General features: G+C 42.0%; 2 protein-coding genes across 2 annotated transcripts; one reads left to right on the top strand and one right to left on the bottom strand.

The window, feature by feature from the left end:
- Positions 1-31,422: 31,422 nt before the first annotated feature.
- CA8 (carbonic anhydrase 8) lies at positions 31,423-121,262 on the bottom strand. The gene is made up of 9 exons (XM_043601130.1): positions 120,911-121,262; positions 119,641-119,832; positions 108,159-108,283; positions 76,666-76,761; positions 70,783-70,845; positions 67,658-67,706; positions 65,894-66,006; positions 53,277-53,446; positions 31,423-32,588 (listed from the first exon to the last, which is right to left on the bottom strand). Exons 1-8 carry the CDS (start codon positions 121,008-121,010, stop codon positions 53,312-53,314), a joined length of 873 nt encoding a protein of 290 aa, XP_043457065.1. The 5' UTR covers positions 121,011-121,262; the 3' UTR covers positions 31,423-32,588; positions 53,277-53,311.
- LOC122496116 (ubiquitin-conjugating enzyme E2 variant 2-like) lies at positions 78,682-104,311 on the top strand. Its single transcript, XM_043602258.1, is given in 3 exon segments — positions 78,682-78,939; positions 103,797-103,938; positions 103,941-104,311. Coding segments are annotated over 3 exon segments (588 nt in total). The 3' UTR covers positions 104,129-104,311.
- Positions 121,263-144,179: the final 22,917 nt, after the last annotated feature.

A 144,179-nucleotide genomic window follows, 5' to 3' on the forward strand; every position in this document is an offset into this window, starting at 1 on the left:
TTATTAGTATTAATAAACAAAACATAAGAAACCATCCCTTTTTACCAATAGCCTCAGAGAAAGTTTAACCAGTGTAATCCCATGGGCAAAATCCATCTTTCACAAATAAACTAAAAAAAAAGAAAAACAACAGACTTTATAAATATTAAACACACAATTACTTAGGAATATTCAATAATCTTAAATACCTATATCCTAATTTCTCTTTTTCTGCCAATTAGCTCTTGCTCAAGTGATACTCGATTTCTAAAGAAGGAAAGGAAAAAAGCAGACATATGGTTGCAAGTCTAGGACTCACCTCATACCTCCTAGTTCAAACACTCCCTTCCCCGGGAGATTAAGGGTGAATCATAATGGGAGCATGCACCCTTAATATGACGCTCTGAGAGGACACTTCACCTCCATGATCTTCCTCCCCAAATCACAACCCGGCCAAACTGTGACAAAACATCTGACAAGCTCAAATTGAAGGACAGTCTACAAAATACCTGACTAGCGCTCCTCAAAACTGTCAAGGTCATTAAAAAAAACGGGAAGTCTGACAAGAGTCACAAATCAGAGCAGGCTAAGGAGACTTGACTACTAAATGTGACCTGGCCTGCTGAATGGAAGCTGAGACAGAAAAGAGGTTTGGGGGGGGGGGGATTAATAAAATGTGAGTTGAGCATGGGCTTTGGTTAATAATGACATATCAATACTGGTTCATTAGTTGTGACAAATGTACCATAGCGATGTGAAATGTTAACGAGAGGGGGAACAGAATCAAGGAGGTGGGCAGGGAAAGGTTCTATACTACGCTGGCAACTTCTCTGTAAATTGGACACTATTCTAAAATCAAAGGACTATTTACAGTGAAAAAAAACAATAATATTAAAGGACTGTCTGAGGGAAAATATCTATAACATAATACTAAACAAATAATTAGCACCCAGAATATAGCCTCCACATTGGTCAGAAAAAAAGACAAAGAGAAAAGTGAGGAAAACACCAGAAGAGGTAATTCTCTGAAAACATGTACAATGTCTAATAAACATAAGAAGATGTCAAGTGAAACACAAATTAAAATGGCCATTTAGGGGCGCCTGGGTGGCTCAGTTGGTTAAACGTCTGACTCTTGATTTCAGCTCAGATCATGATCTCATGGTTCATGGGATCAATCCCCAAATGGGGCTCTTTGCTGAGTATGGAGTCTGCTTCAGACTCTCCCTCTCTTTTTCTCTGCCTATCCCGCCCACTCAGACATGCTCTCTCTCAAAATAAATAAAGAAACATAAAAAATAAAATGACCATTTTTTTACCCATTTTGTTGGCAATTGTAAATTAACTACACCAGGTCAACATTAGAGAAAGTGTGTTGCCATCCACTGCTGGGTAGATCTGTGTATTATTACCATTTTTTTGGGAAGCATTTTGAAAATATATATTTAAATTATAAATGCCCCCATCCTTAAACCCAGATATTCCAAATGTCATTGGTTATCCTAGACTTGCAATGGCCAGAAAGCAAGTACAGGGCCATCCACTGGGGCAGTGTTTGTAGTGGTAAAAAATTGAAAACGAAGCACATATTCATAAATAGAGCAGTTGTTACGTAAATTAAACAACACGATAGGATATGCACTCTACCCGTATGATACGTGATCCATCGTAACGTAAAAGATGGGGCAGGCCTACATGAGCTAACGTGGACGGATGCCCAAGATTTTGCCGAGGGGACAAAAAAAGCAAGCTCCAGGACAGTAAGTTTCTCGTGACACTTGAAAAATTAAAGAGAGAAAAAAATGCTAACACAATCAGATGTTTTATCTGGAAACCCCAAAATATGTAAGTACGTGGAAAGGCATCTGGAAGATTCATGCTATCTTCACAATGGTGGTAAAACTTGAGAGTGAGGAGGTACAAGGTGTGTTGAAGACACTTGCCCGAGAGAACTCGAGTCGGTGTGGTGCTGAGACAGGTTTGGCATCTGCTCCTTCCATAGCAGGGTCTGCTGATTTCTAAGGAGTAAATACACGCCTCCCAAAATTCCTAAAATGTTAACAATTCTTTCTTTCAAACCAGTGCAAGCCTATTCTGGCACATCACTGACTTCTTTTTATTTTAACTTCTGTAGTTAGAAGTTATTTCTCAATGTAAAGGAGTATTCTATGTGAGTTATTCGGGAACATTCCAGAGGCAGAATTTTCCCGAATTACATTAAAACTTCTAAGTGCCGCAAAGTGTTCCTGGTGTCACTTGAAATATCTGTGTCCACAAACCATGGTTCTGGGATGTTTGGATGCTAGATACTGTCTTCTCTCACAGTATCATAAGTGAACGTAAAACAATTTTAAACACATGATTTATCTGCTTTTCATCATTAAGCTTCATGATCCAGCAGAATGAACGATGAGATAATTAAGGATGTTGTTTTAGTTTCCTACTCCTGCTGTAACAAATCACCACATACTTAGTGGCTTCAAATAACATACATTTACCTTACAGTTCTGCAATTCCCAAGTCTGAAACGGGCTTCAGCGGGCTAAAATCAAGATGTCAGCCGGGCCGCATTCCTTTCGGAAGTAATCCACCACCTTCCCACCTTTAGTTTCTAGAAGCCGCCTGCATCCCTTAGCTGGTGGCCCCTGTCCTCCATCTTCAAAGCCAGCAATAGCAGGTTGAGCCTTCTTATGTTGCATTCCTCTGACCTCCTCTCCAGTCTCCCCTTTTCACATGTTAAGGAGTCTGAGACTGCACTAGGAGATTGCACTGGGCCCACCTGGAGAATCCAGGATAATCCCTCCATCTCAAGGTCAGCTTGATTAGTAAGCGTAATTTCATCTGACCTTAATTCCATTCGCCATGTGACCTAACGCATTCATGAGTTCTTTGGGGGACTGTTCATCTGCCTACCACAGAGTCAGGAAGAGAACTGTTGGAAGAGAATGCTACCAATGACCAGTATGACCTGCCTGCCTCCCATCCCAGCAAACATGGGGGTCCACAGATCTGCCGCCTCCTTTTCATTCTCGGATGAAGGGTTACAAAGATGATCGTGTGGGATTGCTGATCATTTGAGTAAAGTGCGTCTCAGTTTCTCCAGGAATGATGACGTTGGTCCCAACTGTGTGATACAAGGTTTAGACCAGATATGGACAGCAATGGTGACCCCAACTACCAAGAACTTTCTTTCTGATGAAAGCAGTAATACCAATAAAACAATACTATCAGAACCATCTCTGGTGCCACCGGGTACTGGCATTTTTTGGTTACTTCACCTCATAATACTTAAGAGTCAAAGAGAAGCAATGGTTTCACTCTGGCTCCCACAGATGCTGGGTTGAATTAGCTGGGACTTGGGTTCCCACCTTCTGCATCTGTCCTATGGGGATTTAGACTACAATTGCTCAGTGCAGTTCTTAAGCCAGCGACGTGTTGGAGCCTCTGCCTGTTAATTATTCTTTCACGCAATAGAGAGAAGGAATGTTTTGTCCAGATTTTAAGTACCAAAGGCATTATGATGCTATTAACAATGGACTCTACAAAGGCAAAAATTAAACAATGAAAGCTTTGGCCGCACTAAATGGGAAATCAATGTTGTATTTATGAAAGCACCAAGGGGAACAGGATATAATTGAAGGTCTCAAGACACATTCAGTGCCAATATGATGAATACACACTGACTTAGACGGTAGATAGGATACAGGGAGGTCAGTCTCGTAAGAATCAAAAAACACTAATATTATCCCTTCCACAGAGAGAAAAAATTGGGTTCCTTAAATTTTTTTAATGTTTGTTTATTTGTTTATTTATGTTTAGTTATTTTTGACAGAGAAAGAGACAGAACATGAGTGGGGGAGGGGCAGAGAGAGGGGGAGACACAGAATCTGAAGCAGGCTCCAGGCTCCGAGCTGTCAGCACAGAGCCCGACGGAGGGCTCGAACCCACAAACCGCGAGATCATGACCTGAGCCGAAGTCGGACACTCAGCCGACTGAGCCACCCAGGCACCCCATGTTTATTTATTTTTGAGAGGGGGGGAGGCAGAGAGAGGAAGACAGAATCTGAAGCATGCAACAGGCTCTGAGCTGTCAGTACAGAGCCCTACACAGGCCCGAACACATGGACTGTGAGATCATGACCTGAGCTAAAGTTGGATGCTCAACTGAATGAGCCATGCAGGTGCCCCTGAATTTGGTTCTTTAAAAGACTATTTTATATTTTCAGCTAATTGATACATATACCATAATATAATCCAGGCTCCACACCTAGCACGGGTCCCAACAACGGATTTGATCTCATGAGATCTATGAGATCATGACCTGTGCTGAAGTCGAGTAGGACGCTTAACCGATTGAGCCACCCAACTGCCCCATAATCCAGGCCTTTCAATGATTTTTCATCTGTTTGTTTATTGTTTTTGTTTTACCTGATTTAGTGCTATAATAGTTTGGTTAAAGTACTCAAAGTGTGTCCAGTTTAGTTGTTAGGTAGTAAGGATCAGATCATGCACCAAGGAGTTGGGTCTGACATGGTGTTGAGGCTCAAATGCCTGACTTGGCATCTGGTCTCTTGACCCTGGGCTACAGGTGTGGCTCCATCTCAAACATTCAGTGAACCTTACATAGTTAAAGAACCTAAGAGGACCTATAAAATATAATCCTAGGCTAATGTCATTTAGATAGCTACCTTGTTCTTTCATTGCCCCTCCCTTTTATACCCCTCTGAGCTTTTCTGGGGATCCTTGTTTTGGGAAAAATTAAAATATTAAAATTACCTTAAGTCCAAATTTCACAAAAGACAAAAAAGTATTTAAATTTTTGAGAAAGCTAGTGAGAAGATGATATGACTATCTCTACTTAAAAAAAAATGTTAAAAGCTAAAAAACATTGAAGTGAGAAATCACTAGTCTATTCTTCAAATAAGAAAATACAATCAAATTAAAGCTACATTAATTTCTCCCCCAAGAAGAACAAAATACGGGGCGGGGGGGTGGGGTGGGGGTGGGGGTGGGTTGTGTATGAAAGAAGGAAAAATGTATTTCTGCATCTGCCATCTCATTTTTTTCTTTTCTTTAAACATAGAGTTTCTAAGAAGAGAGGAAAATGTAATGAAGAAAAGAAGAATGGGACAGAAAGGAAGATAATAGATTCAAAATAACTTTAATTCCCTCATGTATACATATTCTTATGTCTAAGCCTGAGTATGATTTTTGTCCCCTATGAAAAAAGAGAAATATATCTGGTGATCCAGTTATAAATAGACCAATATTTGCCCTTGTATTTAAAAAGAAATAAATTTAAAGTAAACTGATATGCATATTACTGATTTGAGTAACATTATATGTCTAATCCTAGAAGCATTTGGAAAAATAGTATAATTCAAAGCTTCATTTTTCCCAAAGGAACAATGCTATAATAGCTGTAAGATATTTATGGTTAGATGTAATAAAGCTGAAGAAAGTTAAATAAGATGACAGTCTGGCAAGAAATGAGGGCAAGGAAAGAGGAATTCTTATGACTTGCTTCAATTTGGTTTTATCTTCTTGTTGGAATGAATGTTGAATTCAAAAAAGCACAATGATTAGCAGCTCTTCAAAAAGGGTAAGATCCATGCTTAATGATTAATGTACTTAAGTTATTTCAAAGTAACTTTTAATATTTCTTGTATCTACAGCAGTCTGTAATATCAGTAGCAAGTAGCTACTGGATAGAGCCTTTCGGGGACCATATCACCATGATCAAACCTCTCAGATTCTGTAAGGCACATCACTACAATAGGGACAAATTACAGTGTAATATTTGTGTGGCTGTTCTTGTGAAAAAGCACCGTTACTAGTCTGTTCCTTTTACTCCCAACTATCTTCCACAGTAGTAGAAATAAACAGAGATCACATACAGAACTTTCTTTAAAAAAAAAAAAAAGATTTTTTTTCACTCAGGCAATATAAATATATTTATTAATCATTCACGACTCTAAAAGTCATGTGATTCACAGTACTATATCTAGAATAATCTTATTTAATGTTTGAAATATACAAGAAGGAGGAGCGCCTGGGTGGCTCAGTCAGTTAAGCTTCTGACTTCAGCTCAGGTTATGATCTCATAGTTCATGAATCTGAGCCCCGCATCGGGCTCTGTGCTGACAGCTCAGAGCCTGGAGCCTGCTTCAGATTCTGTGTCTCTCTCTCTCTGCTCTCTCCCAACTCATACTCTGTCTCTCTGTCTCTCTCTCAAAAATAAATAAATGTTAAAAAAATTTTTTTTTAAAGAAATATACAAGAAGGGTTTAAAAAACTAGAAACTAGATCATTAATCAAATAAGTCTTAATCAAATATGCAAAACAAACAAACAAACAAAAAAAAAACAAAAAAAAAACAGGAATATAAATGCCTGGTCCAAAGTTAGCTATTAGATCAAGTTAGCTTCCCCAAATTAATGGATTTAATAATATGAAGAGATAAAGGCAGATGTATACATATATTTCTCAACAACACAATGGGATCTGAATCTGTAGTACACTAATTAATTCAGATAGATACCACAGAATTTTATAATTTATAAAGACCTTAAAAATATTCAAGAGAAGATTTTATCATCTGAGGCCTCAAGTTATTCCCATAATTATTGTGTCCAACAGACTCAAAGATAACCAAGCCTAGAAAAAAACAAGACCCCATGAACAAGAGTCAGCAAAAAGAAAACTGAGCAAGGTCCACAAGAATTCTAGATAGTGGAATTATCAGACTACAGACTGTGAAATTACTAATATTATTATAAAGCCAAGGTTAAAGTTATCAGTACCAAAATGAAAACTATTAAACAGTGCAATAGATGATTTGGAGAAAAACCAAGTAGGAAAACTGAAAAACTAACAACTCGATGGAGGGGTCTCTCAGAATACAACCAACTGAAGTAAGAGTGAGTGAACCAGAAGACAGAAGAACTTAACTGAATGAAAAATGAAGAAACAAAAAGAAAATACTTTTAAGTGTAGGATACACAAAAGCATACAGCATATATAGTAAGAAGAAGGTCTATTACGTGCTTAGTTGGAGACTCAGGAGAGAACACTAAAAATGAAGCAGAAGCAATATTCAAAAAAACAATGGCTAACCATTTTCCGGAACCTATGACAGATATCATCTCACATATTTATGAAGCCTAATGAATACTAAGCAAAAAAATATGAAAGAAATACACATGTATACTTATAGTGAAACTGAAAAAAAAAACAAAACAAATATACAATTTTAAAAGAATCTAGTTGAATAAAGGATAGATTTATTTAAATGACACGTACAAAAAAACAAATAAACAAAGAAGGACTCTCAGTTTTGTTGGTCTGAAAAAGTCTTTATTTTGCCTTTATTTTTGAAGACTATTTTGCTGGGTATAGAATTCTGGCAATGGTTCTCAAGGGCAAAATGCTTCCCTCAGGAATAAATACAACAGTGATGTCACTAAAACTTCTACCTGGCCATCTGGGGCTACTTATACCACTGAGCCAATAGATAAAACAGACAGATGTTGGTCTACTCGTTGAAGTGATTGGTCCCAATTACCAAAGGAAAACTGAATTGCTGCCATACGGTGGAGGCAAGGAAAATTATGTCAATAACCTAGGGGATCCTCAAGGATGCCTCTTGGTACTTCTATGCCCAATAGTAAAAGTTATTTAAAAACTACAACAACAAGCAGAATGGTTGAGGAGTGGAGCCATTCAGGAAAGAATGTTTGGGTCACTCCACCAGATAAAGAACCCAGGGCAGCTGAGATACTGGTTGAGAGCAAGGGAGATACAGGATAGTAGTTGAAGAAGGAAGACACAGCTAACAACCACCACCTTGGGACCAATTACACACGTGATGACTAAAGGAGCTTTACATATTTTTCTCTTCATTATGTGCATATAATTTGTATTCTCTGGCCACCTACTTCTTTCTTACTATTCTTATTTTCTATATAAATTATTAGAAATTGCATTTACATTTCAGTTTTTAAGTAATAGAACAGTCTGCCAGCTAAATTTGAGGAGGAATTAATACAGCAATGGATACAATGATTATTGGGACTGGGAGGTTTTTCCTTTTGGGGAAAGGATAGAAACTTTTACTTGTCAGATGGATGGATGTATCTTATTAGGTGCAAAGATAGAGTTGTTTTGATGATGTACGGAGGCTCAAATGTGTGTAGAAGAGCACATATGGAAGCTCAGTAGTCAGTAGGTAGACTGTGCCAGTTATCAATTTATTGTCTCTCAGCTCCAATTTTATATTTCACTGTCTACTCTGTGAAAAATGGATCTGGACCCTTTATCTAGCTTTTCCTCTGCCAATGGTTGTAAGTTTTGTCAATAAAGGATGCTGGGAAAGACACTGCAGAAGGAAGGCTTTCCATCAGGTTGTGCTGTGCTCGTTTGGCAGGACCGTGCAGTGCACCCAGCCAGCAGCAGACTGTTGCCAGCAACTTCCCCTGGCACCCTACTCAGGTGGTTTTGTAGCAGAGTGCCTTCAGTGAAACACCTCCCCATGAACAGCTTTCCCCAGTGCCCTAGAGTATGGAATTTTAGCAAGTTCCAGAGGGCACATTTCCAGCAAGTTCCACAGCATGGCACCACGGTGATTTCTCTGCCGTCAGTGAACCACAGCTGTGCCTCTGCAATGAGGTCTGGATCTCAGCCCTTGGAGAGTATCTTCCTTAAGTGCTCTACCTCAGCTTTAGGTGTAGCGACTGCTGCTTATACTGTTGCTCCTGTATTCCTTAGTATCTTAATTTATTACTAGTGAATCACTCATTATGCCAATCCCCTATTACAATTAATAATTCTTTGTATTAAACCTTCCCTTTCAAATTCCTTTTGTTCCAAATTACCATGTGGTTTCCCTCTTCTAATGGGACACTGATTGACACATCTTTGTTTTCTCTATTTTTTGTTTTCCTGAGGTTGGCTGATTGTCCTGGACCCTAAAAAATTATTCTGTATCACTCTCTCTTTTTACTCTTACTCTGAGACTCTAACCAAATGTATGTTAGACTGCATGGTATTGTATCACATGAGGTCACAGAGAATTCGTTCATTTTCTTCAGTCCTGTTCTCTCTCTCACTTTACTCTGGATCCTTTCTGTTGTTTTGTCTTCAAGTTCATTGATCTTCTGCAGTGTCTAATCTAATGTTAGCCTCATTCAGTCTGTTTTTCTCTGTGGATATTGTATTTTTCACCTCTCGATTTCATTTCGTTCTTTATCATATCTACCATTTCTTTATTCATCTTTTTCATGTTTTCTCTTACATCCTTGAGCATATTTAAGATTTAGCAATGCTGTCTTAAGATCCTTATCCCCTAATTCCTTTAACTCTGTTGGGTTTTTTTTTTTATACTGATGGATCTTTTTCCTGGGTATCAGGCATATTTTTCTTACATATTTGCAAGAAGAGTGATCTTTTTAAATCATTTCCTGGTCAGGGGAACCTGGGTGGCTCAGTAGTTTGAGCGTCTGACTTCAGCCCAGGTCATGATCTTGTGGTTCATGAGTTCAAACCCCAGGTCAGGCTCTGTGTTGGCAACTCAGAGCCTGGAGCCTGCTTCGTTTTCTGTGTCTCCCTCTCTCTGTGTGCCTTCCATGTTCATTCTCTCTCTCTCTCTCTCTCTCTCTCTCTCTCTCTCAAAAATAAACATTTAAATCAATCAATCAATCATTTTTTGGCCATTGTGAATTTTGTCATTGGTGTTGGATTTTGTCGTTTTCCTTTAGTATTTGGCTTTGTTATGGAATTTTACTTGCAAATCATTTTGACCCTTTCAAGGCTTGCTTAAGCTTTGCTAGGGTGGGCTCAGAGCCCCTACTTTAGAGCTAACTTGCCTGGAAATAATGTTACAGCCTGTCTGAGGATTCTGCCCCAAACCCCATGTCATACCAGATTTCTTCACTCAGGCTGGTAAGAATGCAAATTCCTCCCAAACCATGTGAGCTCTGGGAATCATTTTGCCCACTGGCCTATGGCAGCTCTTCTGGCTCACGACAATTCATTCCTGCCCCCCTGTATGTGGGGACTCAAAGAGAACCCTCTGCTGATCTCCAGAGCTCTCTGTCTGTATAGCCCTCTCTCTGGTACTTTGACTACTTGCTGCCTCTTTAAAATACAGTCTCTGTCTCCTCCAGTTAGCAAACCATTGGGCCCACTTGTGTTCTCTGTCCTGTGCTTATGGCCTGGAAACTGACCCACAGCAGGAACCTGGGGTGATTTTAGGGCTCACTCCATTGTTTTCCTTCTCTTGGGGTCACAGTCCAGTCTAGGTTTCATGGAAGGAGAGCAATTTCCAAAGCATTTGACTCTTCATGGGCCAAAGTTTTGCATTAGCTATTATTTTATGCTTTCTTGGGAATTAATAGTGCAAATGCAACCCACACTTAAATCTTTTTAAACAGATATTTATTTCCAGGATTATAATGATAATCACAAATCATATTTTCGTTCTAGTAAAGCATCTCTAAAAGAGATATTGGAAGTACTCTGTTATTTGTGTAAATGTATTGTGTGCAATTAACACATCTGAACTTTTAAAAATTATCCTGTAAAGCTTTCTTTCACTCACTCAACCACAATTTTTCTAAATCATACTAATTTTTATGTCTAAAACTTCAATGAATACATTTGCTACTTATTGCAGTTCTAAAGGGACAAAAGCCAGAAGAAAGGAAACTGATGTTTGACAATGGTGAAATCTGAGAATTTCCTGTGTGTGTAAGACTTGCTCACTTTATTGATAAGGACAGAGGGGTACTTGCCCAGGGCCACACGACTGATGAGAGGCCATTATGATTGTGACTGCAAGTTCAAACACTTTCCAAACCATTACATTGTCCACGCCAAGTGCTCCTGTTCATTGCAATGACATTTAGCACTTACAACAGATGCTACAACCCGCCTAGTCCTGCAATGGCAAGAGCACCTGAACTCAGAGAAGTTCACGTGCCTCTTGCCACCTTGCCTCTGGTGCCACCTTGCCTCTGGTAAGATCTGTGTGGCCTCCACTCAGGCCTCAGTTTCCTCCTCATGAGCCATGCATAAACAGAGAAATGAAATATAAAAGCTCAACTGTAAAAATACAATTCTTTGTCTATTTATGACTAAGAGTTTTAAACCAATTAAGTTCTAGAACATGAACTATCAGCATCTAAGACTTTCTCCCTCCTCCTCACCCTGTCACTTGACCCCTTTGCTCCCTCAAATATTTCTTTAATTACCTGGCTGCCGTCATAAAATATTCACTGATGAGGTCTCATATATGGAGGAATGAATATGCATTGTACGGAGTAGGCTTCCTGCTGCCCTCATCTACGGACTAACAAGGAATCTTATCTGTGATGATCTGGCTGGTCAAGGGTTAAAGATTGGTAATTTCTGTTTCAAAAATGACAATACATTCCTTGTCACTTCCTGAATCTGAGTCATTCATATCAGCCTGATAGCTGACATTTTAAAGAATAGATCTTTCTATGTGATTTTTTCCCATCAGATTTATTTTTGCTATTTCTAAGAAAAGTGTCACAGGAAAGCAATATGTATGTACATCTCTGAGCAACCACACCGGTAAACCATTAATGGGATGGGATGTTGGCATATGAGTAAATCTATGAGGAGGGGCAGGAGACAGGTGGAAGGACACAGATAATCGAAGGGGAAGATGGAGAATGAAATTTTGAAAACACAGCAAAACAAGGCAATGCTATCGATGCTGAAAAAGTAAGAATTTTGGCATCAGTATAACTCTACCACAAGAGAAATTCTGAGGTTTTAACACTGTGCCACAATCTCTCCCATAGTACAAAATTTACAAATGGTATATGTTAGAAAATGTCTCATACAGATACAAAGACGGATGTTGCTGACATCTTGAGAGAGACGCAATCTAAATGGCCACCAAGTCGGGAACAAATGTACATACATACAGAGTACGGACATAAAATACAACACTGTAGAACATGCAGAGACAGCAAAAACATAATCGCAGGTAAAAAAAAAAAAAGGCAAGATAAAAGGATACTAACATAATAAATACACTAATAAAAACATACCAAAGTAATATTATGTAGTCACATAGTTATGCATTTAGATGAACTAGGAAGCTACGTACTAATTGTAGTGATTGCCTCGGAAAAATGGGTCACGTGATGGGATGGGTAATGGCGGTCAAAGGAGATGTTAGCTTCATGATATGTTTCACATCTTTAACCAACAGGAAAAGCAGAGATGACAGATTTTTTTTTTTTTTATACTTAACTCTTGGTGATAAGAAAATCGTTTTTTGGGTTTTTTGTTTGTTTTTTTAGAGAGAGATTGAGAGAGAGAGAGAGAACGCATGTGCCAGCAGGGGAGGGCAGAGGGAGAGAGGGAGAATCCCAAGCAGGCTCCACACTCGGTGTGGAGCTCCAAGCACGGTTTGATCTCACAACCCTCAGATCACGACCTGAGCCAAAAGCAAGAGTTGGTGGGTTGCTCAACCAGCTGAGCCACTCAGGTGCCCCCCAAAATCAGTATACTGAATTTTCTCATTGTTTTTAACTTTTCTGTAAATTTTAAATTGACAAATTTGTTGTCCAAAATAAAAGGAAAATAATAAGAGACTCAAAGTCTGAGAATTTAGCAGCGATTTCCAGTGGTTTGTGTGGAGTGGTGGAATCATGAGTGGATCAGAGCTGAGTAAATACGACTTTATACAGTCCCCTTCTTAAGCTGTAGCAGGAAGGATTTCAGTATACCCTGAAATCTCTGAAGGTGAATATATGCACACATTTATTATTTATTATATTTCTATTTACTATATATATTATATATTATATTTTAAATATATATGTTATATATAACATATATAACAAAACTGGTATGCTGAGATGTGCACTGTGAACCCCCACAGTGCTGAGGGGGACAAAAAGCCACTTAAAAACAAACATTTCAGGGGCACCTGGGTGGCTCAGTGGGTTGAGCTTCTGACTTCGGCTCAAGTCATGATCTCACAGTTCGTGAGTTCGAGCCCCAAGCTGGGCTCTGTGCTGACAGCTTAGAGCCTGAAGCCTGCCTCAGATTCTATGTCTCCCTGTCTCTCTGCCCCTCCCCTGCTCGTGTTCTGTCTCTCTTGCTCTCAGAAATAAATAAAATATATATATATAATAAAGTATATATAAATATATATAAAATATACATAAAATAAAATATATAAATATATAATATATAAATATGTATATATTAAATAAAATAAATAATATATATAAAAATAAAAAAATTAAATAGAATATATTAAATAAAATAAAATGAAATTAAAAATTAAATTAAAAATATATACTAAATAAAGTAAAAATATATAATAATATATATAATATATTAAATATGTTTTATATATTATATTAAATTAAATATATATATATACACACACATTATATATATATATTAAAAACAAACAGGGCTGCCTGAGCGGCTAAGTCAGTTGAGCATCTGACTCCTGATTTCAGCTCAGGTCATGATCTTACGATCATGAGATCAAGCCCCGAGTTGAGCCCCATTTCGGGCTCTGTACTGAGTGTGGAGCCTGCTTAAGGTTCTCTCTCTCCTCTCTTTCTGCCCCTCCCCTGCTCACGCACACGTGCGCTCTCTCTCACTCTCTCAAAATAAATAAACGTTAAAAAATTTTTCAGTACCATGGGATGGATAATTTATATAATGTATGATTTATATAATTTATGTAATTGTATAATTTATATACTTCCGCAGGGCTCTTTGAAAGAAACTCCAAGGGAAGAGGCAGTGGCCACCATTTGTCTGCAGGGGGGCTATTTTTATAGTGTGAGCCAGTAGTGGTCTAGGACAAATTAGAGAACCTCAGTTGGAGAGAAAAAAGGTAAAAGGAGGCAAGGGGGACAAGCTGCAGGACGGGAAGGAAGCCAAAACAACCAGAACAAGATAAACAGGGAGAAAAATCTTTTAGAATATTCCTAGCTTTTTAGAGATCTCCTTTTGAAGTTTCAAAACTCTGATGAGTCATCCATGATATTATTTATGCACTTAAAATCCACTGACTGGAAAAAAAAATTGCAGAAACTGTTTTGAATTAGGCAGTATTTCTAAAGAAGATTGATTTAATTACTAATTCAAGATGACCTTTTAGACACTTGAATATTGATAGGCAATATCTGAACTATCTCCGATTCTACAGACCCCTTCCAACAATTTTGTAGACCCTGACTTCTTTCCATCGGATCGTGGCAACATCAATCTCGCCTTAACCTCTGGCTCTAGGTGCAAGATGATGAGAATAAATAGAAAAACAACTCGACAGAAATTTGTAGCATGAGTTCAGTGGAGGCTTCAGTAGACTTCGAAATGGATTAAGAATTTGCCACATGCTCAGTGACAGATCCAGGTCTCAGATGAATCTGATTGATTTCAAAGCTTGTGCTCTTCTACCCAACACATAGCACCACATTTTGAACGTTGCATTTCGTGCCCAACACTAGACTGAGTAAAGCACGTTGAAGCCAACCTCGACACAAACCCTAAAGGGAAGATTTAAGCTTTAGATAAATCAGTTGACGTAATATACTAGTAGAGGGTTACTTTTCATTATTGCAACTAAGATCCTTCCTGGTAGTGTGAGGCTTGGCAAACAGACCTGATACAGTAACGAGGCAATCTGGCAGTGTGGGCGGGATTTAGCACTGCTGAATGGGCCATATTCGTGGTCTTCCCGCCTCTGTATCTGTGGATGCTTCATTCATGGATCCTGAGACCCTCCGTAAAATTATCTTCCCATTTTCCCAATTTTAGCGCAAAGAGAATCAGGCCAGACCTGGATCAAGTGTACAAATATTTAACCGAAGAAAGGAATCAGATAGCCTGGTGGTAACCTCCTGGTTGGTGTTCCTGACCAGGAACATAAGCAATGAAACTGAAATCTGTAGTCATCTTTCCAGGACCCAAATGCTGACTCCCATTTGGAGTATGTTTCTGGGTTCGGTCCTGCATCTATACTGAAATGCATCTATTGAAATTCACACATCCCTGCTGCTCTATCACCAGCATCAGCAAGTAGAACAGTGCCTGATACACAAGGCACTCAAATATCTGTTAAATAAATGGATGCTGGTGGCTCTGGGATTTTTATTCCTTTACCGTTAGTATAAATTATAAAAATAATACACTTGGAATGATGGTGATACCTCAGAGCAGAAGGCCAAGATTCATCTTAAGAACCGATCATCTTGGGGCACCTGAGTGGTTCAGTAGGTTAAGCGTCCCACTTTGGTTCAGTTCATGATCTCGCAGTTTGGGAGTTTGAGCCCCGCCTCCGGCTCAGTACTGACAGCTCAGAGCCTGGAGCCTGCTTCGCCTCCTGCATTTTATTCACTCTCTACATTTTATTTTGTTATTTTTTTAGCCTCCTGTGTTTTAGCAAAATGCAGAACTACCCCCAAATTCTCAAAGTGAATAGGGTTCACCACGTGGATGGACACAGAAAACTGAACCATAAAAACGGTAATTCTTGGAAGAACGATGCTACATAACACCGCCCTATTGTGGAACGCTTTCTGTTACCTCTTGGTTGTAAGGATTTGCTAATTGATCTGATACTTTGAAAAGGCCTCGTTTTCTGTGCACTTAGCCAGCCAACATCACAGGTGGTTCAGCTCAATAGGAACGGTCCCTTAAGAGATGAGGAACAGACCCATCGCGTTGCCACTATTTCCATCTGTCTTTCATCTATTGTGTCTCGTCTCCTTTCCTTTGCTGATGCTACTGATAAAACGCGTGGTTTGAATTAGCGAGAAAATGAGTGGCTGGTGTCTGTAAAATGTTCTCGAAACTCCCTTGTATCTTGCAAAAATCAACACGGTTTTCCTTTTCACTTCAAGGTGGAAAAGAGGCAAATCTATAACGTATCGAGCACAGGTGGAGACAACAGCATTTCTGTGCTGACACCGTGTTTGTCTAGTGTCAACAAATGGAGAGCTTTATTTGAAACGTTGCCAGATTCTGCCTCAGCTCCATTACGCCATTCCGCCCCACGACAAAAAGGGACAGAGACTCTTTCTTTATCATCTAGGATTCCCGGGGAAAGATTGAGGCATCTCTTCCGGCTTTGAGGTAAAATGTGTGACTTCTCATTAACATTAGCAGGAGTGCTTTGGCACTGAAAGAACGGACTCCGTGTTTTTAAATGCTTGAGTGGTGATTCACGCGAAGCTGGGAAAAAGCCTTTTTGTCTTACGCGGCTCTGCCCACTGTCGCAGCACCGGGATTACGAGTCACAGCAGGCTGTCCTTTTAAGCCAGTGCATCCATCCAGTCATTTCAGAATGCTCGGGCAGAGAAAGATGTCATGGCAAAGCAACGCGGCGTGCCAGGCACGGCCCCTCACCGCCACATTTAAGGGACGAGGCTTTCAGGCAACACTCTTGTCAGACCGCTGCAAAAAGAAAGCCTCCGCCAGGTGAAAAACTGCTTCGTGCTCCAGCTCTTCTCTGGTCGGTTTAAAGGAAAAGAAAAATAATAGTATTGCTCCTGAATTTGCAAAGGCTGAAGAAAATCCTCTGAAACAGGTGCACCCAACGAGCTAATCCGGGTCAGTTGTCTCATCCCGTATTTACCACCTAAACAGAACGCCGCTGCTTTTTTCTATGTTCGCTTCTCAATAAGAAGAAAGCATAATTTTGCCACCTTTTAAGTGAAATAATTATGGAATAGGAAGAGATATTAATGGTTTTTTAAAGATCCAATAAATCATATAAACCAGTCTTTCCAAGTAATGTTTGCAAGTTGCTAAAGATATGAAGAGAAGAAGAAATGACTGAAATTAATTCTGAAGACAAATCCCCATCAAAATGAGAAATAGTGCACTAGCCTACATTAAATGAAAAATCACTCGTGTGGCATAAGGCAGCATAGAATGAATCCGTTTTTAAAGGAATACAGATCCGCAAAGGAGCGCTGCTTTAAAACAAGCAAAAAAGACACCTTCCTGGACACCGACCAGGTAAGGGATGGCCCCACGGGAGCACCACGGTGGGTTTGCTTGCCCTCTGGGCTGGCTCTCAGGCTCCCTCTCCATTACCCCTCAGCCTGGGGACCGTTCTGTTCAAGGAACTCTCCGCGGGGCCAGCAGGGGAACACCCAGCTCCCACCTCCTCTACTTTGCCTTGTAGATGCCCACCTCCAAAGTCCTTTTAGGTTCGTCTTCTATGGCACGGAGAAGTCTCCTGGGTCTGGAGAAAACGGAGACCTACATACAGGGTTACAGGACGCTGAGGGGGAGCTGAGGGGGCCGGGCTTCTGCATCCTCTTAGAAAACGCTTTTAGAAAACAGAAACAAGGTCAGAAGCGGACAGAACCACCACATGTCCGTTAGTTTTTATCAAGAAGACACGCCCATCCTGAGTCCATGACCCTGAACAACTGTGTCGTCAGCAAATAGAAAAGAAAAAGGGCGACGTGATAAGGCTTTAGGATAACGTGTTTTCCAGGTTGCACATATTTTTACTATGAAATCATGGATTCAGCAAGGATTGCTGAGAAAGGATGGGCCACAGGGGGTGGAATAGATACATGTGGGTGCACGCCGGCCACACACACACACACACACACACACACACGTTATAACGTACATTTCCAAAACGGTAAGTCAATTTGCCATTTAGTTGTTAGTGATGTTTGTTTGTGCGCCACAGTGAGTTCAGGATGTTTTACCTCGTTGGGAAATCTGTCAGGCATCAAAGGCATATGGGGGGAACTTACGGAACTGTGGGAACTTATCAAAGGGATGGAAAAGAGTCCTTCCTTTTTTTGAGGCGCTTAAATGCTACCTGAGAAGGGCAGACGTGGGCACAATACGAGTTTTTGAGAGCCACGTACAAGCAAGGCATTTAAAGCCTGTGAGGGAGTTATTTTACATTTCTTGGAGCCTGAGGAGTAAGGTAACGTTTCTGCAAATGACTCACCCCACAAAGTAGGCCGAGGGGCAGCACGTCACTTACGTCAAGACACCTCTGTTTGTCTGACGGGGGGCTCGTGAGGAGAGGGGCCTGGGCAGCCTCAGACCCCGGCTCTCAAGCCAGGAGGGGCACAGGCACCTGTCCCACCTCAGCCGCTTCTCCATCCTGCTTCTTGGCCCTGACCTGTCTGCCTGCCCACACCTCTGGGCCACAGGCCTGCCAGCCCCCGCTGTCCCCCATTCCAGACCACCGTGAACGACGCGGAGCGCTAATCTCCGGAAAACACCAAGCCCACGTTCAAAACTCCTCTGGGCCTTGTTGCTGCCTCTGTTTGGGGCAGTGGCTGTGGATCTTTTATCCTCCGGTCTCTCCAGCGTCTAATAACGTGCGCGCTACTTATGTGCTCATAATTAACCTGCATAATGAATTCATGACCTCCCGTAGATAGATAAGGGTCAAATTTCACAATTTAGCTCTCAAAGTACTCAGTGTGACTCCCTCACCTGCCTTTTATCGGAACATCTCTTCACTTTATATTTAGGTTCAGCTAACGTGGCCCATCACCCACTCTGTGCCAGGCCACCTTGTCCCGCACCCCCACACCTCTTCTCTCACTGGTCTCCATCCCTGGACGCCTTCTCCTCACCTGCCTCTCTAACCTCCTTCTGCAACTTTCAGGTCCTGGGCCCCCTTCCCAACGCAACGGTGCCTGCTCACCTCAGAATGTTCTTTTTTTCCTTTTTTGAGCAGATCCTTTGCACCATCCACACGGCTCCAGAAGACGCTCTGAATCATATGTAGGTGTGTTTCGGGCAAGAGTTGAACTTCCCTTAGCACAGCACACTAATGGACACAGGATAAGAACTCAGCAGATATTCACTGAATAAGTAAACGATACATTCGTCCTCCCTGCCAAGGGGGAAACGTCGGATGTTACCAGTCGCGTTTCATTTACGACAGAAGAGGAGAAACCAACAGAAGGAGGAAGGAGCCTAATGACTGCCCTTGACTTTGCCACGTTTCCATGCCACGCACAGCCATCTTCCATACAGCCTTCCCACTGTGCAACTGCCCTCGCATTTGTAGATAGGGATGCCTGCTCGCCAAAACGTAAAATCCGCGGCGGGCCACGCATTACACTAAAGACAACTAGAGACTATTTGACCAGCATTAGGCAAAATCATCACGATGGACTTAGCTGACCCCAACTACGTGTAAACCTTATTTTAGTCCATTTTCGGCTTCAAAGTGAGTCTAGCCATCATCGCAAGAGGCATCTCGGTGAGCAGTGGCACTTACCCCAAACATTTAGGCACCCCTGTCAGTGGGACTGCACTCTAGAAATCTCTAAAATAATAACAATAAGCAAGCATCAACTAAATGCATCCACAAAAATAATTTCCTTTAGGAATAGTTTCACAGTATTACATAGGGTATTTGCTAAATATTTCTGATGGGCGGAAGCCGAGAAGCATATAATAATATATTGTTACATAAATTTCACTGGTCCGGACTAGAGAGTGGCATGAAACATAAATGGAATGTGTGCACTGAGAAAACTTATCGATGCTGACACCATCAAACTGGGGGCTTGTGATATAAATTTATAAAGGAACACGAGAAGATAGTGTTTCCATAGGGCGGGGTTAATTAGAAATATGGAAGAATGGAATTAAAACGGCTACTGTTACCTCACACTTAGATTCTGGCTCACCTCCCACAGACCAACATCCTGTCCAAGAAGGGACTTGTCCATTGTGTACGTGAAGGAGACTTTTAGTCCCAGGGTGACCCTCAAGTCTCCTTGTCGCTTAATTCTGTACTCAGTGTGCTACCGCAGAGTGCTGTCCACTTCCTACCCCTGCAAGTCAATAATTCGGGGATTGCTGATTTGTTTAGAACCTTGCCTAAAACCCAGTTAAAGCAAAGCTATTAAAATTTGAATATACTAGAACTAGGTCAAATTCAGTCGTTTACGGTTCACATGAACCACATGGCCATCTATTTGATCTGCTTCAGATTCTCTTGCTAGAGTGTTTTCAGGCAGAAATTCAGGAAAGTTCTGTTAGTGTTGTATATCTGCTTGGTGGCTGAAGGGTAACTGAAAATCGACCTCTGTGCCAAGTTACTCATTTTTCTGCACACACCAAGATGAAGCAAATGGTCCACGCACTCCAATGGTTTGCCTTTGGCATGCTCTATCATTATGAAGAAGTCTGACTTATCAATGTAGGTGGGCAATTGAGGAAGTTACTTTCATTCGCCCATATGGCCCGAAGAGAGAGGCCTCGCTGATGTGGGCCATGAAACAGGCCACAGACGAAACAAAGGCTCTCTCTCCACTGGAAGCAAAAGAAATGAGTGTTGATATTCAGGGAATATAGGAAGTTCTCCAGATAACAACTGCACTTACCTTCCACCGAGTTTTCAACTCTTTCTCATCTAAGTGACCCTTGGAAATTAAATGTTCTATTTCCATTTGAGAAAAGAAAGGCTAGAAATTCTTAACCTAATCATTATCTCACATTCACAGACCTGGGAATTCACTGATTAAAAAATACTGCCCCATGCTATCCAGATTTCACGTTACTGCATAGGAAGTCTGGGGTGTTGTGAGGGAATGTGGGAGATGATTCCAGTAAGACTCTAACCAAGAAAGTGACTTTTTCCAACCAGACTGATGCTAAGTATAACATCTATCGTGACATAGTGGAGAATGATACCACCAGAGAGAAAGAAGCAGCCATCCAGGACACCAAGCACCTGCATACAGGACAGGAGGGGCAGAGACCAGTGGCCTTGTGTGGCCATTTTCTTTAACAAGTCCACATGGCAGCCATCATCTCACACAACGTAATGGTGGAAAGAGAGCCTTCAAAAGAATCTGCTGAAAAAACACTCCGGACTTAAAGGCTGCACTTTGAACAAGGACACAAGCAAAACTCTTAAGAATTTTTGGCACTGAGGAAAAACTTATAATGAGAAAAAAAGGGAGTTGGCTTGGAAGAGAACAATCTGCAACAGAAGGAAAGGATCCAGAGAGGTCCACATTTGTGCCCTTTGCCACATGAGGAGGGACTGTAGACTTGTAACTCAATCCCCTGTGTCTTCTTCCTAGTTTGTTGTGTGTCAACAAGGAGTAAGACTTCCTTCACCAGCTTGGGCATCAAAACTGATCACATACCTTCTTTTTTTAATGTGGCACGTGTAGCTCCACATATCCTCATGCCTAGAAAGTCTAAGCACCCCCTTGGGAAAGGCTGTCCAAGCAGTCAGCGTTTTCATTCCAGCCTGGGCACTTCAGCCTGTTCCTCCCATAACCCACATGGTCACTTGTATTCTGCGTTGTTATCCAAGGCTGTGATGGGTGGGGAGATCCTGAGAAGATTCTGGCCTCAGCCCCCAAAATACTGCAACCCAGCCCTAGCCCACAATCCTAAGGTTTTAGCATCCATTAGGTGACACCGAATAGCCTGCCCTTCTCCATGTGGTGCACTGCTTTGCTGGGTCTTGGGGTGCCCTTCCCAAGCAGTGAACTCCCACAGGTTTCCCTTTCTTTTGAGAGAGAGAGAGCGAGAGAGAGAGAGAGCGCACAAGCTGGGGAAAGGGGCAGATGGAGAGAGAGGGAGAATCCCAAGCAGGATCCACACTCAGCACAGAGCCCGACACAAGGGATCATGACCTGAGTGGAGCTTCAGAGTCAGACGCTCAACCGACTGAGCCACCCACCCACGCGCCCCATGGTTTCCCTACTTTTCAAACTCATTTGAAACTTTGGCTTCTTTTCTCCCAGAAGACCCTAGCTCTTTATGGAAATAGTTTCAACTCTACCCCCAGAGCTCTCCTTGCCAAGCAGAGATCTTTCTCACACTCCTCTGTGCCCTGCTCCAAATGGCGTGTGCCTAGTTGCCTACATTTGCATCTCTAAGGGTCCCTCCGCCACTCTGAAACACAAGAAGTTGTACCCTTGGGAGACTGTCTACTATACAAGAGGCAGGCATAGTCAACTTTTTAAATCATTTGTCTACATCAACAAACAATAACGTACAAAATTACACTTGGTAAACATATTTACTCCTCACTTCAGAGTATGGCTTCACTCACCCTTCACAAATTATTTCTCATCATCTCCCCTCAAGTATTTTGATATTCAAACATCTATTTGAGATGGATCCTTCCTAAGGAATACAGCTACTTTTAGTGTCCCATATGTGGGAAGAAGAGAAATGATGAGAAACATCTCAGGAGATTTTTGCCTTGGGGAGTGATACTCCTCTCTCAGTATGGGAGTTACTAATTCAGGCATGTGCTACACAGGCAAGTTCGTCACTCCCGAAGGCCCTGGGAGAGCCAGTGGGCACAAAAAGGATGCGCAACCTTTTGCAAGAAGGCAAAAGAGGAGAGAGAAGGGGACTGTGCTGGGCAGGCCTGCTCCAACAGGCCAGGGCTCTTGGCCACTAGTGGTATGAGGTGCCCCCTTCATCCATGGGCATGTGAATCTGCCAACCATCACTAGGAAAGCACAGAACTCTGAGGATGGTCCATTCCAACCTCACGACAGTGTTGATGCGTGCCATAACAAGGGGTGGAAATGAAACCACCAGACAATCCTTCAGTCTTTATACTGTACTCAATGTCACAAAAGTTTTTGTTTGCTCTTTTGTCATATGGCTATTACTCAGTGTTCCGATTGAGGAATGAAAAACTAGAACTGGATGTCATCACTATCAATCATCTTGGCTAGGTAGCCTTGGTATGCTTAGAGGCGGAACACAGAGGTGTGTGCATGGCAAAGCCTCCAGAAAGAGTGCAGAATGGGTTGGCAAGCTGAGGTCACCAGGCAGCCTACCTACGTAATGCCTGTAACTCCACAAAAGCAGGGACTGCTCTGACCCAATCATCACTCTATCACTATCACTTAGCACAATGCCTGGAACTTGTAAAACTGCACCATAAACAGTTGTTGAACAAGCGAACACATCTTTTATATACTATTAAAACACCTAAATTGCAAAAGCGCTTCTCTATGGTCTTAGGCATTCCTATAAGTGATGGAATAGTAATAGCAAACACTTATTCAGATATTCCCATGAGTGCTAAAATATTAAAAATGAACTTCAGATTTAAATCTTGAGACCCAAAGATGAAGAACTGATACCCAATGAGATTAAGTACATTGCCCAAGGTCACATATCATTGGCAGGACTCAGATTCAGAATTCAAATCAAGGCCCCTGGCTTTGGTCTATGCCTTGAACCTCGTTAAGACCTTCCCATCTGACCGCATGACATGATGGGAGCACGTAACTTGGAGTTAGCCACAAACTTTGCCCAGAGAATGGTGTGATGAATACTACTTTGAATCATCCAAGGTATTGACCTGCCATTACTTTACTGTGCGTCTAGCTTCACTGATCTTCTTTGTTCCTTTTGTGAAGTCCTCATGGGTTCTTTCACTTATATTCCTACCCCAGGTACATTCTTTTATTGTATATCACTTTCTATCTGAAGGTCCTGCTTTTCCTCCATTTGGCTGTGTTGGGTCTTTCTTTGCACCTGTCAGCTGGTAGAGATGTGCCATAGCTTCCTATTCCTGAGTTTTCCACCTCCCAGGGTGATGGTGGGAACTAATGCTGGTGAGGCAGGTCTGTTTTGTTAAGGGTGTTGTGCAACACATTGGAAATGTTCTAAAGGAATCTGAAAGTACAAATAATTCTTCATCAAATGCATAGGTTTGACCATATGTACTTGACACATTTTTTTCCTTCTGGTCAAAAAAAAGAAAGTTTCCCTTGGCGAAATCAGAGGACAGACTTAAGAAATTCCAGAAATCAGTAATATCATCCTATCTGGACAATTTTTAAAAGGTGATTTGGAAACAAAGAAAGTTTCTTCTGGCTTAAACATGGTCTGCCTCCTTTGAACTAATTCCTATAGTATAGTGAGTACAACGATAAAAAATATTTAGTACAAATTCATGAGAATGTACAAATACAGACCAACTGCCAGCAATCCAGAAGAGAGGAAAGGCCTCCCGGGATACCACCGAAAATATGTATCATCTTGCCAACGATGTGTGAGTTAGCAGCAATGTATCCGACAGTCTCAGGAAGATATTGAGAGCAGAGATGCAAGGCTGGATCCCAAGGGTCCGAACTGCAGTGGGAAGTAACGGGTAATCAAAGTCTATCCAATGTTTTCCAACATGTGGTTCCGTGAAAGGACTAGCAGTAATAATGGCCCTAACCTGTGTGTGATGCACCATTCCTTAGAGCTAAGTGCTCACCTGCTAATCGTCTGGCACGACAGAGTACCACTTAGGACGTTTTCTCACACTTCTATGAACAGAAAATCCCCTCCTTGGGGCTCAAAAGTATTAATTTCTCTTCTTGGGAAGACCAGTCTACCCACAAGAACGATATTCACATCTCCTTTGTGTGGACTTAGGAAATACAAACCTGTGGACTTATAGGCTTCTCTTCTCTGGTCTCTGTTTTTCCCAGGCTGCTTCACATTTCTGGTTATGGGTGAAGGCTGAACTGGGCCACCTTGACTATTGACCCTAAGAGCAGAGGCAGTTCCTTTCTGCAAAGCCACCATGAGACACTTCACGGGACTTGCATGTGAACTTTTTTACATGCCTCAAATGTGTTTACTGAATATTTGGAACTACTTCATATGAAAATAATTTCTGAGTAGGAGTAGAAAAAAGGGTAAAGAAATCACATACACTACAGGAGATTTTTCGTATTAAGATCATTTCATTCAAATGAGATCTGTTCCAAAAAGTATTCATACGGAAATTTATTTAACGTGACTGAAATTTCAAGGGATCAATTTTCATCTCAGTCTTGTGCTACAAGAATACTGCAGATCTCCTTTATGCCATAAAGAAGCATCTTTATGTTACAAAAGATAAAGTGTTTTTTCATGCAACGTATGGGCTTTAATCTGCATTTTTTTAAAATCCCTTTGGGCCAGATTCTAATACAATTTCACAGGAAAATTCCTATTGAGGCTGACTGAATTCCAATATAATTTGAAAGCAATTAAAGTTTATCAAAGGAACTAGGCAGCAGAGTTATTCCACAACTGGATCAAGCCCAAAGGCGGTAAAACAAGCCTATTAGGTCTTTGGAGTGGCTCTAAGACATTTCTTAAGTTCTGCGGACTCTCGAAAGCTGTACCGTTTCCGTGGAGGCAGGGAAGATAAAAGCCTTAGGAGGCAGTTTGTACAGATTCACTGGAGTTTCAGAAACTGAAAAGTTTCTTCAAACTCAACAATGTCACTTCCCAGTGGGCATTCCTGTACCACCTGAAGTATGAAACTTCTAGGACGCTTTCATGAAACAGAAGCGAAGCCCGAGACAACACAGATGTTCCAATTTAAAATATCTTCTTTCTGTTTTGTCTTTATCTTTCTTGAAAACGTCTGAAGGGTCGTATTTCACCACCTCACTCGCTCAGTGAGTCCCCCTTAAGAGTTTCACACAGAAGTGGGGCAGGAAACAACTCTAAACAAAGGAAGGGAACTTAGCAAAGAAGGAAAGAATGTTTCCGGGTGCATATCCTCACTGCTTGCATTACATCATCGCTGTACAATGCCTGCCTCATCTTTTTCACAACGTTCTGTTCTATGACCCAAGATAATATTCTGTACTAAATTGACATAGGTTGTTTTTTCTCATAGGGATTTTTGCTATAGTAATATGTTCTAACAGAAGTGAATAGAGCCTAAGGAAAATGAGGCTTTGGGGAAGCCCATTTCTGCACATGCCACCCCGGGATTAAGTTTGTAGAACTAAGACTTGAAAATCATCAGCACGGGCTGGTTAACTGACTTTAGTTACAGGAATAAGATCTCAGAGTAATTAATGCGACAAGTTAATGATATTGTTATGTCAAGTTCATTTTCATTTTGAGAAACTTTACCAAAAGCCACGAGTCTACCCTCAATCACAATTAGGATATTTGACACAAAAACTTGAAATATATGCTCAGCCAAGTGAAAATTCCAAAAAGGAACTGATAGCCAGGGATTTTGATGAATACACTATCTCAAATGAGGGAAAATTACATCCAGAATGGCAACGTGAGAAGCTCCACAGACCTGTTCCCCGGCAAAACAACCAAAAGTGATAGAATTGAAAAAAAAAAAAAGAAAGAAAAGAAAAAGGAGCAGGAGCAGGAGGAGGAGGAGGAGGAGGAGGAGAAGGGGGAGGGGGAGGGGGAGGAGAAGAAACTTAACAGTCTGGAAATTTTTCTAAGGACATACAGCAAAAGCAGCAGCATTTATTCAAGAAAATCTCCTAAATCTAAGTAAAAGCAGAAAGAGTATTTGGAAATTGAGCCATGAACCCACTCCCTTGTTTCTCTTACTCCAGCTTAGCATGATTAAATCTCCATTCTCGGGGTGCCTGGGTGCCTCACTCCATTGAGCGTCTGACTTTCCCTCAGGTCATGATCTCCTGGTTCGTGAGTTCCAGCCCCGCATCGGGCTTGCTGCTGTCAGCGTAGAGCCCACTTCAGATCCTCTGTTGCTCCCTCCCCGCCCCTAACCCCACTCACACTCTGTGCCTCTCAAAAATAAACAAACATTAAAAAAATAATAATAATTCTCCACTTTTGGGTGGGGATGGCCAGGAAGGTGGGGCTCCCCTTCCCTCAATTCCCAATAAAGGGATGATAAAAAGGTTGCAGAGGCTAAGCCCCTGAGGGCTTACAGCCAAGAGTTCACAGGCCCCCTTCTTCCATCAGCCCCCACTCACAGAGCAGAGGTTCTATACGAGGTGTAGCAAGCTCACTCACAAGCACCAAGTGCCCCAGCTCACTTGTACAGTGGTAGAGTTGCATCCTGGGAGAGGCAAGCCACAAAGATCAGAAGCTACTGCCCCTACCGAGAGCCCTGTTTCAAATCAGGAGTGACACTCCATAAGAAATAATCTACTGACCCCATCCACAGCTCAAGAGCTACGACTTAAAGATTTTGCCTAGGGCAAGGGACAGTTGATGAGAGCAAAAAGCACCAAAGCTTTCTCTAAAAAAAAAACTAACTTCATTAGTAACAAAGTGTGGGGAAGTTCAAGCCTAAGGGTACTCTGGAAACGAATGGAGATTTTGGTGGCAAGTAATTAAGAGGAGACTGTTAGCTGTATGAGGGTAGCAAGTTAAGTCACTAGCTAGTTTACCAGATAGAACCATGGAAAGAGACAGCTAAGAACCCTCCTATGATCAGAACAAATCTCACAGTTGGCCTCAAAACCACTCCTGCAAAGGGGTCTAAATTTAATTGAACCAGATATGGAGCAATTTATGCCCCAGGACATTGTCAAAAACAAGGAAGCAATCACCTAGGAGTGGACCTAACAGCTGGGTGTGTTTGCCAGGCAAACTGCTTAGCAGAGAGATCAGGAAAGAGACAGCCAAAGAGAGCCCTGTTACCATCACCGTAGTCCCATGATGACTGTGCACACGCCCAGAGTTACAGTTTTCTGAGGAACCACACATCCCGGGGCTCCACAGTGCATGAAGTAATAGATGTGATAAAAAATAGTCCTGCCAAATCACTAAATAAATAAAGCAAGCAACAACAAAAACAAATAAGAGATGGAGGGGGTGGAAAGGGGAGAAAATGAGTACAGGCTCAGAGAAATATGGGACACTATCAAGTGCACTAACATATGCATAATGGGCGTACCAGAAGGAGAGAAGAGAGAGAAACAGAAAAAAATACTTAAAGAAACAATGACCAAAAACAACCCAAACTGATGAAACATTAATCTACACATCTACAAAGCACAACCAACTCTAAGTAGGATAAACACAAAAGATCTATACCTAGACACATCATAGTAAGAATAATGGGTGGGAAAGGGCAGGTAACAGGAGGGGCAGGGGAAAAAAAGACAATAATTTGATAGCAGCAACATAAGAATGACTTGTCAGAAGGAAACTCCATTAAGCTTAATAGCTGACATCTCATGAGAAACAATGGAAACAATGGAGGCCAAAGAGCCTGTCAATCAAGAATCTTATATACATCAAACTATCTTTCAAAAATAAAGGTAAAATAAAGACATTCCCACATAAACAAAAGAATTTGTTGCTAGCAGACTTGCCTTACCTGAAATTCTTCAGCCTGAAACCAAGTGACCCTAGACAGTAATTTGAATTCACACCAGAAACCAAATAGCACTGATAAAAGTAATTATGTAATCGTAAAAGGCAGTATATGTGTATATTTCTTCCTTCTCTTATTTAAAAAGCAATTGTATAAAACAGTATTATATAATTATACTATTAGGCTTAGAACGTATAGAAATGTAACATATTTGACAATAACAACATAAAGGAGGTAGGTGAGAACACAATACGAAAATGGACTAAGAAAATGATACAGATGGTAATGTGAATCCACAGGGCCAAATTCAAAGAACCAAAGAACCAGAAATGGTAAATAAGAAGGCTAATAAAAGAAATTGCATAAATAAGAAAATCTACTTGTCCTTTGTTTGCTTAGCTTCTAGTAGGCAATTATATAAAATAATGAGTATAACAATATATTGTTGGGTTTGTCATTATATATGTGTGTGTGTATACACATAATAGCACATAATAGCACATAATAATAATATTAACAATAATAGCACAAAAAGAAGAAGAGAAAATAGAGAAATATAAAGGTTGTGTTTCTGGTCTCACTGTAATCAAGTTAATATAAATCTAAAGCACATTCTAATGAATTAACACGAATATGGTAAGCTCTAGAGCAGCCATTAAGAAAATAAAGTGCAAAGAAAGTGAAAGGAAATAATTAAAGCAATTGAAATAGTACAGTGGAAAACATTCACCTAATGCAAAAGAAAGCAATAAAGGAGGGATAGAGAACAACAACCAAAAAGACATGAGACATGTAGAAAACAAAAAGTAAAATGGCAGGCATAAATCCAACTATATCAACAATAACACTAAATGTGAATGGGTTAAACAACACAATCAAAAGTTAGAGACATTGTCAGGCTGGATGAAAAAATAAGATCCAACTTTAAGCTGTCTACAGGAGACACACTTTAGATTCAAAACTACAAACAGACTGAGAGTGAATGGAAAATACACATCATGAAAACAGCAACTATAAGAAAGCTGCAATAGCTATACTAATATCTTAAAAGGTACTTTTTTAAAGCAAAAGTGTTCCTAGAGATAAAGAAGGGCATTTTATGATAATAAAAGGAGGGGCACCTGGGTGGCTCAGTCAGTTGAGCATCCAACTCTTGATTTTGGCTCAGGTCATGATCTCATGATTCATGAGATCAAGCCCCACATCTGTGCTGTCAGGACAGAGCCTGCTTGGGATTCTCTCACTCTCTCTCTCTGCCCCCCCCTCCACTCATGCTCTATCTCTCTCTAAAATAAACTTTAAAAGTAATAATAATCAAAGGATAACTCCTCAAGAAAGACATGAAGATTGTAAGCATATATATGCACCTAACAATAGAGCCCAAAATACCTAAAGAAAAAGCTGACAGAAATGAAAAGAGAAATAGATAAGTCAATAATAAAAGAGCCATCAATATCCTATTTTCAATAATAGAAATAGAAAGATCAACAAAACAGAATACTTAAACAACACTATAAGCCAACTAGACCTAACAGACATCTATAGAACACAGCAACAAGAGCAGAATACACATTCTTCTCAAGTGCACATAGAACACGCCAGGATAAACCATGTGCTAGGCTATAAAACAAGCCTCAACAGATTTAAAAGGATTGAAAACATGCAGAGTAAGTTCTCTGACCACAATAGAGGGAAATTAAAAATCAGTGACAGAAGTCTGGAAATTCATCAATATGTGGGAATTAACCAACACACACCTAAATCATCATTAAGTCAAAGAAGAAATCACAAGGCAAATTAGAACATACTTAGAAATAGAAGAAAGCAAAAATACAGCAAAAAACAACTTGTAAGATTCAGCAAAAAGCAATGCTTAGAAAAATTTTGTAAATGTAAATGGCTTTATTTTAAAAATAACCTCTCAAACCAATAACTAATCTTCCACCATAAGATACTAGAAAAATCACAAACCAAACCCAAAGCAGGCAGAAGGAAGGAAATAATATGGAGAACTTCACAAAATATGTTATAGAAACATAGAGAAAACCAACAAAATCAAATGTTCTCTGAGAAGAGCAACAATATTGGCAAGCCTCTAGCTTGAATGACCAACAAACACAGACTCAAATTATCTTAATTGACAAACCTTCTGAGAATAATATTACTTTACACACCATCAGGTACATTAATTACCATGAATCAGAGGCGCTTTTGAATGTGTGAGATAGGTGAAAAAAAGCACCTGTTTGTTGCCTTTTTTTCCTGTTAGATAAACAAACCCACCCTAAATTACATTTCAAGATCCATGAAATGTGTCATTTATCCTGTTAACCACTCCTCCACACACACACTTTTGCCTTGGGAAGTTCCTTCCTCAATTTCAGGGTCCACTATGTATCTTTTACTTTTCTTTCCCAGGACACCATCAAACAGGATCGACTGCAGGTCAGTTGTTTGCACTCTGGTTGATGTACAAATGGCCCTTTGAAATTCAGTCCTACGTAAGCATCCCTATCACCAGCATTCATATTCTGAGTCTGAGGTACCTAAATGTGGAAAGAAGAAGGGGTTTTCCAGATCAAAGATTAGAAAGCCCCCACACAACCACATCAATGGACCCCACAAGCTGAATCAAGTAGTTCATTTCAGTCTTTTGACTCAAAAAATGTATGGTAAGTAAATTTGGTTGCTTCCATTAAAAAAAAAAAATTGGAGGGGGAAATATAATCAACTAGATATGACCCTAAAGGACATGTGAACTATTTTTTGTTATGTCTATTTTGTTTTTTTCAGGGAGAGATGGTTGGAGATTGCAAGGAGCACTGGACGTTAAGTCCAAGAACATACCCTGGATGCTCACTCACCAACTGTGTCGGGAGCAAAGAGGCTGGGTGCCTGCACCCAGTTTTGTTCCAGGGCCTGAACACAGGCTCTACCCAAAGAACACCAAGGTGCCTTCTGAATCCACAAGAAAATGAAATCTTCAGATGTCATCTCTGGATGTCAAGTACAATGAGGCTACACCTACAACCAATGTTCGGTGTGTGTGGCATGTTTGCGTCTAGGAGATATTAAGTCTTTAAATACGGGACAGTTTTGCAACCGTTTCTTCATTATTTTTGCATACAAGAAACAACAGAAAGGAAGACTCCCAGGGCTTGTCTCCACTTCTCAGAGGCTCTGCCTGCAGCTGCCCTGCTGCGGTTCTGGTCTAAGGACAGACCCTGACCCTTTGCAAGCCCAAGGCTTTTCCTCACTCTGCTGCCATGCCAGTCCTTCCTCTCCCTGCCCACGGGTCCACCACAGTCCTTCTTTGCTGCCATTTTCAGGGATACTCCGCGTGATTTTTATTTGTATTTAATGTTTTCAGTACTACAGCCTCTATCCAACACACCTAAAATCTCACGACACACACTTATTGCACCTGTAGGATTTCCAACTTTTGGCATCACAAAATCCCTCCAAATTGGGATTATGAAGTCTTCGGTTTTACAACAGTAATTATAACAACAGATAACATTTATTAAGTACTTGCTTTGTGCCAGGCACTCTACTGCTTTACAAAATTATCTCATTCTGTCACATCTAACTGCATCTAAGCATATGCTTACATTTACCAGTAGCGCTTCAAATTAATTAAAATAAAGGTATTATTGATCATCTTGGAAAGCAATGGCTCAATATACTAAAGTCCATAGAATAAAATACCTTAAGGTCTTACGAAACGTACAACACTAAATTACTATAGAATACTATTAAACTTACACTTCTATCGTGGAAAATAAAGCTATTCCTGGTATGTTGTACCCACTTACGTTTTACCCTATTTTTATGCCTTTCTCAAACTCCTAGAAACGAGAGCTTCTAATATGTCAAATAAATACAATTAGATTCATACATTCAATTCGATCCTTTGAGAAATATATAAAGCAATTTTGTTCTTGCATTAACTCCCAAATTGTTTTGCATAATAACCAGCCTGACATTAATTGCGCTATGAGGGCTGAAAACAACATGAGATAGGACTTTCACTAATCCTTCACATTCCATTTTCAAGCCGTGTGCTGTTCCTGATCAAAACTCTTATTTATTATCAAGAATTGCATTATTCTCCGAATGACGGAATTTTCTCTCGGAGACAGGAAATGAAGGATTGCTAACACCGGGAATGTATTTTTCCTGTCTCGGTATTAATACATGATATATATTCATATTAATAACAACTCTGAAAACTAGTTTCATTTCTTCTACACATAAGCAATCAACAGTATGTGCAAAAATATGAATACTAGCAGCAGTGACGTGGGGATACAGCACTGGGTTTCTTCGGAATGTACAGCCATTTCTAATATTTCATTAGAGCACGTGTATAGGCAACTGTCACAGATGTCCATCAAAGCTGGATTAGATGAAGACAAACAACGCAGGCTTTGAGGATAAACTGAAGGTGCGGCTCAAAAGTTTCCGTTTCTCATCCAAGGGCACTATAGGATCATTGTCTTCCTCCCTGAGGCAAAAAGAACGAATCAATTATGTTACTGACATCCCTCCACGGCAGACTGAGACGTCTGTTTCACAGTCCAACAAGAGACAGTGCACGCTAAGATTTCACAAGAAAACGTGGAAATTTCAATGATCTCTTCCTGCTCAAGTCTGTCGTGTCTGCAGTTTTCCCATAAAGTCTACCATCCTTTTATTTCTGTGAAAGGACCAATGAATGCAAAATTGCACAGAAATAAAGTTGTTTTTTTTTTTTAATGTTTGTTACTGAGAGACAGAGAGAGGCAGAGCATGAGCAGCGGAGGGGCAGAGAGAGAGGGAGACACAGAATCAGAGGCAGGTTCCAGGCTCTGAGCTGCGCACAGAGCCCGACGCGGGGCTCGAACTCACAAACCCCGAAATCACGACCTGAGCCGAAGTCGGTCACTTAACCGACTGAGACACTCAGGCGCCCCAGAGATAAATCTTTTGAATCGAAATAAATGCTTGACCTGCTAAACAACAAATTTATGTATCATGCTTAATAAGAAAATTAAGCTTTAAGGTATTGTCATTAATTTCTTATATAACAATCACAGACGGTAACTGCTTGAGCATGAAGACTACTTCTTCCCAGTCTCCAAGTAACTTTGTGACTCGATTCTATTAAATGGATAAATAATAAACATAAAATAATACATGAAACAATAGTCCTTTTTGGGATAATGAATTTCCCATTTAGGAAAACATTCAGCTAAGATTTTCTTTTCAGTGACGTCTACGCACATTCCCAGTGATGGGAGTGGCCAACTGTCATACAGTTCCTGTGGGTTAACAGGTCCAGCATTTTGGACAATAAATGCCTATTAAAATTCAGATGCATATACTTTTTTTTAAGTTTATTTATTATTTTTTAAAATATAATTTATTGTCAAGTTGGCTAACATACAGTATACACAGTGTGCTCACGGGTAGATTCCCATGACTCATTGCTTCCATACAACACCCAGTGCTCATCCCAGCAAGTGCCCTCCCTCAATGCCCATCACCCATTTTCCCCTCTCCCCTGCCCTGCCCCCATCCACCTTCAGTTTGTTCTCCATATTGAAGAGTCTTTTATGGTTTGCTTCCCTCCGTTTGTAACTACTTTTTTCCTCTTCCCTTCCCCCATGGTCTTCTGTTAAGTTTCTCAAGTTCCACACATGAGTGAAAACATGACATCTGTCTTTCTCTGCCTGACTTATTTCACTTAGCATAATACTCTCCAGCTCCATCCACGTTGCTACAAATGGCCAGATTTCATTCTTCCTCATTGCCAAGGAGGATTCCATTGTACACATAAACCACATCTTCTTCATCCATTCATCAGTTGATGGACATTTAGGCTCTTTCCATGATTTGGCTATTGTTGAAAGCGCTGCTATAAACATTGGGGTACAAGTGCCCCTATGAATCAGCATAAGTTTATTTCTTTTTGAGAGAGAGGGCAGGGGGCGGGGCAGAGAGAGAAGGAGACAGAGAATCCTAGGAAGGCTCCATGCTATCAGTGCAGAGCCAGACCTGGGGCTCAAATTCATGAACCATGAGATCATGACCTGAGCCGAAACCGAGAGTCAGATGCTTAACCAACTGAGCCACCCACGTGCCCCCAGATGCATATACTTTTTGAGCTGAAATTATATTCCTAGGAGCTTATTGTACAGATATAACCACTCAATCAAAGATTTTATGTGTAAGGATATTCACTGCAGCAAAATAATGGAAACAAGTGACTTCCTTCCTTAATAAAGAATGACACAATAGAGCACTTTAAACATGTCCACATATGAGATGTGTGCATGGATGTGTTGTACATACATACATACATGTGTCTGTCCATGTATGCACATAGACATATAAATACTATTTCTGGAACAATTTATTAGGAAATATTTGTAATGCTGGGGTATATTTTTCCAAACTACATTTCAAAGAAGGTAGTCTAATCAAATCTTTAAGATCCCAGATAGAACTTCAAAGGTAAAATAGGACTTTGTGTATATATGTGATAATTATAACTCAGTAAATTGTAAGTCAAAGTAACACACGAAACTGATGACTGCAATTCTGAAGCCACAGCATTTCGGAGCAAAAAGGAGCCTAAAGGTCATGATATATACATTTTCTGCCAAAGTAAAATAACCTAGAGTCCCCCGTTTCCTAAAATGTGTTCCACATAACTAAAAATTACTTGGAAAAATGAATCCATGTTCCAAAAAACTGTAGAAACTCTGGTTAAATACAGTAATATATGGTTCTTCTATACAAAACCACCTCAAAGTCTCTAACACACTGATGTGCACTGTAAATCTCCAAAAGGAGGTAATTGTGTCCAGGAGTCTCTAAATTTGTAGACAATCAGCTTGTGACTTAAACACCTTAGTGGGTATCTTAATGGCTGCATAGAACACGTTTGGAAAAGGCTAGTCCACAAGACAAACATATTCCAAGTTTATGAAAATAATGAAATTTCATTTTAAGAATATATGAAACAATTCTTAAAATTAAACTACCATGGTCCAAAACATCAATTAAAAAAGATAGTTAAAGTAAATATGCAGTCTCCCCAATCATACAAATTTACATCTTAACCCAAGCATTTGAACACTTGAACATATATCCAAAGGGCAATGGAAGCACATGCTCATTGGTGTCTTATTCATTTTGAAGCTCTAACGGTCTGACGTAAATGGTTCTCAATAGATGCCAAGTGAATTCTAGTCTACCAGAGTGTGGACCCTCCTGGTGAATTTAGGCACTCGCTCTCCTAAAATCTCCCTCAAGGAGCAACTAAAGATACCCCATGTTTACGGAGCTTTCTCTCCTCTACAAGGCACATTGAGAATGATCTTTGTATTAGCTCCCCTCCGCCCCTGCCCCCCCAACCTCCAAAGATAGATGCTTGATCTTGTTCACTGCAGATACCAGGTTATCTGGGAAAATATTTCAATTGATCACAATCTGGGGTATGGATTTGGAATCAGGGAGACTGATTCAGATCCCAGCTCTGCCATCAACTTGCTGTGAGATTTCAGGCAACCCACTTGCCCTTTCTGGGCTTCAGATAACAATAGCTACCTTCATAGCATTGTGTGAGAATCCAGCAGGACAACAGATAAAATGTGACAACAGGGAGCCCTGGGTACATAACTGAGCTACCAGTGAGGATTTCAGTTGATTTAACAGACGTCTGTCTCACTAACTGAAAATTGAACCACACTATGGCCTACTATTTTCCATCGCATGTGTTCAAAGTTTACTTTTCAAAATGTCAGAGAAGTTTTCATGGGATGAAATTATACTTGATCTCATCGGCGCTGTGTTCCCAAGGTCCAGAGCAGTATCTGGCCCACAGCAAATTCTCCAAGAAAATGCAAGTGTGTGTGTGTGTGTGTACACATACACAAAAAGTGTAACAAAATGACAGCGGCAACTTTAATTTTTGAAAATTTGTATCAAAATGACACATTCACATAAAGAGTTAAATAGTTCTAAAAGGTTTCTTATGAAAACTATCAGTCCTGTCTCTTATGCCACCAACTTCCTCAACTCTTTTAGCCGATTATTATACTAACACCACACGGCTATAGTGGGATGGCATTACTCCTTTTCGATTTTTAGTATCGTCTGTTTGACTCTCCCCACCAAGAAAGAAAATGCGACCCTCCTTCCTCCTGTGAGACGTCCAACCCCCACGCCCCCCCCCCCACATCACCCACGTGCATACACACCTTTCCCTCACTCCGTCCTTCCAATACGGTTATACATTTTGGCTGGATCAGTTTCTATTCTATTATTTCTATTACTGTGAGAATGTAAATCTTATTCAGAGCTGAATTATGTGCATTAGCGTATCAATTTTTTTCCTGCACAATTTTTTTTCCTGTGGAGTGAATAATTACATTGGTTTTTTCCCACCTTAGTTTTCTATGTACTCAATCCAAAACTACCTCCCAATTGTCTGACTCCCCAGAAGTTAAAAGACATATCCTGCAGTCTATCCATTTCATCTTTCTGGGAAAAGCTCTAGAACGTTCTCATCTGCTCACATCTGGACTCTTAACCTCTACCCTTACACCCTCACTTCACAATCATTCTGGGCATCTCCTTTGCCATAATCTGTTTGCTTGGCTTAGTCCATTTTGGTGAAGCACATCTTCTAGTAGCTTCCTAGGAAATAATTTTCAATAACTGTGATATTTAAAAATGACTACTTGTAGTTTGGGGAAAAAATTCTAGCTATAATTTTCTCTCAGAATTCATGCTTGACTTTTAGCTTCCTGTGTTGCTATTTAGAAGTCTGACATTCAAGAGGCTCCTGGGTGGCTCAGTCAGTTAAGTATCTGACTCTTGGTTTCAGCTCAGGTCATGATCTTGCAGTTCGTAGCTTCAAGCCCCACATCAGGCTCTGCGCTGACAGCAATGAACCCACTTGGGATTCTCTCTCCCTGTCTCTCTCTTTCTCTCTCTCTCTTCCCCTTCCCTGGTTTAGCTCTCTAAATAAATAAATTCTAAAAAATTAAAAAAAAAAAGAAATCTGATGTTCAAATTCCAGGTTTTTGGATTTTGAATTTTTTTCTCTCCCTCTCTCTCTCAAAATAAATAAATAAACTTAAAATAAATTAAAAAAAAGAAGTCTGATGTTCAAATTCCAGGTTCTTGGATTTCGAATTTTTTTCTTCCTGTAATTCCTCCCTCAGTGTCCAGAAATGATAGTGCCTTGCTAGTGGGTGTCTTTTGATCAAGCGTGCTGGAAATTCAATGGGTCCTTTCAAACTGCAAATTTATACCCAGGAGTCCTGAGAAAATGCTTAAATGGTTTTGTTACTGCTTCCTCTCTTCCATTTTCTCTGTTCTCTAAACTTGCCGATTATTTGAATACTGGACCTCCTAGACTGGTTCTCCAATTTTCTTATTTTTAGATCTCCCTTTTTTTTTTTTTGCTCTACTTTCTAAGACATTTCAGTTCTGCCTTCTGACTCTACTATAAAAGTTTTCATTCCTGCTATTATGTGTTCAATTTCCAAAAGCTTTGTAGAATATTCCTTTTCTTCCTAGCATCCAATTCCAGTTCATGGTGGCAATTTCCTCCCTTACCTCTCTGAAGACGTGAATGATCACTTTTTTGAACTTTTTCTTTTCCTAAGTATTTATTTCTTATACCTTACCTTCTTCGGTTTCTTCTGGGCCCTTCTATATTACAGACTTTCTTCAAATGTCCTTAGCAGCCCTATCTAAGAATGGGAACAACCATTGTAAGAAAACCTGGGTGAAGGCTCCGTGCGCACAGCAGGCACTTACTTCTCTGTCCTGCCTTCACCACAGAATGAACCGGCTGGGCCATTTAATTTAAAAAGTCCCTGGGGTTGCTCAGACTCTCCAGAAAGACCCTGCCAGCCAGCCCCCTGCCTAGAGAGTAGAGGCCTTTCTGCCAGTGTTCTGGAGGCCAAGAGGGGGAGGAGGGAAGATAAATAGGATGGTGTGATTTAATAATCCTATTTTTCAGTGACGTGTCCTGACACCCAGTGCACCCATGTCCCCTAACAGACTCTCTCGTCAGCTGCTAACCGCTGCAGATGACTTTAGCTCCCTCTCACTCCACCTTCTAGAGATTATCTGTTGCCTCCAATTCCTGAGACTTTGAGAGATTCTGTCACGTAAACAGGCTTGTTCCTCACATCTGCTAAATCTGTTACCTCACAACCATCTGCTTCCAGCTTCTAAAATATTTTTGCTGCTGTCTCTTTTGTTTTCTCTATCCTTGCAGGTTTGGGCACTTCAAATAAAATCTTTCCTGTTACGCTAATGCAATTTGTGGTGGAACCAAAATTAATTGCCTGTGTTCCATGGATTATCATTATTTGACACAAAGGTTCTGTTTCACACATTTGTGTATTTTCTAAAGTTTCTACCGTAACTATACTACTTGGTAATCAGAATATAAATTTACTCAGTAAAACCATCTACAGAAATGGTACTGTCAATATATAAAGGTGGTCAGCTGGGCTTGCCCCCCTTTGGGCCCTCCTCCAAATACCCATTTATGGATATATAAATAATGAGAAAGCTTAACTCTAAAAAAACAATGTTCTATTATACGATGATCACTATTCACAGTGAGACCCTCAAGTATGGCCACAGCCTAACAAGTCTTTTAAATCATCTGCTATTTCAGTATAATTGTAACAGATGCTATCTTTCCTGTGACTATTTCTGAACTTCAAATGACCTATGAAGAGACCCTAGGGAATGAGTGCATATCGAATCACTCGTGGGAGAATTTCCTGAAAAGACCTCAAAAGTAAACCAGCATGCAAAATTAAAAAATAATAACAAATAATAAAATAATAAAAGGCACACGTGCACACGTGTCCTGCTTTTGAGGCCACTGCAGGCCCCAGGGCTGACCTGAGTTCTAGTGAGTCTGGCTCAGCTCATCGGTAACCCATTAACGTTTCCCTCTAGAAGAGAATTCGGTGTAAAATCTCCAAAGTAAGAGTCTTTTAAGAAATAGGGATAGGGGCGCCTGGGTGGCGCAGTCGGTTAAGCGTCCGACTTCAGCCAGGTCACGATCTCGCGGTCCGTGAGTTCGAGCCCCGCGTCAGGCTCTGGGCTGATGGCTCGGAGCCTGGAGCCTGTTTCCGATTCTGTGTCTCCCTCTCTCTCTGCCCCTCCCCCGTTCATGCTCTGTCTCTCTCTGTCCCAAAAATAAATAAACGTTGAAAAAAAAAAATTTTTTAAAAAAAGAAATAGGGATATGATAGACATGAGTATTCTCTCTTTCCGAGTGATCGTTTTGTCCTGTTCACTAGAAACACACTTTCTCAGGGCATTTTTCACATACTGCTTTAATTTGGAGTTAGCCGTGCTCCTGATTTACTCCCAACACTAGGCTGTAAGCCCTCTTGGGCAAAGTCTATGTCTGATTATGTTTATATTTTCACACAGCCCCTAGAATACCACCACACACAAAACAGGAAGGCTAACATTAAATGTTCTCCCATTACAAGCAAGGGCACATGACCAGCTTCCCCGCCCCCCCAACATACCCACTGACCACAGCATCAGGTCAAGGAAGGAAAATAAAGAAAGGAGGAAGAGAAAGGAAGAGGTCAGGCATGCCCAGTGCATTCGAAGATTCAAAGAAAAAACAGTGAGGAAAATGCCACTGTATGTGGAAAAAGAAATCAAAACATATGAGAAGTCAGAAAGGGGTACCAGATTATTTCATATTATTCTGAAAGTACTACACGGTGCCATAAGTATTGAAATTAGAAAGGAGAAGATTATTAAATCGTCATTATTTACACATGTGATCATGGTCTATTTAGAAAATTCAAAATAATCAGCTAAAATGTTACTGGAAACTATGCAAAAGGTTAGTTAAGAAAGCCAAGGACAATTATTCATTCAATGAAGAAATATTAACCAATAGAAAAATATAATGGAAAATGACACTGATCAAAATCGATAATGACAGCAATAACAATAACAACAGTAATAGCTCACATGTGTGGAATGTTAATCCTCTGCAAAGCACCATGCTGTGCATTTTACTTTATTTCACTTCACCCTCACATCTCTATGAGGTATTACTCTTAGTACCTTTACTTCATAGAGGAGGAAACCGAGGCTGAAAGAATTTCAATAATCCGCCCAAGCTGTAGAACCAACTGGAGGTGCTATGCTCCCCATCGAGCTACACCCAAGGCTGAGTTCAGAGCCCAAACGCACATCCTGTAGTAAATCTATGAAGAACGTAAAAACTTTAAGAAGCACCAACCCATGCATTATTCCTTGATCCAGATTTGATACTGGAAAGATACCAATTCTCCTTAATGTACTCTATACATTCCATGCAACCCAAATGTAATACTCTAGCAAGATTCTTTTTCCTTTTCTCAAACTCTCTTTTTCCTACTTTCTTTTCTTTTACTCTCTATTTCAATCCTCCCGATAAGATGATCCTATAGTTTATCTGGAAAAATTAAGCATGCGAAAATCGCCAGGAGAATTCTGCAGAAGGGACTAGTGAGGGACCTTGTCCTACCAAACACTGAAACATACACAAGCATGTGGGAGACGCTCAGGAATAGGCAGATTGGTGCAATAGGTGAGGGCCTTCAGGAATAGAACCAAGTAGCCACGGACTGAAAATGTTGTATCGTAGTGTTGCCCTGTTCAGTCAGATGGGCAAGGATGAAAAACCTGAAAACAGTTAATGTTGGTCAAGGTGAGGAGAAACTGTAGTCACTGGTTAATGGAAGCATAAATGGAAGAGTAATTTGTATATACGTGTACTTAATTCCAACTCTCTGACCCTGTCATCTCATCGCTAAGAATGTTTTAAGGAAATAGATGCATAAGTCAACCATTTTGATTACAGCAAAATACTACAAGTAACCTAAATGTATAATAATAGAGGATGTATAATAACGCACAATGCATAATAATAATGTCCTCAAAATCCGGGGACATACATACAGGTAACTTATTTAGATGTAATCATGTAAGGGGTGCCTGGGTGGCTCAGTTGGTGAAGCGTCCGACTTAGGCTCAGGTCATGATCTCGAGGTGAGTTCAAGCCCCACATCAGGCTCTGTGCGGACAGACTGGAGCCTGAAGCCTGCTTCAGATTCTGTGTCTCCCTCTCTGCCCCTCCCCCCACTCGTGCTCTGTCTGTCTCTCTCTCAAAAATAAATTAAAAAAAGTTTTAAAAAATTTAAAAATAATCATTTAGGGGGCACCTGGGTGGTTAAGTCATTGAAGCGTCTGACTCTTGGTTTTGGCTCAGGTCACGATCTCACAGTTTTTGAGTTCGAGCCACGCATCAGGCTCCACGCTGACAGTGTGGAGCCTGCTTAGGATTCTCTCTCTCCCTTTCTCTCTAGCCCTCCCCTGCTCGCTCACTCTCTCTCTCAAGATAAGTAAATTTAAAAATATTAAAATAAAAAATCATTTTAAAGTATGGAATGTATCTATTTAAGGACATAAAAAGATATATATTATCAAAAAGATAGAAAAATAGCCTGGGGCACCTGGCTGGCTCAAATGGTACAGCATGAGACTCTTGATCTCAGGGTTGTGAGTTCAAGCCCCACACTGTATATAAAGCTCCATTGTATGTAAAAACAAAACAAAACAAAAAACAACAATAGTAAAAAAAAAAAAAGAAAGAAAGAAAGAAACACAGATCCTATGGGGTGTCTGGTTGGCTCAGTCAGTAGAGCATGTGACTCTGGATCACAGGGTTGTAAGTTCCCACCCGATGTTGGGTGCAGACATGACTTAAAAATAAGAAAAAATGTAGAAAATCTTCAGAGAAATAAGAAAAATAAAAATAGGCTGAATATAACCCCATAAAGAACATTATATATCTACATATCCCACTGAAGATAAATGCATAGTGAGAGATCAAATGGACACAAATAAAAATAAAGCTAAGTATTCACTGGATACTTACATCATGGACCAAAAACACGTTAAGCGCTTTGTATTCAATCTCCTTGTACTTTCACCATTACACTTAAGGACATCTTTTAAGTGACGAAGGAAATAACTTAGAGAAATTAGCAACTTTTTTCCAGATCACACAAATGATTAGTGGTGAAGTCAAAATGGAACCCAAGACATCCCCACTGTGCTATGGGGCCTCCGCGTTCAGCCCAGTGCTGCTGATGGCTGTCACAGGAGGGTTTGAGACCTCATCGCTTCTTCATTTCCCTCTATGTTGTTTCAATTTTCTGTCATGAACATGTATCATACTCAGAGACATGGGAACAAAGAACAAACAAACAAAAAAAAGAAATCAAAGGTGACTCCATAGGCAGATGGAGATGAACACATTTCAAGGAATTAAGGAGGAAAAAGATGAGGGAGAGATGGAAAGTATACTGAGTGATTTAAAAAAATGGCAGAAACACCTATAAAATAGTCAATCAATGATGCAAGCACACGTTGGTGAGACGGGGAAACTGAAGGGACCCCATGAAAAACTGCTTTTTTTGGCTCTTTTTCCTGTTTTTACTCTTGCTGGGACCTACACCCTTGCCTTCCACATGCCTCACAGAACAGATAATGTATGTCCTTGTTGCAGAGAAGTCAATAATCTCTTTGGATTCTTCCAGCACGGTGGGTAACATCTAAGGAGTGACCAGGCAGGGTCGTCATGAATGTTTTCCAAGACCACTGAGTCACCGAGACCCCTGGCCCCAGGGCATACCTGACTTACAGAGGACACCTAAATACTTGTCTTTGTTCCCAGATGCCTGCCAAGACAGGTGCTCTGGACCACCATCCTCGATAAAAAGCCCAGGTCCCAAGCAAGGATGAGGCTCACTCTCCTCTCTTTTCCTTTTCGAGTCTCCCAGACACTCTATCTGCACTCTACGTCCTCAGTAAACTCGGCTCTCACTTCCTCTTGGCTTGAGTTTGATTTCCACTCTGCACGAAGCCAAGGACTATGTTGGCTGGTCCTGCAGGATCCACTCTAGATCCGAGACCCCAGTGAGCCTGCATCATTAGCACATCCCTTAGGGAGGGTGTTTTAGCAATATGCTACCAAAAACGAAAACACGTGTGTCCCTTCCTCCCAGAAATCTCAGCCCCAGGAAATCGTCCGAAAGACATAAGGAGGCAAATATATACAAGGACTTCATAACTTTCTGCCCTTTGCTATTTGAAATGTGGCACAGTGACAAGAGCTCGGAGTTTGCCGCTAAGCCTACCTGGGTCTGAACTCTTGTTCTGCACTTTCCTGGCTGTGACCCTGAGCAAGTGAGTCAACCCCTCTTAGCCTCGGTTTATCTCTAAAATGAAAATCAGAACACATGCCTCCCAGGATTGCTGTGGGGATTAAATGAGATACAATAGGGCACCGTGTCTGAACTGTTAGCAAAGCACTCCTTCTGCTTCTTCTCACCATTCACTAATATGTAGAACTTAGAATGAATACATAAACTTTAATAAGAACCCTAAAATAAATCATACAGCTTGGTAATTTCTACATTATTCTGCATCAGAGAATCATGAAACATTAAACTTAGCTTTTAAGACCGTTCAGTAGTAAACCTATGTTATGATACTTTGACACTTTCTCAATCTCAATTAGCAGTAAACCAATTAACAAAACTTTCCTACACTACAGTGAGTCACATTTTTCTTCCTTCTTCCCTAATCCCTGGTGTGTTGTAAGGGTGATTGAGTATCTAATTACTTCTTAATTGAATGCACATATTATACATTTTTCACTAGTTCAAGCTTAATGCCTTCAGTCCAGAAATCAGAGTCAATGAAATTAAGTTGAATTGGGATTTGGGCAACTATTATAATGAGAGAAGGTTTGTATTACGTCTAATTATAAGTAAATGTGGATTTTAGCATTATTTCCTATGGAAATATTTCAGGTACAGGAATGTGCCATAAATGACTAATTTAGATGATTAATAACATTGTTATTCTTATTTACAATCTTTTATTCCTCATTACAGTGATTTTATTGCTGGGACCCACTAAATATAATCATTCGTTAAAGAAAAGATAACCATTAGAGAATCATTAGTTGTACCAAAATCAGAACGAACATTCACATCTGTGAAAAACTAGATGAGTTTCTCTGCAGCATAAAAGCTACAGGAATTCTCACATGCTGCAAACAGAAGAAAAACATAAATCTTGGAATCTAATCAGTTACATTAATAAAAAACATTTATTTATGGTAAACCGTAAAAATATTACTATCAAAATGGCATTCCAAATTCAGTTAATACTTTACAGACAGACTATTTCATGAGGTTTTTTTTTTCATTTTTGCATTACAGAAGAGTAAAACAAAGTCTGAAATGGATATTCTCCAACAACAAAGGTTGGTTTGCTTGTTTCTAGATACAGGGAGCAACCATCTGAAATAACTGAGTTGAAGACCTCTTCAGGTAGACGACTAGATTAAGTAACTTTTTAAGGTCCAATTCAACACCATGCTTCCAAGATGTCCTAAAAAGATTTACTGTAGACAAGCCCTAAAGACCTTTATGAGTTTCTAACCACTGAAAGTACAATGAGAATTTAAAAATTTTGAAGGGAACTAAAAAAGCACTGTAATGGAAAAGAGAAGCCATCCAAAACCAATGTGGTTTTCTTGCTTTAACAATAAATTTGAGAATGTGTTAGCTACCCAGTGGCAAATTTCTTGATTGGAGAAACCCCCACATTATCTAATAAACATATATGTATTTCTTCCCAAGATATTGGGTATTGTCTAGATCATTTTAGCTTTGTATATTATCAAAACAAGTGTTATTTGGAATGTTTACTTAATTAAAACCGAAGTATCTCCCCCAATAACGCAAACCTATATTCATAAACACATACCCCTAAGGTCTATGCAGTTAAAAAAAACAACTTTTATGGCACATTTTTATTAAAAGTATTTTAAAATATATTGTCTCTCACCCTTTTGAGCATCACGTCAATATCTATCTTTCTCTTACGTGGTTTCTTCTCTAACTTATCCTTTTCCCTTTTTTGGGAGATGGCTTCTGTCCCTAATATAGAGGTCTGGGGTAGGTTTCTCCACGCTTTCATGCCATAATTCTTTCCTCATCCTCCTGCCATTTCATTTCCATGCTGAGATTTCAGATTCCCTAGGTTTTGCTATATGTAAGCAATTTGCTATATACAATCATCAGGACCGTGACTATTACGTAACGAAATGAAACTATTAAAAAGAGGACTTCAGTCATTCTGTCCTGTTTCCATATCCCCTTGATAACTGTCAACACCTAGCAATGTAGCGCTAGATCTAATTCAGATAAGTTTCCCAAGGCACATTTTCAAAAGACTCCGCACCTTAATAATAGATGCCAATAATAGAACCTTTCATTATGGATGGCGAGAGCAAACTACAATACCACCCAACTCCAATGGCAGATGACACCAATTTGTCACAGCATTCCCTCCCACTAGGCTCACAAGTGGATTCAGTCTCCTTTTCAACCAATCACAGCTGACACAGAAGTTTGAGGGCTCCACATTATCCAGGTCTTTGATCTTTACAAATCTTCCTTTAATAATCCTAAGCAGAAGAGAGCTGAATGCTCTTGTGATGGTCTAGGTAAGGGATGAGGCTAACTTCATGGGGTGTGAGGTTGCGAAAGGGGACACAGAGATAGATTCAGGAGCTATCAGAAGGCAAATCTGCAGAACTGGATGATAAATTGGAAATGTGAGATGAGGTGAGGAAGAGAGGTGTCAGGTATAACAGGTTTCTAAGAAAACTGGAAGAGAGCCAGGTCTTTGGAGAAAGATCATAAATTCACTCTTGTGTATAGTGAGGTTAGGATGTCTTTGACATATCCGAAAGAAAAGTCATACAGACAGCTGGGCAGTCAATTCTGGATTCAATTCAACTCTAGAACTTAATAGAGAGACCTGGTCTTGGACTATAAATGCATGGGTCATCTGCATTGGGTGGCCACAGAAACTGTAGGTCTAGGTAAGAGCACGCGTCACAGGCTGGACTGTGAGGACTCCCAACAGTCAGCGGCCTCCCTGAAGGTCCATTCGAGGGCTGAGCTTTTATGCTTCCCTCGTTCTGGGATGATTGCTTTCCTAAGTCTCTGTAAACTTCATCATGAAAAAGAAAAACTCAAGAGAATGGACAGCAGATAAATGAGGAGAAAATTGAAATGAGAGCCTCTTTAAAAATACAGTTTTCTTAAGAAGTCTCAAAGTGGGAAAATGGAGTCAAAAAATTGATTTTGGGAGATTACCAAAAACGAGCACCCATGATGTAAAAGGCATAATAGAACATGTTTAGATAAGGTAACCTGGTCTCAGTAATTTTTCACTGGAAAATATATTCTCTAGATTTAAAATTATGAACCCCACCATCCTTAAGGTATCAGAATATAAGAATTTTCAACATACAAGTTGGCCCACGATTGCCAAATATTCTCTTCTCTTTCCCCCAAACCCAATCTTGTTTTAATTCATGGGGGGGGGGGGGGACAAAAATTAAATCATTCCCCAATTGTTATCCACAATAAATAAATAAATAAATAAATAAATAAATAAATAAACAAACAAACAAAACATTTCTAAAACATAAAAAGAAGAAAAGGATAAATACAGAAGCAGGGATTATTTTCCTTGTTGAGTAATCTCGAAGAAATGCTGATATAGCTTTGATGTTTTTCATTCTTGGGTTAATAACAATTTTTATATCACATAATCAAAACATAATAGATAGGTTGAGCACCCTTGATATTTTGGCCTTTTCCTGAAATTATTTTGAAATCCTTTAGGAAATCCATTCCATTTTCAAGAAATTCTATATGATATAGTAAATAGAAAACAGCTATATCCAGCGAGTTTTTCATTTCTCACCCTAATGCTGTGCATCAAGTTAAATTATTAGAGTGAGGAAAAGTCCAAGTTCTATTGACTGAAAATATGGCTTTGAGCTTTCCATTTGTCCTAGAAGGATAATAGCTTTTACCTACTTGGTCATTCAGAGTTGACACTCTCCCTTCCCCACACAGCCCCTCCTTTCCTATAATGCCTTATCCTTTTCCAACCTGTAACTCCTCTTAGGTTATAAAAGAGAACTGATATGAAACTGATGCTTGTGATAGCATTATTAAAGCTAAAAAGACAACATTATTAGTTGAAAAAGTATATGTGGGGAAGAGCTCAACACAGTTCAGGATAGCTTCAAAGACCCAGAAAGAAAAATCAGGGCAAGTCTGACAAAGGGATCATTCAAAGTCATTTAGTCAATAACCCCTCTTGTTTCTTCTTTTTTGTTTTACTTTTTTCCCTAATTGGAAGCATACTTATATTTTTCCCCATTTCAAGGGTGGGGGGTAGGAAACAATTTAAAGAGCCTTGTGGCACTGGTTTTACGGAAAATAAATAATATAATTAAGTACAGCTACTGTAAACGTGTGCAGCTTAACAATATTTGAGTCACTGGGAAATAAGCAAGTCTTTGAATAGCCAGAAAAGCTTTAAATAATGGGCTAATGCTTTGTGAAACAAACAGGCAAATAATCATCTCATCAGAACATAAGTACCAGTATTGAGATACCAAGAACAAAAGTAAACTGTCTTTTTCCTGTCTTTGCACAGCTTTTACGAACTGTATACTATTTTGTACACATGTGTTGTATGGATATTTTATACCAATGTTATTGTGAATGACTATAAAGCATTGACGATTTTCTTCTCTTTTTTTTGCAATGGCTTTTAAACTTTGTAGCTATCTAACTGCATAACTTATAAAGAAATACTTATTTTGTATTTTTACCTTGTATAGATTTTTATATATGTATCAAATGAACAAATGCCAAATAAAAGGAGAATGGAAAAAAAAAAGTAAACTGGACCCAAACTTTGGTCTTGTTTTTGGTTTGTTATTACACAGATATGGTTATCATACAGAAAATTCAATGGGTAAAGGATCATTTCACGTCCACTGGCTCCCAGAAACCTGAACTAGCACTGCAAAACTAAAGAATTTCCAGCACCTGGATGAGTTATAACCTAGTTCTTTAAACAAGTATAAAACCATAGTTCATACTTCTTAAATGGTAATATAAAAAGTCACAGATTATTCATGGAATAATAAGTCTTGGTTATCAAAGCCCTCCAGATGTCTAGCCATGTCATACAAAAAAAAAAAAAAAAGTCATTTTAAGTCCAAAAACTAAAGTTATTTTAGTAAGACATAGCTAAAATAAATCTGAATTATTTTAAACATTTTTTAGAGAACTACCAGAATTTTTTTTTTCCTTTTCAGTTCCAAGAGCTTAAATGAAACATTCATGCATTAAATTCAAAGTCTGACTGTCAAATCATTCCACTTTAATAAAAATTTGAATTACCGCCCTTAGGGCATTATTAAATATCAAATAAAAAGCACACATCCATAAGTTTGATTTCCCAATATAATTTTATGTAGAACTATGACTAGATTTGTATTACACATTTCAAGATAAAAGGGTCAAAAATATATTCACAGAAGGATGAAGTCAGAACTGGAGTTGCCTTTGAAAGAACTCCTATACCATTCTAAGGAATTTGCGGGAAAGTGACACCCTTTAAGTAATCTTGGCCACAAAGATGAGGACACAAATCCACCCTCCTTTTAAAATGCCTAGGTCATAATGGATTTAAAGCCTTGAAAATTTATTCTTTACCTTCCTACCATGTAAGGAATACGAAGTATCTGAAATACACATAATCTCATCAACAACGTTTTGGTCTGCGTGCCATGTGTGGGGGAGACAGAAAAGAGCGACGGTTATTTAGATCTTTACAGAAAGGCAACTCTGGCCTAGGACTAGATATGGATCAACAATTCAAGGTAATAATCTGATTTCATAAAAAGTGTCATTTATAGTTACTGATATTCACAGAGTACACTAAAACCTAGACTGGAGAAATCAATAAATTCATTTTCACCCAACCTCACTGCACCTCCTGCCCACCCCTCCTACTGTGTTGCTCCTGCGAACCCACCGTCCCTCCCTTCTCTCTGCTCCAATCTCCCACCTTCCCTCCTGCTCTCACGCCTCCTGGCTGCAGCCCCATTCTTCCTTAAATAACAAAGGCAAGTCAGGGAAACTCAAAAGCTACAACCCACCACCTCCTTCTCCCTTCCTATAATAGCCCAGAAAGTGTCCACTCTCGTAACAAAGCAGTATCGACATTTGCTTAGGATTTCATCCCTTTTAGTTTTCAGTAGTCTCTGCACCCAACGTGGCGCCTGCACTCAAGGCCCCCAGAGTCGCATGCTCTTCCAACCGAGCCAGCCAGGCACCCCAGGTTTCTTCCCCTTTCAACTCCTCAGGGACCTCACAGCTAGGATCAGCCTCTCTGAGACATGCCATTTTCATCGCCTCCCATCTCCTGGCTCATTACCCCAACATACAGACAGCTGCTAGTATTGTGTGTGTGTGTGTGTGTGTGTGTGTGTGTGTGTGTGTGTGTGTTTAAGAAGGAAGTGTCCCTCAATCCCTTCCCCTACTGCTGCGGGGGGGTTCCGCTCTACACCCAGCCCAGCTCAACAAGAGCTGCCATCACAAGACAACTCCCCCTCCTCCCTTCCCACTCAACTTGGGCCTGCCTGTGCAACACACATCCCTCCCTCAGCACGCCACCCCCCCCCCCCACCGCCAGTGTGGGGATGCTCTCTGACCTCTGCCGTGCAGTGGGTAAGAAGAAGGGCTCTGCCGGTCAGGCTGCCCAGGTCCAATTTCCAGCTCTGCCACTCAGGAACTGCATTATTTTGGCCAGTGATCTAATTTCTCTGTGCTTCAGGAACTTATTTATAAGGCCACCTGTTAAATTTTAGGAGCACTTATGGGGCGCCTGGGTGGCGCAGTCGGTTAAGCGTCCGACTTCAGCCAGGTCAGGATCTCGCGGTCCGTGAGTTCGAGCCCCGCGTCGGGCTCTGGGCTGATGGCTCAGAGCCTGGAGCCTGTGTTCGATTCTGTGTCTCCCTCTCTCTCTGCCCCTGGCCCATTCATGCTCTGTCTCTCTCTGTCCCAAAAATAAATAAACGTTGAAAAAAAAATTAAAAAAAAATAAATTTTAGGAGCACTTAATAAGATGATCCCATGTAGCATCAGAACATTATACACATACACATACATATACATGTACATAATCTCCATGCCAGTGACGACCATACTCAGTTCAGACCTCCTTTCTGATCTCCACTCTCGAAACTCTAGCACCTGCATGAGGGGTCCACTACTGTGACTGACAGACCATCTCTCATTCAACGAGCTCCAACTCCACTGTCTTTCCGACCCAGAGTCTGCTCTGGCTTTCCTGTCATCATTCAATGGCACTTCACCCACACAAGTTTCTAAAGCCCCCAATTCCCAGAAGCTATCTTTGGCTATTTCCATCTCCTTCCACCATCATCCAATTTATCAACTAAGTATCACTTTCAATGTTTATTTAACACACTTTAACTTTTCCGCATCTCCACTGCTCCTATTCTAGTAGCCAAGACTCTGTGTCTTTCACCTCGGCTACCCGGCAGACTTCTAAAATATCTCCCTCCCCCTCCCCCTCAGCCCACTATGACCCCATCTGTTCATTCCCCAGCTACTGTGATCTATTGAAAACACACATGAGGTCCAACCACTCCCCTGAGTAAAAGTCTTCATGGGTTCTCAGCACATCAACAGCAAAATAAAGATGCCTTCATGTGGCAGCCAGAGGCTTCGGGGCCTCCGAGATAAGAGCTCTGCCCCTTTGATTCCTACAGGCCAGATGTACAGGGTCTCCCTTTGTACCTCAACGCATCAAATTCTCACCTCCTCCGCAGGGAGCAGCCCCTCAGGGCCTTTGCAAGATATTCCCTCTATCTGAAATCTCCTTCACTGCATTTTCTTCTTCTTCTCATTCATGGATTCATTATAAGCTTTAACTGTATGTTTTTGAAGTATTTGTTTTTCCTCTGTCAGGCTCCCCACATGAGATTCTAAGTTTCATGAGAACAGAGACGTGTTCTTCTGACCTTTGGATACCTAGAACCCTTACATAGTAGGTGCTCAATAATGATTTTTGAGCAAATGTATTTTAATTCTTAAGTTCCTCCATTGTAAGGCTTAGCTTAAAGCACTCTTGGGTTTTTTCCCTTGTTACCATATATGGATTACTCTAAGTCCCCACTCGTTCCTACGAAAGCAACTTTGCCTGGTTGGCCCTCACCATCTCCAAAGTCAGAAGGGGAAGAACTGTACTGGCTAAGCAATGGAGAGTCAGTGAATGACTGGAATGTGGCTGGCTGATACACGCTATGCGTAGTTCTAAAGAATTTCCAGGGGCACCTGGGTGACCCTGTTGATTAAACATCCTATTCTTTTTTTTTTTTTTTTTTTTTTTTTTTTTTTTTTTTTTTAAATTTTTTTTTTCAACGTTTATTTATTTTTGGGACAGAGAGAGACAGAGCATGAACGGGGGAGGGGCAGAGAGAGAGGGAGACACAGAATCGGAAACAGGCTCCAGGCTCCGAGCCATCAGCCCAGAGCCTGATGCGGGGCTCGAACTCACAGACCGCGAGATCGTGACCTGGCTGAAGTCGGACGCTTAACCGACTGCGCCACCCAGGCGCCCCTAAACATCCTATTCTTGATTTTGGCCCAGGTCATGATCTCACAGTTCAGGTCGTGAGTTCAAGCCCCGTATCGGGCTCTGTGCTAACAGCACGGGGCCTGCTTGAGATTCTCTCTCTCCCTCTTTCTCTGCCCCTACCCTACTCACGAGCACTCTCTCTCTCTCTCTCTCGCTCTCAAAATAAACATTTTTAGAAAAGAAAGAATTCCTAACTTGCCAATAGATATTCAAGACACAAAGTATTATATGTCATGATGGATTCCAGGTACAATGGAGATGCTTCAACTCTTAAAAACCTTGAATCTAACAGAGAAAAAATAAGAAATACATAGCTAACTAGAAGAAAGAATGTGAACTGAGAGGCACAATTTAAAGGAGAAGCAGAGAATTTGTGCTGAGAACAGTATTTGAGTTGGGCCTGCAGGGGTGGGAAAGAATGTATGAGCAAAGCACATTCACATAAGAAAAGAGACAGTCTGGACAGAACACTAGGTGTATGTGGTATATAGAGAGAGGCAAGAAAAACGGATGGGGAAACACGTGGACAAAATGATCACCTTTTAAAATTCCAACGTCCACTGTCTAGCGTGTGAGACCGTGAGCTTCTCGAGGCTAGAGATTTCTACTGACCTGGGACTCCCACACACTGTTCCACCCGCACAGTATGTGAGCTCACACTCTCCACGGTCCGTTGAACAAAGTCCAAGCTCTGACCCGTTTGCCTACGTTAACTCCAACAGATGCTTTCCTCTTGTGGGAAGCAGTGGTTGGCCAGCTCAGGGAACTGACCTCTGTATGCACTCTTAGGCAATGCACAAGGTAAAGAAATAATCCAGCATATACACAGCCATTGATGTATATTTGAGCTTTCCCGTGTCTGTGACGTTTTATCCTGTTAGCTCTACGGGGATAAGGTATACACATATTGAATTCGGCATGTTAAAATGCATAGATTATGTTTTAGACAATAAAGGAACGTACCCTATTCACGTAACTGACAAGTGTTTCTTGATCTATCAAATAAAAGCACTTGCACAGGTCAAGGGTTTTAATGCATGCCAGATCTGCCCTCGCCTACCCCGATAAATAAGATCGAATCTGCGTTAGACAAGGGTCAACTCTGAGGCTCACACACTCCTCCAGTGGCCTCCTTTGTGTTCCTCAGTCATCAGGAGGTGACTGCTGCCGTTTCAAGGCTACAGCATAGCGAGCGCTTAAAAAGGACTTAACCTCTTTACCTGGAGTAAAGAGGGGCTGCCTCTCTGCCTCGAGGCTCCTTATCTCATCAAGGTCAATATTAAAGCAAAATGAGAATTAAAGGCTGCTCTGGTGGGAAAATAGAAAGATGGCAGATTCTTTCTCAACACTGCGTGAAATTTTTAAAGCCACCTGATTTGTAATTAACAGCGCTTGCGAACGTGTCATCCGTTTTATCAAAATGAAGTGCACTCACGCTGCTAAATTATCAGCATCACCATGAGAATTACTCTGGCATGGCAGCTTCACGTAACTGTGTGCCCTCTTTTCCTTAATCTGCACATACCCAGATGAAGGCAGTCTCGTTCCTGTTCTCGTTGGCTACTGAAATGCAGCTCTAATGACTCTGTCACTAAGTGGCTGAGTGGGTCTAAAATTGTCTCCCAAAATCCCGTCACAGCCTTCCACAAGTTCAGCCCCCTTGACGTGTGTCCTCAGCCTTCGAAATTCTTCGATCTGAAAATAAAAACAGAGCAACACAAGCTGATTACTTGCTAGACATTTCATAAATGACTTCAAATATGCATACATTGTAAGAGTTTTAAAAAATAAAATTAAAGTTGATCTTCAGGAAGAGCAAAACCGTCTTAAGTCTTCCAGACCTGAGGAAGGCATCAGACACAAGTGGCACCCAAGCAACGAAGGCCGGAGAAGAGGAGACCCCGAAGTCTCCAGACAACCCCAACAGCCACAGAAACCTGCTGGACTCATTCATGCGAGAATGATACACATCTCCCCAAGAGCTTGCACGATAAGACAAGGCGAACAAATGAATGAGTGCTCTTAAATGCTTCCCAAGTACAGCTTTCATTAATGGATTCTGGTCCTGCTGTAGCCTGATTAGATAGATCCTGATTAGATGCTGCATTTATCAGATGGAGGTTTCCTTTATCACAAGACTCCCTCTGCCGCTCTTCCAGCCTTCTGGAGCACACAGGCCCAGCGAATACCTCCGACTGTCCAAAACCGTAAGCCCAACTTCCCCCCCTTAGCAATATCGATTTTCAAGTGAATCTCCCTTTCTCAGGTGGCTTCCCCAGATCCCAAGGATTCTCATTCCACAGGAAGGAAGAGATCCCCATTGTCTCAAGGATCAGTATATCCAACTTGCCAGGTCTCCATCTCCCAAGAACCACTCGCTGCCGGGACCCGCCAAACACTAGTGAAGCAAGAAGCGAACGTGATGAACATTCACCAGGCTCATTCGCATTTGTCGGTTTAGCTACAGGACTCATCACCTGATGTTCTTCTGCTTAAATGTCGCACAGTCACAGGACACGTTCTTTGCCCCTTCCGCAAAAGGAGAAAGTGAACAATTAAGAAAGTTTCCACGTTAGCCAGGTCTGACAAGTGCCAATCGGCCTGCTCTTCTCCTGGCTTCACTGCCACCTCTTCAGGATTCTCATCACTCAGGGGCGCCTGGGTGGCTCTGCTGGGTAAGCATCTGACTCCTGATTTCAGCTCAGTTCATGATCTCACAGTTTGTGAGCTTGAGCCCTGCAGCAGGCTCTGCACTGACAGTGTGGAAGCTGCTTAGGATTCTCTCTCCCTCTCTCTGCCTCTTCCCTACTCATTCTCATTGTCTCATTCTCTCTCTCTCTCTCTCTCTCTCTCTCTCTCTCAAAATAAATACATAAAAATTAAAAAAAGTTTTTAAAAAGAAATTCTGATCAACTCAGTATAACCTGTATATATTCCCGGATGTGGAACAAATGTCCTTTAAAGAGCATCGATTCACCGCAAGTTCACCAGGAAAACAGGGGTTTGTCTACAAATGTTCTTCATACAGCAGAGCCACAGAATTCTGCCATTTGTGAGCTACAATGAAATGCAGGAGATCAACTGATTCAGGGGTTCTAATAAAAGTCTAGAAACCCCAACAGATTTTGGAGGGCCCATGAAACCCCTGGATGACATGCAAATGTTTACATGTGCCTTTCCTAAGAAGAGGTTCCCAGACTCCAAAAGAGTTAAGTCTCACAGGATTCTAATATTCCCACCACTCCTATACTCGTCGGGAAACGGAGCACAGGGAAGAGTAAGTAGCTTGTTAGATTCGAACCCAAGTTAGAAATCTAAGGTCTTATTTTCTCAGCATTCCAAACGATTTCCCTAAATGGGAGAAGGCTGAGCCACCTGCTACTGTCCTGTCGTCTGCTTTTTTAGAACACCTGTGTGCTGTACTTGCACAGCAGTGCCCGTGAGATGAGCAAGTGGCTGTTTAGTCTACACAGTGGTTTTCCACTAGACTTCCTTGGGATCTCAGGCTGAGAATACGGGCGGCACCTATTGCTTACTGCATCTGGAAAACTTCTAGAAGCAAGGCTGCGTGCGAATCCCGTCATCATCCGTGGAGTGTGCTTTGACTTCGAGTTTGTCACGGAGCAGAAAGGAACCCAGTCGAGCTTCTTCAAGAAGGCGACTATGGAGGTGAAGGCGTTCTGCATCCAAAGCCCCGTTCACCCCCCGGCTCTGACCCCTAAGACCCCAACGACCCGATCAGGTCACCTCTTTAGGCTTCAGTTTCCACGTGTTTGTATAAGCGTGATGATGGCAGTACTTGCGAGGACGGTCCAAGGAGTGAGATAATTCACGACAATCACTCAGCACACGTCTAGCACGCAGACGTGCTCGGCAGCTACTAGCACAACTTCTTGTGAAGTCAAACCTTTAGCATCCTGAGATAAATATTTAGCTACAACTTGATAGGTAAAAAGCAGACTGGAGGTCAGAAGCCAACTGACTGAGAAAACAGAAAGGGCTCCCTCCTTGCATTCACTTTGATGTGTCGGCCCCACGTAAGGGCTGCGTCTAGAATCTTCATACCATGCACCGGGTCACGGAGGAGCGACAGAGACTAGAAACCGTACTGCGTACATATATTTTAGGAAATGCTTCTCTTTGGATTGACCTTGAGGCTTATGTTAAAACTAGGTTAATTTTATATTTACATATTCGGAGCTGACAATAAATCTTTCAAGCCCCAGACCTCAGCCTGAAGCAAATTCAGTGAAAACAGCTTCTTCTTGAACAGATGAGCTGAATCCACAGCGAGCCAGCCTCAAATCACTGCATTCTTGGAGAGAACTATTTCACAAGAAACGTGTTTCTCTGATCATAGGCAACACTTTGAAGACTTCAAACGTCAACAGAGATGGAGGGAAAAACATGTCCTTCTGAAATGCCAATTTTTCTGAAGTAACCCCCGCCAAAACCTTTAGTCACTTCAAATGGTTTCAAGACCATACTGGGTTATCTCCCACTGAAAAGACAGACATTGAGAAATGAGCAGAATAATATTTTCAGGATAAAAGTCTGCAATGAAATTCAAATGTCAGGGCAGTACAGAGACTTTCACTGTCACACGTATCAGTAGGGATGATTTCGCTGATTTTTAATACTACTCTACTTAAACATGGTTGTTTTTAACCAATTTAAGAGAGACAGAGACACACACAGAGAGAGAGAGAGAGAGAGAGAGAGAGAGAGAGAGACAACAGAGACCCAAGTTTCAGGGAGAAAGCCTCATCTCCTAAAGGTAGCAGAGTTGAACAGTGACTGGTCTCTGAACCAGGAGTGCACTCTACTTAGTTTAAAGCATTTACTCCAACCTTCAGTGACTCATGAACCAGATTATTCACTCAAAGTTCAGCTTTAAAACTGCGTTCTTTAGGAGTGCATTTAAAGTGCTAATTTACATGGCTTCAGGTTTGGCACTAATTGTTTTTAAAAGTTCCCAAGTTTCTATAAATATCCTCTACCAGACTTCTTTTGACTTACATCTCTGTTATCATGTTAAAAGAGAAAAATAACACATAAAAGTCAATGTTCTCATATTATTTTATCATCAGGTAATGGCAATAAGCGAATTAGAGTAATATAACTCCTTATGGCAGCCATGAAAAGCAAGTCAAAAGCAGGCTGTACTTAAATAGTCCATATACACTTCTATATCCTGGGATTATACATTATATGTCATTTATAGGATTCTCCAGCTTTCATGTACTCAGACTTGTTTTCATTTATTTCATTTTCTTCAATCCACTATCTCACTTTTTTCTAAAACCATTGCTCCCTCTTTTTTACTAACTTCTCATCCATAAACCAACTCATCTGTCTTTGACTCCTTAATCTGATCTAATTTTCCTAAGAGCGTAGAGAAGAGAATATCCTCTCCCCAATAACAATGATGTCAACATTCCCTTATTCCAATCCTCAGTCCTGGTCTCTGTCACTGTCTTCCCATCTTTGCTTGAAGATGGTTACTGATGAGCTACGCATACACAAACATCATCAAAATTACAGGCCAGACATGTACAGACATTGCTCTGAAGAAGATATACCAATGGCTAACAGACACATGAAAAAATGCCCAACATCACTCATTATCAGGGAAATACAAATCAAAACCACAGTGAGATACCACCTGTCAGATGGCTAAAAATAACAACTCCGGGAACAACAGATGTTGGCGACAACGCAGAGAAAGGGGAACCCTACAGAAAACAGTATGGAGGTTCCTCAAAAAGTTAAAAACAGACCTACCCAATGACCCAGCAACTGCACTACTAGGTATTTATCCAAAGGATACAAAAATGCTGATTCGAAGGGGCACATGCACCCCGATGTTTATAGTAGCACTAGCGACAATAGCCAAAGCATGGAAAGAGCCGAAATGTCCATCAACTAATAAATACATGAATGGATAAAGATGTGGTATACACACACACACACACACACACACACACACACACACAATGGAATATTACTCAGCCATCAAAAGGAATGAAATTTTGCCATCTGCAACAACATGGATGGAACTAGAGTGTATTATGCTAAGCAAAATAAGTAAGTCAGAGGAAGACGAATACCATATGATTTCACTCATATGTGGAATTTTAAGAAATAAAAGAGATGAACATAGGGAAAGGAAAGAAAATAAAATAAGATAAAAACAGAGAGGGAGGCAAACCATAAGAGACTGTTATGTATAAAGAAGAAACTGAGGGCTGCTGGAGGGCGACGGATGGGCTAAATGGGTGTTGGGCATTGAGGGCACTTGTTGGGATGAGCACTGGGTGTTATATGGAAGCAACGAATCACTAAATTCTACTCCTGAAACCAATACTACCCTATATGCTATATGGTAACTAACTTGAATTTAAATAAACTCTTGGAAGATAATTAATTAATTAATTAAATGCCAAGCTGATCATGTTATGCAAGGAGTTATAACTGTTTACCTGCTTGACTCTGTTATAGGTAAGGAACCTCTGAAAGGAAGTACTGTGTTGTTCATTATTCTGTTCTCACTCTTTCTTTTGTAATGAATCTTCAAAAAATATTAGTTGGCTGGTGACTTAAAAAAAAAAAAGAATTATAGTCTAGAGTTCATGACCACCACTATACTATCTGAATTAATTTCATCTATTTGGATTCTTTTTTTATTGTGACTACCAGAAGTTTTAATCTTACATAGGCGGCTCATACGGTGTTTCCACTGGATACTGAATACTTACCTTCGAAACTCCGCATTCCGGTGTTAGAGTGCTGTTCTAAATTATACATGGAGGTAAATATAAGTAGACAAGAAATAGGGGTTCTCAAAGTGTGCTTCCTGGAAGAAGTTCCTACCCCAGTCATACTGAATCAGAAACTCTGTGGGGCCCAGCAATCTGTGTTCTTTTGTTTGTTTGTTTGTTTACTCATTTCAGAGGGGGAGGGAGGGACTGAGAGAGGGGGGCAAAGGATTTGAAGTGGGCTCTGTGCTGACAGCAACAAGCCCGGTGTGGGGCTCGAATTCATGAATCGCAAGATCATGACCTAATCAACGCTCAACTGACTGAGCCACCCAGGAGCCCCCCAGCAATCTGTGTTCTAACAAGCCCACAAGTTTGAGAATCATGGATACAGAAGAAAATTTACAACAAATATTCCAAATGATTTGGAAAAAAAAAATTTTTTGAGAGAGAGAGAGAGAGAGAGAGAGAGAGAGGTAGAGAGCACACACATGCAAGCACATGAGCAGGGGAGGGGCAGAAGGAGGGAGAAAGAGGATCTTAAGTAGCCTCCGCGACTACATGGGGCTCTATCTCAGAACCGTGAAATCATAACCTGAGCCAAAGTCAAGAGTCAGATGTTTAACTGGCTGAGCCACTCCGGTGCCCCTGAAATGATTTTCAAACATGACCAGGCCATGGTCCCACAGCAACTTGGTTTTTAGGGTTCACAGCACCTCAAAACCCATGTGGAGCACACGGAAAGAGGGGCCCTGCTCCTGCCACCGAGTCCTGGATGTAGTATCACCCCCTTGGCCACCCAGGACCAGGTGAGCTCCCAGGTCCCACTGGCTAAGCACACATCATGACCTGACCCGGGCTGCTGGGGCTAGGAAGAGTCCCGCTTTCCAACCTCTAAGAAACATGGAATGGGGAAGGATGAAGAGGAAGGAAAATGGAGAAGAAAAAATTAAAAGTGGTTTTCCAAGTTCTAACAAGACAAATATCCACATAGTAAAGAACAACAAGCACATTTATATTCCTTTGCTTCACTGGGATCACGTAACGTTGAAAGAGATAAAAACAAAGACAGGCACATCTAACTTGAGAAAGCAGATAAATTAACAAATAGGAACAGATGAGTAAGAGGAAACAGAAGAGAGAAAAAAGCCAAAGGAGAGTAAAACTTTATCAGTCATCTGCGTGTGTGTGCGTGCACATACTTGTACACATGCCATTATACCAAAATAACCACATTTTATCAACCCTGAGTGTTGTTCACATTTTAATGTCTCTGGAAATCAGGATGTGTCTGAAAATTCTGTTGACAGACTTGAAGAAATCTGGTTATTTTTTATTCCATTCTTGGAATCGCATCTCCAAACATAATAATTCAGCTGGAAAAAAATTTTCCTCTAGCATCCTAATGCTTAGACCACTGTTTATTGAAAAGTAATCTAACAGTTATGGATCATAGCAAAATAAAAGAAAATTACACTCATTCAAATCCATCCAATAGCATGCTTTTTCCCCCCTAGCATATGCTATGCTAACCAAGAATAATATGAACAAATTCAACTAAGCAGAGGCTCCCAGATCCATACTCCAGAATTCTGAGTGCTTTAGAAGGGCGAAAGTGCTCCAGGATAGGCTTAACTGTCAACTCTCCATCAGCAAACAGAAGATGACTCCTCCTTAAATCCAGCTGCTGTGCATTTCATTAAAAGGTATGATGATTTAGAGCTTTTTCTTTAATGTGGCTAGTGCAGACATTATTGTCCTATGGCAGATGGTTTATTTCAAGATACGCATTATTTCCGTAATAATACCCAGCAGCTTAATTTACATGTTAACCTTGGCATCTAAAAGTAAACATTTCTTCCTCAATACAGTTTCATGTTTCTCAACATAGTCAGCTATGCAAAGACTCTAGCTACTATTTGCTGTTCCCTTTGTTATTTTATATACAATCCTTCCCCTTTTCTCTGTTCCTCTTTAAGGGCAATAATGATACGAGAGGTCTCAATTTTTCTTGGTCTAAATTTTAGAACCACATCTCTCCCTCTAGTCCCTCTCATTTTTATTGCCCTCTCTAGACCTTTTCCATTTTTGCTCTGCTTTCTCTGAAATTCTAAGAGCAGCAACAGTGAAACATTCAAGTCAACCAACAGACTAATTTATATCTTCCCAAAATTATGATTTTTTCCAAAATCACTCTAAAATGCATTCTAATATGTGCATGTGTGCATTTTAAATATAATTTTTGTCAAATTGGTTTCCATTGAACACCCAGTACTCATCCCAACAGGTGCCCTCCACCCTGCCCATCACCCACTTTCCCCTCGCCCCCCCCCCCCCCGTCAACCCTCTGTCTGTTCTCAGTATCCAAGAGTCCCTTATAGTTTGCCTCCCTCCCTCTCTGTAACTTTGTTTTTCCCCTTCCCCTCCCCCACGGTCTCCTGTTAAGTTTCTCAAGATCCACATATGAGTGAAAACATATGGTATCTGTCTTTCTCTACCTGACTCATTTCTCTTAGCATAATACCCTCCAGTTTCATCCATGTTGCTGCAAATGGCCAGATTTCATTCTTTCTCATTGCCAAGTAGTATTCCGTTGTATATATAAACCACATTAAAATGCATTCTAATATGTGTATGTGTGCATTTTAACACTGCTGCCCTCTGAACAGATGCTAGCATGGAGCTTTGTGCAAATGGTACCTAAATCTTTTCTTAAAAAGCTACAGCTAACTGGGAAGTCATCTGTTTTCAAGAGGAGTTGGGATCATTTGGTTTTGGCTCCCAGAGAGGAAGATACGGCTTTTCCCAACAATCGAGGAACAGGTGGGTTAGGGTTAGAGTATGTCACTGACCCTACTCAGAGGGACAACAGAAAGCAAGGTCCCCTTTGAAGCCAGCCAGACACAAAGGCCCAGTGCTCTGTCTCTGAATCTTAGCATCGCACGCTAGTCAACAGGGGAGTAAAACACTATTGCTCAGATTTACAGAACATCGGTTGACATTCACAATGTAGTTCAACATTCACATCCCCGTGCGTTAACATGCCAGCAAGGGAATCCTTGATGGAGTTCTGAGAGGGATGGCGAATGTTCTCTTTTCTGGCTCACCAAGGTTAATCCTAACTTCCAATAAATAGAAATGTGGTGTTAAAGTTTTATTTTTCGCTGTAAGGTTTGATCTATCGTTAGAAAAGTACCCTAAACAAAGCGATGCTGAACAAATAGGACCGCAGACTCAGATTCTTCCACGTCATATTCACGTCTGAGACCTCTCCTCGTGGCTAAATACAACTAATGCTTTTCAGCCGTTCATTTAATGTGCGTGCAGCATCGGATACTTCTCATCTCGCCACTCCTTCCTCCTCAAAACTCACGCCCACGCCCCACCGTGGCTTCCAGACATTACGCCACATCGACCTCTTGACTGTCCCCCCTTCTTGAGTCACTGCACGGGGACAACTCTTGCAACGCATGCCCTCATCAGCTGCCACTCCCAGCATCATTCCCTTTCTCTCCCTGAAGGATCTCCTCTTCTACACGTAGGGCTTCAACCATCACCTATGTAATACGCCCCTTTCTTGGATGTCACAAAGGCATCTCGAACTCTCCGCATTTACAGCCACGAGCTCCTAATACTCTCCATAAAGCCAGCTCTTCCACTTTTGTTCCCTATCATGGTGGAGAGCAACATCACACTCACCGGTCACTCAAGCCAAAATCCAGGGAGTGGTGTGTGGGTTCGAACTCCCTGAAAACCCTCCAGCGTCACCAGTCACCAATTCTACTACTTTATTATTTCTAAAGCCATTCCTCTCCTTTCATCTCACTGTCACGGTCTTACCTGAGGCTTCCATCTCCATCCTGTACCTACAGAGAGAATTCAAACCTGGCCTCGTCTCTTTCTTCCTCACAACATCCCGGAGATTCGTTGCCTTCAGGAAGCCTCCACGGCACAATATCAAGGCTCTCTGATGAAGGTCAGGCCCTTCATCTCCTGTCCAACTTCACCTCATGCCGCTGGCCCTTTATACTAACAGCGTGCATCTCCAAAGTCCTCCGTGTCTGTGCCGACACTTCTTCCCCGGTTGGCAATGCCCACTAACAATCGTGCCACAGCCCATCACCTGGCCGGGGAAGGAGTACTAGATGGCTAAATCTTATCTGATGTCTGTCCTCTGTGCTACCGCAAAACCATATTCACGTCATACCAAGGCACTGTTCACACGAAATTACGGTTCTTTAAGTGTGAACATATTCGCCTTCCCCCTAGAGGGTGAACTCCTTGAGGTCAGAACCGTGTCTTACTGGTCCTCCACTTCAGTGCCTACTATGGTACCTGGAATATACAAAATGCCAGATCACCCAATCGATCCATGAATGCATGAGTTAATGAATAAATTACCCATATTATTCTCAAAGGAGATCCTCCCCATGCTAACATCCGCCTTTGACAAGGGTAAAGGAAGACAAGACTATGGCAAAATACTATCAGTTAACTTCTTGCATTAATAGGGTCAGGGACATGTGAAAGCCAATGAACGCATCCCCAGCATCACAAAACATACTGTATATCAAGCCTCAATGCTTTGAAACTTGGTCATCTAAGATTTTATGCTACTGGCAGCAACAACAAGGAAACGTGTATCACTGTCCTAGAAGCAAGTTACAGGAAAAGTAAATGCAGAGGGATGTCTGATCTCTGATATACGTCATTCCCAGAACAATCATAATATCAGGACCGCTGAGGTTGCAATCTCTCACAGTCTGACCTGGACGGGCTGACCCACCACAAGCACAGCCTTCACATGCCCACCTCCTAATCCCAGACCTTCTTCCCTGCTTTGGAAATGTGATGTCGGAGAGAGGACCAGACTTGGGGGTAACCAGACAGCAAAAGGAGAGTAGTAAGTCCCATGGGACGCTGCCAGCTTAGAAGAGTTCTCTTCTAAAAGACAGGATGCCCTCAGGAAAAAGTCCCAAGAGAATGTTTCTACCATCTTCTCGACTCTTCTTCGCCCATACTCTTTTCTTGGGTATCTCATTTGTTTGTGTCCACTGGCTCCTTCTCTTATGCCAATGATCCCTCCCTCAATCAGCCTCTGAAGATGTTGCTCTCTGTTTCCAACTGTCAAAAGAAACCAAACTCTTCCTACTTGAGGACACAAAACATAGGCCAAACAGGCAGAAACCTTCTCTGATACCAGTGAGATTTCCTGTCAAGGTCTCACATGGAAAAAAGAGGGTCTCAAAGGAACTGTAATGTCATAAAGGGCAAGACTTGAAAGGCGACAGTGCTTAGGCACCCAGTACTGATAATCACACGGAATCGGGGTGGATCCCCACAACTACCTACTGGCATCTGGGCTCATTTCTGTAAGGTAGAGTTAACTGCCACTCCGGTGGGCAGCACTCATCCTACGGAGATTCTCTGAGGCCTCTGTCACTATTAACTTCTCTCCTCTACACGCTGGCAATGTTCTCTCCCATCCTGGATCCCAGGACGTCATTTCCTCCTGACTGTCCTCAAGTCCTTCCTAGTGCCCTGCATGGTACCATCGCCTCCACCTGCCCTGAGGTTCTCTAATCAGCTGGTGTCTCGTCTCCTCCTCAACTTGAGCACAACTCTGCATCAAATCCACTTCTTCCTCTTCCTGGACATGAAGCCTGAATGCACTTCCCAGCCTCCCCCGCAGTCAGATGTGGCCATGTGGCTGAGTTCCAGCCAGGAGAAGGCAAGCATGAGTGTTCACCGTTTCTAGGACTGGCCCTTAAAAAATCCTCCTGGAGATTCTTCACACTCTTCCCCTTTCTGTTGGCTACGTGTCCACACCTAGGGCAACTCTGCGAGTGAGGCAGTGTCTTTCAATCTGGTCCCTTAAACAACTGCACAGAGAGGAGCCTTCACCAGGAAGAAGAAACCCACTTGCTGGATTCTGAGTAAGAAATAAATTTCTTCTGTGACAAGTCATTGAAATGTTGACATTGACCGGTTACCGCAGCTACCATCTTGGTGTTAAAATCCAAACCCATAATCAGTAGTCCAAACTTCTATTCCTAACATTAGACTCCAATTTCTAATTCCTTTTCTCTCCTTCACTAGACTTACTCCTAATATCTTTCAGGAATTATTCACTTACTTCTTTTTCTAAGAATTAATTTTAAAAGTTCCCAGTCAGGGATGGGTTTCTCTCCTACGCGTTTCCAGCACACCTCGCTGCTCACAATGAACGTAATTATCTGTGTGACTGTTTGCTTCTTCAACTCTACGGCAAACTTTGTGAGGGTAAAGACTACGTTTTAGTCTCTATGTTCTTTGTGTGTCTGGTTGGCACTGGGCATAGTTCCTTGTGAGACCAGAGGGATGAATGAATCAACAAGGGATCTGTTATATTAAAAATATGAAGGCCTAAAGGTGATGTGATCAAGGTCTGTGAAAGGATGGCGAAGCTAAATTGGTAACTCTGAAAATTAATCTTTGGAAAAAGAAAAATAAGAAGCAACTATTAAAGGCTGAAAGGATTTTGAAGATTTAAGGACAAGCAAAAAAGAAGGGTTTACTGAGTAGTTAGTAAACTTAAAGTTCTTATAAAATGATAGGGGATATAATAAAAATCTATAAAACGTTATTAAAGGAAACTTGGTTTGTTTGGAGTATAGCTTAAGACTTCTGAGATGGATCATGAAGAAAAAAAACATAGCCTTTTAGAACACATCCCTTAGACCCCTGGAGGACAGGAGACATTTGAAGTACCTCTCTTGTAATAATATCAAAATCATTATTTAAACACGTTATAATGATGTTGCCTCATGTTCCACCAGCCAACAGCCCAGGACATGCAACTTGGGGCCTCCACCCCTGTGCATCAGCATTAGAGCACCTATGCAAAGCCTAAGGTGGGAAGTTAAGGGACCAAACGTGGGGCTAGAGAACAATCCGGATCTTTCCAGAGCATTCCTTTTACCTCCCCTTCACCCTTCTGCTTACAAAACTTTCTTGTGCAAGACAAGGAAGAAGTATTATAAAGCCCACATGTCTCACAGAAATAACCAACATTCTCATTTCCAAGACCTTTCTCCTTTCCACTCCTGGGGAATCCTACACAAAGAAATAACTAGACTAATCAAAAGTCTGACTATTTCCGTGACTTCTATTTACTCTATAAAAACTAACTTTTAAAATACAGTTCATAAATGATAGCTTGGTTTTGTTCATCCCTGACCTTTCAATTGCTTTCACTGGTTCAAGACATTTATTTAACTTTCATCTGCAAAGATGTGACAGATCTAAAGGAAGCCAAAACATAAAAGACATTTCTCTCTTACAGAAACAATATTTAACCTTTAACTCAGAACTTCTTCTGAAAGATTTAAAACGCTGTACTCACCTGTAGCTGGGATATAGTTAAAGGGTATCGGAATAATATCCAGGTGACACCTTCACTGCAAGGTGGGATGGTAAGAGAGCCTTCATATACCCAATAATCTCGCAGCAAAGGATCTGTGCAGCCACATGGACATGTCACGAAAATTTAAGTTAATGACAATCTTGAAGATTCCAATAATCATTTTTAAAATTACAAACTGTCTAAACAACAGTTTTCAGACTGAAGTCATTTTAAACTAGAGCCTCGCACATGTATTCTTAAACTAATCCTCATGAAGAAAATAACTAATGGGAAAATATGACAAACATTCTTTCTATTGTTTCTAGCGATTTCTATCATTGTATCACTATATACTCCAAATATGGCTATATAAACCTGATATATACATACACACGTGTACGTATATACCAAGTTTGGTCACTTCGGAAGAAGTGTATCTGTGGTGTTTTGTACCTTAGTGAAGGACTGACCTGACTTACTCATACGTAATTCAGTATTAATTCAAGACTTACTCCACGTGAGGCACTGTTTGTTCTAAGCACTTTACATGAACGCATCTAACCCTTACAACAAACAAGATACAAAAACAAGTAAACATTAAAAAAAAAATTAAAAAAAAAAAAGGGGGGCGCCTGGGTGGCTCAGTCGCTTAAGCATCCGACTTCAGCCAGGTCACAATCTCGCCGTCCGTGAGTTCGAGCCCCGCGTCGGGCTCTGGGCTGATGGCTCAGAGCCTGGAGCCTGTTTCCGATTCTGTGTCTCCCTCTCTCTCTGCCCCTCCCCCGTTCATGCTCTGTCTCTCTCTGTCCCAAAAATAAATAAACATTGAAAAAAAAATTTAAAAGAAAAAAAAAATTTAAAAAAAAAAATTAAAAAAAAAAAACCAAGATACATAGTGTCATTAACCCCATTTTTCAGACGGAAAAACTGAATCACAGAGGGTTACATAATTTGCCCAAGGTCGCTCAGCTAATAACTGGCAGAGAGCCAGGATTCAAACCCAAGCAGTCTGACTTCAAAGTCTGTGTCTTCAACCATTCTGTTGTAGCTGCGTCTTATACTGCTCCCTCAACAGTAAAATATTAAAGTCCTATTATGACAGGACAAAAGAAATCATTCCTAAGAAATCTTTTAGCTCCGCATTAGAGGAATTCACAATCGAATATGATGGATAAGTGTTCAACACACGGCAAAAACCACTTTGCCGTGAGGCAGTTAAATGTAGGAAGCCGAAGATAACCATGCGTCAGCCTATTTGGTTTTGTTTAAAACACTAAGAAATAGCATAAAATTTAGGCAGAGAAATGTAAAGACAAAACTTTTATACCAAACAACCTTTAACTACAAACTATGTTTTGAGCATCTTATACACGATTCTTACACGCTTAGGTATACTTAAACGATTAGAGTAACACCTAAACAATAGCACCACTGCAATTAGATACAAAGTTTATTTCACTCAGAGGTTAAAAAGAACCTCACTGACCAATCCTAGAAGTGTATCAAGGTCATGTTATGCTCGTGCTTTTCACAGAGGTAGCCATTTTTACAGCTAAAAATCCAAAGGAAACTCTTCAGAGAATAATAGAACAAGTGACAAAATGTTTATTATTTCAAAAGGTTTACTCCCATGTTCAGAGCAACTTGAAACTAGTACCTACTACGGAGAATACAAGTTGTAAAGAAACTGTATTAACTAACAATACAGTTCGGTTGTATCCACACGGTTAAAATTCCTCTTATGCCATCAAGATGGGCACCTACCTGGTAATAAAGTGTTAGGATTAAAGCAGGGTATTGTTTTAGACTTCCCCTGAAAAAGAAAAAAAAAAAAATTTACCCCATGTTAAGATAAAACTTCTAAATCGTATAATAAAAATCCATTAGCACTAAAAATCCAGGTTGAAGTCTTTTCTGAACGGCAGCCTCGACACCACAGATTTGTGGGTTCCTGATTCCGTCTCCTCACTGGAGAAACAGCGGCTCGTTCGGACAAGATACTCCTGCTTTGAGCTTATGGTTCTTTCTCTGCTACAACGGTTCAATTTTCCCTTTAATCCCCGGAGTGAAATTTAACTCTGTCTGTCCAGCGTCTGTAGGCCCCACGCCAGGTACTTTTCCGGCCCTGCCACATCCACACCAGAGACGGGCTTTGGTGTAAAATGCCTGAACCCTGGTTCAGGGAATCCTTCTGAAATGACCTTCCTCCCGCTGCTCTGCCCTCAGCTCCTAGCCTTCCTGGCATTATAACCCGCCTCCGAAACTCTCATTTTGCTCCATTTGCATGTGGTAACCCAGCTCTACGATGTTTTCTAGGTGCTCTCTTCCTCCAGGGAGGGAAAACTAACACCTGAGTGAAAATATTCAATTCTTACCAACTTTTATCAAAGCTGTATTTAAATATCAATAAAATATTTGTGGCATTATTCAACAGTTCACATTTACAATCGGTATTTTACAAAGCGCCTCTTAAAATGCTCAGGCCCTAGAGGCAAACAGACCTGTCACAGCAGTTGGATGTCTCTTATAAGATTACTTTATCAATACAGACATAACAGGGCAAGTTAATGCATAACCTCTTGGTCTCTTCCTTATTTCTAGGAACTATCTGACACACTAAAGAATCCAGCTTACTTGGGGCACCTAGGTGGGCTCCATCAATCAAGCATCCAAGACCGAAAAACAAATACTCCAGTGAAGAAATGGGCAGAAAACATGAACAGACACTTCTCTAAAGAAGACATCCGGATGGCCAACAGGCACATGAAAAGATGCTCAATGTCGCTCCTTGTCAGGGAAATACAAATCAAAACCACACTCAGATATCACCTCACACCAGTCAGAGTGGCTAAAATGAACAAATCAGGAGACTACAGATGCTGGCGAGGATGTGGAGAAACGGGAACCCTCTTGCACTGTTGGTGGGAATGCAAACTGGTTAAGCCACTCTGGAAAACAGTGTGAAGATTCCTCAGAAAATTAAAAATAGACCTACCCTATGACCAGCAATAGCACTGCTAGGAATTTACCCAAGGGATCCAGGAGTGCTGATGCACAGGGGCCCTTGCACCCCCATGTTTATAGCAGCACTTTCAACAATAGCCAAATCATGGAAAGAGCCTAAATGTCCATTAACTGCCAAACGGATAAAGAAATCGTGGTTTATATACACAATGGAATACTACGTGGCAACAAGGAAGAATGAAATCCTGCCTTTGGTATCAACGTGGATGGAACTGGAGGGTATTATGCTAACTGAAGTAAGTCAGGCAGAGAAAGACAGATACCATATGTTTTCACTCTTACGTGGATCCTAAGAAACTTAACAGAAGACCAGGGGGGAGGGGAAAGGGGAAAAAAAAAGAGAGAGGGAAGGAGGCAAACCACGAGAGACTCTTAAATACTGAGAACAAACTGAGGGCTGATGGGGGGTGGGGGAGAGGGGAAAGTGGGTGATGGGCAATGAGGAGGGTACTTGTTGGGATGACCACTGGGTGTTGTATGGAAACCAATTTGACAGTAAATTATATTTAAAAAAAAAATTAAGCATCCAAGTGTTCATTTCAGATCAGGCCATGATCTCACAGTTTGTGAGTTCAAGCCCCACATGGGTTCTGTGCTGACGGTGTGGGGGCTGCTTGGGATTCTCTCTCTGCCCCTCCCCTGCTTGTGCCAGCGTGTGTTCTCTCACTCTCAAAAATAAACACGAAAAAAGAGAGAGAATCCCGCATACTTACTCTCCCCCACCCCCCCTGTATTCCAGAAAGATTGATGCCATCTGAGCAGAAACAGTGAAACAAAATTTCTCAATCCATTTCTAGTAGACACGTGTCAGTCAAAATGTGTTCTTCCTCCTTTTTACCAGCTTTCTGACTACTCTGCGCTTTCCCTCGGGTGGCTGGATTCACTCTGAGCCTGCTCAGGAAATCTTCAGTAGAGGCTGCTGCCTCATTCGAGAGGTCCTGGGCTTGTGCCTGCCTAGAGCTCATCGGACTTCATTCCCAGATGGATTTTTGGTTTGGCCTTGGATCGCTGAATCCTGTGCTGCATCTCCAGAAGCCACCCAGGATTACGCCGTTGCCCTCCAAGGCCACCCAGATTCAATCAATGCAATGTGAGTGTTAAAAAGTACAGTTTAAAACAGAACTTGTGTTTCCAGCAAAGCTGGGCTGAATCACCACAGAATCACATCCAACTAAATCACCTTCTCTGAGATAAAGGATCCCACAGCCTCTGCGTGCTGGTCTTTCTGAAGTGTTAAGTGCCGTAATTTTTGTTTCATTGCACAACTTTCCTGCAACCAGTAAGTGGAAAAGGTGAACTCAGCAGGCCTGGGTTGCTCAAAAGGAGGTCTGTCTTCAGGACTGGCCTTGATCGGCTCGAAGGTTGTGGAATATCCTGGCTGATAAGAATGTTTCTGTATGCCTGAGACCTCGGGCCACGCTCTACCAGCCGGACCAGATAAGTTTACCCTGACAACGTGATTTTTGAAAACGCGTGGTTTTGCTCGGGCTGGGGTGGGAGTGATGGAGTCAGTGACACAGACACCGTGTGCTCATATAACTGACCCCCAGTAAAATCCCTGTGTACAAAGGCTCAGCTAGTCTTCTCTGATGGGTGACACTTCACGCATGCCGTGACGCATCACTGCTGAAAGAATCAGGCTCATCCCAAAGCGATTCCACTGAGGTAGGAGAGCGGGAAGCTTGTGTTTGGTTTCTCCCGGACTCTGCCCTCATTTTTCACCTGTGTCCTCCGTCTGTAATCAACCACAACCATGAGAATAACAGCTATTCCATGAGTCCTCTTAGCGAATCATCAATCTGAGAATGGTCTTGGGGACCTCTGCCATAACCAGTACTTTCATTTTCTTTTAAATAATAACTTACCTTATACTGAATATCCTGGAGGATTTCAGTCACAGCCTTCAGACCTACATGTTCTTTTCCTATCTGAAATACATAAAGCATAAACCACACCACAAAATTTTTTGAACACTCAGCTTTTACTCAAAATAACTAACAGAAAGTAAAGTTCAAGTCCACCTGAATTTCCTTCTCAGGGAGTAAGTAAATGACCTTTTTATGAATAACCAGGTCAACTTCTACTAAAGGCAATTAAAGTTGTAAGAGAAGCTAGTATAAGAAAGTACTAGCTATGTTCTCGGACATTTCCAACAATTCATTCTAAATTCATCTTGCTCTGTATGGATTATCGCCCACTCTGCTCTATGTAATTGACCCTTGAACAATGAGGGGGTTAAGGGGCACTGACTCCTGTGCCCTTGAAAATGACGTATAATGTCTGACTCCCCAAAAACTTACCTACTAATAGCCTACTGTTGACCTGAAGCCTTACTGAAAGCAACAGTCAATTAACATGGGTTCTGAATGTTATACGTGTTATATACTGTATTCTCACAATAAAGTAAGCTGGAGAAAATATTATTAAGAAAATCATAAGAAGGAGAAAACATTTACAGTACTGTACCATAAAAAATCCACATATAGTGGACCCATGCAGTTCAAAGTCATGTTTGTTCAAGGGCCAACTGTTTATCAAATGATTACAATTTCAAGGGGATTTCAAGGATATTTCTTATTAAAATTGCTCATCACATTCCAAACACTTTCATTTTTACCTTTGGCATTTTTAGATCATTGTCATAAAGATTTTACCAACGTTGAAAAATTGTATTAACTCAGAAAAGTAAGTATGTGATTTCATATTTAAAGTCACCAAAATCAGGACATCGCTTGATTACCACTGGACATAACTGTAAAATCACCTTTTTATTCTTAAATACGTCAAAATATGCTGTTCATTGATTTTCATTTTAAAACATTACATATCATTACATATTTTTAGTGTATAATATGCTTCAAAGAATGTGAGCCTTCAAAGAAATCTGATATAAGTATTCTTGACTTTAACATTAGAAATTGTAAGTGCCATCTGATTTCCACTTTTCGACCAGGTTTCAACGGTCCGTGATAACGGACGACAGCAACAGCAAGAGATAACTTAAAATCTTAGATAAACACTGTTATCATTCGCTTTTTCTCCTCCACAGAAAGGTGTGGAGAATGACCTACAGGAGCTAGAAAAGCTGTCAATGTGTCGCCATTTTCCGTGTCTCTCCACGGGCAGCAACTGTGAAGCATGCCAGGTGAAGGGGCGAGAGAGAGAAAAGAGACAAGAAACTCACATAACCTAAGACATCCCAATCAGTTCCAAACAGCCAAGACTTCAACTATTTTCCAAGTGTTTGCAGTTCCTCAGACAGGCTTTAAAGACAGAAAATGAACCCTCTAAAGCTAAAGAATGATACCGAAGGCAAAGGTAGCCGTGAGTGCAGAAGCCCGGATCTGTTAGCAGAAGGCTTTGCCCAGTCATCTGGGGAAACGGACCTCTCTCTTTGTTGTACTCGGTTAACCACGACGTAGCATCTGGAGGATTCCAGATGGGGTCCGTTTTCCTTTAACGCATCTGCTGTCAGACTGTAACTTGTTGAAAGAGTCCTCAGTGTCGTGGTTCAGGAGCAAGGTCACCTATGCTGGGTGTCCGGGGTCTGAGCCTGACTCACTTTTCAGCCTTAAGCAAGTTTACTTAACCTCTATGTCCTTCAGATTCCTCATCTGGGGGGGTGGGGGGGGGTGGCGCTGATAGGGTGGAAGATAAGGCTACAAAAGGACATGGAACATGGCAATTCAATTAATACCACCCATTATCATCCTCGCTCAGAATGTCACACAGCATCAAATAGTTGTGACATCTGGTAGCACTCAACTATCATTGGCTCCTTCGATCTACAAAGATTCTTTACTTTCTGCGAGAGTTTTAAATCTGCAACAAACCCCGGCGAATGCTCCCTCTCTTCCTTTCCTCCTTTGCCAAATTTCTGTACGAAGAGGTTATCACCACCACAAGCAAGCCCAGACGATACTCTGTACGCCCCGGTCCCCAAGATCCCACGGCAATCCAGGTGACAGCACGGCCTGGTGCCAAGGACAGGGAGGGAGGCCAGGTCACGTCTTACCTCTCACCTTTGCCATCTTTCACTGTCATCCAAAACGCAAACCGCGGGCCCTGCACGGCCCTGTGCTCTTCCACCTTCTCACTCTGCCTCATCTCCACCGAGCCCTCTGCGACAGGGCGCCAGCGCATCTCCGACAAGCTCGGCCACCACCCCCTGGTCTACCGATCCTCCTCAGGTCTGCTCGAGGCGCAGCTCTCCCGGGCCTGTCCAGTGGGCGCTGTGCCGTCTCCCTCAGAGACAGGGCTGAAAGCTGTGGTCAGAGCCCTGCTGTTCCCCTCCCCGATGGAAAATCTGACCCACGTGCACGGGGCCGTCGTCCTCTGAGTGCACCACCCACTGTCAAGATCTACACTTTTACAAAATGACTCACTGGTCACTCCCTCGTACGCATCACCTCCTGCTGTCACTACGGGGGGCTTCGCCGCGGTCTGTGTCTTTACCCCCCTGCCCTCCGTGGTTTCTAGCAACATTCCGCCTCAGCACCCATCCCGAGGACACTCCCTGAATTTTTCACTCTGAACACGTCAGCTCCGAAGGCCATTCCCTCTCACCACAGTTTCCCAGCCATCTAGCTCTCTCGCTCTTTTTTCTCTCTCCACATTCACTCATCTAAGGAGCCAAGACTCTCAGGGGCCTCTTGGCTTTGTCTCTTTCCCTTCCTGCTATACTGAAGGAGACCCCTCTTCAACCGCCCCCAATTCTCTAATTTTCTGCGTCCTCCTAAATCATCTGCACTGCAACAGAGCAATGAAACAATTTGCTAGAATGTTCTACTCTTCTACCCGGATAGAGAACCATCCACGATATGTCGTGCTGTACAATCTAGGATGTCTGCTCCCAAGTGGGTCTCCCAGACCGACGGTCAAGGCTATTATCATCTCCTCCTGGGCTATTTCTAAACCCAACCCCACACCAATGCTTCCCTTGCTTTATAAATAATGTTGCTTTGTACGTCTCAGAGATTATGACCATCAGGCATGAGTTCCTCTCATTTCCAGCCATCCTCCACCTTCGAATTCATGCCATTTCTACCCAGTCTTTCTTCTGACCCCGTGTCGTGAAGAAAGGGCGGCCCCTCCTTTCCAAGGTTAGTCCACCCACCAAAGCTCGTCATCCTACAGCCTCCTGTCTCCCCCAGAACGTGTCTATATCAAGTATCCCTTTTCTTTCCAGTATTTTTAAACTCTGCATCTGCACCGGTGCTTTGTGCACAAAATTAAAATGCAGGCAGACCGCAGATCTCAAAATGAAACAGAGAGAACATCCCTGTGCAGCAGCACGAGTTATCACCCCATCTGCCTTTCTCTTCCTGAGCCAAGCCTCCTGAACGGGAAGCCCATGCTCACGCTCTCTGGCGGCCTCCTCGCTCATTTTCCACTCCTCTCGCCTAAGTGTGAGACCCCCAGATGGACTCCGGTCCTTCTCCTTTCTGCTTCAGTGGGCACTCCTGCTCGGTGCTTCTTTCCTTCATGAAATTTGGCTCTCAAAGTGTCTGTACCTTTACTGTCTCCTAGATAATCTGATTTTTTCCTCACAGCAAACTTTGGAAAGTTAGAACAAGGGTGCTTCTCTTAGGCTTCCCCTTGCTTACAACAAGGAGCTTCTTCCTAGAATATCGAAGCCCGGTCCCCAGAGTCCTGGCTTTCCGCCTAGTGTTCTCTTACTGCGTGTCACATGTAATATGCTGAGAATCAGTACGTGAAAATACTATCACGTCTAATTCCACTCACAAATATTTATTGGGTACCAACTGCAGAGATGAATCTAACGCGGTCACTTCCCTTCTCTGTGAGTGCTCAGTTATCTGTATTATCTTATTTTATTATTATTTTATTCTTAGTTTTTACTAATAAGACATTGCCTTCTACTTCTCTTGCCTCAACATCTCAAATTTGGATGCTTTATTAACTTTTTCAGGTTTCAAAAAATAGACTTCAATAGCTAGCACACTTAGGAACACTAAAGATTATCAAAATATGTATTTATAATTAAAAACATTTTTACTGATATCCCGATGCCCTGATTTCCTTCCATTTACAAAATGCAGTCATAAAACAGAAGTACTATAGGGCTCTGCCTGTAAAAGACCCATGAAGTAAATAGTAAGAAGGTTCATTTAAAACTGTAAGAATTTGTTTTTCAATTCTAGGACATGTGTCATACTTTTTTTTTTTTAATTTAAAAAAAAATTTTTTTTTCAACGTTTATTTATTTTTGGGACAGAGAGAGACAGAGCATGAACGGGGGAGGGGCAGAGAGAGAGGGAGACACAGAATCGGAAACAGGCTCCAGGCTCTGAGCCATCAGCCCAGAGCCCGACGCGGGGCTCGAACTCACGGACCGCGAGATCGTGACCTGGCTGAAGTCGGACACTTAACCGACTGTGCCACCCAGGCGCCCCATGTGTCATACTTTCAAGATATTGATTTTAAAATATTAACTGGCTAAAACCAGATGGATGCTTTCAAACATCAATAGGAAAATATCCAAGAAAGAAATTTATAATGGAAAATTATTGTACATAATAATACTATTGAAATATATACCACCCAGGGGCACCTGGGTGGCTCGGCTGGTTAAAACATCCACCTCTGGATTTCGGCTTGGGTCATGATCTCATGGTCTGTGGGACTGAACCCCACGTGGGGCTCTGTGCTGACAGTGTGGAGCATGCTTGGGTTTCTCTCTCTTTCTCCCTCTCTCTCTCGCTCTCTGCCCCTCCTCCATTTTCTCTCTCAAAATAAATAAACTTAAAAAAAAATGAAGAAGAAAAGAAAAGAGATCTATACCACACACAAGAAAAGCAGGTTTGCAAAGGCCCAACTCTCTTTGGAAGATTAAGTTACTAAAGACCACTTTGCTAATATTACTGCTCTGGTCTCACATTCTCCAAGAGGCAGCTTGGAACCACGTATACTTGCGATAATGGTTCCTGGTCTTGTCAGTGACACTAAGTCTCTGTGACTATAAACAATGCCTGACCTCTCTGGCCCTTGGTCTCTCTTCTGTAGGATGGGGAAGGGGAAAGCCGGATGTCTTTCACCTCTTAACCTTTTAGGACATCCAACGGGTGATAAGACAAAGTTAAAAAGATTCGCGGGAGGAACTAGATTAAAATTTTTACCTTTGAAAGTATGTGGTCTGTTTTTTTGTAGGTTTCACAAAATTTATGTAATAAATTGTGTTCATTTATTATTTTGCCCACCACAGAGCTCAAATCTAAACTTACTTATTTATTTATTGACTATATCCACCAAGATCTTTGCTACCAACATCTTAGTTTATCACTGTTTTCTATCAGACGCTTCAAATCTTCTTGGAGTGAAAATTATTCACAATAAAGAGCTAAAAGAATCCACTATGTGATTATATTATTGACTTTTCTTCAATTTTACAGAAAGCCAGGGTCTAAAAACATTTTCTAAAAACATTTTTTTTTCATTAATAAAATGAACTCTGCCTTCGGGAGACACTTTCTCCATCGTTTCGCCCAAGACGCTGAAGGCCAGTTTGAAGAACAGTTCTACTAACTAAATGAACCACGTCCTACCAGTGAATATGGTTGCTCTCCCATGAGCCAGAAAAATCAAGTTTTCCAACTTTAAATTATCTGTGTTTTCTGTACAGGAGTTTAATAAGTAACGAAATTGAGGAAGAACAAAAAACATCCTGCAAATGAATTAGAAATAAGCATCTCTGAACAATCCAACAGTCACAGCAAAAGACCATTTACCTGAACGAACAAAGCAATGATGGCAATCCCATGTGGCTTCCCCACGGCCTCATCAATACTGCCAAACAGGGTGGCATTCCAGTGGATCAGATGGAGCTGGGTAAACAACAGACAGGTCACCTCATCATTAACGTATTTCTAGTGAGAACAAAGAGACATCCATTTCTCCTAAATTATATCTATTACATCTCTATGGTATCATATGAAACAAAAGTATACCCAACAGACCCAAACAGACCACTGCTTTAATTCAGGCGCTCTGTAGGAATTCTGTCCTTCTTACCTCTTTTTTTTTTAATGTTTATTTTTTGAGAGACAGAGAGAGAGGAGCAGCAGAGAGAGAGAGGGAGACACAGAATCCAAAGCAGGCTCCAGGCTCTGAGCTGTCAGCACAGAGCCCGACGCAGGGCTCGAACTCACGAACCGCAAGATCATGACCTGAGTCGAAGTCGGATGCTTAACTGACTGAGCCATTCAGGCACTCCCCCCCCTTCTTATTTCTGAACAGAAGCAATGCTCAGTGGATCATTGCCTCTTGAGTTACGTTTTGATCATAATCAGGACTGCATCTAAGGGGAGTGGCCGATTTCACACTGAGTTAGTTGCCTTTCCTTAAATGGCACCCCCCTCTAGTTCTCAACAGGACAAAACTTCGGGTTTGGGCACAAACACCAGAACTCATTCCAGGGATTAGTACCTGCAAAATCAAATACTGTGTCACCCACGATTTCCATCAAGAATAAGACAAAGCCAGCCTCAAGTTCTGGTAAATTATTTCAACTCTCTTAAGGATAAACAGAGATAGCACCCTATAATGCTGCGTCTTCTTAAAAGTCACGGTAACATAATGAATGTTGATGTAGAGCTCTAAAAGAAGGCCATTTCCTGCAGCAGAGATAAAATTTTATCTGTGAAGGAATGACAAACAGTGCTCTAGAGGACTCCCTCACTCCTAGCTTCATGAAGCTTTGTAGCTTTCAAGTTTATCTAGAATATGCACTTGCTCCTACAGCAGTGATAAAACACTTGCAAGAAGCCAGATTCCAATCCCTGGTTAAATTCAAATGCCCACTGAGGTTCTTAGTAAAGCAGCAGCTAGGTAAATCGTCCACCTGGAATGCTATCTTTCATCACTATAGCTTTTAATCAAGTTAGAATTACCACTTTAAAACACTGTCCCATTTAAATATTAGTTCTAATCCAAAAATACGTAGCTAAAATTCATCACCATGTCATTTTAGCATCAGTATTAAAACGTGAGGGGAAAATTACCATGAGAATAGTCAGTGATTTGATTTTTCTACCTCTGATTTTGTCCAGCTAGAATTCGAGATGATAAAGCTGACCACTAGAGGGCGAAAATGAAATCCTCTGCCTATAATAGAAACAGTAACCTAGAAAAAGACCACATTCGAGGCCAAGCTAGGACAGGCTCTGAAAAACCAACATGGACTGTGACCGCCCAATAAATGTAACTGTCAAGACATCGCCTCTGAGAAAACAATGTTCTATAACATTTCAATTAATAATGAAAGACAGACCAATTTTAATCTTTCCTTTTCTGGCTGTAACAATAGCCTGGGAGTCCCCGTGGTACAGATAAGTATACAGCATACAGATAAGAACTGACCGCCTTAATTAGATAAACAAAGAAGGCCCAAGGTTGAAATCTATTTTTATTCAACAAATTGCAAAGTTCCAATCAACATTTTTCTTACTTCTCATAGCAACATTACAAAGTATTTTTTTTTCTGAAACAAAAGGAGCAAAAAAAAAAAAAAAAGCATGGTTTTGTGTTTTGCTTTGCCACTCCTTGTAATTCAGCAACATCGTTACTCACACCCTGCGTTCAAAAACTGCTCCAGGGTATTTTGTGTTTAAGAAATCGAGGGTCCCCAGTCCTTAGGCATATGCTTCACACAGTGACTTGGTTTCCGAGAGGAACTTTACTGTGAAGACACGGGACAGACACTCCCTGGGCCAGGTGAGCAAGGTCAGAATCGACAGTCATCAGTCATGTTGATAGCGCACTCTCGACAGGATGCGGTGAAAACGACATTTTACCCCTCTGGTCTTCCTCCCAACAACCTGAAACCCCAGTCTAATCGTGAAGAAAATGTCAGACGAATCCCAGTAGAGGGACATTCTATAAAACGCCTGACCAGTATTCCTCAAGACCGTCAAGGTCAACAAAAGCCAAGGAAGCCTGAGAAAAGGTCGCAGACAAAAGGAGCCCAAGAAGACACGGGAATTACATGTAACACAGGATCACTGGTGAGCTCCTGAGACACAGAAAAGAAATAGCTTAAAATTAAGGAAACTGAATAAAATTAAAACTTAATGTATAGGGGTGTCTGGGTGGCTCAGTCAGTTGAGCATCTGACTCTTGATTACGGCTCAGGTCATGATCCCAGGGTCGTGGGCTCGAGCCCCGCGTCAGGCTCCGCACTCAGTGTGGATAATGGAAAATTGCCAGGACTCTTGTGTGACTAGCACAGAAGGTTCTCTCTCCCTCTCCCCCACTCGCTCACTCTATCTCTAAAATAAAATTAAAAAGTAAAAATAAAAATAAAAAAATCTTATGTACGTATACATTTTGGTCCACTAATCATAAGAAATGTAAAATGCTAAGGTAATACGTTAATAACAGGGGGACTGGGTATGGGTTATATGGGAACTTTCTGTATGTCTCCACAGTCTCCCTATAAATCTGAAAGTACTCTAAAAAGATGAAGTCTTTTTTTTTTTTTAAGGGAAATGCTGTCACCTCAGCCGACCCAAGCTAAAAAAGGATAATAACGAAAGCTCACTATGACTCTTGTGTGACTAGCACGTAACACAAAATGAAACGGCCAGAGAATCTCTACCACCTGTTGTTCATTCTGCCATCTGGGTCTTAAATAATCACCTGCGACTTGGCAGCTGAGAGGCAGAAGAGATTCATCCTTCACAATCAACAAGGGACCCAAGATTTGGAAAACAAAGCACTGTTCTGGTACCAACTGGGCACCCTCTTCTCCTGGAGGCTCTTGCTCTCGCTGTAAGACACCATTAAAGAAAGACCCCTGTTCCCCACCATTTGAACACAGTTAATTCAAGGACCAGGTTGAGGTCCAACACGTTGTGGAAATCGGCTGTAACCTAGTAGTAGTAACTCAGATGCACGATCCACTAAGGTAACACTCCACGTTTCTGCCGCCTCTCCGCTTCAGCCCTCTCCGTGCTCCCTGAGCCCCTCCTCACTCCACCTGAAGGAGTTTGCTCGGGCCCCATAACAAAGCACCAGAGACTGGGTGATGGGAACGACAGAAATTTATCTTCTCACAGTTCTGAAGGCTGACAGTCCAAGACCACGGTCAGAAGGTTTGGTTTCTTCTGAAGCCTCTTTCTTCGGCTTGTAGATGGCCACCTTCTCCCTGCGTCCTCACATCATCTTTCCCCTGTGTGTGTCTGTATCCAAATTCCCTCTTCTTATATAAGGACACCAGTTGTACTGGGTTAAGGGCCCACTCCAACAACCTCATCTTAGCCTAATTACTTCTATAAAGATTGTGTCTCCAAATATGGTCACATCCTGAAGACCTCAACATATGAATGGGGGAGGGGGGAACAATTCGGCCCATAACACCATCTATCTCACCGTTTCCTCTCTCCCCACCTTAATGAAGTGTTTTCAGAGCTCAAAAGCTTGAATTATTCACAATGACTTCTGTTCTCTCTCAGCCCCCTCCTGATTCCTACCATCTTATATTTTGCTTTATACTAGTCTTGCTTCTGTATCATAAAGCAAAGCCATAGAGACAGGAAATTATCAGTGCACAGGAAGAACTAAAAGTACCTCTGAGAGTAGCTAGAGCGTACGTAAGTCTGTCCAAGACAGGAAAGACAAGGCTGGAAGGTATAGGGGTTCCGGGGGCACAGAACTTTCGAATTTATCCTAACTGTATCTTGGGGAACACTAAGAATGTATTAGCACAGTGAGGATCATTATTACTTACGCTGCTTAGGATGAAATGTTCCCATGCCGATGTCTGTCCTTCTAAGGTCTCCTGACAGAAGGAGGGTGGAAAAGAAGTGGAAGATGGACATAGGAGACTGGAAGATAAGCTAGGAGGGTACCACAAAAGCTCCTTAATTTCATGTGTCAATGTGGCGTGGCTATGGTGCTCGGATTTTTTGGACAAATACCAGTCCAGCCGTTTTGCTGTGAAGGTCCTTTTTTTTTAATACCTATGTATTTATTTTGAGAGAGAGAGAGAATGCGTGGGGTAGAGGCAGAGAGAAAAGAGAACGAGAGCGAGCGAGAGCGAATTCCAAGCAGGCTCCACGCTGTCAGCACAGAGCCCTACGCGTAGCTCCATCTCACGAACCATGAGATCATGACCTGAGCTGAAATCAAGAGTCAGACGCTTAATTGACGGAGCCACCCAGGCGCCCCTGTGAAAGTACTTTTTACAGATGATGTGGTGGGCCTCATCCTATTAGTCGAAAGCCTGACAAGCAAAGACTGAGGTCCCCTGAAGAAGAAGCAACAGTACTTCCAGATTATAACATAAAAATTCTACCTGGGTTTCCAATCTTTGGTCTGCCTGCAGATTCCAGACTGGCCACGTGATTATAAGCAAATAAGTCAGTTACTTAAAACAAATCTCAGTGTCTCTCTCTGTGTCAGATACGTATTCTCAGCATATATTTTGTTTCTCTCGAGAACCCTAACCAATACAGGTTGCACAAACGACCAAACAAAAAGTGTGGAAACAAGTGGACGTTTAGATATGGACAATTCTAGCAGCAATATGAATAAAGACAAAGGACTCTAACAATTGAAGTGAGAGCATTTGCAATTTACTCTCCTAAACCTAAGTGTAGTTCCTGTAGGGAAGAGGAGTGGAAGGTCAAAACAACCCACATATGAACAGAAGATACAGACTAGAACTTCCACCCATTTATTTTCATCCTTTTTAAAATTTCATTTCCCTGTGCTTCCCAACATAATTGTACGAACAGAAGAAGACAGATCCAGGCAAAACCCATGTTGGTGCATGTGTATAACTTACTACTAGACATGCACGATGTTAAGGACATGTGCTCCAAAATTTGCTTAGGGACAAATGAGTGTGAATGGAGAGGCAGATGATATTAAGAACATGGCTCAGAAAACGATGAAGCGGCCAATCGAGTCCAAGGGGGGCTTAGCAGAGGTCCATGCAGACAGCCCTTAGCAGTCAAGGGAACTTGGAAGCTAACTTCAAAGCCTGACGGTACAGCCGTGCTGTGGGGTGTGAACGGTGTGCAGGGCAGTGCAGACTGCAGAGGCGGGAACAATGGGCACTTCCTCTGCAACTCCACTCCTGAATTCTTAGAGGCAACAGGCTCTCCTGAAAGATCTCTGAGCTAGCAATCCCGAATCTTAGACTCTTAGACTCAGAATCACAGCTCTTCAGCTCCGTGAACTTCACAAGTCACTAACTTGTCCGAGCCTCAGGATCTGCAACACAAGGAGAGCTGTGTCTTCCCAGCTCGGCTTCTTCACACCTCTCTCTGCCCGCTCACCATACTCTCTTGATTCTGAGATTTCTAGCACGTTTTGCACTCATCAGCATCAATTCTCTGCAGGCAGCAAAGGCATAGAGGCAGGATGAAGCATCTTGGGAATGGAGAGCACCCGACCAAGTGATGGTGACACCCAAGTATTTACGTGCCCCTGACCGTCTCCACGGAGTCTAAGGGTTAGGAGTGTTATCACTACATCTGCTGCCTACACTCTCACTCTGTCAGCGTCCCCGGGGCTCAAGGTGACAGCAAGCAGGACTCTGCCTTAGCAGCTGAAAAAGGGAGAAGTCTTCAATCAAAACAATGGGCAGTTCTCCACTCTCCCTTCACTCTCCCTCCAAGGACAAAAGGTGTTGGTCTCCTCCCACCTTGGCTGCATCTGAGTAGAAGAAAGTGGTTTTCTCTAGCAAAGCCAACTCTTTCCTCACTTCCTACTGCTCTCCCCCACCCCCACGACCGCCCAACCCCGAGGCCTCAATGCATGTGGCCTCAGATGAGTTACAAGGTAGGTATCACAGAGAACCGGAAAAGCAAAGATCCATAATTTCTCTTTCGGCATCGTGACCATCATCCCTGCCTATTAAAAAAAAAGAAAAGAAAAAAGCTGACCATCCGATAACAACTGTAAAGCATCCTTTCACAGTTTAAGAGAAAATCTTTGAGCTTCTGCTACACAGCTCACAAATTCAAATTTCCTGCAATTGATTGTGCTGCTGAGCCATTAGTACCCGTGAAACGTTAATCTTAATGTACTTAACTCACAGCAATAGATAAATTTGTCCAAAGTTATGAAACTGTGACAAGCCGCAGCCTTATAATCACTTATCTGTCACCGAGAAAAAGAAGTTTGAAGATTTCATGGCGGCCTAACAGAAAGCTATCTTCAAGATAAATGATGTTTATTATTAACATAAATAACACGACAGCACTAAAGTACAAAAGAATGAATCATGAGGAATGGAAAAAGCAGTAAATTACGGCTGAAGAGGCAATGATAACTCACAAACTTCTCTCCCCAGCCCTGTGCACTGGCTCACACAAGTTCTGTGAAAACTCTCCTCCGGTGTTTCGCGGACAATTCCTTCCGAATGGCTTCACGTCAGCTCAAGCTGAGTATCTCTAGAACGGACGGACATCAACTCCCTTACTCTTACTCTCCCGCCGTGGAGCCCCAACCTCCAGGACCTGGGACCTTGGACCCTGCCCCCCCCCCCATCTCCATCTCTGCCTTTCCCCAGCTCCTAATCATTTGCATTATAAAGCCCAACTGATTTCTCTTTCATGCAGCTCTCACCACATTCCCTCTGTTCAAAAATGTCTAATTTGCTTTATTTCCTGCCCACATGGGATCAAATTTCTTTAACCCCATCCCTCTCCATCCTAGCCATCTCCAAAACATTCAAATCACGTGTGCCTCCTGACCGTTCACAACAGCCTTCCTGTTCTGTTTAATGTTCCGCTCGCTTGGAACGGAGGCTGTCGGGAGACTCATCCAAACTCTCCCTATCTTCCTGGGCCTTGACAGGCATTTAACAGACAGATACACTGATGATGCAGATATCAGAGATGAAAAGAGGTACAACCTGACCCAACAGACACGAAGGAGAAGGGATCACCGAGGTTTCTAACCTGTATCGCTGACCAAAAATAAGAGTTCGGTTGTAGAGAAGAGTTGAAAGTTACGTCTCAACAGTCCAGCTGGTCTCCCAGGGCTAAGACGTGCAGAACGAAGAACTAACTGCCTTAAGAAGAAGGGCTGACGGTGTAGACTACAGACATCCTCAGATATCTAGACAGACAGCCTTACGGAGTCAGGTCACCCATGGGTCCAGTCATAAAAGAGACTGACAGGAGGGCAAAGACTGAGATTTTGGAAATGGTGAGATGAGGAAAAGGGGAATTTCAGACCCCAAATCTGGAGGAGGAAACCAAGAAAATTCCAAAGACCTATTAGGACAAATGAATCATTTTAGGAGAAGCGTTGAGGCTGTGCTACCAACAAAGCTACAAAGAAACAGAAGAAAATAAGGAAAGGAAAAGATGTGGGACCCATCTCCTTTTAGAGATTATTGAGAGGGCAGTGGCAATACAATGAAAGAAGCAGAGTATAAAGGCCTAAGCGTCGGGGCGCCTGGCTGGCTCAGTTGGAGGAGCATGTGACTCTTGATCTTGGGGTCATGAGTTCAAGCCTCATGAAGGGTGTAGAGATTACTTAAATAAATAAAACTTTAAGGAAGTAAAATAAAGGCCTTAGGATAAAACCAGCAGGGCAAGGCCACTCACCCAAGAAGGTGAGCGGCGAGTATCAGAAAACAAATCAAAAGGTGGCTGAAGCGACTGCTAAGTGCTCTTTCTTCAAGTAAGGAGAAACAGTATGCTTGAGTTCAAGGATAAGTCATCTTTCACTTTTCAGTGTCCTTTTTATCTATTCTTTCAACGGGTACAAGTAAAACTGGGGAGAATCACAAGCTGCTATACATTTTGATAAATCAGAAGTATTCAGGGGCGCCTGGGTGGCTCAGTCGGTTAAGCGTCCGACTCCGGCTCAGGTCATGATCTCACGGTTCGTGGATTCGAGCCCCGTGTCGCGCTCTGTGCTGAACGCTTGCTGGGAGCCTGGGGCCTGCTTCGGATTCTGTGTCTCCTTCTCTCTCTGCCCCTCCTCCACTCACGCTCTGTCTCACCCTGTCTCTCAAAGATAAATAAATGTAAGAAAAAAGAAAAAGAAGGGAAGCGTTCAATGCACCTATGAACTCAGATGCAACTGTACCTGAAAAGCATTCTTCTGCCAAACTATAGTCATTGAGAACTTTCCTCTGAGCTGGGCCACTACCTATTATAGATTCGTCAAGAAGAGACCCTGGTTTCTGGGTCCTGATTTGGGCGAACTGCTTTCCTTAGTCCCAAAGAAACGCAACGTGGGGAGAGGTACAGCTGGTCTCCCACCAGATTCTGAGTGTCAGAAGCCAAGAGTGCCACCGCACCTGTGCTCTGGCCCACTCCAAACACCCACTCTCAGAGTACTCCGGAAGAGCTATGGAATTAGAAAAAGGGAAAGAAAAGATAAGGTCTCAGCTACACCTCTGATAAGGAGAGGGCTGAAACAAAGAAGACATTAAGCATTCCAACTTAAAAAAGAACAGGAAACTGGAAACGTTTTGAGTAACAAGATGAGAGCAATAATTAACTGAAAAAGAGCAGAGAAAGCACCCCCTCTCTCCAGATCCACTCCTAATTACCTCTGCAGATAAACGGAGATTTAGTGTGTATTATTTCCAGGTGCTGCTGCCCTTTAAGATGTCATTGTCAATCTATCATGCAGCCATTATTCAGAGAAGGACATCCAAGGTGTAGACAAATATAATAGTGACAAAGGGATGTAAAGCATGAAATGGAAAATAAATTATATGAAATTCTATCTGACTGTCACTTACTTGTTATGTTTGCCTAAAAATTACGTAGCCTCTCACATGAGGTAGAAGAAAAATAGGAGGATACGTTAAAACGTTTCAGAGCAACTTCATCTACTGATTTATTAGTATCAAAAGCTATTTACAGTGCTCTTGGGGCTCAGAATTCTCAGTCCAAAAGGCACTAGAGTTCTGTGTAATCTACAAAAAGATTTTTCTCAAAGTAGAATGACCTCCTCTTGGAATGCTAATTTCTTTTGTTTACCTTGACATCGCTGCCCTCTTAGGAAGAGGGCATCTGAGTACTGTTAGGACACTTCCCTCGAAAACTGGGAGATTCCTTCAGGAAGTTCATTAACAAACATTGGAAAAAAGGCTTGCTGGAGCAGTCTTCAGAATCAAAACAAACATCGTTTTGATCTAATTCATATTTAATGTAAGATCAGAAGCAATTAAAACTGATTCTTTCGACACTGGTTTCCTTGTTTTCCGAGAAATATCCAATCTTGTTTTTTTTTTTTAAATCACCCATCTTATTTTCTGAAGAAAAGAAAATCTGAATTGCGGGCTGTGGCTGCAGTTAAATCGCTCTAACTAAACGTCTCCCTATTTCATTTGTTATTCTATGAAATAAAGAAAGCAAAGAGATGTCAAAGGGTCTTGGGGTTATAGAGCGGAAGTCATTTACAGACTGCATCTGTCTGCTCCGTCCGGTCCGTCAGCAAATAACGTCCGTATTCTTTCCCACTGCTCCCAAATAAAACCACATTTGACAAAACAGTTCTGAAATTTACTAAGCACGAATGATACCTGGGTTTTAGTGTTCACTGCCTTCAACACTGGAAATACAAAGACCTCAAATCTTTTTATTGGGGAGTACAGGGTGTGAATAAATACAAACGCAAAACTTCTACTTCAACAGAAGGAAAAGATAAGTGAGAAGCATCAGGGTGCAGCATACATTCTAGAGGATGCTCTGGGTATTTGTATTTACTTAATGTGTACTGACGTCACGTTCTCCACCAGGCGCGGTCCGTCACGAACATTCGCAAACATCTCCCTCGGTCCTCGCGATCACCTTTCTAACGACAGATGCTACTGCGACTGTCACCAACACCCATCTTAACAAGAAGGGAATGGAGGCAGAGAAGACAAAGTAGACGGCTCACAAGTGGCAGAGCGAGGACGTGGCTACGGCACCTGGACGGCAGCTCTGTGCTCCAAAGAGGCAAGGTGGAAGACATGAGCGTAGCTTTCACAGCGTGAAACGTCACACGGTGCCTAGAGGAACGACACACAGCGCTCTCTCTAGAGACCAGAAAAACCAGGGAGAAGAGAATGAATAAAGATTGTGCAAACCAGGAAACGGCTAGTCATCCAGGCAGGCTGTGTGATACTAACAAGCTCACAGGGCCGAGGTGTGAGTGCACAGCTCCCGGAGAAATTACCTGAGCTCTAAAACTCTCCACTGTCAAAGAGAGCTGATACTATCTAACGTTTCAGGCCGTTACAAGGGCAAGAGATACTATCTGGAAAGCTCCTGGAAAATATCACCTAAGTGCCGACTAGAGCCGGGGAGGGTGAGGAGAAGCAGAAGTGCCAACAGAACAGTATCGTATTAAAACTGTACTAAAAGTCTCTGAAAACAAACGTATGCTCCTCTCCCTTCAGTCTGGTTCTTTGCTCGTTATGCTGCCCGACCTCACCTATTTTATCTTGCTAAAGGTCCAAGATCACTAATAAGGCTTTTCATTACAGAAAGCTGGATCCCTTCCATCAGAGTCACAAATTCAAGTGCCTCTAAGAATGAGGCTGATCAATGAGGGGAAGTAGGGGGTGAACAGGGACGGGAGACCTGATGAACATACCCTCTCGCCTCTTCTCTTCCCACCGAGCAAATTCTCGTTGGGTCATCTTATATCCTCCCAGGTCTTCCCTTGCCATCTAGATGCCCATGATTCCAAAACCACCATCTTTCACCGAAATCTGTCTTGAGTCTAGATCCCTTTACTAAACTGCCCACTGAAATATTTTAAAATCGGCATTTCACAATTGAAGCCCGTCCACCAACTCCTCGGAGCTGTGTCCCCCGCTCTGTGCACCTTGCTCTGTCAATGGCCCCAAGCCAGAAACCTCTTTCATCCTCTTCTTCCTTCACAAAACAACCAAGAGCTATGTTCTGCCATCTTCTACCTCCTTAAAATCTCCCAGATCAGTCCACTTGACTCATTCCCACGAGCAGTTCCTGAGTTTAGATCTGCATCAGCTCTTGCCAGAATTACTGCCCAGGTCTCTCAACTTATCTCCATGTCTCCAAAGCAGGCATTTCAAATGCACCTCCCACCGTGCAGTCACCCGGTGCAAATGTGATCACGTCACTCTCCTCAGGAAGGCCCAACTAAGTCTTCTTACTGTCCCCGGGATACAATCCGAATTCCTCAATACGCAGCACAGCACAGCACAAGAATATGTCCTTCTATCAAAACACCTCTGTCAGTTTTCATCCTCCAACTTTATACACCTAATACATTGCCTATTAACCTAGTTTTCAGGAAGTATATTTTGAAGCCAATTACGATATTCAAAATATGACAACTGCACGATAAAATGCATTTATCTGAAAATGTTAAAGTCCATTTTAATCCTCACTGTACCTGAAAAGCTACTTGTCTGTTAACACAGCATGAGTACTCAGAGGCTTTTACTTTCTGAACTGCAATTATCTACAGCACAAATCAGAACCATTTTATTAGAAATATGAGAGGGCATATATCGTAGAGGGAAAAGAATGGTACTTGGTCTGAGTCTCAGCCATTACTGATGTACCTGGGGCAACTTATTTAACGCCCCATGACTTGATTATTCAACGGAAAAATACACATGACATCCAGCTCTGAGGGACATTTTAATGATTAAATAAGATACGGCATGTGCGTGGCACATGGATGGTCTTCATGAGCGTGAACGCTGTGTCCACGATTCCCTGAGGATTGCAGTAAAAGGAGTCTTGCGTTAACTCCGTGGATAGGAGGTCATGCGAGGGATGCAAAACTTTCCAACAATAAAAACATCCCCCACCTTTGAAACACTGAGAGAAGAGTGAACTCTGACGGGCTCAAGAAATAAACGTACACTCAGAAATTCATGTAACAGATTTTCGCCCAAACATTCCCGCACAAGTGCAAGGACATCCCCGCCTCTACAACGAGACGAACACTCAAGACTGCCCTCATCCTCAAGACAAAAAGGTCTGCAAAGATCCACACCTATGCTCCTCCCGCAAATTATTTCCTTATTGATAGAAGTTTTGTAATTTACTGGAAAACCGTAACAAACTAATCCAGCTCACTTGTTGCTCAAGAGAGTTGCACAAAGAACCTTTCTTCAGCAAACTCACAGTAAACTACATACATCACTTCTAGTGCTAATTAAAGGGGACCACGTTTCCCTGAAGTCTGTCTCAGACTCTCAGGCTAACACAGGAGCAATGCTACTGGGAACCAAATGCATATCAAATTATTTTAAAAGGCATTCTAGAAAACTGGGTTTTAACCTACCCCTGACCTAGAACATGGAGTCCAGGTTTCCCTTCAATGCTATGACAAGGTGAAGTATCACTCCGCTTGACTGAGATGGAACTTGTACCAAAACAACTCGGGTAAAAAAAAGGTCAACTAGGAACAGGAAAGGCATGAATGGGTGTGAACGAGAAAAAGCACAACAATTCTGATAGGAAATTTAACCTACGTTTACGTGGCAGTGCGCTTGGATTTTGCACAGCTCCTAGGACTTAGGGGGAAAACCTTTCTAAAACAGGAGGATTACATTTTACACATAATCCAAAATGAATAATCACCAGTGACCACCGTGCTTTCCGCAAATGTTCAGCGGGCAGATATGGAAACGCCAATTAGGAAATGAGAACGTCACCTATGCCTGAATTTGCCTACCAACGGGACCAATCTCTCCAGAACTGACTAGGCTCTCTGCTTGACTAGACTCTGCTTTACAACACTTATCCCCCTGGTCTGCACAGCCACGGCTGTGGAAACAGTACTTTCACTGTGCTACTCGATGCTTTATCATCTTGGCCATCCACAACCATTCTCAAAAAAGAACCTATGTAAATTCAGATGGAAACACAATCATTGTTTTCCAAAAGTCTTTATTACAGGTAGCACATTTGTTCTAGACAAATGAGATATATCAGTGAGTGAAACTGTATTTTTGCGTGTATGTGAAGTCATAGAGACATGCCCCTCCGGAAAGCAAGGACCTTCCCTGCTCGACAGTAATGTAACTCAGAAGATAATTCTGCTAAAATCACTGTGGACATGTACAGTTATTGTATTACCTTTGCTTTTACATAACACGGTATTTGATATTTTTAATTAATGTGCTGTTAAGGCTTAAGCCGGAACCAAAGCTTAATGAAACACTGTTTCCGTGGGAAAATGGTAACCACTTTCTGGAGAGCGCTCCCCCGCGCATTTTCAATGCGGCACCACCACGAAGACAAAAGCGACCACGGGCGACACTGTCCAAAGGTCGATTTATTACAGCAGGCTTAGTGAAAATGTAATGTTGTAAAAATACAAATTAAAATGCAAAAAGCACGATCACTATTAAAAATACTTACGGAGGACTCCTGCTAAATTTTGAAAGTAAGTCCAGAAGAGAGATCTTGGGGAGCACAAAGCCACTCCTCCGGTAGTGTCTAACTGGTGGGACTGGATGTTCCCACTTTCTGCAGACACAGCTGCCTCCCCTCCCCCTTCCTCGATGCAGACAGAACCTCAGCTGCATTTCTACATATCAGACCAAGTGTTTACGACAAGCCTAGAGCCCTCCTCAGCCCTACAGAGTGAGCCTGACTAAGCCAAGAGTGACAGCTTTGTCTTCTCCCTTGAAATGACCATCCCGGGAACCCGCGTGTACAGAAATTCTGGCGAATGACACCTGAGGGGAGCTCTGCTGGATGGCAGGGGTGAGGAAGACCTCTGGGAAAACATCCGGTTGCTAAAAAGAAGAGATTCCTAAGGCTGGTAACAAACCCTGTGGCCAATTAACTGGCAACAACTGCTAGAGCTGAACTACGCCTTTCCTACACAGGCTACCCTTCTAAGTGTATGCTCGCCAAACAGAATATTCACAGAAGCTCTAGTCTAACAGACCAGACCTGAATGTAATCCGAATGCCGGTCAACAGTGGAAAAAATACGCCGTCGAAAACTCACGCAGTGATATGCTACTACACAAGAAAGTAAACAAAGGAAACATACACGCTACAGTGTAGCAGACTCCAACGTAGACTTTTAAAAAACGAAGACACAGGATAACAACTACTATGTGATTCGATTTATACAAAGCCCCTAAATGGGCAAAACTTACCTATGATGCTGGAAGTCAAGATCACGGTTAACTAAACTTGGAGGAACCGTGACGGGAGCTTCTGGGATACTGGTCGTGCTCTGTTTGTTAATCTGCATGCTGGTTTTTCATAGGTATGTTTACCTTCTGAAAATGCAGTGAACTGTCTATTTGTGGTTTGGGCACCTTTCTGTACGTACGTTACTTACCTATAAGATGTTTTATTGTAAAAAACAGAGAAGGCACCAAAAGCAGAACCAGTAAGAGAAAAATTTGATATATCAGATTTCATCCAAATCAAAAAGTTTTGGACATCAAGCAACACCATCAGCAAAACGAAAACACAATGCATATGGATAGCCAACAGACACACGAAAAGACGCTCCATATATCATTAGGGAAATACAAACCAAAACCACAAGGAGAAACTCCTTCAAACCCACTAGAATGGCTCTCATCAAAAAGAAAGACAACAGCCAGTGTTGTCCAGGATGTGGAAAAATTGAAGCCCTCACACAGTGCTGACAGGATTGGGAAAATGATGCAGTCCCTTTGGAAAACAAATTAGCAATTCCTAAAATGTTAAACACAGAGCTACCATATTGCCCAGTAATTCCACGCCTAGGAAATTAGGTGTGGACTGCCATATTACCCCGAATTCCACACCCAAGAGAAGTGAAAAACTTATGTCCACGCAAAACCTTGTACGCAAATGTTCATAGCTGTATTACTCACAACAGCCAAAAAGTGGAAACAAACTGAGTGTCCGTCAACTGACAGATAAACAAAAGGAGGTATATCCACACAATGGAACGCTTTCTGGCAATCAAAGTCATCAAATACTGATACAGGTTACAACATGGATAAACGAACCTTGAAAACAGCATCGTTTGGTTACTATGAAATGTCTAGAATAGGAAAGTCTACAGGGCCAGAAAGCAGATTCCTAGTTGCCTAGGGATAGGGGTAGGGGATGAAGAGTAACTTTTTCTTTATGGGGTGATGAAACGGTTCTAAAACTAGACCATGGTAATGGCTGCACAACACTGTAAATATACTGAAGCCACTGACCTGTACAGTTTACATGGGTGAATTCCATGGTATGTAAGTTTTGCGTCAATAAAACATTTTTTTAATGCAAGAAAACAGGGGCGCCTGGGTGCTCAGTCGGGTAAGCTTCCGACTTTGGCTCAGGTCATGGTCTCACAGTTCGGTTCACGAGTTCAAGCCCCACACTGGGGCTCTGTGCTGACCACTCAGAGCCTGGGACCTGCTTTGGATTCTGTGCCTCCCTCTCTCTGCTCCTCCGCCGCTTGTAATCTGTCTCTCAGTCTCTCAAAAATAAATACATGTTACCAAAAAATTAATGCAAGAAAATGGAGTCCTCTTACAACCTTTCATCATTAGTCTGTGAGGATGTGCCACTAAGATGTGATATGGCCATCCTGCAACCCTGAATGAACATTTCCAGGAAAGGGCCAAAGTCCTGAAATGACTTAGCAGGAAAACAAAGCAGCTGGCCCTTCAAAACACGGCTTAGCAGCTGAATTAACCAACCCAGGAGCTGCCCTTTAGAACTTTTCACAACGTGGAAGGAAAAATGTCCGACGCTTTCTGAGTTGCAAGGTGCTCCTCTAAAAGGGATACAGGATGCTGAACAAAAGCACTCCCTTGGTTTCTGACATCAAATCTTTTAGAAGGACACACAGCCAAAGAACTTAATACATAAAAGAAAAATTTTATTTCGAGTCAAATTTGGGGTTCTGGTAGACAAAATGTAGCATTTCTTGAAAAGTAAAATTATGTCTAAGAACAGACAAAAGTATATTGAGCTTTGTGCTCTGATCTAGGGCTTTTCAGAAAACATTCTAAGACGCATTTTCTATATCATCATTTTTAATACCCTGAAATATAAAGACATGAGGCACGGAAACCGGTTATCAGCAAGCAGAAAATGTATCATCAGCTAAAGCAATTTTAGGAGTGTAAATCTAGTCCTAAATCTTATACTCACATTAATATTTCTTAATAATAAGCAGTGGATTTTATTATTGGTTTATTGTTGAAGTAAGTAGCTTAGTAAGTTTCAAGGATGGATTAATTATTGGTGTGGATAAAGAGAACACATGCTACCACAATCGTTACAATCATAGTATGTAAACCGGTGGCCATTACCTAGGATTAAGAATATAATTTCCCCTTGGTAAAATACTGCACGATTAAGCTTACTCAGGAACATTACATATTCCTATGATACCAATAAGCAGTAGTGACAGGATACCAAATGAAAGTTGTAACTGTTTTCTCATGACATTGATACAGCGTGCTCTTTTATAGGAACTCATTTAGCTGGAGTCAGATTCAAACAGATACATAAGTAAACAGTATCAGCTGCTCTAGTAAATGCCGAACGGTGGCCTCCCTTCTGAGTTACCGATCCGCATTTCTAGCCTCTTCCTGGGCATTTCCACTTGGATGAAAGGCAGCTGTCCAACTCAAAACATATCAAAGTATACACCAGGGTTTTCCACCAAAACCGGCCCCCTCTCTGGCATTCCTCTAAGAGGCCCACCATTTTTCCAGCTATGGAGGCTCAAATCTTAGAGGAATCACGACTGCTCCTTTCACCTGATCTCCAAACAAGCTAGCAAAACTCTTGGTGAGCTCTGAATGCTCTCTCCCCACATCATTTCTCACACTCCCTTCTTTTTTTGTCAAAGCCGATGACATCCTAGGTGACGTCATGACTTCCCCAAAGCATCACATGACTGATCGATGAAAATGGTTACATTTCACCAGAAGTACCGTTTTGAGAAGGAAAGTGATTTCTGCGTATTTTGTCACCGGTGCGTTGTCCCTAGTACCTCAGACTGCCTGCAACTCATATAGTAGGTGCTCAACAAATATTTGGTGAATGCATGAAAAAATGTGTAACTGTGAAATGCAGAACAGCGATCCCCACCGCCCTTAGTGAAATGCCACATATACATCACCTTTCTGACCAAAGAAAAGGATACCAATATCAACCTGACATTTAAGGGTTTCCATTCTTTGTTCCACCCTGCCATTCAAGATTTATCTCCAGCTATTTAATTTCTAGATCCCCTAAACTCCAGCTACATTACTATAAAATAGCCATATGTATGGTACACATATACAGAATTTATGTTTAAATAACCATATATATGTATTATTAAATTACCGTGAAATGCAATGGAGAAAAACAAGTAGGTTAAGGAAAGCTAAAGTCAGCCTCTCTGCTTATGTGACATCTGAACAGAGACCCAAAGGCGCTGAAGGAGCAAGTTAATGGCTACCTGGTGGAAGAATATTCCAGACAGGGGAATTGCAAGGACAAAATCCCCCAGGTGGGAGAAGGTCCCAACTGTTCTATTTATGTCCTCAGAACCTGGGTACGATGCCTAAAACTTTACCATCTATTCTTTCAGTCACTTATTTATATTTATTTAGAGCCCTCTCTATGCCAGGAACTGAGAGTCTATCGGAAATCAAACTTCCCAATGTGAAAATTCCTCCAATTCATCTTTGAGTTCAACTGTATAACAATCTCAACCAATCTCAAATTCAGCATGACTTCAGTTGGCCTTGACATCTTTGCTTCAATTCCCTTTCCCTCCTGGCATCCCCATGCCATTTCACAACACACAGTGCTCCCCAGCCTCCCGCTCAAAGTCTCCATTCTTTTCTTTTTTTTTTAGTGTTTATTTTGAGAGAGAGAGAGAGAGAGAGAGAGAGAGAGAGAGAGAGAGAGAGAGAGAAGGCACACACCGGGGAGGGGCAGAGAGAGAGAAGGAGAACAGGAATCCCAAGCAGGCTTCATGCTGTCAGCACAGAGCCCCACACAAGCCTTGAACCCATAAACAGCGAGATCATGACCTGAGCTTAACCGACTGAGCCACCCAGGTGCCTGTCCATTCCTTTTTTGACAAGTGTGACATGAGGTACATGCTTACTATTATCCACCCCCAAATTATAGTATTTGGTCAGTCCAATTTTATGTCTACTATCTTCCCCAATGCCCCTGCTCCCCGCCCCCCCCCCGAAAAAGGCTGGGAAAGAGAGGCAAAACAATCTGCCATTATCTCAAATCTTTGTCCCCACAGGATTCAATATTTACTCAGTAAGGGATGCAACCGAGATGTTTCTGATATTAGACTCAAATAACAAAGGATAATTCTTCCTATAAAGACGGTTCAAACTTGACTGGAACCTAGTTCTCCAGAGCCTTTTGGCTCAGCAGAGCAGTAACCCCCGTAACACAAGTCCTAATAACCTAAAACAAAATGCTGTGTTGTCTGCACAAATACGGTTTTCACGATGAATTCACAATAAAATCTCTAATAAAATTTAGATATATAGAAATATAAATATCCGTGTAATTTGATGCATCTTCACTTATGGTGTTCCTCGTCAATATCCTATTCCTGCCACATTCTTTAGTTTTTAAAATCCAGCGAGTTCTAAGGGCCATCAGGTGCCCTGACAGCGCACGGACATCCATGTTAAAAAATAACCCGGCCAGAGGAAAGGAGGAGAGACTCCAGGAACAGCCACTGCCAAGAGCAAGCCTAGCGATTCCAAGGAGCACAGATATCAAGAGAAACGTCTCTTCCAAAACAACACCCAAAAGGAGAGGCTCTCCTGGATGCTGCCTAGGAAACCCGGGCAGAAATACATGTGACCCTGTGAGGATCAATACAGCCAGACCATCAAGCTAAAAGGAGGGGATGAAAATTCCAAAGCTGAAAATTCTTTCCCTGGGAAAACAAATCAACTCCAACTAACAGGAAACACAAACTAAACTCTGGTAATCCTCAGTTTTAATTCGCTTTTCTGTTGTGTGGAGAAAGATCAGCCCTGCTTTCATTAAGACTCACATTGTGTGAGGCTTAGTAGGACTTCAAGTGCTTTTCTCTCTTCACCTTCTCTACGGCTGAGAGCATCTTTACAACCTTTCAAGGAACTGCTACCCCAACTCCTGTTGTTTTTTTTTCCCCTAATTTGCGAGTATTCTGGGATTAAAAACAATATGGATTGAAATGAGTCAAGTGACACTTGTATTAATTCAAATGTATCAGCCTCTCTCCACCATGGTACCTCGCTTTCTGACTCCCTGATTTTCCGATTCGTTGTCCCATGACTATCTCAGCTACAGAAGGTCCACTTCTCAGCATCACACTGGCCTTTTCTGATCACTCGCCAAGCCCCAGTGCACCTGTCCTTTACAAAATTCCTGCATCCACCTGTCCTTTTTTCGTATCGTTTTTATCCTGCAAACTCCTACCCAATCGTCAGGGCCCAGCTCCAATAACCGTTCTTTTCCACAGCCCTCCCTGAGTCCAGCAGAAAGCCACTATTCCGTGGTGTCGGTTCCCTTTTAGATGTCATCATTTTTCATAGGCCTGTCACTCTGCTGGGAACATGAACCTCTTCTAGACCTGGATTATTTTTCATTTATTGTTAAAGGTCGGCACCACACCCAGCAGCAAACACACAGCAGCTGCTCCCTAAATGCGTTTCGAATCACTTTTCATTTAACCTTTCTGCTGTTATCTCTTCACGTGTTTTTATCTTAATCCAACCTCTTCCCACCAGACTACAGAATCACCGCACACAAGTATTGGTGTCTTACATGCTGTGTATCTCACAGGGTTTGGTACTTGACAGGTGTTTGTGAACCGAATGGTAGGGAACAGTCCGCCATCCTGCCTTCCTATGAGACTCAAAACCCAGTAGTATCTTTCTTCTCACTTGCCCATGGGGAAAACAGTGCCTCAGAGAGAAAGGCTCAAAGGAGGCAACCCACTGGAGCTCAGCTGAGGAAACAGTAACAGACATTACTAATGGCACAGCCTTTATTCACTAGAGAGACCCAAGTCCTTGACCGATACAGGCAAGCTCGAGGTTGGCCAGAAAACAGCAAGATTGGGAGCAGAGTTAAAGCACGTCATGGCTGATAAGCTAATTAGAAACAATGCCCACTGATAAAAATCTGTGATTATTTGTTCTCCATGACAAGGTGGATAAGTGACATTTGTTCTTAAAAATTACTGCAGAATAGTTCCAGCACCGTGCAACCCAAATTCAGAATAGGATTAATGATTTAAGCCTTGGACTTAGGTCACAATTTGGGGGAAGTAAAACAGTTCTTTTTATAAATACATTTATATCTTTGGTTTAAACAACTGGCCCAAGCTGAGATGCTACATTGGGCAGAAACCCCCCCACGTAGGATAGAAAGAAAGAAAATAAATCCTGCACATGCATCAAAATCCTCGCTGACTCCATCTCCCAGCTCCTTCTAGAAAGGAGGAGACTGTGCGACTATCTTAGGTACAAAGGAGCAGCTAGCAAAAAGGGATTTGGTCCCAGATGATTAAAATGAACAAACCGGAATAAAAGGAAACCGCCCTCTCGCCGCTGATTCCCAAACGGAGTTGGTCTCTTGCTCCAGTGCCATCAAATTTTAAAGGTTAAGTGGGAGAATTTTTAAGAGTCTGTCTTAGGGGCGCCTGGGTGGCTCAGTCGGTTAAGCGGCCAACTTCGGCTCAGGTCATGATCTCATAGCCCGTGAGTTCAAGCCCCGCATCGGGCTCTGTGCTGACAGCTCAGAGCCTGGAGCTGTTTCGGATTCTGTGTCTCCCTCTCTCTGTCCCTCCCCCGTTCATGCTCTGTCTCTGTCTCAAAAATAAATAAACGTTAAAAAAAAATTAAAAAAAAAAAAAAGAGTCTGTCTTATCAACAGGAAATGCCTCTTCCCTGTTGCCCGTTCCTAGAAAGAGGGATTTTGCCTCAACAAGGCTGGCCTTCCTCTCCGCTCTTTCAACTAACCCCTTCCTCTTTTTTCTTTTCCTCTTTTGAAATGAGAGCTACCTTAGAGAGCAGGCTAATACACCCTGCCACCCGCCCCTTGCCTGTAACTAGGTGGGCAGAGCCTCTTCCTTCTACGCTACGTCTCCAGTATAGTTCTATTCACAACAGAGGTAATGTTTTGTTCTCCATTTGATGACTCTAATAATGCCCTATTTCTTACTTGTTCAAAACCCAGGCTGGAGAAAGGGATCCCTTTATAGATCTCCTCAGAGAACTCATCAATTTAGAGAACTCATCAAGGAACGTTCACGAGAAATACATTAACTCTGAAGCCAAATAAATTGGTTCCACTGAATAAGCTCTATCAACCAGAGCTCTAAGTGACTCGTTAACTGGGTTTAGAGAACATGCTTGCCTCAGGGCCCCAAGTGAACACATTAATTGATGAAAAAAGGTCCATCTTTCATCTGTCGGGTCCTACAAGCATAAATGTCTTCCTTCTATATTTAATGTGTATATTAACAGTTTAAAATCTGGATTTCTTTTTTTCTACTCAAGGCTTCTAAAAAACAAAAAACAAAAAACCCGAGACAACTATACTATCATAAATTACATTTACATACACTGCAGCTAATTATGCCCTTAAAATGCTTTTACAAAGTACTTTAAGCGAACACCAGATTGTGTTTAAACCACCATATGAGATACTCAGTGCGTGGTGCCTCCAATATTACACCATTAATTTTTACAGCCTCTCCCTAAGTTCCATAAGGGTTAAGTACAACTGTATTATCTTTATGTCCCAGCAAAGGAACTGAACTTGAATGGCTACAAAGAAGTCCTATAGCAAATACCATGGTGAGCTGGAATCCGAGTGGGGCTTTCTCTGATGGAGAGTACCGATCACCAGAGCAGGCTTCCTTCTGGGAAACCACAGCACCAAAAGTTCCAATTTCCCACAGGGTCCATGGCCCAACATTCTAGGATTCCATAGTGAGTTCCTGTTGTGCACAACACGAAGAAGCTAAAAGGAGACATGTTTTCAAGCACAGCAAAGCTGTGGCCAGGGCACAAGCACAATTATCTTACCAATACCACTGTGCCATTTTAAGCTGTCATTCTTAAATACCAAAAACAAACAAACAAGCAAAAAACCCCACACCTTATGTAGTTTCTATACTAATTAAGATCTTCTGGAATTAAAAATCTTTCAATAGTCTCCCATTCGATTAGAAGTTTTATCATGCCAATACTCACCTGACACAGGAAATATTTATTTGATTTTCACTACAAAATAGAATGGTGATATAAATTCTACTGCATGTGCATGCACCATAATCATAAAAACATGTCTCAGGGAATATATTGACTAGACTTGTAGAGGACAATATATTCAAGTAAAGGGTGGAACAGGGGTTTCAAAGAAAACAAAAGACTTTTTTCTCCATTCATATTCCATGTAATAACAACAAAAAAAAGCCTTTTGTTTTCCCCTTAGGAACTTTTCACTAGATTTTTTAAAATAATTTTTTAAAGTTTATTTATTTATTTTGAGATAAAGAAAAAAAAGAGAGAGTGGGTGAGGAGCAGAGAGAGGGGTGGGGAGAGAATCCCAGGCAAGCTCTGCCGTCAGCACAGACCGAGCCCTGTCTGGGGCTCAAACTCACAAACCATGAGGTTACGACCCGAGCCGAATTCAACAGTCCAACGCTTGACCAAATGAACCACCCAGGTGTCCCTTAACTAGATTTTTACCATCACAATCACAATTGCCCCTTGATGTCCTCCCATCTCTTCCTCATGGTAGGAATAATAATAATAATAATAATAATAATAATAATAATGGAATAATGACACCTTCCTAATATACTAAAAGGTTTACTCCTTGCCAACTTTGGAGCTACTTTTGAACCCTCTTCATAGACAGGAACATCTGAAGAGGTTTACTACCTTGCCCAAGGTCACAGAGCTTGGATCTGAATCTTGGATTTTCTGATGTACCGGCCTAAACTCTCACCAACCCCAGCACACTGACCCCTCCCCATCCCATCCCACTGGTAATCTATAGGTAGGTAATGGGGCAGCAGCACTGGCCCGGGGGTTCCAGCAGCTTTTCAGAATCTAGACCTTTCCTAACTTGCCCCCCCCCCCCCGCCAACCATCAAAACTTTCCAATCCTGTGTCTTGCTGATTCTAATTTTGTTAGGTTATCGCAGTTAAATTAACCCTGTGGCAGAGTTACACCTGACACAGTGCCTTTCACATACTGGTCAATAAATGTTTTGTTTGGTTGACAATCATTTACCTTTCAAATAATATATTTGCTTTCTAGTAAGTATCTTCAAAACCTTCCTGTAATTAACTTCTAATAGCCTGAGTTTGCATACTGCATAGACAGGGTAGAGGGGATAAGGCCCTTTAACACTGATTTGAAAGCTCATCAATTTAGGGGGAAAGGGGGGGGGGAGATAAATTGCATACAAATGCATTTGCACTCCCCCCAGTGCAATAACCTCCACTGGCTGTCTTTGACACTCATCGCTGTATCCCTATCACTTAGCCCAGAGCCTGAGCAGTAGGTTCCCAAGAAACACTTGATTGGATGCATGGATGCATGGATGCATGGATGCATGGATGCATGGAAAAACAACAGATGAATAAACTGATGAATAGATGGAAAGGAGTTAAAGGTGGCTGCTTGGTTATGGACTGTATATTTAAATCAGAGTCTATTTCTTACCTGAAGTCGCACTAAGAGATCTATTTTACTGTAGAATTTATATCTGTTAGAACCCAATTTAAAATATTTTCTTCTTGCAAGTCTATAAATTATTTACACCTATTACACCTGTAAATTAATTATACACCATATACGTTTACAGAAACAATTTTCCATTTTGCACAAATTTGCCTTACTTGTAAAAAATATACATATAAATGATTCTTCCAAATTTAGTTTGCCGAAAACATTTTATACATCTTCAAACAACAACAAAGAATAATCTACTAAAAGAAATAGTTGCAAATATAAAATGAAACGTAGCTTCAAAGACGACTCAAAGGTCAAACTGGCCTCGTGCACTTCTATTTCTAAGTGGGAATGGAAGATTGCCACATCATGTGGTTCAGCGAAAAGAACATTTCTGTTTGCTCAACACTGTAATTTATTTTCTCTTCAGTAAACTGTGAAGTTTCTACTCTAAATACATTTTCATAAATGAGAAAATAAACATGCTAAATCAAAGCAGGAACTGTGATTTTTATGTAGTAAAAATGCAAGTGTTCACCAGAATTCAGGAAACATAAAATTTGTTTTTATTTATCTTTTTTTTTTACCCAGATATGAGAGGGAGTTTCCGCAATTATGACCACAGAGAGGCCACAACACAAGGTTCTAATTCCTTCATCTGTTTTTCCGTGAGGCTCAATCTGCTAGCCCTGTGGAATATTCCAGGATGCCAAATTATAATCATAACAATCATATGTACAATTTGTTCCTTTTTTCTGATCAAAATAATACAATTTCCCAAAGAAGCTGAACATTCAAACTTTGAGTCATTTCCTTTAGTATCAGTCTTACCTCCTCTTTCCCTTTTTTCTTCTAAAGCAACCTCAATCCCAAGTATTAACTACCATTACAAATACAATCTCAAACTGGAGTTGATTTTTCTAGGAATAATGGGCTTTGGAAAGTGGGCGGCTGGGGGGGGGGGGGAAGCACTCCTTGGAGAAGTCAGATAATAGGCCTTGTGATCCCTGCCATTGCCTGAGCTAGTCCCCTTCTTCTCCAGACCTTGGTGAGCACCCCAGCAAAGCGGAGGGACTACCTCATCCATTACATCCACGCCGGTTCTCGAGGGGCAGCAAGGGTCCCAACCTTCACGACCCCACACTGCTATACCTTCACAAAGCCACTCTGAATTTTGTCTTCACAGCCAGTAAGGCCAGGGGACTATGCCACAGCTTCAGCACGGTCCTATGCAAGGTGACAACACTCCCATCTCTGAATGGGGGTGCATGCACACATACAAGACCCTCTCAGGCATGCTGGGGGTGGGGGGAGGCAGGGAGACAAAGACTGTTGTGTTGTCTCTTGTCGATCTAACCCATTAGAGAAAAGACCAGCAGCAGAGGATGACTCTTTTTTAAGTGGAATATTTAATTAACTAAAACACCCCCTGTTCCACCCGGGCCATACATTATGGCTTCCACCAAGTTGCCCTGTGACCCTTAATCTTTAGGAGCTTCAGATTTCTCCTATGTTAAACAGGAGTTTGTGCTGGGTGATCTCTGAAGTTCCTTTTAAAAATAAATTATTGGGGCGCCTGGGTGGCGCAGTCGGTTAAGCGTCCAACTTCAGCCAGGTCACGATCTTGCGGTCCGTGAGTTCGAGCCCTGCGTCGGGCTCTGGGCTGATGGCTCAGAGCCTGGAGCCTGTTTCCGATTCTGTGTCTCCCTCTCTCTCTGCCCCTCCCCCGTTCATGCTCTGTCTCTCTCTGTCCCAAAAATAAATAAACGTTGAAAAAAAAAATTTTTTTTAATAAAAAAAATAAATAAATAAATTATTTAACTATATATCTTATAGATCTAATCTCATCATATTTTTCTCACTGAAGTCAAGGGAAGTCTCTATTTCGGAAGCGAGTCTCAAACACGAAGCTCTATTTGAGACATCCGTGGGAATAAAGTAACTTGAACAGATCCCCCCGCCTTTCACTGTTGACCATGAAAACTCTTCCTGGTGCTCCCCAGAGCCCGGAAAATTGACAAAGGCCTTTCAGTCAGGCAAATATACGAGCATGCAAATAGCTTAGGAAAAGCAAAAGGCCTGATCATTTTTACTAAAGGAAAACTTAAATGGTAGACACTAGTATTTGCCTGAAAAGAAAAGAAAAGTACAGGATACACAGAAGACCCGGGACTTGGAGAGTGGAGAGTGGAATATTCAGAACTGGTACGGTATCGGGAGACACACTGTTCAAAATGTTCTATTGGCCTGGGGCGCCTGGATGGCTCAGATGGTTAAGCATCCAACTTCAGCTCAGGTCGTGATCTCACAGTTCGTGAGTTCGAGCCCCGCGGTGGCCTGTGTGCTGACAGCTCAGAGCCTGGAGCCCGCTTCGGATTCTGTGTCTCCCTCTCTCTCTGCCCCTCCCCCGCTCACGCTCGCTCTCTCTCAAAAATAAAAAATTAAAAAAACATTAAAAAAAGTTTTAACAAATGTTCTGTTGGCCTATTTCACAACCAAGGCCTAGACTCTTCACAACTAAAGAGTCCTGCTCTGCACAAACTTACTTTTTTTTTTTTTAATATTTACCTAATGCGCCCAACTTCCCATAAATAGCTGGTATGTGGCTCAATTACCGCTGAGTCCTTTCAGAGAATACAGAGCAATAGCTTCTCTTTAAATATACAAGATAAAAATAAGAATCTGTCCTACAACATGCTCTTCCTTGGTAATTCACTCTCAAATTACAAACTTTTAGGCCCAGAGGGCAAGAAAGACCCGCCCGCCATGCATGACCTCCTGCTGGTCTGTGGGCAGGACCAGTGCCCTTCCTGACAAGACTATCATTCATCTATAGTGAAATGAGAAAACAGAACTAAGGTTACGAGTTTTTTAAAAGCTAAGTCTGTTCAACTTACAGGTCCGTGTTCATTCTCAGACTATATCCTTCCTACACTCAGCTAGTAAAGATAGGTTCTCTCTATGAAATGATGAGGACAGTATAGTTAATAATGTTCGTATTTAAAAGAAAATAAAACTTGGCCACACTATCTTTTTCCCCTCCTCTAATTTTTTTTTATTTCATTGTTCCTAAAATCTAAATGCCTGGGAAGCACTCTTCCATGGAAGTATTAAAGTAGCAACTCATGGGTGAAGATCAATCATAATTTACCAAGAGTTCTACGGACCACAACGTTAGGCTACTTGAAGTAGAAAAGCAGCTGAGACTCTTCTTAGACAAGTGGCGGAAACAGAACATACAGCCTGAGAGTTGAATGTGACCCTAAATACCTAGCAGTTCCTCCAGTGGTTAGATCTGTAACAAAAATTAATGTGAATGGAATAAATTATCCTTATGGTATGGTGAGTGAACGCAATATACCGCTATGGCAAAATGACAACATTCTTACAGGATTCAGGTTGGACTTCAAGAGCCATGGTATCTAATGATGTCTAAAGAGAATGTGAAGGTTTTGCAGCCACCAGAAGGACAAAGACACAGGAATTCATTTGACTGGATCTCAGACTTCTCTGCAATCAACAACCTCGCCCTCCTGTTCCCATCTTGATTCAGTACCACAATGCAAAACCTCCACACGTTAAGTAAGAGAATTCCAGCTGGTAGACATGACTCAGACATTTCTAAGAATGTAGTTAACATGTACAAACTCATTAGGTGTTCAGCTAACAGGAAGAAAAGTGCAGCACAATTTACTTTTCTCTTGCTAAGGCACTGTCCTCTGAGCACAAACCTGGAGTACGAACAACAGAATTCAGGTTTACGGGACGAAAACAGCAAGAATGTCAGACGCTGTGGAAGCTCATCTGTGTCTCAAAACTAAGAAGTTCAAGAAGCAAAAGCAGAAATGGTGTGCCTTATCCACCCCACTTAGCAAAAGAGCTGCAGTTTAAACTGTCTGAAGTCACAAACCGTGTCAATATTTGAAGGGATGTGGGTGCTGGCTACTAGTGCCATCAAAAACCTTCAGAATTGTTTTTACTGTATATGTTCATAACTTTAAAAAGTTAGCGGGGAGACCGATGAATGACTGTTAGAAGCCATTCTTATGTTTCACGTAAGACACGTGGTCAATATTTGTTTGTAGTGTTTAGTAAGCCATTCATTTCAGGTTAAGTGAAATCAATAAAAGGAAAGTATGTATAGATAGGTGATCTGGAGATTAAAGTTAGTCTTTAAGTATAAATAAAATATGGAAAGTATCTTTAAGAAACACTTTTTTAATAACACGCCCAAAAGGGTACTGGATACCCTCCCTCTCCACTGTCCTATTTGCCATGCCCTTGTGCTCCAGGTGGCCTGTGAGGGCAGTTCAGGACCAGGGGACGAGTGGCAAGTCACCTACCTATCTCCACATCAGCCATCTCGTTCCCTCTTGGAGTATTCTACAGGGAGTGTCTCTCTTCTCTCTTTCAGCACACCGTGTGTGAGCCCCCTCCCCCGGAACACCCAGCTCAGGATTCACAACCACCATTAAAACAAAGCAAAACAAAACACATAAACAGAAAACACGTGGCTTATAGCTCTCTCCCTCTGCTCCTGCCCACTCACGCTCCTGCATTTATGCGCTCCATGGGATACAACACTACGCGAACATCGGATGGTGATACAAGTATTTTCTCTAGGATTGGATCAGGGATAATCTGGGGTAACAAAGAGTATAAATATTATTCATCACCTATTTTGGAAAAATTACAGCAAGTAATTCCATTACCCTAAATATAAATATTTCTGCAGAAACAAAGCCTATCAGAATTTAATCTTCACTCAAAACAAACCATTACCTGTGCTTAATGGACCAGAGCAGTTAAAGTGGCACCAAGTAACAGAACCAGTCTGGACATGTGGTCTGGAAATGCTAATCCACTGCAGAGCAAAGAACACACACCACTGACTCCCTTAATCTAACCAAGCTTTCTCAAGGCTGTAAATTCCGTGTGTTGCAAGCAAAGCCACTAAGTTCTCACCTACAAGTTGCTGCCTACCCAACTACTCCCATCTGTCACTAAATTTTTTTTTAAATTTTTTTTTCAACGTTTATTTATTTTTGGGACAGAGAGAGACAGAGCATGAACGGGGGAGGGGCAGAGAGAGAGGGAGACACAGAATCGGAAACAGGCTCCAGGCTCTGAGCCATCAGCCCAGAGCCTGACGCGGGGCTCGAACTCACGGACCTCGAGATCGTGACCTGGCTGAAGTCGGACGCTTAACCGACTGCGCCACCCAGGCGCCCCTGTCACTAAATTTTTTTATATCACACTACGTCTTTGAAGATGGGTTGAGAGGAAGTGATGAAACGGTCTTTCAATCTCGAAGAAGAGGGCAGAGCTGAGGCACTGGCCGTCCACTGTTCAACCTGCCCCTCACTCTGCCCTCCACTACCCTGCAGGTTTAACTGTTTTGGACTGTTTTGTGCCCTCTCTCCTCTCTGATGCATCCTGGTGTGTACTTTTCCTTGTCACATCGGGTGAGGACAGCACAGTAGCCAGAGGTGACACAAAGACACAGCAGAACTGTTTTCAGGTGGTGGAAGTCAGACGATGTCTGTAGGCACTGAGAAACACAGCGTTTAGAATGGTAACGTCTGAAGACCCAACCTTCCCCATCAAGGCCTTAAAGGAGCTGCCCTCCGTTATGGTCCTCCCGATCACAAACTCAGGTGCTGCTCCACATACTGTTTTCCCTCCATCCTTAAAACACTTAATATTTCACTTTTAAGACTTGAGTCTTTTTTAATGAAAGGGTTATCCTCAGATTCCAAAGGGATTTTTTTTTGAAGTTTACTGATTTATTTTGAGAGAGAGAGAAAGCGAGGAGGGGACGGGCAAAGAGAGAGGCAGGGAGAGAATCCCAGGCAGGCTCCGCACTGTCAGCGCAGAGCCCAACGTGCGGCTCCAACTCAAGAAACAGGAGATCGTGACCTGAACCAAAATCAACAGTCAGACACTTAACCCAGGAGCCCCCGAAGAGACTTTTTAAAAATGATAATTAGGGGCGCCTGGGTGGCTCTGTCGGTTAAGCGTCCGACTTCGGCTCAGGTCACGATCTCACCGTCCGTGAGCTCGAGCCCCGTGTCGGGCTCTGTGCTGACTGCTCAGAACCTGGAGGCTGTTTCAGATTCTGTGTCTCCCTCTCTCTCTGACCCTCCCCCGTTCATGCTCTGTCTCTCCCTGTCTCAAAAATAAATAAAACGTTAAAAAAAATTTTTTAAAAATGATAATTAAAGTAATATCAAGAAGGCCTTCCTCTACCTTCATTCTTTGAAATACAAGTATCACTTCCATAAATTACACAGTAGTGATTTCTAGTCACTAGGCTGGACCAGACACAGTGTCTAGCCATGTTCAATTCCATACTTAATTAAGGATGCGTGCAGTTGCGAGGAAGGAGAGAACTGTGGGTCCTTATAGAAAGAAATATAAACAAGGCCTGGACCAACAGGGACATCACCTGCATTTCACAGAGACATACCTAGCAGTGGATTAAATGATGGGTGTGAAGAAAAGAATGAGAGGGAGACTTTTTCCTCAGGAGCTGTCTTAGCCACCTTGGGCCCAAGTTACCACGGGTGGCGTGACTTTCAACAAACACTTATTTCTCACAGTTCTGGAGATTGGGCAATCCAACGTCAAGAGGCCGACAGATCTGACATCTGGTGAGGACCCACTTCCTGGCTTACCGACAGCCATCTTCTTCTTGTGTCCTCACGTGGCAAGGAGCAGAGAAAGCAAGCTCTCTCTGGACTCCTATAAGGGCACTAATCCTGTTCATTAGGACTCTACCCTCCTGACCTCATCGAACCCTAATTACATCCCAAAGCCCCCACTTCCTAATACCATCATATTGGGGGTAGAGTTACAATATATGAATGGGGGCCGCGAATACTTCCGTCCATAACAGGAACCCATAGGATCAGTGAGAAAGACACCGTAGGCACTAAAGGTTATGACCCATGAGTGCCATGGCAGCAATCGGTCAAGTACACTTGGAACACAAAAGAGGGAGAACTCATTCTGCTTAGGGAAGGAACTCAGAAAAACTCCCATGGAAGAAATGATACGTCCACTAGGTATTGAAGAAGCAGCAGGAACCGACTAGGACAGTAAGTAAGGAGGGAATTCTTCAGACAAAATGTCTAAAAATCTCTAAATGCCAAGGGCAAATAAAACCAATTTACCAATTTTAATCAGAGCTCAACTAGACTTTTGGCTAGTGCTGAGGTGCCCCCAAAAGTTACTGGTTTTCAGTTTATCATGTATTTATGGCATCTACAAAACTGACCTCGTGAATCTGCAGAGGCAGCAGGATTTTTAGAACAGTACCAATGCTGAAAAGAAACTTATTAGTGTAGATTACCTTTACAGCCAGTTGCCCGTGTGCATCCTTCAAGCTCACCAAAGTTCTTGGGAAGCGTCATCTGCTGCCCTGAGCTTACGTTTCCGTAAATACTTTATCATTTTAATATAAATTGATAAAATCCAATTGATGTGCAACTATTTCTAAACTAAACCATTCTCAGTAAATCATTGAACACTTTACATGAACAGTAAGAGTTTTACAAGAGGATTTGTTATTCTTACCTCCATGGGAAAAGCTTTGAAATTAACTGTGTGCTCAGAACCGCGCTGGTTTTCTCTCCCCCAATGAAATCTAACTTCATACAGTTCAAATTCATGCCCTTGAGGCAATGGACCTCCTGATAGAACTGAAAAAAGAAAATTAAGTTCTGTTTAATTACATCTCAAACATACTCATCAGTATAGCATTCTAAACATGGGGAACATTTTTTACCAGAAAGCTCTCATGAGCTCTACAGATTGAATTCATATAGCCAAAATGAGAAATATATTCTAACTGTGGGATGCGCTTACACTATCATATCGATACTAGATTTGAGTCGTGTTGAGGTTTCCCCAAAAGTTACCGATTTTCAGTTTATCATCTATCCACAGCATCTACAAAACTGACCTAGTGAATTTGCAGAGGCAGCAGAATTCTTACAACAGTAAGTTCAAAACTGAAGTTCAAAAACTGAAATACTTCGAAATGTTGCAGAACATCAACTTCTTGTGTCTTTCAGGTAAAGGAGTAGACACAGAAAACACACACAGTACCTACTCTCTCTGAGACTTACATTTAGCACACTGCTCAGGAGACAAGAATAGAATCTGTGCCTCAGACTGACCAATAATTTGTTATAAACCTGTCAATAAATGAAATCCATTTTAGAGATCATCCATTTGCACCAGACTTTCAATTTAAAAAGTGTAAGCTAACAAAATTTTCCATGAAAAGAATGATTATGGCCATATGATTTCTCAACAACAAAGTAACACTTGAAAACCTATTTACCATTTTAGAACCACAGACATGCAAGTGAAATAAAATTATGACAGAATATTAACAATACTTAAAATGTCAACGTTTGGAAAAATGACATCAACGTTTGTTCTATGGGGGCCGTGTCTCTATGTCTTATTTCCAGATATAACCCAGAACTTTGTCCCAAACAAGAGCACTCAAAGGATGATGAAAAGTACATTTGTGTAAGAACCTGTCTCGAAGCAATAACATACTTTCCTTAAACATTCCGTGACAGCATACAAAAAAACTTAGTTTATTACAGATGACCAGTTTTGACATCAATGAAGGTTGTTTGCATTCTTCCTAAAAATAAATGTTAACTCTAAATGGTATTGGCTAAGAATTGTAAGTTATTTTTACTCTTTCAGTTAGGAAGCTGAAAAAATTTACCTCTTCCCCCAAGAAGCAGTCTCTGTGAAAGAAATTAGCATTCACACTCGGGCCACCATTGTGAAGGAAGCAATGGTGCCCAAGGATGAGTGCCACACAGAGGGACAGTTCTGCTGTCCATCCTTACTCTAAACCTCAAAGGAGAAGTAAGGGAGTTGGTGCAGCATTATTTGTTTGGCTGGTTCTTCATCTAATAACTTGTTCTAGAAACATGTTAGGGCTTCTGACATCCAGTACGTGTAATACAGCCAGAAGGCATAAATTAGAAGGAAGAGCAAAGGGAAAACAAAAGACAGAGACAGGTGCAGACGGGGAAATGCGGCTGCCACGCAAACGAGTGCCGTGAAATCCTTACCAAAAGTACCCTACAAATTTGGTTTTAAGCTTTCTACCAGCTCAAAGAAGAAAAAGAGCTATCAGCAGCAAAACACCATGATAATTTTCCAAGGATGTACACCTCACAACCAGCGGGGAAGGGAAGTGAGACACATGGTCTTTAGGAGAACACTACCTGGCGCGATTTTAACGTTTTCCTCACGCTTGGTCTTATTTTAAATCGTACAACAAATCAGAAGGGTCAGTCGGTGTTAATCATCCCCATCGACAGGGGAGAAAACGTGGCCAAGAGGAGCAAAGTGTGACCAGCCCTGGGCACCCGGCTAGCTAGCAAACTTCAGGAGCCTGGGACTCCACTCTTCTGATCCACATCGCCCACTGACACAGGACAGGGGGATCCAAATCTCTGCATCTGTTTGCAGGAACTAAAAACAAAAACCAATGAGTTCTTTAAGCTTGGATTTCTAAGCTGCAGTCCTTCTTTTGAGAACTACTACACCTCATCCTATTTTCCAGAACCACCAAAAAGAAAATGTAAATACATGGATCACAAAGGTTTACAGATGTCCCAAACTGCAGAGCAAGTGCATGGCATCGTGTCCAATAACCCATCCATGCTGTGAATGAAATGCTTCTATTTCAACCACCATGCCACAGTTTGTGAATAAAAATCATTCCTTTCCCTTGGCTGTCCAATGCTGGTCTTGAGAAAAACCAGGAAGGAAGTCTGGGCTGTACCCACTCCCAAAGGTGGAATGTACCCCACCTCCTAAACCAAAAAGAATAAATGGGAAAAAGCTTCTGGTACGTCCCGTGCCACACCCCAGCCTGCATCATCAGAACTAGAAAACATACCCCTCACCATGCGCAGCTACAGCCGGACCTGAGGCCTGCTGGGGGGAGACGGGTGTTCTCTCACTCTCTACTCTTTCAATAGAAGGCAAAAATGGTCTTAGAGGAGGCTTAGCTCCACGTTGCTAAAGAAAAAGAAAGGGTAGCATCGTGAAATGAAGCACATGTGAAATGGGAAAGAGGATTTTAAAAAATCTTTCCCCAAAACCTCTTTTCAGGGTGCACTCAAACACACACACACACACACACACACACACACACACACACGCAAGTGTTTCTGAACTGTTACAGGGCAGTCCACCAATACTCTCCTATAGAAAAGGAGGAAACGGACCTTGAGTGATTTCAGGGGACCAAAATACAACCTCCACCTGATCGATGCCTGATATTTCTTCAACAGGAATGAAAGTCTTTAGTTTGAAACTTGAGGACAGAGCTGATATTTTGACCTGTGTCTTCATAGGGAGAAATTCCAGGCCCCCAGGGGTTTATTTACTCATCCTTTCAACTAGTATTTTTATACCAGGTACCATATTAAATACTTAAGATACCCTGACTATGATAAAACCGACAAAATTCACTAGCCCTATGGGTCTTACATTCTATTGGATAAAATGCAACTTCACGCATTAATGCTGAGTATGTGGTATTTAGTCCCTACCTGGCAGGTTTGTTAGCTGTGAAGTCATTATGTTCAATAAAATTATAATGAAACAAGAGCCTCATGGGTCTTACATTCTATTGGGTTGAAAATAAACACAAAGGAGGGAAGCATTTTGCCCAGGCCTGGTCCCCAGGGAGGGGTGACAAAGACGCAGCTTTCGGCCAGCACTCAGGCCCTGGGTACCTTTCGCTTTTGCTGCAGATGAATAATCCAAAGTTAAACCACACTAAAATCACATGGCTGTGCAAAGCCATAAAAAATGACAAAATACTGACTTCAGAATTTTATGAGGTGCCAAGTAAAAGCATTACCTGTTCATCCCCCAAGAATGATTGCATCTATAGACTAAAAATAAATAGTAGCTCTGTTTTACCCATTTGGCAACATCCTCTTATTCTCCCTTTTCCCAGCCTATTTTTTCATAAGGAAACTAGTCATACCAAAAGCGGTATACTCTCCTTACATTTATGCGTATCAAATTTTGCTGAGTGATATTCTGTCACCACGTGGCAGGTTTATTAGTTGTGATGTCATTATGTTCAATAAAATTACACTGGAACAACATGAAAGTCACACTGATGACACATTGCATTTCCTTAGAATAGCACACTCGTGGAAAGAATATAAAATAAGCCAATGCAATTGCCACCGTCTGCATTTTCTCTAACAGGCATGGCTATTATGCTTATCCACATAAAAAGCGCTCCTTTCAGAAGCCTCTGCAGAATTTGAGAATCCCATAAAGACATGATATAGAAGCATTTACCCAAGTCCAACTAAGCTTCCACAATCCTCTGCCGAAAACAAATTTTCCAGACAGTTCAAAGGCTATTGATCAAGGCTTATTCCCCCTCATTTCATTTGAGTTTAACACACGTTTTGAGATACACTCCATGCCCAGCCCCGTGCTGACCACCAAGAATCTCAAAAGAAGGACATAGGCTCAGGGCTAGCAAGACATTCTCAGTGCTTCGTGAACTTAATACTGTAGTTTAAACAGGTTACATCAAAAGCAGTAAGAGAAAGCGCCAAGGAACCGGGAGGATACCAAGCAAGAGCCACGCCAAAACCAACGGGGCGTCAGAAAGTCATGGAACGCTTTCCAGAGGAGATAACTAAGCAGAGTCTGGAAGATCAAGCCGAGAGAAGTGAGCGAGTACATTCCAAGCGGCCAGAAGAGGCTGAGAAACCCTGAGTGTGTTTCAAGAGAAAAAAGGTAGGCTTCAAGATGTGAGCCCCGGGAGGGGACTTGTAGGCTGTACCTAAGAGCTGGAGTTTATCACAGAGGGAATCACCGATAGCTTTTAAGCAGAGAACTAATATTTTTTTGCCCTTTAAAATACTACTCCCATACCTTCCTGCACAGTGGACCATCAAAGGACAAGCCTAAATGGCTGGCTGTCCCAGCTCAGGCAGACATGGTGAGGCCAGGAGACAGAGCCTGCCAGAGCCTTATCTCCAACACGGAGGGAAACCCATGTTAATGGTCCCTGATGTGTCCCCCAAAGGATCTCAAGACCCAAAGAGCTCATTCTCGACAGGTCTACCTGGACGGTGGACCATCAGAGGGCAAGCCTAACCAGCTGGCTGTCCCAGGAGACAGAGACTGCCAGAGCCATATCTCCAACATGGAGGGAAACCAATGTTAAGGTCCCTGATGTGTCCCCCAAAAGATCTCAAGACCCAAACAAACAGCTCATTCTCGACAGGTATGAAGGTTTCGTAACCTCAGTTTAAATTTTAAGGAATCCAAAAGGTAGTCATAAAACATTCCAAAAATAGTATAAATTAGTTCTTTTTTAGCTTTTAAAGGCATAAATGCAAAAATCAATTATTTTATGGTCTTTAGCTTTTAACCTACACTTTCATTTCATATTAAAGAACAAATATCATCAGCTTTTAAGAGTGGATGTAACATTGACAGTAGGGGGAGGAGGCCAGTTAGGTTGCTCTGTATAAGCAAAGTGAGACAGATTAAGGCAATGTTCCAGGTGATGCAAGACCCCCAAAGTTAGCTAATAATAAGTATACTCAGAAAGAAATTCAACCCTGACATCCCTATAAATAAACGATACAGAGCCACTTCCTAGGTGAAAATAACTTAAAGATATTTTTGACAACTTCATCTTTAAATCAGCAAGGCTGTTAAGAAGCACTATAAAAAGTTGTCATGGTTTGGGGGGGGGGGGGAAAGCATGATTGACAATAAAAGTAATCTAGTCTAAATTTAATATTGAGAATTATAAAAGACCCAGAAGTAAAATTTTCTAATTAAGGTTTCTATAATAAGTTACTGCGAAGGGTACAAATGACCTGTCCTGATTAGCAATCTCTCCCATACTGACGGCCCGTTAAAAATGTCATTACCCTTAACACACTGTTTGTCGTCAGAAGGAAAGACATTCTATTCCAGAAGCTTGGCCAGTCTCACGCTTTTTCGTGACTTAAGTATTAAACCACTCAGGCTATAGAAATCTACAGTGCTATTTTTATACTCAAGCTACTTTTCATACCGCTGTAAGATGTCTGATTTTAATTTGTGCACACTAAACGTTACGATTCCTGCAGTACAGGGATTCCCGTGTCCTACAGGGAAATGGAGCCGTCTCTGTGGCAGCCTCAGTAAAATGCCCCATAGTCAAGAGACAACAGGACCTGGAATGTGGTGCTCGGCTCAACCCACGTTAGAAGGCACTCTGTCACCTTGAAATATGCACAAAGGGTGAAGCACAGCGACAGGATCCAAAGTGTGGTCCGGTCACAGGGGCTCCACCCCAGCGCACGTCTCTGACGATTCCCATCTTGGCCATTTCACGGAATCAGTCACCGAAGCCCTGTGGATGGCATCTCAGAACCACCCCCCGCCCCCGCCCCTTGTCACCCCTGCCTTTCCAATGGCACTCCCAACACAGCAGCTGGTTTGGTTAACTTAATCTCTTGCGATAACTTTCAAACTGGCTCCCGACCTCTCCCAGATCCCATCTTACTCGGTATGGCCGGGTTAATTTTCCTAAAACATATTCTACAGAGGGGAAAAAAAAAAAAAAAAAAGGTTATACTCTTTACACCTGGCTCCAGATCCCTCATGAGTTTGCTCCAACACAGCCACTCCATTTATAGATTAACCTCATTTAACACGAATGAATCTTTTCTTTCAGTTATACTTCAGGATTCACTTCTCCTCATCCAATGTCTACACCATCCCATATATCTTATGTCCTTTCTGCTTACTGCCCTCTCTCCCCATCCACATTCCAAACATTCCAATCCAAATGCTCTTCAGTCTTTGTGTTTTCTGCAAATGCTACTTCCTGAGCCAATCCTCCCCTAATAATGTCAGCCAAAACTAAACTCTCCCTTACACCTATCTTTCACGATCCGCCACTGGAAACTTGTTTTTTAAAACGTTTACTTTTGAGAGAGAGGGGAGAGAGAGCATGAGCAGGGGAGGCGCCGAGAGAGAAGGAGATAAGAGTATTTGATGCGGGCTCTGCACTGAGAGTGGCGAGCCCGATACGGAGCTTGAACCCATGAACCGCGAGATCACGCGTGACCTGAGCCAAAATCAAGAGTCAGGTGCTTGACCAACTGACCCACCCAGGCACCCCCCCCCACTGTGTGCTCCTTGAAGGCAGGGTGCAGGCCTGATTTATATTTACCCGATCCAAGAAGGGTAATACCTTACAAAAAGGGTAAAACAAAGATTGCCACCTGCACCTTGGCAAGCCAGATAAAACCAGCGTGAGAAGCCAATGCATACTGCTGAGTGAAAGAACGAAAGAAGCCAATGTAGGATCCCAACTAGATGACATCCTCAAAAATGCAGAACTACAGTGAAGGTAAAAAGATACTAACACAATTCTTAGGCCCATTCCTAAATATGAATAAAGAGCCAGAGATAACTTGACATTTGAGAAGACCGCTCATCTTAAAAACAGAGACCAAACAAATAGAAGAAAGAACCCAGAATAAGTGGAGACATAGAACAGAAAAAAAGCAATAGAGGAAAGAATGGAGAAAGAGCCTGCATTTATGAAATAATTTTCAGAAGGTATACTTGGTCAACAACAACAAAAAAAATCATAGAAGAAGCATTTTCTTATTAAAAATGTAAGAGCAGGGGCACCTGGCTGGCTCAGTTGGTTGAGCGTCCGACTCTTGATTTTGGCTCAGGTACTGATCCCACGGTTTGTGGGTTCGAGCACCGCATTGGGCTCTGATGCTGACAGCATGGAGCCGGCTTGGGATTCTCTCTCTTACTCTCTCTCTCTCTGCCCCTCTCTCACTCAAACATTCTCTCTCTCTCCGTCTCTCAAAAATAAACTTTAAAAAAAATATAAGAGCAGAAATGAAAATTTTAATAGACCGAAAGGCATACGTTGAGGAAATCTACCAGAGAGTAGAACAAAAGAACAAGAATATGAGTTACAAAAGAAGAAAATAAAGAAAAAACAGAAAACTTATCAATAATGTAAGAAAAGAAGGTATACTTTGACAACTAAAAAAAGTCATAGAATAAGCACCCTTTTTTTTTTATAATGCTTATTTTTGAGGAAGAGAGAGAGACAAAGAGCACAAGCAGGGAAAGGGAGAGAGAGAGGGAGACACAGACCCAAACCAGGTTGCAGGCTCTGAGCTGTCAGCACAGAACCCAACACGGGGCTCAAATTCATGAGCCTCAAGACTATGACCTGAGCTGAAGTTAGATGCTTAACCAACTGAGCCACCCAGGCGCCCCAGGCACAATTTTCTTAGAAGTTAAAAATGTTAGAGCAGAAATGAAAAGTTTGAGAGAAAGACTGAAAGATATAAATTGAGGAAATCTACCAGAAAGTAGGACAAAAAAAAAAAAATATGACTTACAAAAGAAGAAAATAAAAAAAAGCAGAAAACTTATTAAATAATGTAAGAAAATTTCTAAAAAATGACAGACACAATTATTCTGATCAAAAGGCACACCAAGTACCCAGGACAGACACACACACGGTATCCAAACATTTAGCCCTCACATGCCCTTCTTCCCAGGAAGTTACTGGAAGATAGACCACAGGAGGGAATAAACCTAGAAACTCCCTGAAATGAGGGATCAACCTCAAAAGTGGATGCCCAGCATCCAGGAAACATGGGCTTGGACACAAGAGACCAGCGAAGGAACTCTCTAGGCATAAGGTGCAGGCAGCTGCAAGGGATGACTACAGGGCAGGCCTGGAGAGCATGCGGTCCAAGTGGAGCAGAAGAAGGGAGGAGAGGCCTCCAAGGGAGGGTGGAAGGACCTCTTGATGATCTGCCATCTGTCAAGAGTCTGGAAATGAAATCATGAGAGATAAAGATGCAATTAAATAAATAAAAATGCATGAACTCCAGGGGAGAAAAACTCCATATTGTTCAATAAAGGAAACAGAATCTAGTCTCAGCTGGAAACAACAGCCACACACTCATAATGATAAAAAAAAAATAATGCAGGGGCGCTGGGGTGGCTCAGTGGGTTAAGCATCTGACTCCGACTCAAGTCATGACCTCGTGGTCTGTGAGCTTGAGCCCTGCATCGGGCTCTGACAGCTCAGAGCCTGGAGCCTGCTTCGGATTCTGTGCCTCTGTCTCTGTCTGCCCCTCCCCTGCTTGTGGTGTGTCTCTCTCTCTTTCTCAAAAATAAATAGACATTACCAAAAAAAAAATTTTTTTATTAATGCATATTCTTTAAATAAAAATTGCAATTTAAGTATACAGGGACAACAGAGGGGCAAAACCACAATGGGGGAGGAGAATGAGAGAACCAGCCTCATTCTCCATGGCAAGGAGTCCATGGAGATCTTAAATGTCAAAGCATGACAGTAGATACGTATCCACAAAGGATGAAGGAGAGAGCAGGAGAAATGGCTAAGAGCTAAAAGTGGCTGTCACCAGGGCAAAAAGTATATTTTTGCAGGGGGAAGGGTATAACCAGGCAGAGAGAGAAACATGTAGTACTAGTCAGCTATTTATTTTTTTTTTTCAACGTTTATTTATTTTTGGGACAAAGAGAGAGCATGAACGGAGGAGGGGCAGGGAGAGAGGGAGACACAGAATCGGAAACAGGCTCCAGGCTCTGAGCCATCAGCCCAGAGCCCGACGCGGGGCTCGAACTCATGGACCGCGAGATCGTGACCTGGCTGAAGTCGGACGCTTAACCGACAGCGCCACCCAGGCGCCCCTACTAGTCAGCTATTTAAATTACAGCTATGTTCTATTTTGATACAGATAACACTTGAATTAAATAAATAAATGGCAGGGTGTTCGGGGCTTACAGACTACCCCTTTGAGAAGCTCAAATATCCTAGGGGGGAAAAAATGGTCCAGACGTAGTATTTTTTTTTCTTTGGTTGTTACTTGTTTTTTAAGTTTGAGAAATACTAAAAAGGAGGAAACAAGGAAGAAGAAATTGTTATGGCAGCAAGGAGACAGGGCATCTAAAGGAGAAAGCTCCCTAAGGAGGCAGGAGGAAAGGGTGTGGAACATGTGTCTCCAAATTAGGCTAGGACAGCCGTACAGAGAGCTCTGCCCGGCCGGTCAGGGGTCAGGGGTGGAAGGTGGAGGGACCCCGAAAGGGAAAATCTTGCGGGTAGAGAGTTGAGACACTGCTTGACAGTGTCTGTTCTGGGCTAAGAGAGGGGGCCAAGGAAAATCGTGAAGGGACCAGAAGGAAATGTTAAATTCAATTCCATCACATTAAATCGGCTCTAAGAGCAGAATATTTGTACTCAGCCATCCCTCTATGCTCCCATATTTCGTAACACTTCCACTAGCATTTACACTAATGCTTTAAAGAATTGTGTTTTGGGGTGCCTGCATGGCTCAGTCGGTTGAGCGTCTGACTTCAGCTCAGGTCATGACCTCACGGTTTGTGAGTTCAAGCCCCCGCATCGGGCTCTGTGCTGACAGCTCAGAGCCTAGAGCCTGCTTCGGATTCTGTGTCTCCCTCTCTCTTTGCCTCTCCCCCCTTATGCTGTCTCTGTCTCTCTCAAAAATAAATAAACATTAAAAAAAGAAAATTTAAAGGATCGTGTTTTTCACTAAACTATGAATCCTGGAGAACAGTCTTATCTATTTGTATACAACCTATACTCACTCACCACAGTGCTGATGTGCAATGCATTTTTGTTGTATAGATTTATAAATGTTTATTTCCAGAAATACCAAGGCATGTCAACATACCAATACACATTTATTATTACATTCAAATGTTTTTCATAAACCAGAAGTCAGCATTTAATAACTGTACTGTGTTCTTAAAAAGTACCACACAATGTCTCTCCTGGATACCCTCCCCCACAAAATCTTACTTAAATCCAAATTTATATCTGAAGTGGTTTCTCTTCGACTACATATAGTAACACCTACAATCTGTTTGATGATGTCCATACCTTCACTAAACTCAGAACAGCAGGGAAAACTACATCCATCTGTGACTAGCTCATGGACTCTAAATTAAAGTTCAGGAACATTCACAATGAGTTAAAAAAAAAGGGGGGGGGGCACCTGGGTGGCTCAGTCGGTTGAGCGTCCGACTTTGGCTCAGGTCACGATCTCGCAGTTGACGAGTTCAAGCCCCGCATCGGGCTCTGTACTGACAGCTCAGAGCCTGGAGCCTGCTTCCAATTCTGTGTCTCCCTCTCTCTCTGCCTCTCCCCTGCTCATGCTCTGTCTCGATCTCAAAAATAAAGATAAACATTTAAAAAAAAAAATCCACTGTTGGAAATCAGTACCTGCCCTGCCAAATAACAAACCTAAAGATTTTATGGGTTGAAATATAAAATTTATTAATTCGGAATTAATTTGGGCACAGAGGATCTCTGCTCATTAGTATTTCCTAGCATTTCAACATACTCTAATTTTATATTCTTACCAAGAGAGAAATACAACTATTATTTACTAAGAAAAACATTAATATGCATGCTAATTTTTCAAAATTCTTCTTTCCTCTCTCCTACGTTTAAGCCAACTTTCTTGACAATTTCCAACACCTTTTCCACAAAACATTTCAGATCCATCTCAGATGAGTTCAAAGGGGAGGGGAAGAATTAAAAATAAAAACAGGAGTTTTGTTGGCTATTTAAGTCTTTTACTAAGTTTAGAGATGTTTTTGATTGCTATTAGTTGAAATTCTTCTTGTCACATTCATATAGTAGAGAAAATTAATTTGAAAAGTTTATCCTGAATGCCAGATTAGCTCAAAAAATCCTAATCTTTAGTTTCACCAAGCAGTGAAAGAAGAGAATAATTATCTGAACGAGTTAAGCCAAACAACAATTTAGGACAAAATGCAAATTAGTACACCTGCATATACTTTTGCTCAAATCCCACCAAGTTTAAGTCGACCAACTAAGGGTGTTCCAGCAAGATCATACAACACAGAGCAACCAAACTGCCATCTTCATTATTTCATCCTTTTATCCTTTCAAAAATGTTTTCTAATATACCTGATTTTGACTTCAGGATAACCTGAATGGTATGTCCATCATTGGTCACTTCGCAGTCTCGGCAGACCACATAATTTGGGGAGAGGCGGACATCCAGAAGTGAGGGGTCATATCTAGCTTCTCTTGAGTTTAGGTTAATGGGAGACTGGTATTCCCCATTAGCATCGGGAAACACCAAGCCCCACTCCACACCTAAGGACAAAATGAAGCAAATTTAGAACAGGTTTTAAAAAGTTCCGGTAAAATTTAACATGCAAAGGCTAGTTTAAACACTGTTTATGATCCTTGACGGATGAAATACGATAAATGGGGAAGAACTTCCGCATTCATATTCCGAATGATCTAAAGCTATCAAATACATACATAAAATCCCGGACTAACAAAATAGCCTATTTGTATTTGTCCACATAGATGTAATCCTTTATGACTCTAGGAAGGCTAGCTCATCTTTAAGTGATTAAAAAAACAGTAATTCCACAAAATTTTTTTCTGCTCATGAGTTCAATTACATGCACTACTGGGGAAATACCTGTAACTCAACTTGCTCGATGAGAGCCAAAAACCACTAAATCTGATGCTAGTGAATGAACACCTCTTTAACAGAATGCAAAGACGGTAATTTTGAAGTGGATATATGTACGTATGCCCACACCTATATCTTCACGCAATACAGACTCATATTCTCTTTCCCTATTTTATAATTAAAGTCAAAAATTCCACATCTGTTTCAACACCAGCCCCCGTGGTCACATGTATGAGGACTCCTACATCTTCCGGGATACATGTAGCAAGCAAAACTTTTTAAGAAGTCAGCCCCCTTCGGACCAAACCCGCTGACCGAGCTTGAAATCCAGGCCTTCTTTAGAAAGAGCTGAACAGTTAGTTTCCTTCACGAACCGAGGGGCGGCAAGGACACTTTCTGCCCGTAGGGTGGTCGCGGCAGCACCGTGCACCCGAAGGTGCTGAGCGACACGTAACGCCGCTCTTCGCGGGCCCTCGGCGCGCGCACAGAAGTGTTCCGGGGCGGCCGAAGGCTGGCCCTCCAAACCGCCGCAGGTGCCAGCCGCCGCGGGGCAGGAAGCCGGGCTCCCCGACGCGAACGCGGACGGCGGGCACGCCCTCTCTCCTGGAGCCACTTCCACCAGTGGAGCGGGTGCGCGCGACAGACACGCACGTGGGAGAGCGGGGCGCAGCGGGGACCCCGCGCTCGGCGGGACGCACGCGCGGCGCCCGGGACCCCGGACACCCCGCCCGACGCGCGGCCGGTTACCTTCTTCGTAGCCCCACTCCACCCCCTCCTCCTCTTCCTCTTCATCCTCCTCCTTCTCCGGGAAGGCGACGGAATCTTCGATGAAGCTCAGGTCAGCCATGGGAAGGCCGTGGGTCCCCTCGGCGCTCTCGCGCCGCCGCAGGGAAGCGGGCGGGAGTGGGACCGTGAGCGCGTGTGAGTGCGCGCGTGCGGGGGTGCGGGTGAGCCAGTGGGGCTGTGGGCGCGCTCGTGGGGGCGTGAGCGCGCGAGGCGGGCGCGGGCCGAGCCGGACTTTTCGGGCGGCGGGCGCTGCGAGAGCGTCCCGAGTCCCCGCGGAGCGCGAGTGGAGCCGCGGCTCCGGGAGCGGCAGCCGGCGAATTATAAACCGGACGGGGGCGTGTCTGGTACGGGAGGATCCGCCCCGCTCGCTCCGTGGCCCCCGCGCAGGGGGGTTGGACGGCGGGGAAAGGCCTCGGGGCTACCGGGCCCCACCAGGGAAACTGCAGAAGCCCCGCCCCCTACCTGCGGCGTCGCCTCCCCGCGGCCGGCTCTCCCACGCTTTACCTTCCAGGAGCCCGCGAGTCACCCAGGGCCTGCCCTCGGGCTCCCCCGCGTGCGGGGGCCTTGACCCGGGGCTTTCGACCTCCGTCTACTTCATTTAGGCTTTACTGCAGGAAATGCCCAAAAGAAAAAAGGTGGGGGAGGAGGTCGAGGAGAGGCGAGATGAATTGCCTTGAGTAGGAGAAAGAGAGGACTGGGAGACCTCAAGAAAAAAGTTTCCCACTCCCGATCTTTATTATTGGCGGTTTACTATATAATTCGCCCTTGAAGGATGACGGAAACGGGAATGGAAAAATTCCCGAGAAACTTGTAGTTCCTACAACCATTTCGGACAAAATTGTTTTAATCTAGAGAAGTAAATATAATCCGGGGAATTTTTTCCATTAAAAAAAAAATTATCTCAAAAGCAAGAGTAGTGAAAAGCAATAAAGAAAGGGCGTGTGGTTTTACTTTCAGAGTCTGGGGTGCCGCTGCAGGCGCAGCTTGCTGTGCACACCGCTCCCAAAATGCCTCGTGAAATCATGTAAATAATGAAATGCACACATTGCGTAACAGGAACTCTCCTGCTCCGTAGAGGTCCCATTGTTACCTTACACGTGCTTCCCAATGAGTTCATGCCTTCGGCCCCCTGTTTCAATGCATCTTAAAAGCCCAAGCTAATAATCCCTGAGCAGGTTAACTCCATATTTTTAGAAAGTGTACATACGTAAGTTCAGAATTGATCCGTAAGCAAAATGTGTTTTTATATGCTCTGTGCGCGCACCAAAATGTCTGTTAGCAGTTTGAGTAGCTGGTTCCTAAATCATAGCATCCACGACGCAAAGTATTAAACATTTTCACCGAAGTTCTTCTAAAAGGAACATTCCCATTCTCTTTCCATTGTTGAATACCTTTTCACAATGCCGACATTTTCCTTAACGTTTCTTGCTAGAGGTATGTTCACATGTTAATCAAATGCCGCAGCTAGTGGAACCTGTAGAAGATAATAAAATCATTTTGCCACCCTGAGCTCATGAGCAACGTGCATTCCCCTGCACCCCACACATGCACAGATGCCAAACTGTAGCCCTGTGTGACCACCAATTTCATTTAAAGCATCCCATGAATTATGGAGATGTTTACCAAACCAGAGAACAGCAAATCACCATGGCAAAAAGGTCAGTGTTCCATGAGTAAACGGTGTGCCATGTTTACAGCAGATAGGCTGAAAGATTGGATTACCGATATTGAATTTTGCAGCTAATAGACCATTTTGTGTATAGCCAACAATATATCACTATTTATAAATGCAGTTAACGACTAGACAAACATACGTTTTCCCGTATTTATTCTTTCTGAATTATTCAGCATCGTTGTGTATAACGCAGCTCCTCACCGCAAGCCTAGGATACCCTACCCAGCGACATATGAGCCATTACACTGTGCATCCAAATATTCAATTAACAGCCTTAATTGCTTTGAGACTGTGTGCTTCAGATTTCTGCTAATTAACAGCACCTTAAGACCTCTTCTCAGGTCCCTGTACTATATTATCACTAAAGATGGAATTTCTATTTCTAGCTATTATAAGGTATTTGTCACCATAAAACCTAAACACACAGACCGAAGATATAGGCCAATTCTTTGATTTATAAACTAGAGCAAGCACACCTAAATCTAATATCAGAGAATCTAAAAATATCCCTGCTCTATATTATGAACATAAGTACTCCACATACCCCTGCATGTAATTTTAAAATATTTCAACCTAATAGCATATTTGATTCCTTAAATGAACTTTCTATGGCTTGCTTTATAGTGTTTGCATAGCTGAGGTCAAACCCCATCAGTAGAACAATTTATTAAAACTAAGACCTATATAACTATTACTATCTGATACTAAGAAAACAGAAATAGAAATAACTAAAAGGGACAAACTGATCTAGATGTCACAGGAACAAAGAGGCACTAAGATGGCTTCACGGCATCCCTGACTTACACACCCCTCTCCTCCCAATCTTCCCCCATCCTTTGCCTACCTTACCCAGACTTCCTCCTTGTGTTGTTGAGTTTGGGCTCTAGACGAGTCACGAACAATTATTACATTCTTCTTGTGTACATCTTATGCTCTGGGAGCACCTCAAGGACAGCGCTAACCTATGGATATCAAATGGCTTCTAACCAGATTGTAAATTTCTAAACTTCAGCAACCATGACTTTTGTTCCTGCCTGTGTACCGCTCTGCACTGTGCACTGTGGGAGACCCCAAAATGAATAGCACTCTTTCTGCCCACAGAAATTCACAATCAGTCCCAAGAAATCTTGGGATGGGGGGGCGGGGGATCAGTCAATAATTAACTATAATAATAAACTATAATAAATATAGTTATTATATTTATATATATAAATATATATAAATATATATTTATATTATATATAAATATAGTTATTAACTATAATAAATATAGTTTATAAATATAGTTTATAAATAAACTATAATATAATAAATAACTATAATAATTAACTATAATAAAGGCGATTTATAGATAATAAATTAACTATAATACATGCAAGGAAGATGCAATTCATACAGATGGGAATGATCAAGGAGAGTTTCTTGGAAAAGATGGCTTTTAAGGCAAATGAAAAAGGCTGAGTAGGATGTAGAAGGCAGTGAGTGAGCCAATAGCATTTTAAGCACAAGTAATGATACCAAATCACGAAGTGCTCTTTGTGGACCCACTTTTCCATTAAGTATCTTCCGTGACCTGCCAAGACCAATCTAGATTACTCAGAAAAAGTATGCTTCAATGGGATTGTGACTGGAGTAAGACACTTCTTGGGTTTAGTTTGTCTGATTTTCGTTTTGTCAGCGAAGACATTGTTAACCTGAAAAACAAAACAGTCAGCCATTTTACCAGCAAAAATAGATTTATTCAGGAATATCAGAGAATTGTGATTCCGAAAAGGTAAGCTGTGGCAAAACCATACACAAGTCCAACAAACATAAGAGAGGAACACTACTTTATGGAGAAAGAGGAGGTGGGAAGGGGTTGTTTTGAATGAAAGTCCATTGGAGAAAAGCGAGAGTTCAAGATGATAATGGTTTCTCATTGGCTGAGTTGCAAGGTGGTTCATTTCTTGTAGGAGATACCATGAACCATCAGTCCCTATCGGGGCCCGTAATTTATGATTCTTTCCTGTGAACAGTTCTTCTGTTCGAGTCTGTAATTGACAATTCTTCCTATGATAGACATTTGAGTGATGTCTCCCCCCGCTGTGCTCCCCCCTGGCTTCCCAACTCCATTTTAGTGAATTTTCCCTGGATTAATTTTCACAACATCAAAATTTTCCTCATTACGTATTTTGATGTCTGAAACTTTCAAGTTTTGCTTTGAGGCGAGAAGTTCTGATTCGTTCACATTTTTTACCTTACCAGATTAATCGCATATTTTGCCTACTTAAAGTTTTCTTAATCACCCTACCTTTGTTTGATCTCTCCTTGATCTTTTGTCTTCAGAACCATCAGCTTTCAGTGTTCAGGTTCTGGGTAGCCATGGTAGGTTTTATTATGGTTCCTTTCATTCTCTGCCACTCTCTGTGAGATGGCACTTCACTGATTCACCATAGGACCTGCTTTGACCAATTAAATACGCGTAAATGTGCACATGCCACTTCTAATAGAAGCCTTAGGAGTTGTCATGTGGTTCTACCATCCTGTCTGTCCCTCTGTCCCAAAAGTACCCAGTCTAAGAAAGCCACTACTTCTTCAGTCACTCTGGATCCTGGCACAAAAAAGACTCATAGATCAGAGCCACAGCCAACCAGAAGTCGACATGGAATGTCAGTGAGAAGTAAACATTTGTTTCATAAGCCACTAAAATTTGAGGATAATCTTTTACAGCAGCCTAGCATAACCTAGCTGCTACAGCAGCCCATCAGGTAACGGTGAGTTCAAGGGCAAGTTTCATCTCCTGAAATGCTTTCTGTCATCTTTTTCTTTAGCGTGGAAGAACCTCTCTGGCCTGCAAGGAAACTAAACACTGCAAAGCAGGGCCCGTATCCCACCTCGCAAAGTTCGTAGAAGCCCCGGCCCTATCTAGGATCCTCACAATCTTACCACACGGTGCGAAAGCCCTTTTCCATGAGTAAACATGGGTAGAACCCTCTTCCCTTGTCTGAGATCACAGCAGTTACTCATGGGCCTCTCCACCTAGAACCAAAATGGCTGCCATTGGGCCGTGTGATCATCATATTGATGCTTCTCAAATCTACCTTTATTAGGAAGCAAAACCTTCTCTAGGGAACCTTCCAAGTATTCTGCCAAATGAAACTCCCACTCAAGTGGTTGAGCGCTTCCATATACCGTGTACAGATCTCGAGCCCTGAAATTAAGACTAAGTTGGAAGTATGTATCTTATAGCCATCTCCTCCAATCGACAATGAGCCCTCACGAGGAAAGGGTTCATCTTAATTCCTCTTTGTATCCCCCACGTAGCACATGGTAGGCACTTAGGAATTAGTTTCCTTGTGCCAGCAGCCATATGGTGACCCGATCAGCCTTTATAAATATATTAGTGCAATAAAAATTGTGATTACCGCGGTAGAAGCTTTCAGGGAGCAGCGGGGCCACAAAAACAGGGAGTGATCAAGTTTACTTGGTGGCAGGTGCGTCAATAGGGGCTTCATAAAGGAAATGCCCTATAAATGGAAAGACAAATAAGTGTTCTTTTGCCCGCAGAAGGGAAAAGGAAGGGAGGCAAAATAGACATGCCGGTCAAGTGGAAAAATAAAGAACAAAACTTCAAATACGGAAGCCAGCACGGCTTGGACTTTTTGGTCAAGTTTGTTTTCTTTTTCTATGGTGTTAATAGGTTTTCTGCGGTGCTAGTAAAAAAGCAAAAATAACATGTTCAGATAAGGTTTAAATTTCCTTTACGTTTAAATTTCCTTTTCTAAAAGTCTCAAAATAACCTCGCGACATGAAATAAAATACCCAGTAGATCACATGCTTGAATGAGTATGACGTGGTATTGACAGAACAACAGCGTTGAAAACACGTGGAGACACAACAGCATCCGTCAGATGTTCGAACAGCCCCGTGGCCACACCCCTACTTTAGTTCCCACAGCAGCTCTGACGCCTCACTCTGCCTTGTAATAGGCCATGAAGCTCCGGGACGTGAAGGGATGCCTGTTACACAAGATGACAAACCAATTCACAGGAAAGTAATAATCTGAGCACTGTGGTTGTCTCCAAAGATGGCTGCCACAGTTCTTGCCGTCCCCTTAAATCAGAGCTGGCTCTGTGACCTGCTTTGTACAACAGCCTGTGAGAGAGTGACCCCGTACAGTTGTGGGCTTAGCCTTAAAGCGGGCTGACCAGTTCTTTTGCTCTCAGAAACCAGTCATCATGGAAGAAACCCTCCCACCCTGAGCCCGCCATGCTGTGAGGAAGAGCAAGCTAGGCAGGCGATGACAGGTGGAGGAGGGGCTCAGAGGCACAGGTGCACGCATAAAGCCCTCGGGGACCTTCCAGCCCAGCCTAGCTACCACCTGAAAGCTGGTAGTGACCCCAGCTGGCAGCATGTGTGACAGAAAAACCCTGCCTGAATTCCTGGCCCACAGAACTCTGAGAAATCATAATCACTGTTTCAAGCCACTAACCTCTGGAGTGGTTTATTAAGCAGCACGGAGAACTGAAGCAAGCACTTACCTGTGTAGCAGATACTATGGAAAGCACTTCCCAATGTTTCCTTTCATTCTCAGACGAGCTCCAATAATATCGCTTCATCTGCAGGTGAGAAAACCAAAGGCTCAGACTTGTCTATGGCCACAGACAGAGGTGGTGGGTGACCTGAGGTCTGTCTCTCGAACCCGTGCTCTGAGCTGCCAAATTTACTGCCTTTAGAGTTGGTGAAGTCGGCTAATGTGCTCCGTCACCACCACCAGGAGAATGTGGGCTGTAGGAACAGTTAGGAATCAGACACCAAGGCACCTGGGTGGCTCAGTGCGTTAAGGGTCCAACTCTTGATTTCGGCTCAGGTCACGACCTCACAGTTGTGAGATCGATCCGCGTCGGGCTCCGTGTCAGGGTGGAGCCTGCTCGGGATTCTCTTTCTCCCTCTCCCTCTCCCCCTGCTCTCCAAAAAAGAAAAAAGAAAGGAAAAAGGAAAGAATCAAACACCAACTGAAATGCACACTCCAGCCCTATTGCATCCTGCCTCTGAGCAAACTCAGACTAACAGCCCCAGGATTTGATGTCTCTTGGTGGATGGCAGAGTGCTCTCTACTTAGCTGGCGATTTACTAATCATCTATTATGTATTAAGTGTGCCATGTGATTTAGCTCATTAATTCATAATATGACAAAAGGTGTTTTTTTTATAGATGAAGAAACAGAAACTCAGAGAATTAAGTGCTTTATCCATGATCACACAGCTAACAAATGGAAGAATTAAAATCTGAATCAAGTCCAACCAGCTCTACAGCCAAAGCTTATACCGTAACCCTCTCCCACCTCTCACTCAGACAAGTTTTAGCCACTACTGTAGCAAAAAGCCCATTCAGAGTGTCATTAGTTATTCATCCTTTCATGTTTACAACCAGCTCTCGATGGGATATGAATTAAGTTCCTACTTAGCAACCTAAAATACTACTCTTCGAAAACAGAAGGCATTCAAGATGTTCTATATTAAATATTTCTATTTCATAAAGAGTTTGTGTAATGAGGAGGAACCAGGGACACTGATGAAATACACAAAACAGTAAACATTTCTAATGCTAATGGAGCACAGCATGTTTACATTATAATTGGAACCCCATTGATTAGCCTTCACTGACTATTACTTTTAGCAGAATTACCAGTGATGGAAGAGAAAATGTAGCTTGGTGCTGAGTACATGCTAAGCACTAAACAGGATTGACTGTGCTTTTAACTGGGCGTTAATTACCTAAGGGGCAGTAACATACAACATTCTATCTTGATAGTCTCCACCTTGACAAAGGAGATAACAGAAAAATAGACTAAAATTACAACATGAGAGATTTAGGTGAGACACAGTGATTACCAGATAGTCAGAATTATTTAAAGTGGTCCTCTCCAAAAGTCTGATGGAAACACTTGTCTCATTAAATGCATTATTATTTAATGTTGAGAGACAGTGTAGTATAGTATAATGGCTTTGTCGCTTAGTAAGTTTGATCGTGATCAAATTATCTAACCTCTCTTTGCCTCAGTTTCCTCATCAATAAAATGGGAACAATAATAGTATCAAGCCAAAAGGGTGATGGGATGATTACATGAGTTCATACAGATAATGCGCTTCAACTAGAACAGTCACTTCTACGAGAATGCTTGTTTTGAAAATGCAAATTTGCTCTAGTGCAATTGGTATATAAGGAACAAGTGGAGCACAGCAAGACTTCCCTGCTGCTTATGCCACTTTTGTCTGTGAGAAACACCAGACTAACACAGAAAACTGCACCTGATTGGACTGAGTGGTGCAGGGAATACACTAAGTGCACACAGGTGCACACCTCAGACACCTACAGCTACCTCAGTTTACGGTGTGTTAGCGGCCAGACCATCCTCATCTGATGTGACGACTGTCCATCAGATTCCAAGGAACCTATCTTCCACCCCTTCACAGTAACTCACAAGCTGCAGCCTTTCTAATACCTGCTTCCACAAGCAGATATCAGTCTTTTCCAAGTTAAAATGCCACACTTACTTTAGCACTTACGCTTTTTTTTAATTTATGGTTTTTTTTTAAATTTTTTAATGTTTATTCATTGTTGACAGAGAGAGAGAGAGAGAGAGAGAGAGAAAGAGATAGAATGTGAGCAGGGGAGGGGCAGAGAAAGAGAGGGAGACACAGAATCTGAAGCAGGCTCCAGGCTCTGAGCTATCCGCACAGAGCCCGACGCGGGGCTCGAACTCACAAATTGCGAGATCATGACCTGAGCAAAAGTCAGATGCTTAACAGACTAAGCCACCCAGGCACCCCAAAATTTATTTTTGAGAGAGAGAGCATGCAAGCAGGGGAGTGGGGTGGGTCAGAGAAAAAGAGAATCTTAAGCAGGCTCCACACTCAGTGCAGAGCCCAAAGCAGGGCTCAATCCCACGATCCTGGGATCATGACCTGAGCCAAAGTCAGACACTCAACCAACTGAGCCACTCAGGCACCCCTAGAATGTATACATTTCTTAATCTTTGAAATGTGTAAAAAACTATTCTTTTTTTTTTTTCCAAGAGAAAGAGAGTGCAAGCAGGGAAGAGGGCAGAGAAGGAGAGAAAGAGAATCTTAAGCAGGCTCACGCACAGCATGGAGCTGGATGAGGGGCTCAATCCCACACCCTGGGACCAGACGTGAGCTGAAATTAAGAGGCGGATGCTTAGCTGACTGAGCCACCCAGGTGCCCTAGCACATTGGGTTTTAAGAGCATGTGTGTCACATTAGAGCAAAACTGACTCTACCTTGCATGTACTAAACACTCAAATAATGTAATTATTATGGTTGTAATGATAAGAAACTGACATTTAGTGTGTTTGACCTGGATATTTTCTTAGGTCGTTTTATGTTTGGGTTAATTTGATTATTACCATTATTAGTTTGATGATGATGATTATTATTATTATTATTATATTCATAGAAGTGGTCTTTATGTTTTTGTACATTTGTGAGATTGCCCAAAGTGTGTAAAACAATACAAGAATAGCGCATCACTTCAGGACTTCAAATGTATTACAAACCTTAGGAAGTTGACCATATCCCTTTGAGACCACAGATGAAAATACAACCTGCTGGGGGCGCCTGGGTGGCTCAGTTGGTTGAGCATCCGACTTCAGCTCAGGTCATGATCTCACGATTCCTGGGTTTGAGCCCCGTGTTGGGCTCTGTGCTGATAGCTCAGAGCCTGGAGCCTGCTTCGGATTCTGTGTCTCCCTCTCTCTCTGCCCCTCCCCTGCTTGTGCTCTGTCTCTCTCTCTCTCTCTCTCTCTCTCTCTCTCTCTCTCTCTCTCAAAAATGAGTACACGTTAAAAAAATTCTTTTCTGAAAGAAAGAAAGAAAGAAAGAAAGAAAGAAAGAAAGAAAGAAAGAAAATACAACCTGCTGGTAATCAGTAGATAATTCTAGGTATTTGCCTTCAGGATAGTTTGGTTTTAGACAACTTATTCTAGATTAGTTTTCCTTAAGCCTCTTTAACCAATGATCACATAGATGGGGGAAGGAGGGATATTTACATTTCAGATATGAGAGAAATTATCAGTAAGTCTACCAAGGGGCTGAAGTTGTGGGAAGAAGACAAGAAGATTGTTTGAGATGTGAATTTTTGCACATTTTCTGTCTACTTCTTACGCACTTTCAAAAGCCCAAGTCACGCGTGACCAACCCTCAAGGACACGACGAGGCCTAACTTCCAGGCAGTCCATCAGTACTGCAACTGTACTGCTCTACCTAAGCTTTGACGGCTTGAACGTGCCCTTTCATTCATCCATCCTTCCATTCAGGCAGCACTTATCGATTAAGTCCTCTGTGGTAGATCCTGTCTAAAGGCTTGGGATACCGTGATGAAATGCGTACCCACACTCAGAATGCCTCAAGCAATGACCTTGAGAAACAGGCCTTACAAATGGTGGTGTGACCATTGGGAAAGATCCCAGAGGTGAGGAGCTGTTAGGTTTTCCACAGAGCCATCAACAGGGAAAGCCCAATTTGCAGAAGCTCCAACTGCAAACCAAAGAACGACTATGTGTGCCTTCACTGTGCAAAGAACTGCGCGCACACACACATTGTTTAATCCACATTCATACATTCGTGATGTTCAGTAAGAGTAGCACGCCCCTCTATGAAAGACGAAAATATTCTGTAAAAATATCAACTCACAATTCTTAAGAAATACATATGAAAATTATTAAAAATTATCAATGATTATACAAATATAAATTAGTTTTGTAATTAAGTTGCTTCTCCTATCAGGTCTGCAGCTAAACGCATTCCCCAACTCACCCCACCTAGTTTAGCAACCTCACTTTTTTTTTAATGTTTATTTACTTTTGAGAGAGAGAGACAGACAGACAGACATAGTGCAACCAGGGGAGAGGCAGAGAAAGAGGGAGACACAGAATCTGAAACAGGCTCCAGGCTCCGAGCTGTCAGCACAGAACCGGATGTGGGGCTCAAACCCATGAACTGTGAGATCATGACCGAGCCAAAGTCGGACGCTCAACGGACTGAGCCACCCAGGCGCCCCGGCAACCTCACTTTTCTAACGTTGTTTGCTGCCAATATGGAAGCTACCATTGGTGCAATATAGAAAGTTCATAATCAACCCGCACTACCTTCCTTCTCACCAATGCAGTGTTTTCTCTAATGCAATCCTGTTAATTCCATTTCAAAGCATGACTCTCAACCCCTGTCTTCCTTTTTGTTCCCCCAGCTACTGTCATAGTCCAAAACTGTCAGCTTTCACCTGGGTGGTCCTGCCCTCACTCTCTCCTCATTTGCTCATTTTCCGTATCAATGGTGAAGGTAACATCCTGTCTCTTCCCTGCTTAGAAATCCCTACTGGCTCCCTGCCGCATACGGTATTTAAGATCCACGTCCTTTAGTGTGGAACACAAGACCCTTAAAAAGCTGGCCAAATCTTACCATCTAGCTTCATTAAATTCACTCGGTAATTAATCCAAAACTCTGACCACACAAAACTTATCATTAACTATAAAATATTCACAGTTGTTTTTGTGCCCACCATACTGTTCTGCATAACGTTTCTTCTTTGACCTAGTCCCCATTCCTGGGTGGATTTGAGGATGGGGACGTTGGTAGGGGCACAGGTAAAGGATGACTTAGTATCAGTGGGTGTATGATGTGACTCGTTTTCTAGGCTAGGAACTGACTAGAAACCTATCCCATTTTTCTCTATTTGCCTTGCTAGAGTCTAGTAGTTTCCCAGCAGCTGAATACATTTATAAACTAATGACTTTAAGGCACCGTTTCTATTGCTACGGAGTTACAAAATAGAGCAAAGACATAGACTTATGGCCCCAGAGAATGGGACTCTCCTGGGAAGGCCCCTCCCATAATACCCAGATTTCCACTACAAGGACATCCAGAAATCTCTTTTGCCCATCTCAAACGTCTGTCACAACTTTTGCTGACAGAAGAGCCCTTGCAGATCCCTGGGCACCTGGGTGACTCAGTCAGTTGAGCATCCAGCTTGATTTCGGCTCAGATCATAATCCCAGGGTCGTGGGATCGAGCCCTGCATCAAGATCTATGCTAAGCATGGAGCCTGCTTAAGATTCTCTCTCTGTCTCCCTCTGTTCCTCTCCCCTACTCTCTCTCTCTCTGTCTCATACAAAAAAATAAAAATAAAAAGGCAGTGTTCAGAAAGGTCATGTGATTTCCCCCAAGTCTATCCCTTTAGTGGACATTTCAGGTCTCTTTTTTAGTGCCTGACATCCTTTCCACTGTCTGTAGTAAAGTCTTTCACCATTTCTCTGCTGCAAGAAATTCCCAGCCTAGAACTCTAGCCAGCTTCTCTTCTTTCTTCCAACTGGTGCTCTCTGGGTTTCCAAGTTCCTCCAACAACCGTCTTGGAATTTCTTCACAGGGGCTCTGTAAGTGTTCCCTCATAATTGGTAGAGTTACCCCAGATACTTACAACACAATGAAAAATCCAAATGGCTCTAGTAGCTTCAACATTGATTTTTTGAATATACTCATGTGTTCCTAACATCTACAGAGCTGAGTCTTGTCCTACTATAAAGAAGAGTCTTCTAACCTAGAGTACTTCTTAAAGTCATCCCAAGTGAACAAAATTAAATAATCTTAGTATGTTATTTTTTCCAGGGGAAAAAAAATCCTAGCTCATTTTGTGACCCCTAAAAAGAATCTCTCATGATAAAATGAACTTTAGAAAAAGGTACTGGGGAACAGCCATATGACTACTTAAATGCTATTCTAAATTATTGACATGATTCCGCAGATTGAATATGCATTATGAAAGAACATCCTTTTGAACCTCATTCAAAATACCCAAAGCAGTGACTATAGTCTGCATGAAAAACTAAAATAATGGCCCCACTCGGTTGGATCTTCAGAAGAATTCTTTTAAATGAACAGCAGGGGTTCTAAACTATGGGAGAGGAGAAGAGCCAAGAATCATAATTTTTAAAAGCTCCACCAATTAATATTAATATACAGCAGGGCTGAAAATCACTAGGCTAGAGCAAACCTGAACTAAACCATCCCACAAGTGTCTCCAGTTTCTCCAGAGATGCTACAAAATTCTGAAAGTTTTTTTTTTAATTTTTTAAAAATATTTATATTTGAGAGAGCACATCAGGGGAGGGACAGAGAAAGGGGACAGAGGATCCAAAGCGGGCTCTGTGCTGACAACAGCAGACCCCATGTGGGGCTCAGACTCAGGAACCGCAAAATCATGACCCGAGCCAAAGCGAGATGCTCAACCGACTGAGCCACCCAGGAGCCCCTAAAAGTGATTTAAATAAGTTAAGTGTTAAGCTTCTGAACAGACATAAGAAAACCACATTTCACCCCACAGTAGAGGAAGGACTTAGGGCAAGAGCAGCAATGAGCACATTCTGACCACCAAGGGTGAATCAAATACTATTAGACTTACTTGCTCATTTAATCCTCATGACAACTCTGTAAAGTATTATTATCTCTGTTATACAGATGAGGAAGCTGGGGCTCAGAGAGTTAATGTAACTTACCCAACATGACAGCCTCAATAGGCGGTGAGATTAGAATACACACACACAATCTACTAGCTTCAAAGATGGTGTGGCTTTCATTACTCCGGTAATAGAACGTTAAAACTCCAGAAATATGAGGATCATTCATAAATGGTTGCTGACTGGTGACGAGCTAAAATCTGGTTTTCAAAAATGCGTTCGACATTCAAAATGTATTAGATATTTACTGATAGACACAGTTGCGTATCACAATGCTAAATTAGACCTCTATTATGTGTATCGCATATGGGGCTCCCTCTACCCAAAGGGAGGACACCTCTTGCTGCTTCTTCCATTCCCCACCCTCCCGCAGTCCTCCTTACCCCCTCGCTGCTGGCAAAACTAATTTTTTTCCACTTGAAGCCTTTTCCAACTCCCACATTTTGCAAAAACAGGGGCTATTCCCAAAGCATTTGCTCCATAATTATCGCTTACCTGCCTTTCTTTACCACTTGAGTATAAGCTCTCAAAAAGTCAGTAGTAACATTTTATTCATCTTTGAATCTCCAACACCTAGTAAGCCTCAGGCTTAGAGTAGGTGCTCAAAATAAATACTCGTTGACTAATTCACATGATAAGATTTTAGTCTTTTTTTTTTTTAAATAACCTATCACATGTTTTGGAAACCCAATAGTTTAAAAGGAAAGTTCTGGGTCTACTGGGAATAATTTAAACTCTTCTAAGCAAAACTAACAAACTTATTGGTTAATATGATAGACACTCTGAAGGTCAAAGTCCTATTTTCACGTGGCATTTCTCAGCCACAATACACCTAAATGGATTCTGTTTCATGCAAAGCTTCATCAATTTTTAATTTATGTTTTGAAAGTGTCTATATTTTGTACTTTTAAACCATTGATTTTTGTCCCCGCTGGTCATCTCCCCAGCTTGAATAAACCCCCTCTCTAACAACAACCTGACCGGGAAGCTGGTGTTCCTGACCAGCATGCATATCCAAGCCCATCTGTATTTGGATCTGATGGTAGCCTTGTACCTTTGTGAAGACTGTGAGCAAACGGCCCTTGGTGTATTCCCAAACTTCCTAAGAAGGAGAAGAAACTCTTGTTTCTTGGTTACATGAAAAAAATAAAAGTCTGTGTTTCTTGTATCTGCTGAGAAGAAACATTTGTCTTCTTGGCTACCAAGAATATCCAGGCCTGTCTCCTTTCCCAAAACATTGAAATGCAATTCCCTCTCCCCCCACCACCTTTTTCTTTCTTTTCATAACTGCTTTTAGCAGAAGTTGAAAATGGAATTCCTTGTGGATATAGGTGGATATAGCTAATGGATAAGCATCATTGAGTAAGACCCTAACTAAAGTTTCCAAGGAGATATCTGGACACATGCCAGCAGGGAAATAATGGGATAAATTAGATATGGATATAAATTAGATATGGAGATGTTTGCCAAATTGTGGGATAATCAAATTAACAAAGCTCCTCTTGGAAATTAAAAGGTATAATTTTAGGAAAAGTCTTTTCAAAGGTCTACTTTATATATTTAATAAGCTTCAAAAGTATGATATAAAATTATGATGTAGTTTAATAATTTTATAGTTTCAAGAAATATTTAGATAAATTCAGTAGCCTATAGATACGGTACAAAAGAAAAACAGAGACTTATGTCTCTGGGGTCTAATGCATCAAGAAATCATGCCCCACTGCTGAATGTCCTTTATAAGAATACAAAAACCTTAAACTCCTCTTTTTGACTTTTATGTAAATGTTTATACAGCCTCAGTGAAATTTGTAAAAGTACTTCTGTTCAAAAACAAACGTGAGTGAAACATTAGGAGCTCTAGAATGAGAGGATGATATAAGAGGAAACTTTCAGTGAAGACTGAAAAAGTCAGAATCATTTTGGAGTCAACCCAGAAAATCTCAATTTTATTACACAAAGACCATCATTTAACAAAAATAAGCAACAGATGTCCAACACATATACCCATTTTCAAGAGAAGCATTTCTCGGGACGCCTGAGTGGTTCAGTCAGTTAAGCGTCCAACTTCGGCTCAGGTCACCACCTCATGGGTCATGAGTTCCAGCCCCACATCTGGCTTTGTGCTATCTGCACAGAGCCCGCTTGGGATCATCTCTCTCTCTCTCTCTCTCTCTCTCTCTCTCTCTCTCTCTCTGCCCCTCCCATGCACTTTTTCTCTCATTCTCTCAAAAATAAACATTTAAAAAAAAGATTTTCTAAAAAGAACCATTTCTCACCTCATGTATAAAGATCTTAGGTTTGTCTGGAACAAAGGTGGTCCCAGAAACACAAAGCATGGTCCCAGAACAGCAGAATCCACTTCCCCTGAGAAATTGTTAGACATGAAATTGTTAGACATGCAAATTAGTGGGCTCCCTTCCAGACCTGGGAAATGGGGTGGAGCCCAGCAATAATATTTTAACAAGTCTTCCAGGCTAGAGTTTGGGAACCAGTGGTCCAGACCTGTGCTGGCCAATAAGATAAATACAAGCTCCATGTTGCTATTGGACATTTGAAATACGGCTCATCCCAACTGAGACGTGCTGCCACATGAAAAATACAAACTGAATGTCAGAAACAGTACAAAAAAAATAAAAGATACAATTCATGCTTTCTGTATCGATTATATATTTAAATAGTAATGATTTGGATAGATCAGGTTACACAGAGTCTATTATTAAAATCAATTTAATCAGTTTTTTTCATCTGGCTAGAAGAACATTTAAAATTACACAAGTTGCATTATATCTCTAAGAGGCAGCACGGCTCTAGACCAAATTTCTTAAAAATGTAACAACTGACCTCACAAAACTCATATGGAAAATTAAATACCTCTGCCTCAATACTTTCAATGACAAGGAACCTGCAAATGACCACTTTCATTTCCGGACAGGACTTTCATATATTGAATTAAGATCTGCTGTGCTTTAACATCCTGGGGTTGTTTGTTTTCTCTTTATCTTGATTCTGACCTTTAAACCAGAGAATAAGGATAACCCTTTGCCTCATGACAATTCTTTGATACTGGGTAACTTATATCTTTTCTTTGCCAGGCAGAAAATGCCCCCAGTACAATATATCTTGCCTTTCCTGGGCTGAAAATACCCCACACAGCCTCCCCCCCCCCCATCATTTGTCCACAGAATGCATGATTTCTGCTTTCACGGTTATTCTACGTGAAACATCCTTCTCTTTGGTAATATCCCTCATGTAGGAAAAATGGTCCAAATCTTTGGAAATGGCCAAACTGATTTCTAGTGCCCTTTCAGTGGAGCTCACAGCATTGTTAGCACACCCTTGAGGGTTATCTAATTCTAGAGGGTGTGCACTTCTGATGGCCTTTAATTGGCTTGGCTATTTTACAAGTCCGTAGGAATAGACTTGAAGTTATAGAAAATGGGTAACAAAGGCAAGTGCGTGCCCACGGTAATGCAGACGATTCGTGTTCATGGCAGTATAAATGGATTTTGTCTGGCGGAGAACATAAATCTCTGTAAGTCAAAATACCATCTAAGTAGATTTTAATTAGCGACTTGAATAAAATACTTGACACCTGTTCATTTTATTTTTGTGACTTTACCTTTTAGAAAAGTATGCTTTACCACTCCTGAGAACACGGAAGGATAAATTAGATGTGGTCTGCACACAGTGGACTCCTCTATGCTTGCCCGGTTACCATACATCCCATAACTCTAGATATTTCTAATAACCTCATTAGCACCTACTGACACACTGAGTTCGTGGTGAAACAAAACACTTAGCTCCTTCTTCACGGATGACAGTCCAGCCGTTTCCTCAGTCCTGTACCTTTTCTTTTATAACTCAAACGCTAGATTTTTTTTTACACTACGTCTTTTAAATTTAATGTTCAGGATTTGAGCACATTATTCCAGCCTGCCGATACCACTGTCATTTCATGGATCTCTTTATGGAAGTGCAAAACAGGGGCCAGAAGCACTCCGAACTCAGGGAGGCTTTTGGTAATCAAGCTCCAATTCCGCAGTTAGGATGGGAGAGGAGGAGGGAAAGGACTTCTCTCCAGAAGCAAGTTCGAGCACAGGCTGAGGCAGGTTTTGTGGGGCCTGAGACGTACACAGTTTGGGAGTAGGGGATCCTCCTCAGGAGAAATGATGCAAAATTGTCTTCTTTATGTGATGTCAGACTTCAATAACATTACGGTCTTCAAAAACGTAGAAAATTAAGAATATAAAACTGCCAGAGCCTCTCCAAGTGTAGCAGGATTCGGGCACAGAGTTGTGACACCAAGCCTTTTCTTTCAGGAAGCAACTTTATTCCTGCCAGCGCCGCTCAGTTGGGTTCGCACCCGAAGAACTGAGCCCCTAACACCACCTGGCGTAGTTTTGTTTTGTGTTGATATTTATTTATTTATTTATTTATTTATTTATTTATTTACTTACTTATTCATTTATTTACATCCAGGTTAGCATACAATGGAACAATGATTTCAGGAGTAGATTCCTTAATGCCCTTACCCATTTAGCCCATCCCCCCCCACAACCCCTCCAGCAACCCTCTGTTTGTTCTCCATATTTAAGAGTCTCTTATGTTTTTGTCCCCCTCCCAGTTTTTACATTATTTTTGCTTCCCTTCCCTTATGTTCATCTGTTTTATGTTCACTCATATGAGTGAAGTCATATGATATTTGTCTTTCTCTGACTAATTTCGCTTAGCATAATACCCTCTAGTTCCATCCAGGTAGTTGCAAATGGCAAGATTTCATTCTTTTTGATTGCCGAGTAACACTCCATATTTTATATATATATATATATATATATATACACACACACACACCACATCTTTATCCATTCATCCACCGATGGACATTTGGGCTCTTTCCATACTTTGGCTATTGTTGATAATGCTGCTATAAACATTGGGGTGCATGTGTCCCTTTGAAACAGCACACCTGTATTCCTTGGATAAATGCCTAGTAGTGCAATTGCTGGGTCGTAGGGTAGTTCTAGTTTTAGTTTTTTAGTTTTTTGAGGAACCTCCATACTGTTTTCCAGAGTGGCTTCACCAGTTTGCATTCCCACCAACAGTGTAAAAGACATCCTCTTTCTCCACATCCTCGCCAACATCTGTTGTTGCCAGTGTTGTTAATGTTAGCCATTCTGACAAGTGTAAGGTGATATCTCATTGTGGTTTTGATTTGTATTTCCCTGATAATGAGTGATGTTGAGCATTTTTTCACGTGTCAGTTGGCCATCTGGTTGTCTTCTTTGGAGAAACATCTATTCATGTCTTTTGCCCATTTCTTCACTGGATTATTTGTTTTTTGGGTGTTGATTTTGATAAGTTCCTTATAGATTTTGGAGACTTTTTATCTGATATGTCATTTGCAAATATCTTCTCCCATTCGTCGGTTGCCTTTTAGTTTTGCTGATTGTTTCTTCCGCTGTGCAGAAGCTTTTTATTTTGATGAGGTCCCAATAGTTCGTTTTTTCTTTTGTTTCCCTCGCCTCTGGAGACATGTTGAGTAAGAAGTTGCTACATGATGAGTAAGTAGGTTTTGCCTGCTTTCTCCTCGAGGATTTTTTCCTGCCTTACATTTAGGTCTTTTATCCATTTTGAGTTTATTTTTGGGTATGGTGTAACAAAGTGGTCCAGGTTCATTATTCTGCATGTCTCTGTCCAGTTTTCCCAGCACTATTTGCTGAAGAGACTGTCTTTATTCCATTGGATATTCATTCCTGTTTTGTCAAAGATTAGTTGGCCGTACATTTGTGGGTCCATTTCTGGCTTCTGTATTCTGTTCCATTGATCTGAGTGTCTCTTTTTGTGCCAGTGGTGTAGTTTTTTGTATATTTTTTACTTCTTTGTCTCCCATATATGGTAACACACACAAACATGCAGTCTGATTAAGTGGTCTCATGTTACAAGGTCATGAGGGATGTTATCATGGAAGCGCATAGCCAGATTACCTTGAGGTTTTGTTAGGTTTTTTTCCTTTCCTTAGGCAGGGAACCCTACCACATTCCCCCCCTTTGATACTCACACCCTCTATTTTGGGTCAAACAGCATCATCTTGGTTTAGACGTTTGTATTTCTATAACATCATTACATGAGTGACCATCCTTTTTTTTTTTTTTAATTATGGTCACAATGAGACTGGAGACAGACCATGCCACCAAGGGAGCTAAGCAAGGTATGATTAAGCAACCTCCCAGAATTAGGAGGATAATTTTTATGAGAGTTTTGAACCCTCCGAAAGTTGAAAAACATCCTCCAGATAACTCCTTGGGGTTTTAACTGTTCCAGGTCTGGACGGGGACATGAGAAATCCTTTTCATTTGATTTGTGATCTCCTCTATGACTTTTTTCTCATTATCTATCAGCAGTTGCTTACGTTAAACTTTTGACAAACTTTTTTTTTGGGGGGGGGGGGAAGCAAGCAGGTAATCTAAGTCCAAGCAATTTTGATAGGTAGCATTGTGTATTTTGGTTTGCTGCTTGGCTAGTAAGTCAACCACTCTGGCAGTTTTGTTGGTTATAATTTTTATAATTGCCTATAGTCTGATTGTGCGGTAGCATGTAAATGGGAGTGCAGTAGCCTGAGGACCCGTCCTCTGTCCAGGCGGCAGGGCCACAATATTGGATTATACGCTCGGGAGGCCTTTTATCGCCTTTTTAATTGCCAATTTGTAAGGCATGCTGCTTTCTTTGCGTCTCCCTCTCCCCATACACTTGGACTCCCGAATGTTTCCCTCTGGCAAGTGGGAGCAGGAAGAAAGATGGACGAAGAGTTCCCAGCACACGTGACCGTGACCAGACCAAGGGAAGTACTGTAGAGCTGTCCTTCCACATATCTAGTACAGTCCACATGGAGCCCGCCATTTGATGGCTGTGTTGACACTGTCCCAGGCCTCTCAGAGATGAGAAAATTTAGAAAATGGATAGGGATCTGGCTCAAGGTGATCTGGGGTCCCCCACCATTGGGTTTTCCTGGCAGTTCAGTTGGCCTAGGAATGTTAAGTTTTTAACAGAGATGACGATGAACTTTTCCCCCACTAGGTAAGAAAGTTCTTCCCAATTATTTGAGCTTTTGAGAAGCCAAACCCCGGTAGTAGGACTGGGGTATTTTGTTTTACTCTAAAGTTTGTGGGGATCTAGTTTTCTAGTCTCTTATGGCCATTGTTTTCCCACGTTGGTACCAACGAAGTATCCTATCCACAAGAGGAAGGTGAGTGTTCACAGAAACCTCTCCCCACATTTGCAGCCAACCGGGACGGCCTAGGCCAATCCTGTGACAAAGAGTAGAGCAAACATCACAGTAATAGTGAGAAACAAGGGTGACAGTGCATCACAAGTAAGGAAACATATAGAAAATAAGACGGTCATCTGTCTCACCAGACGGTCGGTTCCTCAGCCTTCTGCTCTGCATAGATCAGGCAGCTTCCGGAGGACTAAAGCAGGGCTGCAGTCTCCCGGAGCCTCTGGAGTTGCAGAATCTTCCGTATGGTCAGCTTGCACAGCATTGATGGGTCAGGAATGCATGCCCAGTTTCGAGATGCCGGCTTCACTCTGCTGTGGTGAATCCAGGGACACACTTTGGGCACCTTTACTACAGGAGGGGTGGACAGAATGATAGTGAACGGGCCCCTCCAGAAGGGTTTTAGGGGTTGGACATTTCACTCCTTTATCCATATTGCATCTCCTGGTTTAAAGGGGTGAGCATCTGTGGTCAGACTCACAGGTAATCGCTCCCTGACCCAGTGGTGTAAGGTGGTTAGGGCAGAGCCGAGGGCCCGCATCTGTTGTCTTAGGGTTAGGTTGTCCATCGCATTTAGATCCTCCCCTTCATGCCCTTGATAATGGGGGGGAGGGTGCCTGTCGAAGATCCTATACCGGGAGAAGCCCGTCTGCTTCTTCAGCCTCCCACCTGCAGCTGCGGTCCCTTATCTCTCCCTGCCTCATGTTAACCCTTTCCCTGTTTATTCCACCCCTGGAACAGGGCCTATAACTGCTGTCAGGGAACAGGGACGATGACCGTTGCGGCTTCTTCAAGCTGACAAGGGGCGGTGTAGGGAGGGGTACGGCAGTTATAGTCCACCCACGGGTCGGTCGAGTGACCCACAGCATGTTTCTACAGGAAGGCTGGCAGGCAGGAGGTGGTATTAACATCAGCAGACACACAGAGAAAAACACAAAGTAATGATTATACTGACCAACAAGATGGCGTCTTAAGATAATGTCCTTAGTTCCCAAACCCGTCAAACAACTAGGAGAGACCCTGACTTTGTCAGGGGATCTCTCATAACTCAGGTGATGGAGGAACAGGAGCAGTGCGTAACCAATGGTGGCTCTGTTTCCAAGAGTTCGGCCCTAGATTAATTTAAAAAACATTTTTTTAAAACATCTAATGCTTGTGAGGTGTTATTTAGAGTTTTGCTGAGCATCAGCAGTTTGCTTTATTTTGAGGTGTAAAACTCTTCTAAGAGCCAGGAGTTCTACTAGAGGAAGAGTCAAAGCAGCCATTTACCATTATTAATTTGCAAATTTTTAGGTAAGCCAAACCTGGGTATCATTTTATAAAGCAGAACTTTTATTACTTCTTGTGCCTTTTCTGTCTTGTAGAAGAAGGCCTTTATTCAATTAGTAAAAGTATCAACCCATACCAACCGATGTTGGCATTCCTTCGACCTTGGCATATGAGTGAAACCTAATTGTCAGTCTTCCGGGGATTAGCCTCCAGTTCTTTGACTGCCTGGGAGAGAGAGTTTGTTGAGAGGACTGTTTCCAAGATATACTTCACAGGCTGACACTACTTGCAGAACTGTCCTTGACAAATTTTTTCCAGTAAACATCCTTTGGGCCATTCGATAAATCTTGTCCTTCCCTAAATGAAAGGCCTGATGCTGTGTTTTAATGATCTTTTAGCCCTGTGAGCTTGGTAATAGTAATTGCCCTGCTCTGTTTATAACCATTCCAAGGGCTGGAGACAGTGCCTAGGAGTCAGACCCTGGTTTGTTTGTTTGTTTTTTGGAGAGTAGGTGGGATTGAATCTCCTTTAATAATTGATACAGCAGGCAAACCATTTCCCTGAACCCTGGTATCTACAGCCTACAATATCCAATAATTTCCCAAAATTCATACAATCGTTTATTTGTTCTGGAGTTACTCGTACTATAGTCTCTAATTTAGTTATAATGTCCCTTCCTACAAGGGAGTAAGGCTCTCCGGTATTATCAGGAAAGAATGAGAAAAAAATTAGTTTTTTCCCACATGCATCCCAGGGGCTGAGAGAAAAATTTAGTTAAGAAGTTTTCTGGAGATGCCTCTAATCGTCATACTGCGTTTGGATACTTGGCCTGGAGTGGAAAGGAGGACAGAAAAGGTAGCTCAGGTGTCAAGAAGGAAATCAACCAGTTTTCGTTCTATATTTGGAGTTACCCGAGGCTCTGGGTTTCTGATAGACAGTTGGTTCAGGGGAGCCTCGGTGAAGAGCCCCAGGCCCCGTCAGTCCCTTGCAGGGACACGGTTATCTGAGCCTCACAGATACAGGTCCCCGAGCGGATTCAGATCTCCGGTGGTTGTCTCCATGCAAGGGGCCTGGCTTATGGGGTTTTCATTTCTGTTGCCCCCTCTGAGGACGTTCTCATTTTAGTGCTCTGAACAGCCATATAAATGGCACTTGGTGCCAGGACCTTGGGAAGTCCGGTCTGACATAGTACATAAGGCCACAACTAAGGCCTCAGATTGTTTGTTTTGTTTTTAAGCCTCCATTTCTTTTCTCTTCTTTTTTCTTTTCTTTTTTTTTTATTCTCCTCTTGATCTTGGTTGCAATATACCCAGTTGGCAGCTCATAAGAGCTCCTCCAGGGTCCCTTCTGGACCAACAGCCAGTTTTTACAGTTTTCTCCTAATACCTGGGGCCGATTGAGTGACAAATTTGTCATTTAGAATCATCTCAGCCTCAGGAGTGTTAGGGGAAATAGCCATATATTGAATGAGAGCCTCCCTTAACCTCTCCAGGAAGGCCACCGG

The sequence above is a fragment of the Prionailurus bengalensis genome, chromosome F2 (genome assembly GCF_016509475.1).
Source record: "Prionailurus bengalensis isolate Pbe53 chromosome F2, Fcat_Pben_1.1_paternal_pri, whole genome shotgun sequence".
In the NCBI taxonomy this organism is placed as follows: domain Eukaryota; kingdom Metazoa; phylum Chordata; class Mammalia; order Carnivora; family Felidae; genus Prionailurus; species Prionailurus bengalensis.

Coding starts and splice junctions, on each gene's coding strand:
- CA8 (XM_043601130.1), bottom strand. CDS start 121,010: ATGGCTGACCTGAGCTTCATCGAAGATTCCGTCGCCTTCCCGGAGAAG. Junction 119,833..120,910: donor GGAGTGGGGCTACGAAGAAG/GTAACCGGCCGC, acceptor TTTTGTCCTTAG/GTGTGGAGTGGGGCTTGGTG. Junction 70,846..76,665: donor TCATTGCTTTGTTCGTTCAG/GTAAATGGTCTT, acceptor TATGTATTTCAG/ATAGGAAAAGAACATGTAGG.